Source organism: Thermobia domestica, chromosome 2 (genome assembly GCF_964235325.1).
Source record: "Thermobia domestica chromosome 2, izTheDome1.hap1.1, whole genome shotgun sequence".
NCBI classification, from domain to species: domain Eukaryota; kingdom Metazoa; phylum Arthropoda; class Insecta; order Zygentoma; family Lepismatidae; genus Thermobia; species Thermobia domestica.
In genome coordinates this window covers 267,307,606-267,451,784 of record NC_137455.1, presented here as the reverse complement: position 1 = coordinate 267,451,784, position 144,179 = coordinate 267,307,606, and the positions used below count along the sequence as shown (strand labels likewise).

At 36.4% G+C, this 144,179-nt stretch overlaps 1 protein-coding gene across 1 annotated transcript; it reads right to left on the bottom strand.

Moving 5' to 3' along the window:
• Positions 1-52,461: 52,461 nt before the first annotated feature.
• Grip75 (gamma-tubulin complex component 4) lies at positions 52,462-132,270 on the bottom strand. The gene is made up of 14 exons (XM_081748667.1): positions 132,071-132,270; positions 116,132-116,208; positions 112,453-112,594; positions 110,442-110,653; positions 103,239-103,333; positions 101,895-102,063; positions 97,955-98,105; positions 85,088-85,242; positions 80,219-80,375; positions 79,038-79,160; positions 70,793-70,970; positions 68,864-69,086; positions 65,839-65,928; positions 52,462-52,826 (listed from the first exon to the last, which is right to left on the bottom strand). The coding sequence occupies exons 2-14, from the start codon at positions 116,204-116,206 to the stop codon at positions 52,548-52,550; spliced, it is 2,049 nt and encodes a 682-aa protein (XP_081604793.1). The 5' UTR covers positions 116,207-116,208; positions 132,071-132,270; the 3' UTR covers positions 52,462-52,547.
• Positions 132,271-144,179: the final 11,909 nt, after the last annotated feature.

The following is a 144,179-nucleotide window of genomic DNA, read 5'->3' as shown; positions in this document are numbered from 1 at the left end:
ATATGAAACTTGAGTTGAAGCACCCTACAGGTGTGAATCACAAACATTTAAGAATTTGAAGAACCTACATATGAAGGGAAAATATGCAATTACATACAAATCCGGACATTAGTAATTATAGTTGATAGGCTCAATATTTCAAATTGATTACAATCAACCAAACATGTAAATGTTATTTGCATATTATATAACGATAGTTCTCTATTGTTCAGTGTTTCTTTTGTTAAATCAAACAGCACTATATAGGCTGCGTAATAGGTACATATTGTTTTAAAATAACTTTATAAATTACATTTAAGGAAGGATTTCCACTTCGCTTTTTTAATTATTTTTTCACAAGAGCCATCAACTATTGTAAATTAACTTACTTAGCCATGCAAGCAGTGGCGGCCGGTGGATTGTGGTTTCGGGTGTTGCAGTATGAACGATCGGACACAGAAGATATAAAGTGGACTCATTGACTAATCAGCATAACTTTATATGCAAATGCTATGTGTCATGTTAAATTAAATAAAATTCTGTTTTAAAAAAATATAAAATGCTGAACATTTAATCCGATTAATCACTTTATTTAATTAGTAAGTTCATTCTTCTCTCTTTGATCGGAACAAATCTGCCTAATACATGCGGGTTGAACTCTAGTATTCTTATTGTCAGGTCTTTTTCGATGGAAAGCATAACCAATGGTGATAACCTTTCTTGGGACATTCAATTTCTTGAAACTGTCAATTCTTTTCGATGTGAAAAATAAAACTTTTCCTCTTTTGCTGACGCCGTAGGTACAGTTAATATTAACTTCAGAAGCTTTGCAGATTCACTAAATATTTTTTTCTAGATTATTGCGAATAATTCATTCTACCATACTCAGTCCCAGACAGTGATCCGAATTTCTCTTCAGTGTAAACTGAAGAGAGTTCATAGCAGACATTAGTGTTATAAAAATGTACATTGAACACGCTTTACTCACAATTTATCTAGGAAAATTTAAAATAAATTGTGGAAATGTATCTAGTGAATACATTACTGCCATAAGATGTCCTGTAAATTTAAACAGATTTTTTCTTTCGAACACTCTCCTGAATTCAGGGGTGTAGCCAGCAGGTTTGTGTGAGGGGGGGCCAGCTACAATGTACAAAGCCAAAAAAAATGTGTTGCTGCTAGTGTTTTTGAGGCCTGAAAGAAAGGAAAATTTTGGTTTCCATCTGGAAAACTAAAAACACTATTTTAGCTTATTATTATTATTATTATTATTATTATTATTATTATTATTATTATTATTATTATTATTATTATTATCCATAAATTATATTCAATATAGTTTTTATTATGCTTAATCAAGAACTACTGCCCGGGACCAAACGCTATACTTTTGTGCATAACTATAAAGGTAACCGAGAAAGTTATGTCCCTTTTCGTGGAGGTCTGTGTTCAATTGGACCTCACACCGTGAGTTGAATGCGAGCGGAGATAAGGCGAACGTCAGTTGTTGGTTTGGGTATATCCAACATACTACCTGGTTGTGGCAATTCAGACACAATGCGAACTTGCGTAAAGACAGAGGGAACATGGGACATCCACAGAGCGTCATAAGAGCATATATGCTGAACGAGTTCAAATGGAGGTCAAACGCCGCTGTAGGGGGACAGAAGATATGCCAGGCCTTTGGTGAGAGTGTCGTGACGACGCGGACATTGCAGCGATGGTTTAACAAGTTTAAGGACGATGACGAAACACCCAAAAACACCACGTGCCAGAAGACCAACACATGTACAAATAGGAACCGGGACTACAATTCAGTGTGTGGCGAAACCATTCGGCTACACATCCATCAACTTGTGAAGCACTACAAGTTGGGTTGATGGGTCTCACATATTTTGACTCCGGGCCAGAAGGCAACGCGGCAGTCGCCTGTGTTTATTTACTGTTTCGGAGCCATTTCTGGACAGGGCGTTGACATGTGATAAAAAGTGTGTCCTATACGAAGCTCCACGGCGCCGTCACCATTGGTTAGCATCCCATGAACCGATTTCAATCAGCCGAAACCAGCACTGTACCAGAAGGTCCTTCTGTATGTTTGGTGCATCGTGCATCGGGAACTGCTACCAGCTGGTCAGAGTATTAATGCAACTGTGTAGTGTCAGCAGTTGAGCTGTGCTCAACAAAAACTCAAAATTCTGGAGCCATCACTTCTGAATTGCAAATGGGTCCTCGTTTACGGGACAACGCTAAGTCCCACGTGGCTAGGATGACTCAGGACACCATTTTCCGCCTTGGATGGGAAACAATATTGCAACCACTGTATTCCCCGGGTATTGCACCGTCCGATTTTCACCTGTTCCATTCTTTGGACAATCACCTTAGAGGACGCCAGTTCAAATCCCTAGTAAAAGTCCAAAATGCACCTGATACTTTCTTCGTTTCACAGCCCACCAAGTTCTACCGCGATGGATTCCATGGCCTTCCAGAACGTTTTCAGAATGTCGTCGATGCTGATGGGGACTATTTTTGATCTTCCAGGTTAGGTGACATATCGATGTTCGAAGTGGTGGGTGAAAAAGCAACAAAACTTTTCTTGGTTACCTTTATATTTAAATTTAAGATCTTGTATACAGAACCTATCTACACAAGATTGATTTTCTTTGAAATTTCACTTAATTTCTTTACGGTTTCCTGACGAAAATATTTATTTATTATTCGTGACTAAAAAAACATAATTATTTTATTACACTGAGGAGAAATAAAAGAGAGACCGAATGAAATCCAAATTGAACAAAAGCATTGTTTCTCACCAAATTTTCCATCCGCTATGTCTTTTAAAACACTTGTTAAAGCATATAAAAATATACTGTACTTACAAATCAGTTTAGTACCTTTGTTTTATGGCTGTATTTGTAGTACCTTGTTAAAACGTTTGTCTTCAAACTGTCAAATATAAATCGCAGTAAATTGTGTAATCTGCTGTCACAAAAAAGTATCCTATTTTTCGATCGGTATAAGGAAGAGATACTATACTATTTTTCGATCGGTATGGAAAACAATATTCCTCATACTATTTTACCATAAATTATTAATTGTCAATAAACTTAGTTACTTTTAAATGAATGAAGCGAGATAATTTTACTATGAATTTTTTAAAAGCTGGTCATTTGAGGGGGGCAGGAAACCATTTGGGGGGCCTGGCCCCCGATGGGCCCCCCCTTGGCTACACCCCTGCCTGAATTGCACTTTGCTTGTCTTGTTTAAGCCTTAATTGCAAGTTTTTCCTCAGTTGAAAGCTGGACAATTCTTTTTGTAAGTTATTTACAGAAGTCATGGTATGCTATTCATTCAGAATTTACAGGTTATGTACAGAATTAAAGCACACACAATAAAATTAAATCTAATAACCAAAACATCTGATACAAAAGAGGTACTGGTATATGGATTGCGAAGTCACATATTCATACATAGGGCTGTCAACTGGCCGGCTTTTCATTGTCCTGGCCGGAAAAATTGCTGTTATTTTGATTAAAGTCAGTGACGGGTACAAACTTCTCACCAGCCCCTTTATAACCGGTTTTTTTTTTTTTTTAATTTGTATAGATATTGAAAAGTAGCTGTCATTCTGTAAACTCAAAACTGTTACCTTTCACCATCTATCAACCATTAATATATTTTGTTCACCTGTTTAGAAAATTTTAGAGAGATGACATGGACTGTATCAGGGAAAATTTGAAATTTACTTTCAAGGAATTTTATACATTTATTAAGAGTGGAAAAGGACTTCATAAAGCAATTTCCTATAGTTGAAGTAGAGACTATGGGCCTTATGCAGAGTGGTTTTGACGCGTGATTAGTGGCATACTAAAGAGTGCTACTAACATATGTTAAATACAGTAGTCAGGTCTTTAGTATGACACTAACCGTACCTCAAAATGACTCTGCATAAGGCGGTTTATGTTTATAGAGTGAATTTCATTTTCCAAATCCAAAATTGTCACGTAAAGATTATTATACTTTTGTTCATCTGTTTCGATAATTAAGAAATGGTAGTTACTGGTAAATACAATAAGTTGATCAATGCCGATTGATCAATTTCAGTTTCTAATTTATAGCACAATGTATCTATTAAGCTTATTAGTGAATGTTCTAAGGACATACAGAATATATGTGTTAATGCACTTTTGTTCACGATAGTACATTTCCTTTCTATGGATAGGTCCGAACAGAGATACTTCACGCTGAGACCTATATCATAGAGAATTTTGAGGAAGTGCCTTTTTATTATTTTACAGAGTTGGCAACCCTATTCATACATCAACACACACACACATGTGCGTAAAAAAAACTACAGTCCAAATCATCCGTCTTGGTTATTACGCAATGCACGATTAACACAATATACTTCCACATGAGGCAAAACAATGTTTATCAATGTCATGCGTTCTGGAAAGCAACTTTGAAACCCGCCAGATATAGGAACAACATGTTAGCTGGGAGGGGTCCAAAGTATTTGAGGAAGGTCCAATACGTCTACGTAATATCGAATCTGTCTTATACTGTTCCCGAAAACATAAGTAATTCTTAATTACTGTCACCTATATTTTTGGAAAAAAAAAAACGATAGGACCATTATTTCTATAAGAAAAGAAAGAGTACATAATGAGGTGTAAAACAAAATATTTAGCTTACATCAATCATTTCTCTGTTAAACAAGTATAGTTTGTTAGGAAAGTCTACAAATGTTAGTGAAGTTTCGAAATTTTTGGGAGGTCCGGGCCCGGTGAACCCCCCTCGTGGCTACGCCTCTGAGCATTGCTAACTAGTCCAAAATTCAATGTGGCATTCCCCACCATACAGTTTTATCAAGAGTATAAAATATACTTATTTTATAAAAGAAATATGTATGTACTAAAATAGTATCTACAGAGGAAGGGGGTTCTGCATATTGACTTATTAATATTTGGTTCACAAACTACTGTAGAAGAAACCTTCATTATCTATATAAGCTAAGAATTAACTTGTAAATGCGGATCTACTTTCATTTGATTTCTGCTCTACTACATAGCCTATTTTCTTTCTTATTTTGTAACTCTGCTATCACTTTTTTTTGTCATTATATTGATTTGCTTCAGTAGAAGTACGTAATTTAAAAATATGAATGCATAAAACAAATTCCATGTGTTAATTGCTAGTGAAATAAAATTCAGAAAGCTTATTTAGCGCGAAAAACCTTCTCACTCACTGGAAAACGTGCTGTGTTGCAGAAGCACTGCAACGACCAGTCCCTTTAACTTCTGAGATAGGAGAAAGGAGACTTAATATTCGCTCCAATTCCCGCGCTGAAGGAATCTGGTCGTTGTATGCTCGCTGCAACACAATATAAATTAAAGACTCTGTGATGGATTATTTTTCGCTTTTTAAAACGGATTAACGAAACGAACAGTTACAGAAGTAAAAAAGATGTTATTTAAAGTATATATGGGACTATTACAAAGTATTTTTTTCTGTTCTTTACTACTATTGTTAATAATATTTTTTTCTTGAAATACTTTGGTCGTTGCGCAACGCTGCAACACTAACATTAGCCGCCACTGCATGCAAGTCGTATTACTAGAAAATTAGATAATGAGACTTGAATTTTTTTCCTTCAACATATCAAAAAACATCATCCTAATTTTTAATATGATAAACAAGAATTCCAAAGCTATTTATTTGGAAAAAAAATGAAATCTTTGAGTTTTACGTCCCACGTTTTATGCCGGTTAGGCTAAAGGAGACGGTGATGATGAGTAATGAATGAAATGGTAGAATGAAGAAAGTGGGAGGAAACAGGAGAACCCCGAGAAAACCCACGCACACGGTGTTCCTCCACCACAAAGTTCACTTGGCGGGGGCTGGGATCGAACCCAGGACCCCAAGCACTAGAGGTGAACGCTCTACCACTGAGCCACCGCGGCCCCTACTTATTTTGAAAATTTGAGGTTGATGTTAGGTGGGCTTTTTTTAGAAATTGAAAAATTTTGACATTATTTTTCTTCTTTTCTCTCTTTGATGGTGATTTCCATATGCTTATTGACACTGACTCTGAATTCAACGTTTCGGAGCACTTCATCACCGTTGTAAAATTCTGTGACTAAATTAAAGGTGTTTGCAGGAATACTATATCCTATTTTAGAACCAGGTTTGGCTAAAATACCATGCTCCTTTCGGATCTTCTGGGCTTTACGAACGAGATACTCGGTTGTTTGAAATGTTTCAATAGTTTTCATAATCGTCCATGATTTTGGAACTAAAAAATGATAGAATCTCAGTCCTTTCAACAATGGTACTTGAAGTTTCATATTTCTGGCACAATTCATTTATTCAGTCTCCTCAGTCTTGACAATTATAAACATTTTCAACATGGAAAATGGAATCACTCATTGGAAATTTGGGGTTTGTGCAAAAAGTACCTAAATCCGCTCTCAACTCACATGGTCATAATTTTTTTCTTGAACATACCAAAAAACACCCTCCTAATTTTTTTTATATGCTAAAGAGGAATACCAGAGCTACTTATTTTGAAAACTTGAGGTTGGTGTTAGGTGGGCCTTTTTCAAAAATAATTGCCAAATTTTGACATTATTTTCTTTTCTTTGTTTCTCTCTATGACGGCAAAATTCATTTGCTTAACCCGACTTGAGAAGTTTGCTTGTACAATGTTTTAAATGCTACAAATTCTAAGATTGTTTTAGGGAAAACCATTTTCAAATAGCTTCAATATCTCGAGAGATCTAGCGGTTTCAGTACTTTAAGTCGAAGGTGAACTTAGGTGTTTTTTGCACAAACCTCCCAAATTTGGAATGGCTCCTACAGCAGTCCCATTTGAGGTAGAGCTGTAAAATTTTACAGGTGTATTATGTTTGGATAGCATAACATTCCACGTACGTCCCACAATTATTCCCTTTAGGCCAGAAGGGAGATATCTTATGAGGCAAATGAATGATGATGGAAGAATCGGCGGAATGAGAATATGGAAGGAAATGGGAGTACCCAAGAAAACCCAATGACATGAATCCACCACAGCTTACTTGGCCAGGGATCGAACCAGGGACCCTAGGCACCAGAGATAAGTGCTCTACCATTCTTTTAACTGACTCACCGAACGTGTCTCAGTAACTTACTTGAACTACTTATTACTAATTTTACTTGCTTTTCCAATCAACTACAGCAACAGGGACACGAACACAGAAACATCGAAGACAGTTAAAATCACAAAGGCTTTCCCACCGGGAATCGAACCCGGGACCCCGTACACCAAAGGCGCACGTCCTAGCCACTAGACCAGCGGGGAGGTCCTAGCCATTGGGTTTTTCTAGGCTTCAAGACATATGATAAAGGTCAAAGAGTTTGTTGGAATTGTGTAACTGTATATTGCTTTTCTTCAAATAGCTTATTAGAATATCAAATAAAACACAGTTCTGACCAGAGCAGAATGAAATATATTAAAAACTATACTTACAATGTGTTACAGTTTCAAGGACCTAACGTCCTCTTCATCAGACACAAACACTCTGATGTTTGTGTCTGATGAAGAGGACGTTAGGTCCTTGAAACTGTAACACATTGTAAGTATAGTTTTTAATATATTTCATTCTGCTCTGGTCAGAACTGTGTTTTATTTGTTACTCTACTTATCCAGAGCCATGGAGTTTGTTCCTTATTAGAATATATCAAAATTATCATACTGAGTATGCTGTAACGATCTTACAAAAAAAGAAGAAGAAGAAAGAAAATATCGCTGCAAATGTGTCTTTTCTTTATATTAAGCACACGGAATTACTTTCTATTTAATTACTTAAAAAGGAATAGGGTATCCAATGCTTTCGAATAGATTGTGCACTATTTTATGAAATGTTTGTAGACAGTTTAGTCACCTGAAGTTTCTAATATTTCCATAATTTTAGCATTATATAAAAAGTTACAAAAGTAAAGCACTTTTAACAACAATGACCAAAAATGTAAAATTAATGCAAGGGCAACGAAGATTAAGAGGATACAAAACTTTATCACAGAACTGGGTAAGAATCGACAATTGGATGTCCTGTCAGCTAGTAGCTACATAATCAAGTTTCTATGCAAGTAATTACTGAATAAATATTTGGTCTAGGAATTAATTCGTGCGGTTGGTACGCACACATTGAAGCTGTAGTACAAACACAAAATACATAAATACCTTAAGAAAAATATTGTCCATCGCTAGCCACCACTTTCGCCCATCTGTCAGGCAATGTACGGATTCCGTGGCGAAAGAAGTCCTCATCCTTGGAAGCGATCTAATCAGAGACCCATGTTTCGATATCTTCTGAAGAAGTAAACCGCTGTCCAATCAAATCGTTGTTCATGCAATCGAACAAGTAGTAGTCCGAAGGAGCAACGTCTGATGAATACGGCGGGTGGGGTAAAACTTCCCATCCGACATTTTCTAAATAGGTTTTGACCGGTTTTGCGACATTTGGCGAGCGTTATCATGTTGAACAATAAGTTTATCATGTCTGTTCTCCCATTCTGGTCGTGTTCTGGCCAGAGCTTGCTTCAAACGCATTAATTGTCGTCGATAACGTTCTCCATCCATAGTTTCACCCGGTTGCAGCAGCTCATAGTACACCACACCTTTCATATCCCACCATATGCACAGCATAACCTTTGCACAGTGAATATCTCGTTTTGGTTGTGATGGACCTGGTTCACCTGGTTTCACCCAGGCCTTTTTTCGTTTAGGGTTCTCGTAATGGATCCACTTCTCATCACCCGTAATAATTCGATGCAGAAACCCCTTTCTGCTCTGTCGTTGAAGCAGCAATTCGCAAATGGTTTTTCGTCTTTCAACGTCTCTGTCTTTCAATTCATGTGGAACCCAATGTGACATCTTTTGAATCATTCCCATGGCTTTCAAGCGTTTGGAGACTGTTGTTTGATCAACGCCTAATGCTGCTGCAAGTTGTTCCTGCGTTTGACACGAATCCTGCTCGAGCAATGCTGTCAATTCTTCGTCTTGAAATTTTTTTGGCTGTCCAGCTCGCTCTTGGTCTGCCAAGCCGAAATCACCACTTCTAAACCGTGCAAACCACTTCTGACACGTTCGCTCAGCTAGAGCATGGTCACCATACACTTCCACCAAAATACGATGACTTTCAGTCGCACTTTTCTGCATGTTAAAGTAATGCAGCAGGACACCCCGCAAAAACACTTTATCAGGTACAAATTGCGCCATGTTCACTTAACTGCAAACTGGTGTTGTTGACGCTTTAATCCACTGCCCTATACTACGAACGATACGCGATGACAGGGGTTTGCAACACATGTGTGGATACACGGAACTGTGGGACGCTCCATTCGTTGCGCCATCTCTTGTCCACCCGCACGAATTAATTCCTAGACCAAATAATACACACAGAAAATTGTCCATGTTACTGATAAAATACTCGCCCAGCAAAAGGAAGACTGACATTTGGCATTCAGCTCTTTTTTTTTTTCCCCTTCATTATTTGTTACTTACAAATTTATCATGTACTCCAACGAATCTGTTCCATGTATTTTTATATTACAGGCTACATAGCACATTACCCTGGAAGTGGATATACGGCAGCTTTGGGGAGAACACGTCCCTTATCGCAAAGGATAATAAATTACTTATCTGAAGAACGTTGGATTGATGAAAGAGTACGTGCATTGTTTATCCAATTCCCAGTGTTGAATGTAAATCTAAATTACTTCATTCAAGTTGTATTACTGTTCGAAAAATCGGCTACCACCCTCACAGCAACGGATTCTTCAGTAAGTGCATTTTTCTATTTCCTCCTACGTTCTTGCTATGGTAGACACAATGCCACTTATGGTTACGCAAATATAGGGAATAAAAAAAAAAAAAAAAAAAAAAACAAGATGAAACAAAGAAATGATCGCTGTACAATCAAATTCATTATCTTCTATTGTCTGAGAGTTAATGTTTAAATCATTAAAGCGATGATGATGTTTGTAATGATGGGCTTAACAATTAACACTGCTAGCCATTCAGTTATAACAATGTTTTGTCTTATGCCATTATAAACTAATACAAATAGAAATTGATTTTAATAATTAAAACATATTGGCACAATGCAAGAGTTTGGCAAACCGGATCTTAATTCATAAAAAAGAAAAAAAAAACTGAAGGGATCGGTTCGCGGAAAATAAGAAGGCAATGTGACGAATATAGGTCTACTGCAGTGGCGTATTTACGATTTTGTTTCGGGAGGGGCTTTGATAACTTTCGGGGGGCTTTACCTGAAAATATGTAAATTCTGCAAGATATTTCATTTACTTTACTATACTAAGTAAGATTTCGGGGGGGCTTAAGCCCGAAAGCCACCCCTCTAAATACGCCACTGGTGTACTGTATATATAATTCTGACCCCGATAGATAATACAGCTGTACAAAAAAAGGAGAGTATACAATTTAATCTTATAATGCAGTGATGGCTATATCAGTGGCGGATCTAGCCCGGGGCCGGGGGTGCCTAGGCCCCCCAGTTTTCCGAATGATAAAAATAATTAAAGCATTTATTTGTATATTTTTGAAACTTTATAGTAAACTCATGATATACGTATCATAGTCTGGGTTGCAGTTGCCCCCCCCCCCAGTTTTTACCTTCTAGATCCGCCACTGGGCTATATGGTAGTCTGTGAGCCAGATCCAGCCCCCGAATATAAAGAATATTGTGTGAATACTTCCTTTTTTTGAACTCTAAGCGTAACAGAAAGTATAGCTAGTCATAATATACCTGACAGTCTTGGTTATTTGCTGTGAAAATATTTTGTAACGCTTTTAGTTGCCAAGTCCATCCTGCGAGGTAAGGCCATTGGTTCTGGCTGATTTTTAGAAAAATACAATTTCACACAGTTACTTTCAAATGTTCGTACCTTATGCTCTAATTGGCCTAGACACATGAAACAAGAAGCAGCATACAGAGAATACATAAAAATTTAGAAAATGTATAACTTATGCACATAGGTATTGAGGAGGGTTACCAAAGAGCACGCACGCCCTAAGAGCGCGCAGTGCCAATTACGTTGAAGTGGTAACACACAGAATTGTTATTGCTACGCTGTTTGATGCGTCTTTGTGTGAAAGTTGATACGAAGAAAAGGGAAGTTAACGGATCGCTGCAAACAGAAAATACAGATAAAAATAACTTTTTTGAATTCTTGATGTAATATTTTATTAATACTCTTAGTTAAGAAATTATTCTAATATAGCAGCTAACTACAGTACCCTTGTTGCATGGTAGGAAACATGAGTGCAGATAGAATTGTTTACCATGGCTTTGTTTCGGGGGTCTTGCATGTGCAGTCACATGCATGAATTTTACTCGAGTTGACTGCTGTTTCCCAAAGAGTGCGCGTTAGTGAGTTCCCAAAGAACGCGCACGTACTATTTGGGAGAATTTCTTTGTTAGTGTGTGTGGGCAGGCCCGTGCTGACCCACCGGGTGCGCCCTCCGAAATATCACAGTATAAATAAAGGTACAAGTTTTTAGTAATAAATTCTTACAGTTTTATTGGTAAAGAACCCGTGAAAAGTACAGTGCGCCCTTTACATTAGGCGCCCTTCCGAGACCACATCAAAGATGAACGATTTTATTTACTCTTCTGTATAGCACAGTTCTGTACAATAAATACACACAGTTACTGTTAGTAAAGAACCCGAGAAAGATCAGTGCGCCCTTTACATAAGGCGCCCTACAAAACATCACATTATAGATAAGTGGTTTTAGTTATCCTGTATACGAGCTTTGTATAATAAATTCAAATACTGACTGGTAGTACAGAACCTGTGAAGAATACAAGGCGTCCTTTACATAAGATGCCCTGCGAAATATCACATTATCTTTTATAAAATTTATTCTTTTGTATTTCAATTTTATATTATGAATTCATACAGTTATATATCTATAAAACGAAACAATGTGATACATCAAGAATAGTTCTTCGGATAGTCAAACGTACGATGCATTTCTGTAATACTACACTGACACTAGTCTATAATTTACGATTTTTACGGCATCGAAGCTTTCACAGTCTTAATATGCATCCATATATCCAACCATATTGATTGTTCCTGTGTGTTTTAAAGCAGTGTTCGGATAGTCAGTACCTGTTGTATTTCTGAAATATAGCTGTATTAAAATTTCCGTAAAATGTGGTCTTCCTGTCACTACGGCAAGGCCCGTCCTCAGGTTGTGGGTCGAGGAGAAGGCCTCTGGGATATAAAGGTTAGCTGCGAATGTACTGAATAAGCAGTCGGGGACAGACAAGGGCGGATCCTCCAGCTTGAGAACTTGGTGTGAAGCTAACAACCTCATCCTGTCTAAAAATGATTGTTCAGATAAGTTCGCAGAATCCTCTGATCAGAACTGATAACTTGGCACGAACTCAGCAAAGTAAAATCGACATGAGATTCGAACATGAAATATAAGAAGTCCCTATAGGACAGGCGCGTTAATATTTGTAAAAAAAAAAAAAATAAGTTTAGAAATAGAGGTTGGATCTTGAGGGATATCTGGAAGTTAGATGAGAAAGAAATGGAGGAGTCAAGTCGGGAAATTTTACGTGTTTTTACGAGGAACAAATTAAAAATTACCAACTAGAAACAGGGCTTTCCGTTCACAAACGAATACGTAATATCAGCAATTACATAGGTTGAATTTGTTAATGATGGATTTTCTTTTATTTCTCTTAAGGGTCGGTGGTGCAATATTATTGTTTTAAATGCACATGCTCCAACAGAAAATAAGGATGGCGATAAAAAAAAAATAGTTTTTACGAAAGAATAGAACGGGTATTTGATCAGCTACTACAATACCATATGAAAATTCTGTTAGGCGGTTTCAACGCGAAGATAGGACCAGAGGGTATTTTCAAACCGATTATAGGGAATAAATATTTGCATAAGGAAGGTTGTGACAACGGCGTTAGACTCGTGAACTGTGCAATATCCAGAAACCTTATCGTAAAGATTACAAAATTCCAACATCGCGAAATTCATAAATATTTGGACTTCATCAGATGGAAATCACAAACTGATCATGTTTTAGTAGACAGAAAAGAACAGTCTAGCACAACTGATGTTCGGTCGTTCAGAGGAGTTGATTGTGATAGTAAGAGGGAGACTATCGTTGAATAAAGAAAATATTCAATATCTGAAAACGGAGAGGTTTATTTTTATTTTTTTAAATAGAGGAGAGTCAAGTGAGAGGAAAACCAGATTGAAGTGTCCAATAGATTCTCGGTTTTTTTAGAAGGTTCGGAGTGTACTAGTGTTCAAGATACTTGATTGAAATTAGAGATAACATTAAAATTTCAGCAGAAGAAATATTGGAGCACGCAGAAATACGTAGGAACAAACCGTGGTTCAACCAGGAATGTACTAAAGTAGCAGAGAAGAGAAAACTTCCAAAACTTTTAGAACAAAGAAACGCGACTTTTGCAAGTTAAAATTAATTAACTTGAAGATAATAGTGAAAACAAAAACATTCGGGACATGTATAAATGCATCAACGAACTTAAGAAAGGCTATCAACTTCGTGCTTATATATTAAAGAAACCTAGAGGAACAGTTTGCACTGATACAGATAGCATCTTAAATAGATGGACAGATTTCTTTGACGATTTGCTTAACATATAGCCAAAAACTAATGCCCGTGGAGAAAGTGAAATGCATGCAGCAGAACCGTATATTCCAGAACCTAACCAGACAGAAATAGAAATCGCTATTTAAAAAAAAAAAAAATTAAACACACATCTACGGGAGTAGACGAAATTCTGGTTGACTTAATTTTAGCTGGAGGGGAAAAATGTAGTGCAAGATATACATACTCATTCTCCTTATCTGGAACAATGAGGAATTACCACAAGAGTGAAGAGAATCAATCATTGTTCCAGTTCAGAAGAAAAGCAACAAAACAGATTTAATAATTATCGAGGCATTTCTCTTCTGTCAACATCCAATAAAACCTCTTAAACATTGTATTAGCAAGATTGACTCCATACGCAGATAAAATTATTGGAGATTATCAGCCCGGATTTAGGTATCGATGAACTATCGAACAGATATTTACCATTTGACTAATACTTGAAAAGAAATGAGAGGATACAACATCCTGGCACATCAATTATTATTGACTTTAGACTCTGTCTGGTAGGAGGGAAACATTGTACAACATGCTTCCAGAATTTGCAATACCGAAAAAGGTAGATTAATTAAGATATGTTTAAATGAATCCCAAAGTAAGGTTCGAGTAGAGAAATTCTTGTTCACGAGCTTTCACATTGAGAATGATCTGAAACAAGGAGATGCGTTGTCGTCATTATTATTTAACTTTGTTCTGGAGAACACTATAAGGAAAATCAAAGACAGCAATCAGGTCCTAGAGCTGAATTGTATTTGCCAGGTTATGGCGTATGCTGGTGATGTAAATTTAATAGGGAATGATAGAATAATACAAAGGAATGCAGAAATCTTAATTAACGCTTGCAGGGATATAGGCTTAAAAGTTAATGCAGAGAAAACTAAATAATTGGAAGTTTGTCGGGATCGTAATACTTCATTTTATGGATGCGTCAAAATACCAACTTATACAGGGTGTGGCACGTAAAACCGGCCCGTAAAGTGAACACATAAAATGAAATGTAATGTATTGAATATGATTAACTACAACACATAAATGAAATGTAATGTATTGAATATGACTACTCACCTTCACAGCAGGTGCTGAAAGTGTCCTCCGCCCACTTCAACACACAGGTGAGCACGATTGAGGAGATTCATGTATACCCTTGTCAGTTCTTGTTTTGTAATGCTATTGGTGACATCCTGGATCCTGGTCTTGATTTCTTCAATTGTGTGTGGATTTGTTTCGTATACTCTTCCCTTTAACAGTCCCCATAAGTAGAATTCACTCGTGAACAAGTCTGGTGACCGAGGAGGCCACAAGCCTTTGCTGATTGTCCTCTCTGGTGTAAACATCTCATGCACAAGGGACAATGATGCAGCTGATGTGTGGCATGTTGCACCGTCCTGCTGAAAGTAACATAACTGACGCTCCTCTTCGGTCAAGTGTGTATAAAACTCCTCCAGGGTTCCCATATATACGTCACTGTTCACTGTCGTCTCAAAGAATATGGGCCCAATAACGCGTGTGGCGGAAATGGCACACCAAACACCAATCTTCTCATCATGCAAGGGTACCTGGTGGATTGCGTGTGGATTTTCTGTCGACCAATACCGGTTGTTTTGGGAATTTACGTACCCAGACAGGTGGAACCACGCCTCGTCACTCATGATGAGCATTAGTGGATCCAAGAAACCACTGGCAACATTGCTCAACAGCCATGAACAGAAATGCACCCTCTTCTGCAGGTCAGGCTCCTTCAGTTCTTGCACAACACTTATCCGGTACGGTTTTAACTTCAGTCCCCTAAAAACACGTCTGCAACTTCTCTCACTCGCATGAACCTGTTGACTCAATCTCCTGGTTGACTTTCGAGGACTTCTTGTCATTATCTCCTCCACCTGCATCTTTAATTCAGGTGTGCAGACAGATGGTCGTCTGTTCCTGGGAGCATTTTGAACCGATCCTGTACGCCGCCATTTTTCAATCAATTCCTGAATGGTACTTTTTGCTGGCACAGAACGTCCTGGAAATTTCTCCCGAAACAAATTCTTTGTTTTCACAAAAGATCCAGTGAGAATGAACCCTTCAACAATGGCAACACGCTCGGGTATCGAATACGGCATTATCACACACTGACACTCACCCGGCTTAACACAACGAGGCCTTTTTCTCAACTGGTTTCGACAAGTTTCACTGGCTGCGGCTGCACGTGACTGTTGCAGGTCACGTAAGTCGACCCGACCTCGACACGCCATCTCTTGGTAGGAAGGTAGATTATTTAAGTGTTGCCAAAAACACAATATACCAGAATATTACGACGGGCCGGTTTTACGTGCCGCACCCTGTATTTTCTTGCGACAAAGTGGATACTTTCTAATATCTAGGATCATTATTAACAGATCAAACCTATAATCACTAAAAAATTTGATGTCAACTGAAAGCGGGGATTTCGTGCTATTATTCAGTTAAAAATCTTTCGTTGTCGCTAATTCTGTTGAGGAATTTGTGGCTCAAAATATAAAACGATAATCATGCCTGTTGTGCTGTATGGTTACAAAACATGGTCACTGACTCTGAGGGAAAATCGTAGACTGAAAGTATTTGAAAACAGTATTCTTAAACTAATATTCAAACTCCAAAAGGAACGGGAATGGGGAAAGGCGGAAACTTCATAAGGAGGAACTGCATAATTTTATACCGTTTACCAAACATTGTTAGGGTCATCAAGTCTAGGAGGCTCAAATGGTCAGGTTATGTAGCTAGAATGGAAGAAATTAGAAACGCTTTCGAAGTTGTAATTGGAAATCCAAATAGAAAAATGACCGTTAGGAAGACCGAGGCGCAGATGGGAGGACAATATTAAAATGGTTCTCGCAGAGATTGAAATATAAAGTAGAAACTGGGTTTAGTTGGCTGAGGACAGAAATCAATGAAGAGCTTTTGTAAATGCGGCAATGAACCTCCTGCGTCCATTGGCGTGCTATATTAAGTTGTTGATACATTTAGCTTCTTTTTATTTGACAGAAATGTTATTACAGGAACTAAAAAGTTTTTCTATAGTAAAGAGGATTTCGATTCGAGGTTAGCTATTTACGTTAATACTAATACAAATTTGGTGGTAATTTTGATATAAAATGGCACCCATACTTTCTTTCAAAGTCTCTCTCTCTCTCTCGATATATATATATATATATATATATATATATATATATATATATATATATATATATATATATATATATATATATATATATATATATATATATATATATATATACATATACATATATATAATATTCCTGTTTGTATGGGCGCCCCTTTAGTAGACTTGTCCACCGCCCTCATTAGTATCCCAGCACGGCCCTGTGTGTGGGTAGCGGCATTCATTGTACAGACTGTGGTTATTCTCATCAGTTACTCTCGGAGTGTAATATGATGTTTGAATGGATTGTAGAATTATTTGTAATTGTTTGTCTTCGATTCAAGCACCAACTGTAAATCATATATAAGTATTTTAAATTCACAAAATTTCTTAAATTACAATGATGATGTGGTGTTCTGCCCGAAAGTAGGCCTTTGGTCCATGGTAGTTTGCCATTGCCTTTCATGGTATGATGATGTCGTCCTAAGAAGTGAGGAAATGATCAAAATAAAGATTCTGGAAGTATTCTGGAGGAAGATGCTGAGTGAAATATGGCTTCGATTACGATTGTAATGAAACCACGAATTAAGAATTAAAAAAGACATACACTAAAGGTGTTGTTCAGGATTTTTTTCCAGTTGGTGGAATAATGTAATGAAACACGAACTAAGAATTTTAAAAAATCGTAATTAATTTTACTCATAAAAATCATAATTTGTGGGTGAAACTAAACGAAGATTTTCTTTAATGTTTTAAATTTCGTGTACGTTCATAATATATTCTTTAAAACCACATGGACATGTAATTAAGAAATGGTTGGAAGCAAAAGCAAAATAGTTTAGAATCGCCTGTATACGAACAATTGGAAGGAAACCTTAGGGTAAATTAAAGTTTACGAAGGGATTTAAGTTTGAAGTATGGTAGGTGTTGAGTGCGCCCTCTTAGGGGCGCAAAACGCACTCTTTGGGACACTAGTCCTTAAGAGTACGCATTTGAGTTTTTTAACTTTTTAACGTATATCTCCATTTCTACATCTAGTAGTAAACTTTTCTATTTCTTACAATGTAGCCTAAACTTTAAATAAAATTTTGTACAATTTATATAATTTTTGCTTCATTACTTTCGGAGCTATTTGAAAATGAATATTAATGAGTTGAGGTGATTTTTAGTTTAGCGTCCCGTTCAGCAGCGAGGCTATATGAGACGTGGACCTACTGATTAACGTGGAATCCGAACCACATGAGCTCCCGCCGGGAATCGAACCCGGGTCTCCCACGCCAAAGACGCGTACGCTAACCGCTTAGCCACGAAGGAGCTCTAACATGAATATTAAGTGCGTGCTCTTTGGTAACCTTCCTCTACATCAAAACGTGGCCTCAGCCGAGGAAGGGAAGAAAACTTGAAAATGGCACCAAGTTTGGTTCTTATTTTGTTCTGGCCCACGGTACATTAGAAATTAATCATAATTATTATAATGAATCCATCCGCTTTTATTTTTACAAAGATTATTCATTGAAAAAAAAGACAGATGATTTGTCTGAAAGACAAAGTATCTTATGCATACACACAATTAGTTAATGAAACGCAATCTTATGCTAGATTATACACAATATTGTAAAAGACAAGATGCTATATGTCAGTGGCGGCTAATGTTAGTGTTGCAGCGTTGCGCTACAACCAAAGTATTTCAAGAAAAAAAATATTAGCAGTAGCAGTACGGAACGGAAAATTTTTACTTTCTAATACTCCCATATATTTCTTGAATAACACATTTTTCTTCTATAAGTGTAAAATCCATTAATCTGTTTCAAAAAGCGAAAAAAAATCCGTCACAGAGTCTCTAATTTATATTGCGTTGCAGCGAGCATACAACGACCAGATTTCTACAGCACGACAATTGGAGCGAATGTAAAGTCTCCTTTCCCCTATCTCAGAAGTTAAAGGCTCTGGTCGTGGCAGTGCTCGTGCAACTTGGCACGTTTTCTAATGAACGAGAAGGCTTTTCACGCTAAATAAGATTTCTGAATTTTATTTCACTACCAGTTTCGAATGGAATTTATTTTTATGCATTCATATTTTTTAATCACGAGACTGTGTTAAAGCAAGCCAATATAGTGACATTAAAAAAAAAGTTATTGCAGAATTAGAAAATAAGAAGGAAAATATGTAGTAGAGCAGGAATAAAATGAAAGTAAAGACATTTCAAGTTAATTCTTAGCTTATATAGATAATGAGGACTTTTTCTACTGTAATTTGTAAACCAAACATTAATAAAGAATCTAGAATCATATTTCAAGCATTACTAATATCATTCCTTAATTTCCGAACACAGCAAAATTCATTTAAGTAGTAACCATGTGTTCTTTCGCTTCTGACAAGAGTTGCCAATAAAGAAATAATTCTGGTAAGCCTTCAAACTAGAGTTGACGTAATGAAAAATCATATTTCTACTTTCCAAAACATTACCCCAAGTAATTTTTATATTAAAAATTGAAAAGCATCTTCACTCTGTGGCTCGTATTTAGTATATATATATGGTAATTCGATGCATTCCTTCAAGGTTATATCCTACAAGTACTTTGGAACATTTTCACCTATATGAGCCGGGAGTCGCAAATCAATAGTTTCTGAGTAATTTGCACGTGTGTGATTACTTTGAAATTTGCCGGCTAACGAGAGGTGCGCGAGAAACTTTTACCCGGACCCACTTCCACATATTGTAGAGCGATGAAATTTGACATGTGTAATCCTGCAAACCTATATAGGTCATATACTAATGTGCAGCTCGTAACCCTGCACCGTTGCTGTGTTATAGGTTCGATATGAAGTAAGGTGTAGTGGTCCATAATCTATTACTTCACCTCAGAAGGCAGAAGTACAACATCGCAGAAGTACTTGCTCCTAGGAAATGAATGCATGGTTGGGAAGAGGTAGAATGAAGATGGTTTGCGGTCAAGAGAAAACGCGAACGATGCAGGATTTCATACCTATCTGTCTGGCCAACGGGTGCGTTGTTTTCCGGGAGCAGTGAACGGGTGCGTTGTTTTCCAGGAGACGGTCCGCAGCCACTCTCTGGGATTTCATGGAATTCCTCAACGCACGCAACAGTGAGGCATAGTATATCCTGGTAATTGCGGTACCCTTTGCCTGAAAACCAAGTAGTAATACCCCATGCTTATCCCAAATAAACGTGATCATCACTTTGGTCACTCAGAGTTGAACATGGACTATCTTTGATGGTGGTACGTCGATACACTATCATTGGTTTGACTAGGATTTCCCTGGTTTTATTCACTCCAACCAGGAAAAGGCTGGGATGGTACCTTCTACAAGGCCAGAGCCAGTTCCTTTTCAAATCCTAGACTCACCTAAAAGACCGATGTAACCCCAGAATTGGAGGTCCGAACCTTTCCTTGAATCATTCCCTTTTATAAATACATAAATTAATTAATAATAATCTAACAATGGTGCCGATTTCTGTGTAAATTTGTGGGGCCCATTCAGCTGCAGAAAGCATATATGAGGATTTTAAGACAAATTGCATTCAAATTATGCTAAATATTGTATATTCTTAAATACAATAAGGGGGCCCACATGAGCTTTGGGTGGGCCCGGCCGCCTCGGCCCCCCAGGATCGGCGCCTATGCAATCTAATACATCGCTTTAATAACTCAAAACAAAATTGCGACCATTGCCGTACCAATTGCTACAATGACTACCTAATGTTATACAGGTAAAAATGTAAAAATGTAAACTGTGGAAAATCATAACAAAATAGCACATTTAGGACTGTGGCACTAAAAAAAACCTTGTGAAAAATAGAAACAAAATGGGCGAAAATGCAAATTAACTCCGGTTCATGAAATAAAGCAACAGTAACCTTACACATTAGAATTCCTGTTCGACATGCCTTCCTGAGGGTATTACTACTTTCTTTCCAGGCAAAAGGTACCACAATTACCAGGATATACTATGCCTCACTGCTGCGTGTGTTGCGGGATTCTGTGAAATTCCAGAGCTTGGCATGCTGACAAAAGGTGTCCGCCTCCTGGAAAACAACGCATCCGTTCACTGCTCGAATGTTGGCCAGAGAGATGCATGATCCTAGGTATGAAATCCGTCACAGTTTACGTTTTCCCTTGACCGCAAACCATCTTCATTCCACGTCTTCCCAACCATACATTCATTTCCTAGGGGCAAGTACTTCTACGATGTTGCCAAGCTCCTTTCTGAGGTGTAGTAATGGATTTTGGATCACTACACCGTACTTAATGTTCGGACCTTTAACATAACAACGGTGCAGAGTTACGAGCTGTACATTACCACATGATCTATACAGGTATGCAGGATTACACATGTCAAATTTCATCGCTCTACAATATGTGGGAGTGGGTCCGGGTAAAAGTCCCGCGCACCTCTCGTTAGCCGGCAAATTTCAAAGTAATCACACATGTGCAGATTACTCAGAAACTATTGATTTGCGACTCCCGGTTCATATAGGTGAAAATGTTTCAAAGTACTGGTAGTTGTAGGATATCCGCTTGCAAGGAATGCATCGAATTACCAGTCACCCTAAATATCTTTTATAAAATAAATGTATTTTATACTTTTGATAACTTTCCACATGAAACTGTATGATGGGAAACGCCATATTGCATTTGGGATTAGTTAGCAATGCTCAGGGGCGCACCTCGCAGGAGGGGGTCCACCGGGTCCGGACCTCCCAAAAGTTTTGAAACTCGAGCAATATTTGTAGACTTGCTTAACGAACTATACTAGTTTAACAGAGAAATGATAGATGTCGTCTAAAGATTTGATTTTACGCCTCATCATGCACTCTTTCTTTTCTTATAAAAATAATCGTTCTATCATTTTTTTTTTCTAAAAGTATAGGTGATAGTAATTAAGAATCACTTATCGTCTTTTCGGGTGCAGAATAAGACAGGTTCGATATTACATAAACGCATTGGACCCCACCAAATATATTGGACCCCTCTCAGCAAGCATTTCTGGGTGCAGAACTGGCAATTCTGTTTGTTTTGATGTTGCTTGACTTTCGGCTTCTGTGGCATGCTTAGTGATGGGCAGTGGGAATCTTCCCGGAGTTTTCCCTGGCATATAAATTCCCGGGAAGAAATTTATTTCAATTTCTTTAAATTATCTTCCAAATTATAAGAACCATATGACTAATTACTTTATTTTCATTTATTATGATTTACTTCTAGGTTTTAAATAATTTCCAAGTTAAAAAAAATCGTTGACTGTACTTTATATAACTAACAATATGATTTTTATGTTCCATTTCCATTTGCACTAAAAAGTAGCAAAGTACTAATTTACAAATGATGAAAAGAAACCATTTTGTAAAGTAATGTAGAAATTATGTAGAAATAGATATGAAGTACTATTAATAAACCCCAAACCACCGTTAGTAATAGACGTCGGTCTGTCTCCTGTCTCTGATTCGAATTTCTGAAGAGGTACTCGGACTTCTCTTACATATGAATTAACGCATGAAATTTCGAGAAATAGGTAGGAAGAAAGGTCGTGTGTGGCAACGTTACGTTCAAAATTATAAATATCAGTCAGTATCTTGCAAATACTGTGAACATAAATATGTATGCGCAAATGTTGATAAAATGGTGATACATGTATCTTCTGGCAGTTATCCAACCTAATTTGTTTATAACATTTTAAAATTCAATATGTTTATAATATCAGTAATAGAGTCAAGTTTAGAAAATCAACTTACATATAAATTTAAATTGTTTAGCGGTGTGGACTTACTATACCACTTTTTCCACATATTTACTTGCATAGAACATATTGTAAGTAAATATACATTTATGCGTACTCTCTAAACAGTGTGCGAATTAGATCATCTATATTGGGGGGGATAAAATTAGGCCAAAGGACACAGTCTGAAGGTTCAAATTTCAAAATGAGACAATAAATGCCTTACCCCCCATATATATATATATATATATATATATATATATATATATATATATATATATATATATATATATATATGTGTGTGTGTGTGTGTGTGTGTGTGTGTGTGTGTGTGTGTGTGTATGACATCTGTAATAAATAAGAGGTTTATTAATTTAATAAATATACCGACAATAAATATGCACATATATATTGTCTTACATACACACACCCCACTAAACCTTTCTGAACGTGTTTTAATGTTGTACTCACTCTTGTCCCCGTAGCTCTCTAAGGTTTATTTAGTTAATAATTCGGCTCGAGCGATAGCCATGATCACAAGCATATGTTAATTTTTCCACTCATATTGAAAGCTTCCACTTTGCATTAATACATACAGGTTGCGAAAAGAAACCTACTTCAGTCTTGTGAAAACCACTAAAATTATCAGTTAAACCGGACATTTTTTTTTTATTTATTTTATTTATTTATTTATTGAACAAATTCCCAGATACAGCATAACTTTGCCATTTTACACAGGGACAAGCTAACAAAAGAAAGAAAAAAAACAAGACAACAATAACAACAACATAGAAAAAAAAGAGTGTAAAAGTAAAACTATTCCGTCAAAGCTCGTTTAATTGCTCTTTCAAACACTGGGTAGCTCGAAAAAATGTCCACATCAGTTGTTACTTGATTATAACAGTTTGGTATTCTATAAAAAAGAGACCTCTGTATAACAGCCAACCTAGGACGGGAAAGATGGAATAGGTGGGTATTCCGGGTGATGCGGGAAGGGACACGTAAGGATAGTTCCTGAAGTAATATTTCCGATCTTAAGCTTCCATTAACTATTTTCTGTAGATATTTCAGGTCAGAGATAATTCTGCGTACTTCAGGAGTCTGAATATTAAGATGTCGCAAGAGCTCCTTCTTAGATAATATTCGAAGTGCAGGAACACGAAAACGGACTATAGCGATGAAGAAATTGAGAACAGAATCAAGTCTGGAGAGATGTGTAGGTGCTGCCATGGCCCATATGGGAGAGCAGTATTCGATCTTGGGCGCTATTAAAGTCTTATAAAAAGTTGCTAATGAAGAAACAGTGCGTAGTTCGGTGAATCGATAAAGAAGTCCCAACATGCGCATTGAATTCTTTAGTATTGAGGAGATGTGGTCAGAGAAGGTGAGTTTTGAATCAAAGATGACACCAAGATCGTTATGACTAGCAGAATGTGTGATAGGGGAATCGTTGATGTGGTATGTGGAGGGAACAGGAGACTTTTTCAAAGTAATAGTAATACTGTCACATTTCTTACTGTTGAGTTTCAAGTGCCACATTTCACACCAGCCTGTAAGGTAATTTATGTCTTCTTGTAGAGCAATTGTGTCATGGAGACACGATATTTCTCTGTATAACTTACAATCGTCAGCAAAAAGGAGAAGGCCACTAGGTTGAGCTGATAAGTGCGTGTAGAGATCATCCATATACAGGACAAACAGCAGAGGCCCAAGTACACTCCCCTGAGGCACCCCTGAGATCACGGGTTGGGGGTTAGAAGTCGCCCCTGAAATAACAACTCTCTGTTTACGGTCCTTCAAGTAGCTTGTGATTAGAGAGAGAAATTTGCCATGTACATTAAATCTATTGGAGAGTTTATGAAGAAGATGAATGTGACTGACAGAATCAAAGGCCTTCGAGAGATCAAAGTAGATAACATCTAATTGAGTATTGTTATTCATACATTTGACTGCACAGGAAAGAAGAGTACTTAAGTTTGAGAGACTTGAGCTTTTCGGTAGAAAGCCGTGCTGAGAACTATGGATGTAAGGTGAGGTGAATTTAAGTAGCCTGTCTTTGATTATTTTTTCACAGATAATTGATATTACAGAAAGAAGAGATATTGGCCTATAGGAGGATACATGATCTTTAAGTCCTGATTTATATATTGGGGTCACGTGAGCTAGTTTCCAACTGGTGGGATAATACCCTTCCTTGAAGCATCTATTGAATAAGATAGATAGAGGAACCGCAATAACTGAAGCAGTTTTGTTGAGAAAGAGAGGACTAATTTTATCAGGTCCAAGTGATCTATGTGGAGATAACGATAGTAAGAGAGCCAGAACTTCGCCCGGGGTGGTAGAGAGAATGGATAAGGTGTCCGAACAGATGGGGTGGAGAGGGGGGAGATGGGTCGTAGAGGGAAGGGAAGTAAATGTTTTGCAGAAGTAGTTATTGAAGAGGTCTGGTCTTTGATCATCACTCGCTTCAGTATTTTCATCTTGAACTGTTGCCGGTATGCCCGGAGATTTTGTTTTAGATTTAATTACAGACCAAAAGACTTTAGGGTTACTAACAGTAAAATCACCAATTGAGTCCATGTATTCAAAATATTTACGCCGCTGTACCTTCTTGGCAAGACTTCTAATTCTAGCAAAGTTTTTGTATGTGTAGTCACTCGGATGTGATTTCCATAGAGTCCAGGCAAGCTTTTTGTTTTTAAGAAGTTCACGAAGTTCATTGTCGTACCAGACCGGAAACCTGTTCGATTTTGATGCTTTCACCGGCACAAAGTCCTTTATGGCTGAGTGGACAACAGATGTAAATAAGTCCACAGCGTCGTCAACACTTCCTACCTCTAACAAACACCAAGGAAACAGTTCAATAGCCCGGCAGATGTCACCCCAGGGGGCTTTCTTCCAAACAAGTTGTGACCTACTTTTGAGGGGCTGGTTTGTAGTAGGGGAGGGGAGGAAATCGAAAGAAACATCCAAGGAATCGTGATCCGAGGGAAAAAGATTTCTGCATGGGACAACACAACGAGGTTCTAAGTTAGATAGAATATAGTCAAGATTGCTATTATTGCGGGTATTATGCATATTATGTTGACCTAGACCAAGTCCATGAATAAAATTGTCCATGAAATAACTGTCGTTTCCATCTTTAGCGACGCCATGCTTGCTGTCCTGCCACGTGATGGAAAGGTTGAAATCGCCCAATAGGATGACGTCACCGTGTGACAACGCATGCAACAGTGAGTCATGGCAAGCTTCTAAGATGTGCTTGGGGGTGTTCTTGTGCGGTCTATAGAAGCATCCAATAAACACAGAACGACGCTTTGGAATAAATACTTCCACCCAAATAAGTTCACAATCCCGTTCGAGATCCAGTCTTCTCTTGCTCTTCCACTTATTATTTACACAAATCATCACTCCACCTCCACGAGTTATGCGGTCTTTACGATAAATGGTGAAATTATTAGAAAAGCTAATTTCACTGTCGTTCACTGATTCATTCAGCCACGATTCGGTCACTGCGAAACAATCCAGTTCCCTTATCTCACCTAGGTTCAATGAGCACTCAAGTAATTTGTTTTTAATGCTACGAACATTTTGATAATATATATTGAAAGCACTGGTGTAATATGGACAGGGTGGGCCAGGGTTTACGTGAATATCACCACAAAGGAGGAGAAAGCAAACAAGAATGAGGCACTGTTTTTTTGCTTTCGACTCATACCTTGGCACAAAATCACTTGTAGTTCCTCCGTCACTGTTAGCAGTACCAGAGAGAGCGCATGGCGGTCCTCTTGGTATGAAGGCAGCAGCAATAAAATGAAATGATCTTACACTACACTTCAGTCCATGTTTCATTGGCAATGCTTCACTTGGGAAAGTCACAGCACCTATACTACATGAAGACAGTAGAGCACGCACATAAACACTACACACAACCACGAAAAACAGGTAAACAATAAGAGCACCACTTTGCATCGACTTCGAGCCTGACGCCATCTTGGAATATGCCATCTTTTTTTTTTTTTTTTAAGAAAATCTAGATATTAGCCTATCAAATAAGAAATGGATTGTTGCTGCTTCCGATTTCTCACATCAAGGTCAAATCGAAGGCCAAATATTTAAAATCTCTCAATTCAAATTTCGAGCTTGTACTTCTACTTCCCGCTAAATCTGTGCTCATCACGACTTTTTTTCTCCAAATATTGATTCCGTGATAGGCACAGAAAGTCAACACTTAAAAATTACTTTACTGTTAGGTTGAAGATGAGTTGATTCACTATGGGCTACGTTATTCAAATAAAGTAAAACATTACACTGAAGTTTTTCAGACATTAATTGCGTGGACAACAAACTGTACAGCGAAAAGATGGAAAAATGAAGGGTTAACTTTAAAAAAAACCCGCTCCAGTTGAAATGCTTATACAGACACGGACAATGACACAGAGAACTAGTCATATTAACAAATGCTGAAACAAATCTTAAATTATTCGCTTATTCACCTAAAAATCACCTTCATTAACATGTCTGCTCACTAGGAGCGTATCGCGCAGCGTGTACGTTAACATATACTTACGAGAGAATACCTATATCTCAGATTTTGAGTACAGTTTCAAACGTTTATTTCCGTAAACTGTAAAAGCAGTGATTACCACAAATTAAATGCAACTTTTGAGTTGCATACACACAACCTACTAGGGAATGAAGACCATGTGCTAACAGAGAGTACACTGGAAAATGAAATAACATGTTATAACAAAAATTAAAATAAGATGATAATCGATACAAATATAGAGGATGAATATGACATATCCGAACTTCCGCCAAGTATGGTAGAAGAAGTTATTTGTTTACTTCTTCTTGGCCAACCGCTAAGAGCATTTATAAATCTATATGTGGCTTTATTATACGCAATTAGTACATTCAAATTCACAAACGATGACGAACTGAAGGGTACGAAGGTACAGTTGCAAGTAACAAAAGTAGTTATAATAATATAGTTCTACTAAACAACGTTGAAAATAGTGGGTAAGTAGGTGGTAAGTAGAAATGACCAAAACTGAACAGTTTACATCGATCATTTCGAAATACAGCTGGAAGATTAAATTTACAAGAATAACAAAAATCAGTGAAATTTGGAGTTATACTAAGCATAGTTTGAGGGGGAAAGCGAGCATCCCCGGTGGGGATACTTCAGCTGACTTCTTTGGGGGGGGACAAAATGTGATTGAGGGGGGAAAATCCCCCTCATCCCCCCCGGTAATTCGCACCCTGTCTCTAAATATAATAAAATATTAATAAAATAACAATACCTTTCAGAATATATATTTTAAAGAATCCTCTGGAGACAACAGTAATATATAGACCTCTATGCATTGCTTACACTCAAGACGGATGATTTGGAATGTTGTTCTTTTACGCACGTGTGTGTGGGTATACAGTGATATTCGCAATTCATATACCTCTTTTGTATCAGCTTTTTTTTTTTTTTAAATCAGCTGTGTAGTTTTTAGTTGTTAGATTTAATTGCACTGTGTGTGCTCTAATTCTGTAAATGTAAAGAATTCTAATTCTGAATGAATTCTTGGGTCTTATGAATAAAGTTGAGCAAGGTGAGTTTACTTCAATTTTAGAGAGTTTACTCCTTTTGGTATGATTAAAGATAAGAAAGATGAGCAATCTCTTCGAGAGGTCACCCAGCGTCTGAACAAGGAGTCATCACTCTTGAGATAGCTCTAATTTCGTATGAATAAAACTGACAATGAGATCTGTCTCACACTTCGGAGTACTCTCTCCAAAAATCTTGAGTTACCTTACTTGCTGATTCAAGCCGTGAAGTGGAGACGTTTCGTGGAAATGGTTGTATGCAACAATTGCAGGAAATATACAAGGAGCGCAGAAACACTTTCGGAGTGAATTGTAAAACTCTCTGTCGCTTTGATAAAGAAATCACGGAGTAGTTAAGTAATTATTTCCTAGGGAATCAAACGAAACAAACGGCTCGTACTTATCTACTAACGAACAGAAAAAAAATGAAATCTTTAAGTAATCTTTAAGTTTTACGTCCCACGGTTATGCCGGTTAGGCTAAAGGAGACCGTGATAATGAGAAATGAGTGAAATGGTGGAATTAAGAAAGTGAGAGGAAACGGAAGAACCCCGAGAAAACTCACCAGCACGGTGTTTGTCCACCACAAAGTCCACACGGCGCGAGCTGGGAGCGAACCAGGAACCCCAAGCACCGGAGGTGAACGTTCTACCACTGAGCCACCGCGCCCCCCTACTAACGAACTGAGAAGACAATTTTTTTTAGATACTTAAGTGATCCCGGTTTTCAAAGCGGAGTAGGAGAGAACATAGGTATGGACTAGAGTACTGTGACTGTTACATTTTTAACAAATTATAGGGAAATAGTTAGCATATAGGATCAAGTTCCCATCAACTCCTGCTGCACAGTAGAGAGCAATAAATAAACGGCGCAAGAAGTACTATTTTCCGTTTGCTATAAGACTCATCGATTGCACACATGTGGAAATTAAACGGCTTCATGAACACGGGGGTGAGTATATAAATCGTAAAGGACCTTACACTTTGAATGTTCAAGCCACTTGTAACTGAGACGAGAAATTCACGAATGTGGATGCTTCCTGGACATGTTCTGTGCACGATTCACGAATATGGATGAACTCAGCTGTTCGCATGGTCATAGCAGAAAACAGATCAGAAGCTTTGCTTCTGATAAACTCTGGATACACCATTGCTCCTTGGCTTATAACTCATTTCCGCAATCCAGCTACAACAACAGAAAGGAAATTCAACAACTATCTACTTCACCAGGGAACGCGCTAGACGAAAAGATGCTTCGGCTAAGTGAAGCAACGATTCCCTATTCTGGAAAATAAAATAATATTGTCAACCAGTAAAGTGCCTTCGGTGATTCTAGCCTGTTTTGTTCTGCATTATGTGGCTAAATATCTTAAAGACGGGCATTTTGACATTGTTTAAAGAGAGTTTGAAGAAGAGGACATCACTGCGAAGCAGCGCTGGTTCGAATACTGGTAATGTTGGACATGCTGTCTGAATTTTGGTGGCTTTCCCTAGTCCCAGCATATGAATTAAGGATAATGCTTCCATCAGAAGCTCTGTCCAATTCTCCTTCCTTTCTTATCCTACGGAAAGTTTAAAAATTGATGGCATGTATCCTTGGTTAAAAAACATATGTACACTTATGTTAAAAGTGAAAAATCTCGCTCAAGTTCCTGCACACAAAATTAGCAGGCTTTGCATTATTAGCGCATGAAGCTTATGTGAGGAAATACTTTATCGAGAAAAATACCGAAAGACGTAATGTGCGAAATAAATTAACAGTACGAACTGTAGGCTATAGGCTAAATCTTAATTTTTGTCTCACAGGGAGACGCTTAAACACATCCATGGACTCTCCGGGGTTCGTGGACCTCAGGTTTAGAATTCTTGCTTTATTGTAAATTGGCATATTTTAACTAGAAATAGCATGAGTTTAGACTAAAGCGGAATTATCTTCAATCTTTTAATAACAGGGGATGGGAGAGAATCACCGTCCATTAGCTCCACTAGTTTTTGCCAATCATTCAGTTTTATTAGCTTGTTTTCTGCCCTCTTGAGGTCCATTTTCTTTTTAAGCCTGCTTTTCGTGTTAGCTAATTTCTTATTCAACTGCGATTCCATGACAGGGGCACCAAATGATTCTTCATATTTTTTCCTAATGGTCGAAAATGCAGATACTTCTGGCAACATGGATTTACTAAATATGACTGAATAATCTCTTATCATGTCCATAAATGCTGACAAAGAGTCATTCTTTATCCTAAAGTCTTCTGTATCACTCATTTTTAACATGTTTGTTTAAATTACATAAACATCTGACAGACTACTTGCTTGGTCGTCACGACGCGGAGTGGAGCAAACTTTGTGAGCATGCTCAGGTTATTTAGGAGTAAGTTCTCACAACTATGATAGTTTTTATTCATTTATTCATTTTGCTTTCCGTGTCTATTGTTTGGTGGAGAAGAATCGTGGACAATTTTTTTTTATTTTTTAAAATCAGATGAGTTCAGTTTCTATCTTCTGTCTCCGATCGATCGTACTGCAATACCCGAAACCACAATCCATCGGCTGCCACTGCTATATATATATTGGATTTTATTAAACATTCAATTGTGTAACATTCAGGTGTAGCAGACAAATGTCTTGAGTATCACTTTCAGGTAGGTGTACTCTTGTAACTTTAAACAATAAAAGAATAGCATAACCTTGGACTGAATCACAGGTTCAAATAGGTCAAATACTGTACAGTATATGCGAACACTTGATTGATTACATCTCATAGATTAATTACACATCAGTGCCCCAGGGAATAATGTAAATCGATCCTCCTCATCGACTTTTTTTTTCAATATGCACTCTCATGGAAACGATGCCACTCGACTTCTCTCATAAGAGTCAGCAATTCTTTTCAATAAGCACAGTTATATAAGGAAAAAAGACCCTTTCTCATGGTCTAGTGGCTAGTGCCGCATGATGTCCCGGATTCAATTCCCAGTGGGGAAAGACTTGAAATTTAAATGCATCACGGTAGTTCGGATTCCACTTAAGCTACAAACCCAAGTCTTATATAGCCTCGATGCTGAAAGGGACTCTAAAACTCCAATGCAACCAAACAACCAACTAAAAGAGATGTTTCTGTATATACATTTCCTCATGAAAACGAATTTAATTGATTCTTCTGGACAAATGTCAACAATCTCAATCTTTGAAGCAGTCTCAGTTGAAAGACTTCTAGACCCTAGTTCTAGATATTTCCCTATATAAGGCGAGGTAAAAAACAATCAGGATTCTTTCGACCAGATACGACCATCAGATCTGCCAACTTCCATCCGACAGCGGGATTGTCATCTACAAGAAAGGACAACCAAAAACCTGTTAATTTTTAAGTGCATGAATGTCATAAAATTCCAATAGTGTCAGTGACTAGATCCATGAACTCAAGATTCAGCAGCGCTCTGGGGGAAACTGCTGTAAGTACCAATCTTCAGTGTACAATGGATCAAAGAATTGTGGTCACTGAGTTGACTGGTCTGAACATACAGCGTTATTTCATACCTTAGAGAAATATTCAGTTCCATTCACATAAAAACTTTTCTCAGCTATGACTTTTATGACACCTAAAATATATTCATCTACCCTTTCATTTCTTTTTCAAGTTCTACCATTTTACTTGGTTTTAAGTTACAATGCTTTAGATTTCTGACAATCTATTGGGAGTTGCTTAGTGTAACAATGTTAGTTCTTAACCAGAGTTCAGTGAAGGTCATTCCCACATTACATGTTCTAAGCACAAGTGGCTTGCGCCTTTCGGTTAAATTGGATGTGGTGTGCCGCATTATGTTTCCCTTGCTTTTCGTAATTTGATCTGATAACGTGTTGACCTGGATAAATTAAGGAAAAATGACGCTGAAACTTATCGACATAAAAAATACATTTCTAACACATATATTATTAAAAAGACAGGCTATTAACAACACTTACCCATTCCGAATATTGTTGAATACAATTTTGGAAGTTCTCATATGGATCGCTAAGAAATGTCTGATTGTAGCAATCATCTCTTCTGTTCTATAAGTGGCAACTTCATCTTAAAGAAAAGCCAGAAGACACTTACTACCTTATTCAGAGTCCTTTTGACGAATGACGCGTCATACTAAAGGCCTGACTACTGCAGGAAACATATGTTAGTCGAACTCTTCAGTACGGTTCTAATCACGCGTCAGAATGACTCTGCATAAGGCCCTTAGAGTTTTATGAATAGGAATAGCAGCTATCGTATTTTGTTTGGCCAAAAGTATTGAGTGAGATAACCACACGGGCGTGTGCGTAATCACGATGGTTCTGCCACGAACGGCACACCAACATTTCGTCATCAGTAAAATCAATTACATAAAATTGAGACCAGGTTGGAATATTGCAATATATCTGTGGCAACCTTGAGGAGCTAACATCGTTATTCCGCTAGGAGATGTCTTGGACCAACTTTGCTACCATCCTGTGTGTGCTCAAATCTTCAATTACAATATGACCGAAAGAAATACCAATTTAATTTCTTATCTTTAAACATTATATGACGGTTTGTCATCCCAAGGGTAAGGAATACATACGTCGATATTCAGTTAATTCCTATTTGTTGACGGCCTACCACAACATTAATCACTGTTGTTCAGCCGTTATCCTTGTTGATGTTCTTTGATTCAGTTATACCAGAGTTTAATATGCGTAACTTCCATTCACTCTACCGAAAATTAATTACATCTTGATTATCTCGAACACTTTCACCCAATTTATGGCAAAATTTAATGCACACACGTTGCACTACATCTTCAATCATGGATCATATATTTCTGAATTCAGGACAAAGTCTTTTTGCCTCAATTTTGAATCCAAAAGTGTGGAGTCGTCTTGGTATCGCGACGTACACAGTGAAGTTTTTCTTGACTGAATAAAACCAAGAGATTTCATTATAGTCCAGTCAACGAAGGCCAAAAAACCCTGATTAGAAAAAAAAATCGTGTAGTTCTGAAATTTGGCACAATTGTTGGGGGAAGTGTCTTAAACAACATACTAAAAGTCCTCGTGGGTGAGGGGTCGGCAACAGGGTGGGGGAGGGATTTAATCCTTTTAACAATGTGATTTTTCCTGGAGTTTGGAGTCTTTGTTAAGTAGCTACTGCGTCAGCACTACTCACCCGAATTGCATGATTAGTACGTCATTCTCTTCAAAACAAGGCAATCTGCTAAATGGAACCTTGTCCATGGCCCTATGACATACACGGAGAGGGAAATTTGTAAAAAAAAATGGGAATTTTTTTAAAAAAAAAATCCCTTTGTAGAAGTTTAGGGCCTTCTAGAGCAGCCCTGGGTAAGAGCACGCGGCCTTAATGTACCATGGAAAATATTAGGGTATTGATGATAGTTTTGTATAATTCAATTCCCATATATTTGATATTCACCTGGGAAAAATACTTCCCTATCCTATTTGATTATATACGAACAGGGGAAAAAATAGGGTTTAAACTTTCTGGACAAGGTACTTTTTATTCGAATTGTATGGTTAGTATGTCGTTCTCTTTAGAATAAAGAGAGCTTTCAAACGCAATATTGTTCATGCCCCTATGACTGTGCTAAAAGGGAAATTTGGGGGAATTGGGGAAATTCTGAAAATTCTCTGAAAGTGACTTTCTGGACACTTGGGGCCTCTTAGAGCACCCCAGGAGAAAGTACACGACACAAATGTACCATGAAAAATACTTTTGGGTATTATTGTGATATAAAGTGACGTGGGAAAAATATTCCCCATCCTGTTTGAAAGTACAAAACACATAAATATATAGTAAATACATCAGTAGGGCCTTCTAGAGCAGCTCTGGATAAGAGCACGCGGTCTTAATGTACCCTGGAAAATACATTAGGGTATTGATGATAGTTTTGCATAATACAATTCCCATACCGCATAACTCGTGGAGGTGGAGTGATGATTTGTGTAAATAATAAGTGGAAGAGCAAGAGAAGACTGGATCTCGAACGGGATTGTGAACTCATTTGGGTGGAAGTATTTATTCCAAAGCGTCGTTCTGTGTTTATTGGGTGCTTCTATAGGCCGCACAAGAACACCCCCCAGCACATCTTAGAAGCTTGCCATGACTCACTGTTACATGCGTTGTCACACGGTGACGTCATCCTATTGGGTGATTTCAACCTTTCCATCACGTGGCAGGACAGCAAGCATGGCGTCACTAAAGATGGAAACGACAGTTATTTCATGGACAATTTTATTCATGGACTTGGTCTAGGTCAACATAATATGCATAATACCCGCAATAATAGCAATCTTGACTATATTCTCTCTAACTTAGAACCTCGTTGTGTTGTCCCATCCAGAAATCTTTTTCCATCGGATCACGATTCCTTGGATGTTTCTTTCGATTTCCTCCCCTCCACTACTACAAACCAGCCCCTCAAAAGTAGGTCACAACTTCTTTGGAAGAAAGCCCCCTGGGGTGACATCTGCCGGGCTATTGAACTGTTTCCTTGGTGTTTGTTAGAGGTAGGAACTGTTGACGACGCTGTGGACTTATTTACATCTGTTGTCCACTCAGCCATAAAGGATTTTGTGCCGGTGAAAGCATCAAAATCGAACAGGTTTCCGGTCTGGTACGACAATGAACTTCGTGAACTTTTTAAAAACAAAAAGCTTGCCTGGACTCTATGGAAATCACATCCGAGTGACTACACATACAAAAACTTTGCTAGAATTAGAAGTCTTGCCAAGAAGGTACAGCGGCGTAAATACTTTGAATACATGGACTCAATTGGTAATTTTACTGTTAGTAACCCTAAAGTCTTTTGGTCTGTAATTAAATCTAGAACAAAATCTCCGGGCATACCGGCAACAGTTGAAGATGAAAATACTGAAGCGAGTGATGATCAAAGACCCGACCTCTTCAATAACTACTTCTGCAAAACATTTACTTCCCTTCCCTCTACAACCCATCTTCCCCCTCTCCGCTCCATCTGTTCGGACACCTTATCCAATCTCTCTACCACCCCGGGCGAAATTCTGGCTCTCTTGCTATCGTTATCTCCACACAGATCACTTGGACCTGATAAAATTAGTCCTCTCTTTCTCAACAAAACTGCTGCAGTTATTACGGTTCCTCTATCTATCTTATTCAATAGATGCTTCAAGGAAGGGTATTATCCCACCAGTTGGAAACTAGCTCACGTGACCCCAATATATAAATCAGGACTTAAAGATCATGTATCCTCCTATAGGCCAATATCTCTTCTTTCTGTAATATCAATTATCTGCGAAAAAATAATCAAAGACAGGCTACTTAAATTCACCTCACCTTACATCCATAGTTCTCAGCACGGCTTTCTACCGAAAAGCTCAAGTCTCTCAAACTTAAGTACTCTTCTTTCCTGTGCAGTCAAATGTATGAATAACAATACTCAATTAGATGTTATCTATTTTGATCTCTCGAAGGCCTTTGATTCTGTCAGTCACATTCATCTTCTTCATAAACTCTCCAATAGATTTAATGTACATGGCAAATTTCTCTCTCTAATTACAAGCTACTTGAAGGACCGTAAACAGAGAGTTGTTCTTTCAGGGGCGACTTCTAACCCCCAACCCGTGATCTCAGGGGTGCCTCAGGGGAGTGTACTTGGGCCTCTGCTGTTTGTCCTGTATATGGATGATCTCTACACGCACTTATCAGCTCAACCTAGTGGCCTTCTGCTTTTTGCTGACGATTGTAAGTTATACAGAGAAATATCGTGTCTCCATGACACAACTGCTCTACAGGAAGACATAAATTACCTTACAGGCTGGTGTGAAATGTGGCACTTGAAACTCAACAGTAAGAAATGTGACAGTATTACTATTACTTTGAAAAAGTCTCCTGTTCCCTCCACATACTATATCAACGATTCCCCTATCACACATTCTGCTAGTCATAATGATCTTGGTGTCATCTTTGATTCAAAACTCACATTCTCTGACCACATCTCCTCAATACTAAAGAATTCAATGCGCATGTTGGGACCTCTTTATCGATTCACCGAACTACGCACTGTTTCTTCATTAGCAACTTTTTATAAGACATTAATAGCGCCCAAGATCGAATACTGCTCTCCCATATGGGCCATGGCAGCACCTACACATCTCTCCAGACTTGATTCTGTTCTCAATTTCTTCATCGCTATAGTCCGTTTTCGTGTTCCTGCACTTCGACTATTATCTAAGAAGGAACTCTTGCGACATCTTAATATTCAGACTCCTGAAGTACGCAGAACTATCTCTGACCTGAAATATCTACATAAAATAGTTAATGGAAACTTAAGATCGGAAATATTACTTCAGGAACTATCCTTACGTGTCCCTTCCCGCATCACTCGGAATACTCACCTATTCCATCTTGCCCGTCCTAGGTTGGCTGTTATACAGAGGTCTCTTTTTTATAGAATACCAAACTGTTATAATCAAGTAACAACTGATGGGGACATATTTTCGAGCTACCCACTGTTTGAAAGAGCAATTAAGCGAGCTTTGACGGAATAGTTTTACTCTTACACTCTTTTTTCTATGTTGTTGTTATTGTTATCTTGTTTTTTTTCTTTCTTTTGTTAGCATGTCCCTGTGTAAAATGGCAAAGTTATGCTGTATCTGGGAATTTGTTCAATAAATAAATAATAAATAAATAAATATTCACCTGGGAAAAATATTTCCCTATCTTATTTGATTATATACGAACAGGGGAATAATAGGGTCTAAACTTTCTGGACAAAGTACTTTTTATTCGAATTGTATGGTTAGTATTTCGTTCTCTTTAGAATAAAAAACGCTTTCTAACGCAATATTGTGCATGCCCCTATGCAGTGGCGTCGCCAGGCCCTTTTTAGTGAGGTTTTAGCCCCTCAAATCCGATCTCAAACCCCCCCCCTCCCGCAAAAAAAGAACGCTTAAATAGTTTTTCGTGTTATATTGAGCAAAGACATGTACGAAAGAAAGAACACTCTTAGTTTTCCTCGGATTAAAATTACAATTAAAAAAACCTAAAATGAGCGTATTATTTCCAAATAAAGAGCAAAAGTCGTGATTTTTAAAACAAGCGTGTCTATTTACTGTTTTGAGAAGTCAAAGCAACTATTATTATATTAATATAAGGGAATGAGTTATAGTTCAAGCCCCCTCAAAACATAAACAGAATACCTGGCGACACTATTGCCTCTATGACGTACAGGGAACAATTGGAACTGTCGACCATCTACAATTCTACACAACCCATTGCTACAGGAACATTCTGTCAATATATTTTTGACAATGCAGATTTTAATGTTACCACCCTTGATGGTTTGAATACTTTCCACAGCATGGGAGGTATCAAATGTATCACACCAGCTCGGGTTCTTCCTCCTGCAAACAAGATCAAAAGGCTGAAATTATCTCCTTCTGCTGACGAGGTAGGACAACTAGGTGTTATGGAACTGCTGACATTTGAAAATGTGAAAAAAAATGCGTTTCATAAAATTGTTGTTCAGGATTTGAACATATTAAATCCCATTCCGTCTAATATATTTGAACCCAGCCTCCCAGATATATTATGGATGTCTGGTAAATGGCTGTATTCACTGCAAAACATCCCAGAAGTGCCAGTCATTTCAGAGTTGAAGGAATTCATGCAATTGGTTTGTGAATCAGTGAATTCTGATAAAAGTGTTGTGAAACCCCTTCCGTTCATAAATTCACCACCTAGCGATTTAAACACAGTGTACACCGCTCTGAAGTTTGCTGCCAAAGATAGTCATGAGCAAATTTCGGAAACTTGTTTTGTCACGGTCGATCAGCCTCTGTATATCAAGGCTCGACAAATCGTGGCTTCTTGTTCGGATGATCCTCTGTTTGGAACAATTGTCGTGAGGTTGGGAGGATTTCATATGCTACTATAGATATGGGGTGTATAGGTTAGACAATGGCTAGAAGTAGACTGAAAGAGGTGTTATCCACAGTTTTTGCTCCTAATTCAGTTGATAAAATGTTGATTGGTCATGCTTATAGCAGAGCAGTTAGAGGGCATTTACTTGTACAGGCTGCTTTGGCTCGAATTATTCTGGATGTTGACAGTGTTTCATCAGAAGAGCAGGAGATGATCATCAACACATTATGCACTCTAGAACAACTAACCTTGGATGAACTCAGCAAGAATGCTCACTGACTTCACTTTAAAACAAACTAAAAAACGAGCTTGATCGTGTAAATAAAAACGGACCTACTGCAGCTTTATGGGTGCAGTATTTTAATATGGTTTCCTTGATGAAGAAGTTCATTGTTGCAGAACGTTGTGGCGACTGGAATAGCCATTTGTCCTGTGTCCAGCAAATGATTCCGTTCTTCCATGCAAGTGACCACTTTCAGTATGCAGTTAGAAGACTTTGTAGAAAAGGGATATTTTACTATAAATAGAAGTGGTTCACCATGGGCAGGAGTTTGGTCTGACATGGCTATTGAGCAGACACTCATGCGCTCCATGAAAAGCTCTGACGGACTGACACGAGGAAGAGGAATCAGCGATACTGTGTTAGCAAAGTGGGTTGGTGGGACACTTGCGGCTTCTACCATCTGTTCTTCATTGGAGGAATTTGCTGGAACAGTTTTTTCAAGTGGAGAGCAGCATGTTGATTTACGTGCATCACGACAAAACAGAGATGAGCAGGACCGTCTAAAAGTTTATGAGTGGTTCAGTAACCATCCCCCTTTTCCCAAATTGGTTTCGCTGATCTCACTGTCGACAGGTATCATCGGAAACTCCAAAACAAATTGTCACCAAGCACTAAAAGTTGGAACCGAAACCATGAAAAGTTTTATTGGAAGTAACTTTGGTATCATAAAACAATCAAAAAGAACGTAGTGATGTCACTGGCCTCTGTGAACAATGCGATCAAGTTGAAGAATGAGACAATGGTCGTTGACCCTCTAATAATTTTCCAAAGAGCTATGATTGCCAAAAAGAGTGATGAGGATGTTGCGGATCTTTTACAATATGAATTATCCCCATTCCCACTAGCTCTCTTTAATGAAGGTGGAATGAGGAAGTCAAAGAAATCATCTCTTTACAATGTACTTCCTGTAGAGTGTGATACAACTATAAACATCAAAATGAGTGCCAGTGTTGTAGACGGTGGCTTCCTCCTCCACTGTGTAAAATGGGATGTTGGCAGCAGTTTTTTTGTCCATTTGTGATCAATATATGGCCTATCTGGTCAATCATTATGGTGAAAACTACACTGTGATCTTTGATGGCTACGGCGATGTCAACAGTACGAAGCGCGCAGAACAGAAGCGAAGAGGCACAACGAAAACTTCAGTTGATATAAATTGTGATCTGAACGTAAATGTCACGGTTAAAAAGGAGGATTTTCTTGCAAATGAAAAGAATAAAACTAAACTTATTCACTTACCTTCACAAACAATGGCTGCAAGAGACATTCAAACAAGAGTCGCTACAGCGGATGCTGATACTACAATTGTGAGATGTGGAATAGAGAAAGCAACTTCTCATCCTATTGTTATCATAATAGGGGAAGATGTGGACTTAATCGTTCTAATGGTTGCTTTGACACCACCAGAGAACAACATTTACTTCATGAATGTAGCCTGGGAGGGGAAAAGTAGAAACTAAATTATTTTCGACGAGAAAACTGCAAGAACTTCCTTTTTCACAAAGTATCCTCCTCCTACACGCATTCAGTGTCAGCCATTTACGAAAAAAGCAAAGCAACAATGGTTTCATTGTTCAAAAATCAATCGAGTCAGGTAAAAGACATTGCTGACATCTTTTATAACTCCTCATCGACACCAGATGCTGTATCACAAGCCGGCGAGAAGATGTTCCTCTTTCTATACAAAGCCGCTGATAATGAACATGATTTGAATCATCACCGACACTCAGTATTCCTTAAATCATCAACCAAAATCAAAACTGACCTCCCTTCACTTCCTCCAACTAAAGGCGCAGTGGAGCAACATTCTTTTAGAGTGTACCTACAGATACAGCAGTGGCTTGGTAACAACTTACCTCCTGATCAGTGGGGGTGGGCCCGTGGAGAGAATGGATCCCTATTCCCAGTGACAACAAACGACCCGGTAGCCCCAGACAAAATTCTAAAATCCGTATTTTGTTACTGTACGACAACTGTATGTGGTAAAAAATGTAAGTGCCGGAAAGCTGGTATGGAATGCTCATCTGTTTGTGATACCTGTCACGGTACGTGACTAACGGTGTACGTTTAGGGAATGAGGATTTCGAACTTGATCATGTCTCAGAAGAAGTTGAATTTTAATTATATATAATCAAATAGGATAGGGAAGTTTTTTTCCCAGGTGAATATCAAATATATGGGAATTGAATTATACAAAACTATCATCAATACCCTAATATTTTCCATGGTACATTAAGGCCGCGTGCTCTTAACCAGGGCTGCTCTAGAAGGCCCTAAACTTCTACAAAGGGATTTTAAAAAAAAATCCCATTTTTTTTTTTTTTTTTTTTTTTTTTTTACAAATTTCCCTCTCCGTGTATGTCATAGGGCCATGGACAAGGTTCCATTTAGCAGATTGCCTTGTTTTGAAGAGAATGACGTACTAATCATGCAATTCGGGTGAGTAGTGCTGACGCAGTAGCTACTTAACAAAGACTCCAAAATCCAGAAAAAATCACATTGTTAAAAGGATTAAATCCCTCCCCCACCCTGTTGCCGACCCGTCACCCACGGGGACTTTTAGTATGTTGTTTAAGACACTTCCCCCAACAACTGTGCCAAATTTCAGAACTACACGATTTTTTTTTCCTATTTTTCGTTCGTTGCCTGGGCTATTAAGCTCTAACGTTAGCGCTTTTCCTCGCCTACCGTTCTAGCTTTGAACGTTCGCACAATCAGTCGATCCTTTCATTGAAGAAGACTAACAGAAGTCTGTCTGTTGATTTGATTTTTAGTGTAATTTTACAGTAAATTCTGAAAATATCAATTACTTATTAAATCTACAAATAATTATAATCTGAGAATGAAACATATCCCTATACCTTTCACATTCAACTATATCATACCTCTTATTCTGCTTATGTTGAACGCAACGTATTTAACCTCAAACCACTTTATTGAATGTATTAATTCAAACATGGAATCTCCTATAGCCAACAATGTACATAAATTTTCACACAATTTCCTATTGGCAATAAATAAGGAAAATAATTTTAGTTGACATTCTAAAGTAACATTATTGTACGTATAATACGATTTTATTTTTATTTGCAGTTCACAGTGCTGAAGTTGAATTCACAAGAAGATAACGTTATCTACTATCTTGTATGCGTTATTTTTATTATTATTTTGGGATTTTACGTAATTAACGAACTTAAAAGCATGAGAGAGCTAGGTTTGCTCAAATATTTCAGTTCACTGTGGAATATTCTTGATATGTCCATAATTGTGTTTTCCATAACAAGCATTATACTGTATATCTTAAATGTCTTAGAACTAAGAAAAGTTACGGAGCAAGTAGGTGCATACGAAGGATTTAAATACATAAGTCTCTCGAAAGCTGCTTATAATGATTATATAGCAAATAACGTTTTGAGTATTTTGGTATGCTTATCAACTGTAAAGTTACTAAAAGTGATTAGTCTCCATTATGATTTTAGAAAGTTTACATATTCATTGCTACTTGTAGAAGAAGCTACTGTCTCCGTTGGAGTACCGCTTATTGTAACACTTTTGGCCTTTGGTAGTTTCGCTTATTTTGAATTCTCCCACGAGATATATGAGTTCCGTGGATTCTACCAAAGTATAATAACATTGCTAATTTTAATAATGAAAGGTGAAATGGAATTTCAAAAAGTAACCGATGCGGTTCAATATGTTGGCCCTTTATTTTTCTTCGTTTTCACGTTTATTGTTGCAGTTTATTGGGTTATGATCTTCGAAACTTTAGCAATTGACTCTTTTTATGAAGCAGAACGCGATCCCATAGTTTTACATGATACTTTGGATCTGTGGGAATACATTAAGAAAAAATTTACCTTCAGTCAACAGGAAGATTTATTTTTCGAGAAACCAAATAAAGATCCTTTATATAGTGTGTTCGAGTGCCGAAGAGAAGCAATGAATTTCATAACTGTAGATTTATTTCATAAGATGACTGACAAAAAGGATCAGGTTCAAATGTTCTCTTTTTCCACTGAAAGGTTTCTTGCAATGTGTTCTTTAACAATAGAACTGAATACAAGGGTTAGTAAAGAATTCTTGGAACATGTGTATCAACCTATGCCGCCAGAAGATACTTTGTCTGAAAATGTTTAGAAATCGTTTACTTCCTTGGTAAATTCAGGTGTCGAAATTTCTATTAACAAATAAAGGCATCTACTTTGAGAACATTAGCACGGCCAAATAACATCCAGACTAAAACAGTTGTATATCTACATACTCACGTATTTGTTAAAGTAATTCTTATATATTGTTTCGTCATTTTACGTTAATTGTTGTTTAATCATTAGAACTGACTAAATATTAATAAATACCATAAATATTAAAATATTAAATATTAATAATACTATTTCTGTAACGCACATTATTTTGACCCTGGCTTCCCGTTTCAGAGTAATATTCTTCCTAATTTACTTGAAATATGTATAGCTGAACTATCGAACATTTTGAAACTTAAGGGATGTCAAAATATTTATATTGTATTTCAATGGATTTAAAAATAAAAACATGAATTGTATTTCAGCAGTTACTTTTGCATTATTATCTTATTTATTAATATTGATTAATCCATTTTGTTCGAGAAAGAATAACGAACAGTTGTAGTGTGAAGAGAACATTTCTATTAATTCACTTAGCCTGCCAGAATGTAGCATTAATGTTACAGAACGTCCAACATTAGTACAGTTCTTAGGGTATTATCTGTGAACTTCACGAAAATATATTTCTTGTAGTATATTTACCGCCGCCTTTTATTCATAAATATAAATTCTATCACTACTAAACTATTGTTCATTTCTTTATTTACTCCATATAAACACTTCAGTACTTTAGTAAGGCGCCTTAATTAATTATGACTACAATGGTAATTGAAGCATTTGGAATAACAATCTTTCACAACCTTGATTTCTAAACTTTCCGACATAAATTCGCTACTAAAGTGCACTCCTCTAGTTCCACAAATCGTTTTTGAAGCATCAATTAATAACAATAATCATTATTACATTACTTATTATTAATATCGGTGAGTAGAAAAAGAAGTACATTCCAAAAATAAAGGATAACATTCCTTGATAACAATTTCTCTATAACTAAATATCCAATCCCATTATGTTTTTGGAATTTTGGGAAATGAAAAGTCTTAACATACGCTACAAATCTCCCATACATATATTTTCACGTAAGCAGTGGTATTTCCGGTAAGCAGTTTTACTTTTCGTTTTTCAAAAGTAATGTGTTGGGGAATGTTCTCCTTTTTCTACTCACTGATTCAATTGTTCTCCACAAGCCTTAATCCCGTTTGCAAATTGCTTGTACGTTAAGACATCTCTTGGTGTCAGGTAGAAGAAAGTACAGCTAGCGTAAACTATTAGCCTGGTTGTGAATTGTTAAGAATTAGCATGTAACAACAGAGTGAAGCGCCTTGCGTTTATAATAATATCTAAATAGTTTGCCTAGGTGTATATGCAACCTCCAACACTTAAATGTCTTGAAGTTTGCATATTAACACAGATGATTTTTTCTTATAAATACGATTATCGTCGCCTTTCTATCTCAACTATGCCCCTTCTGGTGCTGCTGTCGATATGTGATTTCCCGTACCTCCCTCGAAAGAGGGACAAGTTGTTGCGGCCGAATCTTTCAATTGTTAAATGCGGAAGCGTTGCCAGAATGAATTATTTCACGGACTTCGTTTTCCTCTGTCTTGTAAGCCATTCCAAGTAGCCTACGATCTTCACTCGTCAAGACCAAATGACTGAATGACAAATTGGCAACATAGCGGAGGTCATTCACTTCTTTTCCGTAAGCAAAGGGAGGGTTTCCTCCGTCAGAGGTTGGCGGGGGTGGGGCTGAAGTATAGTTCCATAGTTTTCAAGGGCACAGGTGGAATAGACAGGCCCTAGTAGTAGTAATGGAAAAAATGAAATGAAATCTTTAGTTTTACGTCCCATGGTTATGCCGGTTAGGCTAAAGGAGACGGTGATGACGAGAGATGAGTGAAAATGATGGAATGAAGAAAGTGGGAGGAAACGGGAGAACCCGGAGAAAACCCACGAGCACGGTGTTTGTCCACCACAAAGTCCACACGGCGCGAGCTGGGATCGAACCAGGGACCCGAAGCACCGGAGGTGAACGCTCTACCACTGAGCCACCGCGCCCCCTAGTAGTAATGGATTCTCAGAACGAAACTTATTGTGATTTTTACTTAGTGTTTTATATTTCATACATGCAATATTTTTCCCTTATAATGGAAGTCGAGCAAAAAATATTTGTTTTAAACCTCTCATGATTCCAGATAACATTATACAGTAATTTACTTTGTTTTTCACGTGTTTATAAGTGCTTCATTGTCATGTTTGCCTTTTTTTCTTCCAGTTATAACCTTCCATTTCATAAGCGATTTCTTTTTGTGTGTGTAAAAATAGTGAAGTATAATGGTAAATTTGAAAATGCACGTGATAATGGCGGCGAATAAGACTAACCTCCTTTTTCCCCGACTTTGGAGCATGTCCTGTGATTTTTCACTTTGAAGGCATTATTGGAATCCTGATGTGACACCAAATATTACTGTAAAAATACCGAATTTGCAATTGTATATATATCCAGTATATGTCTTCAATTCAAAATTACTAAACTTGATTTTGAATATTTTATTCGATACAAAGAATTCAAGTTATTCAAGAAGTAGAAAACTACTCATGTTGGGAATACTGTTCAATACGTTTCTTTAATTTGAAGTTCTCACTCGACTCTGTAAAATTCATTCGATTACATATACATTAGCATGCATACTTAGTGATTGTAATTTGAACGAATTCAAAAAACTAACTAAAGGTGCAAATTTAACTAGCTTCATTTTTCGTATAATATTTAACTTCTAAAATAGGCCTACGATAATATTTTCACTTTGCACTTAAATTGAAATGTGTATTGTTTCGATTGTTCCTAAAGCAAATGAATAATTTACTCGACTATTCATTTTAAGCACCAAGACTTTGCCGTTTAGCGTAGAATCTGAATCACACGTGCTCCTACCGATAGAACCCTCTTATCCTATGCCAAAAGCACGTTTACTAACAATATATCCACAAGGAAGTTATGCAAGTCTAGCAGAAATCGAATTTACTGAACTCTATTAGTGTTCGCCGCCTTAAACCTACCTACTCTATATAACTTAACACTACTATTCTCTACTTATCGGTATTACATAATTAGTTACTTCAATTACAAGTGTTAACAATTACATACTTGTCTGAGGCTTCGCATATTTCCTTTCACAGTAACATTTCAGAAGTAAATTTAAAATGGAATTCAAAAATCTTTATCCGATTCTAAAAAGTTGCAAATAAAAGTAACATAAACATACATTATGTGCAATTAAATACCGAAATTGTAAAGCGCATCAAGAAAGTATTTTATTTCTTCCTTCATAATAATTTGTAATGAGCGTTGCAAAGCAATGCAAATCTACTGCCGAGTCCCTCTCGTCCTCAAAACAATGTGTGTCCATCATTTTAACGTGAGAAGCAGAAAATCTCCAGTATGTTCATCGTGTGGAGCGTGCGTCAGCACAGAGCTGAGGCTTCGCCCTATTTTCTTCCCTCCCGCCTGCTGCAAGGAGATATAAAAGAAGTTTTCAGTCGCAGAGAAAATGTGTGATTACACTACGTAAGAGCAAGTATTTAAAGATCTGCTCTGTGAGGCGGACGAACGCTAGAAATAGCCAAGCCAGAAACAATGACTAACGAACGCTCATGGATATCAATCAGGGTAGCTGATTCCATATTATAACAACAAAAAGTTTTGTTTGGTTGTTTCGCTTTGGGATGCTACGTGACTTTGTGACTACATTACAGAACCGGCCCTGCATCTGATACACCATCCAGTACTAAGTTCCATTTCTTTCGCGCAATATAAATTTTCGCAAAGTTTATAATAAAATAGTCGCTGTTTAAAATAAGTTTCTAATCAAAATAAATATAACATATATACCTTTTATACGAAAGTCTTGTATCTTTTAAGGGAACCGCGTTTTCTCAATAACAGGTTCACACTGAAATTCTGGTATTCGTTTTACTGAATTTCTATATCTAAGTAAATTTTCCCTGACCCGCTACCATTTACGTATGATTACATTTAGAAAAAAAAAAAAAAATCGGCCTCCACCATCCCCATAACCGTCCAACGCTCTCATTTTTATTTTCTAAATGCAGTGTAAGCTTACTTTCTCACTGTAAATACTTTCAGAATCAAAGTTCCTGTATTGGAAAAGCAATAGAACATTAATACCAAACAATACCTACACAGTAACAATATTTTTAATGTCGCGGCATTCTGAATACTTTCAAACATAAACGGGTAAACATACCATAATTTGACCTATCTTTTAACAACAGCCCACAAACCTAACTTACTTCTATAACCTATAAAGGACTTCAATTATTAAATTTCTTCTTTTTCTTTGACAGATTAAAGTTTTAACTCTTTTCGGTGCTCCTCAAGTTTCTTTATTCCTAAAGATAAATTTCTTTTTCAAGCCTTTTTCCTATCATCTTTTTGAATGTCTTGGTTTTTTGAAAGTGGCCCGAGTAGTATAGTCGTTAACGCTCTCAAATTTGGTGCGAGCAGTTCCAGATTCGATTCCCGCTGGGGCAGTTGGTCGAAAACGTGTAATAGCTTTTTCAGGCAAGTCATCTTGAGTGGCTTTTTCCTGAATTTTTCTCACTCACACCAAGCAAACAACATCGAGATGGTGCCTAATATAAGTGAGTTCTTTTTTTTCTGAGTTTTCCATCATTCACACCACGTAAATCCCAGGATGGTACCTAATATATAGGCCCAAGGCTATCTGGGGAAGTATGAGTAATACCGAACTTCCGGCATTCAAAAATACCGATACTAGTTTCGGTATTTTTCAGTCCTAACTAGGACAGTGTTGGGTGGTTGCAGTTAACAGATATTTACGTCAGCTCATTAGCTTTTGAGATTTTAATCAGGACATTCGTATGTAGTAGAGTAGGGTAACCAGATTCTGACAAGCGAAAAGTAGAACACAAATATAATAGTATCTGGAGCTCCTCCGTGGCTAAGCGGTTAGCGTACGCGTCTTTGGCGCGGGAGACCCGGGTTCGATTCCTAGCGGGAGCTCATGTGGTTCGGATTCCACGTTCATCAGTAGGTCCACGTCTCATATAGCCTTGCTGCTGAACGGGACGTAAAACTCAAAATCCATCCATAATAGTATCTGATAGTTTACTGCGTCGGCAATACGCATGTCCTTATTTCATTTAACGTTAACCTTCAGTTAATCATTCATTTTTGTTAAAAAGAAAAGTAATGAACAAAAATATTGAAGGAATTCAACAACTCCAAATGCTTTGACGAATGACAAAGTGGTTTATTTTTATGAACGTACAGTGAAACTTCGTATTGGGCTAAAGATTTTTTATTAATCAATTTTCGGAGCGTGGTGGTATTTTAATCAATGAGAGTAAATTTAGACCGGCACGAGACAACTTCCACTAAACTTGTTTAGTATCATTGGCGTAGTTTCAAGTAGAAATCTTTCCTACCTTACCGATATCTCAACAAGCCCTTCTCAGTAAAACAAAATGTATTATAAAACAACAGTTTGTTGATTTTTCTCCCTTCCTAATCTTTTGAGGTGTGTTACAAAATACACCAGTTCATCATTCAGGAGACGCGTGCATGTGATTCAAAATGTTGTGTGCAACATTAAAATATTGAAAATAAGTTAACTCAGGACATTTCTCAATTTTTTTAGGCGTCTTCGTACCACGTAGGACAGCTCTTTAAAAAACAGTACTGTACTGCGAAAATCAGTACATCTGGTCACCCTATAGTGGAGGGCTATGGTATAAATAACGTTGTTATTTATTTTAAGCCATCGCAGGCATTGTTGTTTTACTCCTATATGCTGTGTGTTCATCTTTTCCACTTTCCCCGGATAGTATGCTCGTCGAGGAACGTCATCCCTTATACATGATGGGCTTAGGGCCATACATGCCGCTAATGCCCAGAAATATGTATAAATAAATAAATTGATTCTTTGAAGTGTTCTTCGTTATCTTCTCTGAACATTAAAAGTTCCCTTAGTCTTCTGTGAAATACAACAGATTTTCCTGACTTTCGGCATATTCTTAAGCATTTCCGTGACTCGTTTTAATTTCCCTAATTTTCAAGGTCGATATAGACCCTGAATTATACTAAAGTTATTACCTATTTGTGATCCGAAAAAACACTCTTACTGAATTTGCTTTTATATTCAGAAACAAAGCCAAGAAAGCTCTTCCTGAATTACATACGACAAACACAACATAAGCACTGGCTTTTCAAGTAGTTTTCACTTACACTAAAATATATGTACATTCTTACAAAGCAAATATGTGAGGCTCATTTGGCACCCTCTATTTGGCGGAAAGAAAAGTGCTATCACTCCAAACTATCAAATCGCAGTAATGCACACAAAATCTTAAAACGCGCTCTTGCAGGAAGCGCTGTGTTAATGAAATTGCAGTGCTATTTTTTGTTTGCTGTAAGGCTATAACTTGCTGTATCTCCAGTATGTTAAAACAGACAATGTGCACTTTTTACTTTTATTCGTTACGTTGAAAGTTTTGAAAGTTATTCCAATTTGAGGAACTTCATTCTTGTACAAAGTTCATGACGACCTTTTTGAACAAACCTGACTTTTTTCTAAAGAACTTTCTGACCTTTAGGATGACAAATACACGTCAAAATTCATCAAAATTAACGTGAACATACCAACGAATTCCTCGATAATAATACAAAAACGTCTACGTGCCAAAAACGCCTAACATACACTGTAATCTTTCAATTTAGTTAGTTCTAGAGATGCAAGGGCTCGAAAAAAAAAAAAAAACGGCTTTTCTGGGAAAAAAACGTTTTTTTCTGCTTCGCTTTTTTGCTTGGGAAATTTTGGGCTTTTTTCAAATTCTCCTTTAAATTGAAAAAGCAGATTTTGTTTCGCTTCTCTATAACACAAAAAGTCATTTAATTAGTGGTTGATGCCGATAATAATATAAAACCTCGAAAATAAACCATGAATTTCGAAAAGATATTTCAAACAATTTTACTTCAACATATTTACATTATGAATTCCAAAGAATTAACCAATGTATATAATAAGATTTTTTTAACCTCCTATATACAAAAGTAAGCAGGGTTGGCAACAACCATGGTTGGTTTTGAAAATGCCAAAACCCCGTTTTTTTTGGGGGGGGGGGGGTTAAACTAGGTTTTTTTGGTTTAAACCAGGTTTTTTGGGTTTAGATATTTTGCTTTATGTATTTATTTTACTTATTGACAGAAATAAGTTTTTTTCGCCTTGGTGTTATTATGTAACAACGGGATTATGCTGTAACAGGTCACATAAGGTTAAAGAAATCCGGTCAGTAAATTTCTTAAATTGGGAAACTCCCCTCCTAGCCATCGGGAAAATCCCGTCATTACTCTAAATGTAAAACAATAACGGAAACATCCCGTTATTGTTTTGCATGTAAAATTTAAAGGTCAACGTATCATAAATCAGTACGCTAAAACTGAGATATTAAATTACAAATTTAGTACGTACATATCATTGAAAGTCCAATCCAAGCTAATGTTGGGAGCTACGTAGGCAATCGATAAATTTTGCCAATTTCTATCAATATGTTTAAGCAACTTTGGCTTCTTTATAAAACAGACATTCAGGCATGCAGAAATATACAATTTGGTTTTGTTTCGTATGTTCAGGCTTAACATCCTTACGTAATACCGAGGTTATCAAGGAGAAGACTTTCGCTTAAAGTTACATCCAAACCGCTATTTTGTTTACGCATGAAAGAAGGGTTGTGGTTCGCCCGAGAATTGAACATGGGACATCTTGATTAAAAGGTGAAAAGGAAATAAAACTAATGCAGATGGTTTGATGTGTGGAATCGTCACCATGAAGTTCACACGATTCACATTTTTCGTTCTTTTTATTTTTTTGGTTTAAACCAGTTGTTTATTTTTTAAAAAATCAGCTGGTGTAAACCAGCCAACCCTAAAAGTAAACACTTCTTTTAAAAATACACAAAAACTAGCAAAATTGTATGTAGTATTTTTACTTCAAAATATCCCATACCCTCTTTTAGGAACAAAATAAAATTAATATAAAACATAAGAGAAATACTTAGATTTATATGATACACTTAAAAGACTGCACATCTTGAGATTTTGGTTCTGTATACTCTTGAATTGAAATTCTACAGTTTCATATAACCTCCTCACGGTTTACTCAGTCCTCAAGTTTTCTTATTTTTTAACAAGAGGGATTCAATATATGAAGAGTATGAGGCAAGAACATGGTAACCCACAATTTTACTATTTTAAGAAATTAGATTTTCTGCCTCTCAATCCATTGTGAAAGTCGGAAAGCTGATTTTTCACATAAGACTATACATGAAGGATTAAACGAAGCGGTATGCGTTGCTGTCTATCTGGTGCTGGATAACTCACGTCAGCAATTGAAAATTTGTTGGTTACCATATTCTTGGCTCACACCCTTCATATCACTACGGAACTCTCCCCACCCCACCACCACAAAAAAAAAAAAAAAAAAAAAGACTACGGAATATATTTAAGTTAAGATAAATACAACTGCACAACAAACATGACTGAGTGGACCTTTTGCGCTTCTATCGGGAAGTCCGGGATTCAACCCAGCATTCAACCATTCTGACAAAGCTTTTCTTCATTCCATCTGTGAAGTAGAAATAGTGCGTGTACTGTGAGTTGGCCGACTTCCTTTCTTATTGCTTTTAAATCGTTATTATTACTAATTACCAGCAGTGACGGTTTTGCGAAGGTTAATGGGGCGGTCTTTCGGACTGAAGCCTGTTCTCCAAAATTACGGAATGTCTAAAACAAACTATATATATTAGTTATGCCTTTACTCATAAACTTTAAGCTCCTCCCAAATAAAATTAGAACATTTTAGAAAACGAAACAATCAGAGAAACCCCTCCCAAAGTATTTTTCTAAATCCGCTACTGATTATTTGTATAAATTAGTATTGAAGGTTGTATCCGGAAAATTATTGCTAAATCGTTGCACAACTACAGTATAAAAGAAATGTGGAAGTACGGTTTGACGGATATATTGAAAAACGTACGCTTTGACGGATATATAGAAAAACATAAGTTTAACTTTTGCGCTAGAAGCTTGAGTACTAAGCTCTTAGAAATGAAAAACGGATGACAAACTAAAATGATCCACAGAAAAAAAAAAAAAATATCGATAACTCAAAAGTTAAAATAAAGTTAAATAGCCTCGAAAATTGCCCTCAAATACTACATTATGTTTCTTTAATTCGTAAAACATGTGCTCCATCCATCTTGATGGTGAATTTCAGAGCGAAATATGGCATTTAGGTCATGAAATTCTTATCTAACTATAGAATATACTATAAGAAAGCTATTTAGATAGAAAAATCATGAAAATGATAAAAAGCCAAAATTTCCAAAATTCTCGTTTTTTTTTTTTTTTCAAAAAGCCGGCTTTTTATGTGAAAAAAACCATCGATTCAAAAAAGCCGGCTTTTTTTACATCTCTAGTTATTTCACAATGGTAAGTGATAGACCTTAACACGAACGTGCTTTGCTATTTATTATTAGGACAAAGGGCGTAACCTTATTTGGATTTGAACATTAATATCTGTGTAATCGCCAGTAGAGTCTTTTCAGATTTTGCCGCGTGGGGAATGCAAGACTGTCCAGACATGAGTTTCATGGATTATTATTATTATAATATATTACTATACAATTTACTAAAAAACCATGTGTTTCTCAAACTTAGGAGGCAATTGGTACCCCTGCCCTCCACAAATGACACCCCTAGTAACCCCAGTTGGAGCCTTTAATTCAGCACGATTTTAAGATATAGTGTATAGCGGGTCGAAGGCTTATGCACAACAGCTAGTATTGCTTAAAGACACGTAGTTTCTTAATTGTAACTATGATATTTCTGAAATACTAGAATTGAATACAACAGAAACATATGACAAACAAAAAGGTTTATTAATACATTTTATATATACATATAATGCAAATCAATAAATAGTATTTTCCTGGGACATGAATAACACATTACACCGAAAGCGTGCTTCCAGTCACTGAAATATTTATTTGTCTGCTAAACCAGCGATTGAAATCTAATCGTAGTAAAAGCTGGGAGAGATGAGTACCGCAGGGACGCGAACGAAGTCCAGCAAGCAATTTCAATAGACCAAATACTTCATATTCGAACTGTCCTGACATCTCATCCAAACACTGACGTTCCTCAGAATTCAGGTCCATTTCAGCATTTTCTGCAAATTTACAGAAACGCTCACTGAGTTCCAGCATGTCTATTAAATGTTTATACACCTGAAAAAGAAAAGAAAAAATATATATAAACTCATAAACGTAATGGAATATACAAAATAAATAAATAAATAAGACTACTGGAGTTCAATGAATCCAAAGCTAAATTAACTCTTTCCTTCAGTAGTAATACTTTAGTAACAATCACAATAATGGGGCAACATTACGATAATATAAACCTTGACAGCAATGATGTATGAATATGAAAAAGAAGATAAAATAAGAAACACACAGCATATAAGAGTACAATAACATTACCCGCGACGGTATAAAATACAGACTAACATTGATATTTATACCACAGCCCTCTACCACATACGAATGGCCTAACTAAAATCTCAAAAGCTTATGAGCTGACGTAAATGTATATAATCATCATTTCAAATAAATTGTCTGTTAACTGCAACCACCCAACGCTGTCCTTGTTACGACTGTGAAAAATACTGAACTACTGAAACTGGTATCGGTATTTTTGAATGCCGGAAGTTCGGTGTTACTCATACTGAAGTATAGAAAATACCGAACCACACCGAAATATAGAAATACTGATCAATATTTGAGTGAATTTTTCTTCTTCTTTAATTCACCCTTCTTAAAGCAGAAAGCTGACAATTTATCTTCCTTTTCTACTTTACAAAACATTACAAAGTAGTATAATTTTATTGGAATACGATTCGTGGTTCTACTTTTTCTTTTCTTCATAAATATGTATTCTCAATATATGCTTAGTATTCTACAACGTATACAAAACTCAAACTTAATATTCGAGTTTTCTCTAATACATTATTGGTTTATATATTTTAAATAAATTATAAAAAGCGATTTTACAGAATTTTTCTACATAAAGAGGGACATTTTCAAGATATATTGTAATACTTCAGAGATTACTTTAATAATTCTTTCTAAACTTTTTCTTCACTCAAAAGCACGTAACGCTAGCAATTTCTAGTTATATTTATTTTATCGTTATTGTTACCTATTTTAATTTGCTGGTCCTGTCTTTTTTCAGTATTTCCAATTTTTCAGTATTTTATGATATCGTTTGATTGTTTGATTTTCTGGTAACTTATGGTGGTTTATATGAGATCCGAACGATATAAACTTCCACTAGACATAAACCATCCGAAAGCTAACCATATAACAGCAACGAGGGAGCTCCTATGGAATTTGTTTTGCGATATAAAGATAATTTTTAGTATTTAAACATATGGAAATTATATATATAGAACGTAATAAGGAACAGTCCTGTTGATATGTATGATAAATTCCTATCCTTTTAAATCTAAAGGAAAATAAGAAAGACGAGAAGACGAGAAAACTTTACTGTCTTTGTATCTAACCAAATTTTAAAAGTAAATGTACACAATGACTTTTTTTTAACGACTGATATACATGTCTGTTATTTGTTTAACGTAGACTCTAAATCATGTGTGTCCCTATCGAGTATCAAACCCTGGTATCCTATACAGAAGATGAGGTTGCAAACCATATCTGCATGAAGAAGCTTCAACATATGAACGAAGTTTCCAAGTCTACTGGGGCCCAAATTTACTGACCGCCGTGAGTGCTGTCCTCCTTAAACCTACCCTACATGACTTGAAAATCGACTATTCGCTATTTATTTTATAATTCTGAATTACAAGTGTAACACTTACATAAGTATTTGGGTGTGGCTTTGCATGTTTGCTTTCACAGTAACATTCAGTGGTAAATGAATTTAAAGTGTATTTCAAGAGTACTCATTTGTTCCCTAAATGTTTGGGAAAAAAAGAAGAAGAAAAGAAAAAAGTTCCGTAAATATATATCAGGTGTTATTAAACTCAGAAATTGCAAAGGACACTAACAAAAGTGTTCTCTTTATTATTTTTTTCCCTTTCTAATAATCTGAATATGAATGTCGTAAGCAAACAATCCCACATTCTACTGTAGATTCTTCTTTTTAATATAATATGAGTCATTCTTTTGTGTGTGCGCAAAAAGCGGAACAAATCCATCCCACTTCGCTTGAATTGAGTGCATCAGTATAATCACAGAGCTGCCCTGTCCTATTTTCTCTTTTCCCGCGGTCCCGTCTGCCGACCGAAACGCATTCTTTTTTCCCGTCACGAAAAATATGTGATTACATTGTACGTAAGGGTAAGCTTTTAAAGGGCTACTCCCAGGCAGGTAATCGCTAGAAAAAGCCAAGCCAGAACACGTGAACAGAGTAACATTAAGCATCGTGACCTATACTATGTTGCCAAACCTCTCATACACATCAATCAGGGTTGTAAACTCCATATTAACATAACTGTTTCCTTCGGTTACGGGAATAAATGTCCACATGTATATATTCGAAATTATTTTTCTTCATATTAATTCAGAAGGCACATGACTTTGTGCGTTTAAAGAGCTACTCTCAGGCAGGCAATCCCTCATTACAAAACCACTCTGGAGGCGTTGTTGAAACTTGCCATTAGTCTCAGTACATAGATGGCATCGCTAAAACTGGTATTGCAGTAAGGTCAAATGAGCCTTACACACACATTCACAGACATGCTTCCAACATAATTCTCTGATTTCAAAGTAGGCAAAAGGTTAAGCCTATGACCACATATTACACCTCAGTCCGTATTTGTTTTTAAATATTTTAATTATTACGTAAGTTAGCAACAATTACACTCAAACATACACCAATCTCAAACTCTGAATCACTATATTTGATGAAAATTGACTTATTTTACATCACAGTTCAAAATCGGACATTTAAATGTCATGGCGATTCTCTCAACTATTATAAAACATTTTCTGGACAACGGCTGACATCACTATAGCAACGTACAAACAGAAACATATCTAGCAATCTACAGCTATTACCTACATTCATTCATTCTTTCTTCTTCTTCTTCTTCTTCTTCTTAGAGCTCCTCCGTGGCTAAGTGGTTAGCGTACACGCCTTTGGCGTGGGAGACCTGGGTTCGATTCCCGGCGGGAGCTCATGTGGTTCGGATTCCACGTTAATCAGTAGGTCCACGTCTCATATAGCTTCGCTGCTGAACAGGACGTTAAACTCAAAATCAACTCAACTTCTTCTTCTACAAAAATGATTACAAAGGAAATATATAAAATAGAACATTTTCGTTGTAAGCCTTGACAGCAGTGGACATGAAATGCTTCGGCGAGTAAGTCGGAAGTGTTGAGGACCCCCAGCTGCGATGCACCGTGGTGTTGGAGGTCTCTAATGCTTGGACTTACCTTGAAGTCGGAGCATACTTGAGAATTCTGTTGGAAGCATGCCTGTAAATTATGACCCGAAATGAATCACTTGCACATCCATTGCACATTGCTGAAATATGCATTTTTGGATGGCATTTGTGTGACTTCCTTTAAGTTGATATGGTGCGCCACTCAACGGTTTCCCGAATTCAAACGAAAGCGTATTGAAATGTAGCTTTCTCACGCTTTTGGAGGGTCCTAGCTATGAATATATGCACTTTTCCCCCTCAGGTCCACATGATTTTTTCTTTATCTATTGTGATGTAAGAAATTACCTCTTTCAGTTTGTCAGTATTGTTCATTATCACCTTACACAATTTTTGAAGGTTTAAAAAAGAAACGTTACTGATTTTTTTTCAATATTTTTGTTCAATAATAGCTTAAGATAATTAAATTAAAAGCACAGAACCTAAAAATGGGCTTTCTTCCACTGTCAAAATTATTACAAGGGAATTTCGTGGAAGAAAAATCGTACTACTCAGCACCGAACCTTCGAACTTCACTCCGAAGAATAAGGGAACGAAATATTTTATCAGATCTTATCAAGCATTTCTCTGTCATGAAATTATAGGTATTAGTTGCAGTATCCCAATATTTGTATTAAAACAAAGAAAACAAAAATTTTATATTGAATATCCGAATAGCAAACTACTTCAACCATCTTCTAACAAGCATCTAAGAAATCCTTGCGATTATCAGGTCAAACGATACCAATGGTTACTCACAAACGAAGCTATGTAAACCAAAGATCGAGGGTTCGAATCCGCCCCAGGAATAGCATGTTGATGGTTCGAATCCGCCCCAGGAATAGCATGTTTTTCTGAAGTGAAATCATGTAACATTAAAAGAAAAGAGTAATGCTCATAGCAATATCCATGAAGTCACACACACATAAAAAAAAAAAAAAAAAAAAAAAAAAAAGTGACGTCAAATATGCATTCATTATTTCCTTAAAAAAAATCGTTTCTTCGGTAGTGTGCGTGTGTAGTCATTATAAAGTCTTCAATTAAGATTGTAATATATTTTTACACAAGCCAACAGTTTCAGATTAATAAATAATGCCTTCGTGTGTAAATTGCTTACCTTATTCGTAGTGCTGATTTTTAATTAAAAGTTCTTGACTTTACAATTATTCTAGGTAAAGGCAATCTATTTCCACAATGATTATAATCTATCCCTATCATACTACAGCTTTACATTACAATCTGGTTCTTCTGGGTCTCTTTCTCGAAGATTTCTCAACCAAAACTCCTCATATCCATTCCATGAGTAACGCGGTGATATTAGATGTCTTAATTCAGTAATTTGATTGTATCTAATGTCATGAGAAATAATTTACAAGTGTACTACTGTATATAATCATACCATGGAAATGTATTAAGTACCAATTACAAAATAATTGGCATCTGAGACTGAATTATATTTTTACTCCAAACATTTTTCCAAAATGATTATAGTACAATCACTACTACTACTACTACTACTAATAATAATAATAATAATAATTTTAAGCCCTATCAGCCAACTGGATTCTCCTGAAGGATTATTATTATTATTAGGAAACGGAACTTTATGTGCTAAAAAACTTGGAAATATTTATTTATTTAAGTGCCATAAATTTTGAAAATATGTGATAAAACCAGAAAAACATGTGACAAAAATAAAAATATTTCATAACAGAAACTTAAATATTATGTGTATTGTAAACATCTTAAAAGTCAGTTTTAAAATTTTTACCTTTTAGCGAGCTATTATTTGGAAGCGTTGCAGTGTACTACCATAGTTTTGTCCCACAGGGTGTCTACTGAGTTTCAATTTCAAAATTTCAGTATATTCAGTATAAATAATCAGCAAAATTCCAGTACCTAATACTATTATTTTCTTATTTATTTTATTTATTTATTTATTTTAATAGGAATAATCACATTCTTGATGATTTCATGTTTGTAATTGTTTTACAATCAAACGAATGTTTATTTTTAATAAATTTAGTTAGCCTTGATTTCTTTGAAATACAAATGATTAGGTATATGTAGCTGCTCATGAAAGCGCTCTAATCTATTTACAAGCAAGTGCCACATCCATACCAAACATTAAAATTGACCCTCAGTTTCCCATCATTGGGCATACTTTTACTGACTAATTTGCAGCCTGTATACTGTACTTGAAGCATTGCATATAATATAATGCGTTCATTGTTATTATACGTGAGTTATAGAGAGAAAAAAAAAAAAAAAAAAAAGCGGAAACTAAACACAATATTAGTAGAAAGAGGGAAGTTAGTGACTATCCGCAACCCCAAGAGAGATGGCGTCATCTTTTAACGCCGGGTCATTACGGAAAACCACAACTTCAGTAACTGTACTAACTTTTTTCATGATCTGAAGCTCAATTTCACTACTTTCCTTTGACCGACAACCTCAATTCTGCTCGCAATCCTGATACAGTAAACCAAGAGCATTATTTGTATTATCTAAATGAACTATTAAGTTATATTATAACTTGTAAAAATAACTGTATATTATTCTATTCTAGTTATAATGCATGATTGTTATTATCCTGGACTTTCGAAGTTCAAGAATACAGGGTAGATTATACAGAACGATAATTTTTGTGTATTTCATAATTTTTCCAGTATGTGGATCAAAATTCCAGTATACTTTCATTATTTCCAATATCAAAATTAAATTCCAGTATAATTCCAGTATTTCAAGTATTTTCAGGATCATTAGACACCCTGTCCAAGTTCTCCATCGTAAATTTGTGACCATTATCTCTAAAAAGCATCTTATATTGCGAGAAAGTTCGCTCGACGTTACTAGAAATAATTCTCGCGTATTTGAAACATGAAATTTCACTAACACTGAAATTGACATCTTCCCCCACTTGTCCTTCCAAAATGGTGCAATTTTCACAATGTTTGAAAACTTTTCTTTTCTTTTTCTTTCTTCAAAAATGCCTGTAAATATAGACATTAGCACTTGTCCGTTAGCTCTAGTAAGTTCTTTCAGTTTCATTTCGACTGTGAGGATTTAACTCACTAAAGCTGACAGTGTGTTCGATGATGATTCAAGCTTTTCTGTACAATGAGTAAGAACAGGTTTGTTGAAATGAATGCTAACTCGAGTTTTACGGAAGGATCTTTTAACAGTTCTTGCAGAATTTCCATAGACGATGCTTTGTCTTTGTTGAGATCATTTACAACAGATAACGAATTGTTTAAAGTTCTGGGCATAATACTCAATGGCATCCAACCAAATGCCCCATCGCGTAACTACAAGAGCAGGTGGAAAAGGAATCCCAGGACATTTTTTATTAAAAATGTCTATTCTTTTATGTGATTTGATAAAAATCTTCTTTCCATCTGAAACTCGTTTTTCGATCTTGGGATAAAGAACTTTTATCTTTTCACATATTGTATGCAACGCATGAGCTACACAGGTAACATGCACCATTTTGGGGTAGCTAACGGAAGGTCTACTGCAGCGTTTTTCACGTAAGCTGCAGCATCTGTAATAATAAGAAGAACATTGTCATGTTTTATGCCTTCTGCCCATAATAGTTGCATTGCTTCATTGAAAAGCCTTGCTATCGTTACATGGGTAGCAGCAGATAACTCTACACACTAGCAAATAATTTTTCATCATTAATTAGCACTCCTACAGTCACGTTTACCACTATTTTTCACCACTGGAGTCCGTAGTTTCGTCCATACATACCCAAATATTTTGATGCACACATTCCGAGTCAATATGTTGTAAAGTTTGCTCTTAACATCTGTGGAGATAACTTTTTCGCAATGTTGATTCGTTGGGCGACTCGAAGTTCGTATATTTCACGAGAGACTTTCGTAATTCAGGGTTCTTTAATTTGAACAGTAGAATATCTGCGGGTAGAAAAGCTCTGCGCAAGTGCGTTTAAAAAGCGGACAATTTTGAAGGTTCACCAGAACCAGACACAACTGGTTGATCGATAAATGCCTGTCTCTTGCTCAAACGTAAAGAAGCAGCAATATGCGTCTTGCTCTCCAAATATTCCGTAATTTGTGAACGTTGGTCAGCCGTGACAGATTTACCACATGGTTGGCAAAATAGCACTTTGCCATCAGTAGAAAATACATCCTTATATTCGTCACAGAACTTCTGCAAACGAGACGAAACACTTGACTTTGTTTTAGGCGTTTTATAGTAAGGAAACACACACACTGTGCTGAAGCACCACTCAGAACACTGTAATGTGCCATTACAGTCAAGGTAATGAACATTTTGTTTTGGGGGACCCATACTTTTCGAACGTACCGCGGGTAGTTTGACAAAAATTTTTCAACACATAATTTTAGGTCTATGTATTAAATTCATTTGTTCTTTACTCAAACCAAAATTAATGTGGAAGCTTTGGAATAATCTAGGAAGAATTACATTTCGGGGAATAATTTCTTTATGTATATAATTATAAACTCTGTATATAGGCATTTCAAATGGATGATTATTGAAACTATACATCGTAATGCGACACTAAAACATAGGTCAGCAGTTGGACAGAATTTTCTGAAATTGCCCACCAATCTGATATTTGGCAGAATAATTTAGACTCCCTTCGTCCCTCTGAGATGCCCATATTTTCCCAAAATCCAGTTTAATCCAGTTTTTACTACTTTTTATTCGCTTTGTAATACCCGCCACCAAAATTCTTTGCTGATTGGAAATTATTTCGGACGCCTTAGTATTATGGCGCGTCTTCTATTATTTTACTTGGCAAGAGCTCCGAGCAAGACCACGCCAGTTTCGCTCCGGAAATATTTTGGATTTTTCACGAGAAAGCAGTAGAATCCAGGTAATGATGTGTATAAAATAAGAAATAAACTTGTTGGAAGCAAAAGGAAGCCCTGAACATTTAAATTCAGCAGTGAAATTAGTCAGAAAAGTTATAATATAGAATTCTGCTCAGCAATCGTCATATTGGACAATACCCACATCTCAGGACAGGAGTGAAGTGATTAATAGTGAGGCTTTACAATGCAACTATTATGGGCTTCATCAGAGCTACATTATTGTCAAGATCATCCATGCCTACATTTTCGCATAAATCAGAAAAAATGAGAAGTGGAATCTTTTAAGTTTTACGCCCCACAGATATGCTAGTAAGGCTAAAGTAGACGGTGATTATGAGAAATGAATGAAACGGTGGAATGAAAAAGGTGGGAGGAAACGGGATAATCCCGAGAAAACCCACGCACACGGTGTTTGTCCACCACAAAGCTCACTTGGCGCAAGCTGGGATCGAGCCAAGGACCCCATGTACCAGAAGTGAACGTTTTATCACTGAGCATCTGCTGCCCCCGCATAAATCAGATTTTAATATCATTACTAATGGACAAAAATAAAGGGAAAAATAGAAATTTGTAGCTTACGAATTATGTGAAATTGTAAATTTGTAAATACAATAGTAAATAATACACCCTAATCATTGGATGGCTAGATGGGTAGTGGAACTCCAAGTGCAGCCACTCCCTCGTGGCGAGTAACGTCCTTATGTTACTTGTTTTAAGAAAATTTAAAAAAATATATATATGTTCAACTCTCAAATTTTGCTAAATTCGCAAATTTTGCAAATTTTTGACAGCGATGCGCGACCAGAAGATATCATATAAATATAGTTTATTCATTTTAACGTTATTTTTACATACTTGAAGAAACTTTTAGGCCATATAGGGTCCTCGTCCGATATTCTTTATTTGTTTCAAAAAAATATTGAAAATTTATTGTTTTTACCGGATTTTTCAAATTTCAACGGCGATGCGGCACCGAAAGATATATAAATAAAAACTTCTTTTTGGTTTTTTTCTTGTCTATACCAATGGCAACTTTTGCGCACTATAGCGTTCCGGAAATAAAAAAAAAAAAAAAAAAAAAAAAACATTTTTTCAAACCACCTTACTATGGGGAGTAACACTAGGGTAATCCCATTACGTAAATTCCTAGCTGCTGCGAGAAGAATCCATATTCAGCAGGATAAACGTAGACAGTCGCACTATGTAGAATTAGGACACTGGAGGACCCGTTTCTACTTATACGCACAGGGTCTGTGAAGCCGGGACTGCATTAAATGGGGGATAGCCGTGATTCAAGTCCTTGACAAGTTATAATACGTGAGCCCGTTACTAATTCTGTAGCGAATTCCACGAACGTGTTGGCTATCTTGACACGCGCAGAAAACTCCTGGAGTCGAGAGGCTCCAGATAAAAGCTGGGTTGACCGACTGGTCAATGTTGGTAGTTCATTTTAAAATGTTATCAGGTTAAGCCACCTATAATGATATGCAAATTAAATGTTGAAATGATTTGCGTTAATTGGTAGTTCACTGGCAACGATGTAGATTAAGAGCTGGGTAGTTGGAGCGTAAGAACATGGAGATAAAATGGACTAACCAATATGGCTGTCGCCGCTGAGTCGTTCGAACATCTGGTCTGCTCTGGCCTGCAACATTTCAATAAACAATTGAAGAAAGCACTTAATTTAGTTCTAATATCTAGTTCTAAATTTAGTTTAGTCAACTGTCCGTTAATCGTTCGTCTTTTCCGATTGTCAGCTACTTCCGTCATAACTTGTAGGATTTGCTGCTTATTAATCACAATTAAACTAATTTCCACATTTTACATTTTTATTATGTACTTTAACTTGTCTGATTTGTATTTTGTTTGAAAATTCGACAAGAGACGAGAGAAGATATGTTTTCGAGACGAGCTCTAAATATAATAGTTTCTGGACTGACATGTCTATTATGGTCACGTTACTCGTATAGAAAGGGCATGTTGAGTTTTAGTTGAGATCTACGAAAAAGACTACTGGTTTACCAAGCAATGAGCAGTGACGTGTCAATATATATCCAGATTACTATCATTCTAAAATAAGCTGCCTCTATGTGAAGGATGTCCAAGAAGTCACTATAGTGCTCGGTTTGTGATTCTTTTTCCTATATGGCTCTAAATCCATGATAGCCCTATTGTCTGGAGTAAAATTTCAACAGGATGTCAACTAAAATTCCAAAATGAAATTTCGCGACTTTTTCGTGACCTTTTCTTCATCAAACCATAAAATTTCGGAACATTCTCAAGAGCGAAGATGGATGAGAATTAGGCCGAATTTTCATGCATGCGATTTGGTAGCGATTTTGTAGCGTCTAAAGCCGACCATACACATTTTTGGTGGTGAATTTTAATGTTTAGTAGAACAAAATTTTCCAGCCTGTACGTATATTTGTACAGATAAAAAAATCTTGACCCAAAAGCTAATTTTCGTGACTTTTTTTGACTTTCATGACTGTTTTCTCATTTCGTGACTTTTTCGTGACTTTCGTGACCGATAGACACCCTGTTCAAGGTTCAACGTTGAGTACGATTTCCCTTTATGAAATTCCCTGTTACAATGTTGACACTGGGAGAAAGTCAGTTCATAATTAAATATCGTGCTTTTAATTTAATTATTTTACATTACAGAGGTTGATTCATATATATTGAGCCGAAATCAATCTGTACAGTATCTCATTAATCATGCATTACAGCAGTGTGGTCGAGCGTTGTCTGATGCCGCCTAACTGAACAGATTCTGGAACGGATGCATTGTGGCCTTTTCCAACGCTAAGTTAACGGCGTAGAAATGTGTAAAAGGCGTAATTTTCGTGTTAGTCGTGCCACTGTGAATCGTATTATACGGATATATGTTGCAAAGAGTTCTGGGCCCATCAAACCAACGCCAGCTGCTAGAAAGTGGCCTCCTGTGAAGACCCCGCCATTACTGCATGTGGTTCGGTATATGACGACCTCCAAAAATACCCATACACAGCACGCGATGACCAGCAACAATCAACCGCTCCATTCACAGATTTACTCCTTACGGTCGTTCGAAATAGCAGTGTGCACACCCTGAAATTGTGTCACGTGGCTGATCAAAAAAGGAACTGCAAGAGATTATCATCTCGCGGGTGACCGGTGGAAATTTGTTGTTACCCTTGGTGGGGCGTGGAATTACCTCACAGACTGTGGTAAAGTTCGTGGTATCCCTGTCAAAGAGTCCATATGCCTGCCCAATGGACTATTGTGTTTTCAGACTCATCAAGTGACGCCTATTCCATCGTCGAGCTCGCAGTTTCCGGCCTTGGCAACCCTGTAAAGAGAAATGGGATGCAATACTCATGGCCCAGCTACAACGCAGTAACCTGCAATGGAAACTTCGATGCCGGGCAATAGTCACTAGAAGTGGCCTGCAGATCGAACACAACTGATGGTGGAAATATGGCATTTCCTAGGTAAGTAGCATAAATGAAATCAACCTGGTATTTGAATAAAGATATTGTAAATATATTTGTCAGTGGTGCTTCCTCCTTTTGCACAAATCTTCCAAAACTTCGAATATTATAAAATTCGATAAAACATCATTTACCGGATAAGTGACATTTTTTCTGCATATAGCGGTGCATATATTGGGACGAACGGATAACGTTCAAAAATCACTACTTCTTTTTAAGCATGTAGAGGCAATGAAACCTGTAAATCTGGTGAGAACTCGAATCTACTATTTTTCTTCAGGATCACAAGACTTTCTTCTCTCAGTAGTAGAAACAGCAAGTAAAACCTTTTAGTGACCTAATTTTAAGGTAATTCTACAATATATACCATATTTCAAAGAACTACTTAAATCAGGGCGCAAAATTTACGATCGCCAGGTTGCCATTGGCGACTAGAAATTTGGAGCTGGCAACCAGTGTTCAGTAGGAATGGTTTCTGCCTAAACTTGCAGGACTGCGCAGTTTCTGTTTCGCACGAAGTCACTGAGTGAAAGAAAACATAGAATGTGAAGTATTCACAACGTTGTAATTCGCCCCTTCTTTATTACCCTCAATGGAAATAGTTTCCCTCTTGGCGTGTCAACGCGAGATCATTTCACCTGCTGTTTGAAGACAGAATAGCCGGGGGGGACAGGCTAGTGCCTAGAATAGATTAATTGATCACGTCACGATGTCAGTGATAAATAAATAACAAAATAAGTAAATACATAAAATATTTTTAAAAATAAATATTTGCATGAGATACCGTTATCACTGCAATCCACAACTGGTACTTCAGTGCAGAGAGAGAGGGCGTTCCACAAACGTGAAGTCTTAAGGTAATATATTTTTTAACATGTATATGGATTGTCCAATTCAAAATTGATTATGCTGAATCTAATTGTCTGGTTTTGAAATTTTATGCCCTGATGTAATCTCTTTCTTTGTCAAACCAAAGGTTGTGAGGAGGGGGGGACCTCTCATAATCTGTACGTGGGATATACTGGCGACCATTATTTTTGGATTGGCGACTGCGTCTGACTTTGAAATTTTGCGCCCTGACTTAAAGGAAAACTCTGAAAACCAGATTTAATGATCAGTAATGTACATTTAATTTATTTTGCTTATGCGTTATATGCTTTTTCCTTCTTTTTCTTTGAGCTGAGTTGAGTTGATTTTGAGTTTAACGTCCCTTCGGACGGGACGGGACCTACTGATTAACGTGGAATCCGAACCACATGAGCTTCCTCCAGGAATCGAACCCAGGTCTCCCACACAGAAGGCGCGTACACTAACTCCTTTATTTTTATGACATACTAAGGTACGATTATAAACGTATAAAATTACGGTATTTCCATAGCTGTATAGAAACGAACAGTTTCACTAAGGTACTTTTCTATCGTTATAAATACTTAAAACAAAGAAAAATATTTCTTACAGGATTTGATCTGTTTTCATGATGAGTGGACTGGGTATTTGAGTCTCCATGACAAGGTTGGTGCAGATGGCATTTTTCATCTGTACAAGTCTGTAAGGAGAAAACAAAGTAACTTAAATATCACAGTCGAAACCAAACGTCAAAAGATGAAACAGAGAGATTTATTTATTGCCGTATTAAAGTTTCAGAACCTATCTTTATTTCTTAAATTGTATCGAAACTGAAACTTATGGAGATTGTGAAATCATACGTTCGTGAAGTCAATATCGTCCTGCTGAAAAAAAAAAAAAAAAAAAAAAAAAAAAAAAAAACTTTTTATTACCATTGACTTTTAATTGATTCACTTCGGAGCAAGGAGGTATCATAGTTCTTACGTTGCGAAGATCTCCAATCTACTGAATAGGTCTCCAATAAGTGAACACATTATACAGTCTAAGATAAGTTTTAGACCACAGCAATGTACCACCGTGTAATGATTTGATGATGACATATTTCATTCAAGTAAACTTCATTTTTTAGTTTTTTTCCTCCTCCAAAAGTGAACTGTTCGGAAAGTTTTCCAGTCATGTTAAAGCTCTGCGTTCCTTACAACTTTGAAACGTGATGGGATTTCCCTTCACAACAACATTGCAGTTAATTAATGGCTTTGAACTACCGATCACCTCCTATGGTAAAATTTTCTTTCTGATCAGATCAAAGTGTCGATCGCATTGGGAGAAACTAATCCCTCTGAGTAGAAAATGTTCATGCACATAATTTTTACAGTCTTGCAAACCAAAAAGTAATCTTAGTTATCAGAAAATTTATATTTTGACCACCTGTTACATCAGAAACCATATTACATCTTAGACTTCAAACATATGTAACAGCCTCATTTTGCGCGGTATTGACATGAAACTGAAACCACTGAACCTTTCGACACAGCAGAACAAAAATATGCAATCTGCGTAAAGAGGGCACAGCTGACGTGCTCTTTTCATGTCGACAGCCTTAATTTATCTGCACACTTACTTAGGATTTAGAAATACTTTTTAGTGAAATAGTCTATATTACTAATATATTTCTCATTTTCAAAGAATACGAATTCAAATAAATTATGACGTCACATACTTTGATGAGAAACTGAGTAAGGATGAGGTCGATTTTAAAAACATACTCTTCTTTATTCATAAGTAATCAGTACTTACTAGGAAATTAAGCAGGTTAAATTTTAATACCTTAATTATACCTTAATTTCGGTAATATTTTGGAAAAATGTGAAAAAGTGAAGACTCATGTGCGCCTTTCAGGCTATAGTTAGTTACGAGCAAAATAGTTGTCATTACTGGGAATCTAATTTGCAGAATCGCTTCTACAATTTTATATGTAATTCAAAATAGTTTCCTCGTCTTTCTATTTAATACATTTCGTAACTGAAACAAATAGCCTTATCCTCAATTTTCAAGGATTCCTTACCTACTTTAAACCAATGAAAAGTTGTTGTGCGAGATAAAATGAAAAGTGTTTGTAAGAGTCTTTTACTAATTCGTCTATAACAGTTAAAATTCATTGCAGAAAGTATTTCCTTTAAATCTCTAGGCTGACGAACTGAAGCAAATAACTGGCAAGAGATTACGCTTTACTGATAAACAACTCTGCCGAATACCTGAGTGGAACTAATATTAAATTTTCTGCCGGAATGAGGATTTTGAGTACGAACGTAACTTTCAGTCAACATTACCCAACACGAACGTAATCTGAATCTTTCGTAGTGCCTCAATTTGTTATAACCGTCAATCACATGATTTATTATACTAATTCGTTTCAAGCTTTTAAAACTGGTGATCTCACAAAAACATTCTTCCACTCGAACTTTGTTTCTTGAGCAAGGTGGTATTACAGCCAAAAACACTTTGGTCCCATGGCAACCACAAGAATATTTAACAATGCAAATGTACGAAACTCCTGTTTCATTGCAATATTATTTTCCTTTTCACTACATTAAGTTGAAAATATCACACTGAAGATATTAACAATGCGGACTCTTACCTTGGAACAAATTGTACTACAAAAATCTCAAGGATTAAAACACGGAAAAATGACAAACAAAAGCCAATATATTTGAAAATAAAAGAGAACCACAGAGAACAAACGAAATTCAATGCAACAGATGAAACTATTGTTGAAGAACCATTACAAACAAATTACTTAAATAGTGCTCAAATGAAAGAGCAAAAACAATCAAGAACAGTTATTTGATCAAGGGATTAAAGAAGGCATATTGTAAACAAGGGTCAATTGAAACAAAGAACAGAAAATATAAACAATTCATGAAGTAATTTTAACTACACATCTTGCATACCAAGTCAATATTTCAAAAGAAACACCAGGGATAATAAAACAAATACTAAGCGATTTATTACAAATAAAATCAAAGGATTCTGTGGAAAGAAATCGCTTACTAATTATTTTTAACACACCTTTAACAAGAACATTAATATTAACTTCTAAAATTAGAGATCTAGTTTTAACTGACATTTCATATCTACCGAACACAATCTACAAATATTTTTTTCATAATAAACTTATACAGTTCTAAGTGTATAGATTAACAGAACTCAAGGGCTGAGTCTAAAAATATTACTATCTTTACTGACGTTTTGCTGAAGAAGAAACTATGTTTCTTTTGTTGCTGCGAAAACTTCCTTGTATACTTAAACCGATAAAAGGTATTAACAGCAGTTCGAATAATTTTATGCTTATAACATGTATTTTAGCATGAAATGAAATTATTTTAACACAATCCACAGCTTTTAGTATTATCCTATTTTAAATATAAAGGAATAAATGAAAATTATAAATTGCTCAACTAAATAAGCTTAATTGAACGCATTTAGTAAGCAGTTTATAATTTTCATTCATTAAAGTATGCGCAAAATGCAAGCCTTAATTAACAAAGTAAAGAAATATTTCCATTAAACTATCATGAACTATAGTGAAGCTGAAACATGCAGCAGTCAAAAATTTGTACAATAAAAAGACTTACTTTTGAAGCTGCTGTCAACATAAAAGTCTGGCTCAAAACATTGGTCTGGAACACGCTATGCGCTTTTAGGATTTCCTCAAAATCTTTTGTCGAGTTTATTACTGTTTGAAGCTGCATATACTGACTTTCCAATACATCAACCTGAAGATAATACTGCAAATTGTCCACAACAAACATCAGGTTATTTCTCAATTGCCAAAGCATAGGATTGTACCTAGAAATGCTGAAAAAGATATAAACGTACAATATTTGTAATATATAAACATTTTTATAAAATATTATAAATACAAATAGATCATCACATTCCAAAAATTATTAACTCAAGTACTTAACAAACTGTAAGGAAAATTTTTGGTGTTATGCCTCCATAATCAGACAATTGAGTAGCTTCTTAAAAGTAACGAACTCTGGTCTACTATATAATAAATAAATGGTGGTGCGAGACGATGTGCTGACTTCAGATCACCTAAATGTAGGCCATATGGCTGGCCATAGTCCTTTAGGACTGGTAACATTTGGAATCTATTCTACATACACTGATTTTGGGTTAAACATATTTAACACTATTAAGGAAGGCAGAGTTAAATAAAATATAAAAGTACTGCAGGTGTTGTTTATTAGAAAGAATGTATTAATGCAAATGTGAAATTGTTTATGGTTAGAAACAGAAGTAGTTGAATTCGGAATTTAGTTCTTGGCTTCTGAGGTTCGTTAAGGAATTCTTCCAAGAGCATATTGAGCCCATGGGTATATAGGATGTTGTGTAATAAAGCGACAATGATTTGTATTTACGTCTTTTGTCAGCAGTGAGGCTATATAAGACAAGATCTACATTTTAAATCGGAATCTGAACGAAGTCTAAAGCGCTCGATGCCTTCCCATCAAGAATCAAACCCAGGGTCTTATGCATCGAAGGCCCGCACTCTAGCACCAGTCTAAAGAGGAAGACTGAAACCTTTAGTTATTACGGTTCTATTAAGTATTATGAATTTGGCGATGGAACGAATAAGGGATAAGAAAAAAGTGGTTTGCTTCGTTGAAGTATAATGAGAGAGCTTAGAAGTTGGTTGGAGACGGTAGACTAGAAAAGAGGTTTGCTCAGTGTAGCTATCAATACTTTGCATTCTGATATGGCGCGCAACTGGACGTTCCACACTTATTTTTCTGTTCTTTAGTTTTCCTTTTCTTCATACTCTCGTCCCTTCCCTTTCTGACGAACCATATACCGAAATCGATTGTTTTACCTACTTGTGTGATACTGGTTTAACTATTTTTTTTGTAAGTATTTTTTTATATATAAAAGAAAAGTGATTCGTAAGGTTTTAACAGGTTGTCCTTAAAGTATTGATAACACCACAGAACACACCCCTCTTTCCTTTTCAGACTTTCTGTTATATGCACCGTCACTTAGCTCGTACTACTTAATACCATCCTATCCCCTAGAGATGCCACCTCACTACATCAATATTCTGCCCACCCATGATCTCGGAACCCTTGAAGAATTGCTAAATATAGAACAGTCAGCACAATTCTTAATTGAAGTAGCCTTCTTTGTCTTAACCGCGGACAATTTCACATTATCTTCAAATCAGGGGTACTTGCATGACTCCCTCAAATAGCATCCTTTCGCGGGGTCCCTCCACCCATTCTTCTTGCTTTGATTCATAGTATATATCCACAACCAATTAACACTGGAGCTTCTCCTATAATCCCTAAACAAGAGCCCAATCAAAGTCACTTGCTCTTGAAAATCATCTTAAAAATCAATTCTTTTAATACAATAATATGGTTATTTTCTTCTATCAAGTCTAAATTGTAAACCTAGTTGCAGAGTTAGTACATACTTTCGCAGACGATTACGTATCCCAGAATATACACATGGAACTGAGGAGTTAGTATTGTTTAAATTTTGTTTGAAAACATTCTCACCTCTTAGATTTTTGCCGAATATGGTGACTCCATATATTGTGCAGAGCATTTTGGACTCTCTTTACTCGTAACAAAAAAACAAATAGATGGTTATAATTACGAAGCACTTCTTTCGTGAATACCAGATGAAGAGGCCACACAACTTTATAGTTCAAAGTCAAAAATGTCCATCCACTTTCTGTGAAAAAGAAATTTAAAAAAAAAATACATCACCGTTTATCAATACACAACAAACTTGGGGAGGGGCGGATAAAAGAGAAAATATATATTATCATTTTAAGAATTTCTCCAGATTTGAACTAACTTATTTACAGCTTTCTCTATGCATAATACAAAAGACTACTATAAAATATACTTCATTTAATATATTTACAATTAAATTAATTTCTAGTCTTGCTTATAGAGTCTCTTGTTAACTAATGCTATATGCGCAATTCTTTACATCTGACTAAATATTGCAGTAAAAACAGGATCACTGACTACATTACTAAGCTGTTATCACCTAATATGAATAATGTTGGTTGTTGGTTAATTAGAATTTAGCGTGCCGTTCAACAGCGAAGCTCCATGAGGCGTGGACCTACAGCTTAACATGACATGAGATTCGAACTGCATGAGCTCCCACCGAAAATCGAACCCAAGTCTTCCGCGCCAAAAGTTTCTGAAACGAATAAAAGGATTTACGCATCCAGTAAAGCAGAGAGAATTACGTTCATTCTGTGTCAAGGAAGCTTGATCTAAATTGGTAAGTTTATTGTGTAAAAGCAATTCTTGTTTTGACTACACGAAGTAAAGACGGAAGGAAATACACGAAATGTGTGCCCTTATTGTCTTTCTCATTTACTTTTACTTGCTTTATTTTCTTGAAGACATGGACCGCAAGTTCTTACAGCAGTAGGAGTGACGTGTAAGATAAAGATATAGTTCCTTACCAGTGATGAAGCAGTGGGGAAGCAAAAGTGATGAATCGTAGACAAAAATAACAAAGTGAAATTCGTTTCACGTTCCATGTTTACGTTGTCATGGCTAGAACAAACCAAATTCCCACCGAGAATCGAATTCCGGGTATGGTTACCAAAGCGTAACTATTAAATTACTTAGAAATCCTAAAATATTGAAGGTGAATCCATTTACAAAGTATGCTATATAACTGATCATTATTAGTGATAATCCTTATTACTTCGACTATGTGTTACGAAATACAATTCTATTTACCTTAGATAGACCTCGTAAATTCCCAGAAACAATATTTTCCACTATGGCAGTGAACAGTATGTATAGTTTCATTAAACAAAATAGGCTGTGCTACTTAAAAAAAATAATCATATATACTGTAGGTCAATGCAACTTTCGATCGTAATGTTTTGACGACGAGATGCCAATTTTGAAAGCTTGAAAGTATTTAGTCTTTTCAGAGTGCATTTGACCGTAACTATCATGTAAGTACCTTTTGTTTTAATTTACTTCTATTTATTTATATAACAGCAAAAGATATACGGTAGATATTAACAAGAACATCTGCAGAAACTCGATAGGAACTTTTAAACTTTCAAGATAATGTCTCATCTGAGCACAGAAGAGAAAGAAATGGGGCGCGGTGGCTCAGTGGTAGAGCGTTTCCCTCCAGTGCTTGGGGTCCCTGGTTCGATCCCACTCGCGCCGTGTGGACTTTGTGGTGGACAAACGCCGTGCTCGTGGGTTTTCTCGGGGTTCTTCCGTTTTCTCCCACTGACTTCATTCCATCATTTCACTCATCTCTCATCATCACCGTCTCCTTTAGGCTAATCGGCATAATCGTGGGACGTAAAACTTACAGGTTTCATTTCATTTCAAATAAGAGAAAGAAAATAATAATAAAAAAGAATTTTCTTAACGTCCCACAGGTACGCTCCAAGGCTAAGGGAGACGGTGAGATGATGATAAACCAAACAGTAAATGGAATGAAGGAAGTGTGAGGAAACGAGAGAACCCCGAGAAAAACTCCACATATGGTGTCTGTCCACCACAAAGCTCATTTGGCGCGAAAAAAGCGTATTTTGCCAAATGGAACCGTAGACTATGTTTGAAGGAGTACCCATATGTTATGATGGAACAGTGTGTGAACAGGTGTTTAGAAAGCAAACAACACTTGGAACGGAGAAATATGATCAACAGGAAAGAGCTGCTTCCATCAAGGATGGTAATAACAAAAGTGAAAACATTACAGGATAAACTAATAATAATAATAACACTGCCCAACAAATAAAAACTTTTTATATACCTCCGCGATAAGAATGGGTGATTCTTAAGGAAACGGTCACGCTGATTTCGAAAATCACCACACGAATGCTCTGTCACATCAGGTTCAAAAGATATGAACATATTTATTATTCGCATTATATACAGTACAACCACGAATATCAGACACAGTTTTCGGGATATTTCTCAGCCCCTATTTAACCGATTTACAGAAAATATTAAGGGTAATCTTTAAGGGCTATCTAAACGTTGTGTCTCTCAAAATTTGAAAGAGATCGGTTGATTAGAGGCTGAGAAATAGCCCGAAAAATTTGTCGGATATACGTGGTAACGTATTATACGTACGTTAAAACATTTCGATATAGTTTGTTACATAGTCAGGCCTATTTTGTTCATCAAATCAGTAACGTCTGTACAGAAACACATTCTTTTCCCAAAATAAAATGCAAAGAATTGATGTTTGTGTCGAAACTCAGAAATTTTTGTACCAGGAGCAAGTAATTTCCATTGCTGTAGTCTAGAACCTAGAAGTTCGAATGCTTCTCCCGACAATTTTAAGTCAATTAAGTCTTCCTGCTCTATTAAATGTATATCACTGTCAGCATATACTGGTAAACAGTCCAGATCTTTTGACGTAGAAGCCACTGGCTCCAGTGAAACGTCAAGTTCATTCCAGTCATCATCTTCCACTGTCCATATGTCAGGGGGTAGAGGTATTGGTAAATCGTCACTATGAGGCACGGGTTGTATGGCCGAAGGAATATCAGGATACTAGATGACGTGTTTACTTTTTCTACACATACCGGAGATTTCAGTCATGCAGTAGTAACAGTCATTAAGGTGGCTTGATGGTATTCTCCACACCATCGGTACAGCAAACGGCAAGGCCTTTAATTTCCCATGTAACCACAACCTAAGACTTGTATGTACAAGTTATGCAGCACTGATGAGGAGCCCATGGCTTGTCTTGGTCACCAATTCGAAAACCGAAGTACAAAGAATAAGCAAGTTTTGTAATTTTGTTTATTTTCTTCCTTTGTGGTTTGGGTATAAATCAAGCACACAACAAATATCCGGATGATTAGTACACGTTCGGTGTGAACCAACTCGTTTCATATTGTACAATCCGCGGCAAAAAACCTGCAACATGAAGTTGTAAGTTTATCGTGAATCTACGCCTAACAGCACAGGGAATTAACATAACGTTTAAGTGGGACGAATCATGCCAGGATAAACCTCGGCCTCCTCCGGTGCACACTTATTTTGGAGCAAAAGTCTTCGTCATTTCACAATAAACTTATATGCTCATGTTGCAGGTTTTTTGCCGCGGATTGTACCAATAACTCACTCCACACACAGCACAACACTCCATTTCTAAAAGAATATGCTTCAAATACACTTAAATAATACAGGCGCGAAGAGATCTCGTCAACAACTTAGAATTCTGACACATCACACTGGGATCTATTTTTCTTTGCAAGGAGAACACGATACACGAAGGAAAACACGATAAGACGATGGGGTATAGCTTTTCTCACTTTGAGTCATAAACGAAAGTACATAGTGATATGCGGCACGAGTGACGAAATAAATGAAATTTTTATAACCTGAAGGGCTTACAATTAATGTTGCCAATTTATGAATTTTTTCGCTAAATCTAGCAATTTCATAATATATTTTAGAGACAAGATTTGTTTCGATTATCATTGTTAAACTAAGGATTTAGCGACTTTCGAAATGTACAGCGAATAAACTAGCATTATTTCCATTAAAATTAAGGTTTCTAGCGACTTTTCGCAGTACTTTTAGCGACATTATTGTTATCGTTGTTGGCAACACTGCATAATTGTTATCTATTTGAAAAAAAAAAAAAAAGGTAAGAGGGCTTTGAGGGGCACAATGTCCTTATGGCAAAGTATTTTAAACTTCCACTTGTCGATTCTTGACGGTTAACTGGGCTTACTTTACGTTCTTCATTTCATTATATTACATGTATGAGCGAAATATACATGTATATCATGCAATATCTCAAAACTGTGACGTGATGTGCAAAAGTTATCATTTTAGTTTTCTACGCACCAAAATCATTCAGAAGCACCTATTATTTTCCCGGAGGTAAAAATCATGTTGGGCAGTGTAATATTGGAAGAAAATAAATTTTAAAAAAATAGTAAAAAGAAAGATGTATTAATAAAATAATTATAATAAATCGTCTTCGTGTCACCCCCATTATTATTATTATTATTATTATTATTATTATTATTATTATTATTATTATTATTATTATTATTATTATTATTATTATTATATTCGAATAAATAAACAGGAAACAACGCTGGAAGAAGGTTACAAGCTATTTAGTCCAGGTTCACAATTGACAAAGTGGAAAACATATGTGTTCCCATCTCTGGAGAAATGAAGTTTGATTGGAGGGTTTTTAAGAGCAAACATGGAAGCATCATTCAAGCATTGAATTGTGAGTCTGTATTCGAATTGGATAAATGGAAAATCTGTATATGGCAGGAGTAACATCATTGGGGTTCGAGCTTCTAGACAGAGAATTCTGTAAAATAGAGTAAGTGTACACAGTAAATGAGATTGGAAGATCCGCACGATGAATATGTTTTGTTGGTTCTGATTTGTTCAAAGGTCAAACCAGTGTGTACAATAGGTAGGTTTTGTGTTTATGTTTTTGGCATTAGCTCAGAAAGAGCTAGAATTTTAAAAGTCTATAGAGAAACCAGCAAGAGAAGGTCTCTGACAGTTCGCAGTGGCGTTGCCACTACTCACGTATTAAGGCGTTTTTCGGTCCATCTATAATGCCAATTTAATTAATGGTGTAAGACCGTAGTAGACCGTAGTAAGACTGTAGTTGGTAACACTAACACCAAAGTAGGAGCTGCATTTTCCCTTCGCATGTGGTAAGAAACTTCAGAGACCATCTTTTGTTGGCCCTGCTATAGTTCCCGTAACAAGGGTGAGCAAGGTTGGCAAAATCCGTTTTTTTTTAAACAAACAAAACGTTTTTTTTTAGTTTAAATAAGTTTTTTTTTTGTTTAAACCAGTTTTTTCCCCTTTTTTTTGTTTAAATAATTTGCTCTATGTATTTATATTACATATGGGCAGAAATAAGTTTGTTTCGCCTTGGTATTATTATGCAACAACAGGTTATGCTGGAAGGGGTCACATAAGCTTAAAGCGGAATCCAAACCGCTTCCCGGCTTACATTCGAGAGAAACTGTCCTCCATTTGGACTCGAAACCGGGACTAATTGGCCACAATGCGATGAGTCTGCCGACTTACTCACGAAGGACTCCTGATAAAAATACGTTGTACTGATCTTTACATACTTGTTAATATAATTGTCAAGAGTCATTTCAGAAGGACAAAAAGATAAACAGTTGCACAAGTGAAACCACTATACAGAATTACATATAAATCGGGAAACTCCCGCCTTTGCCATTGGGAAAATCCTGTTATTACTGTAAATGTAGAACAAATCCCATTATTGCCTTGCATGTAAAATTTTAAGGTCAACGTACGCTAAAACTAAGGTATTAAATTACAAATTTAGTATGTAGGTATCATTCAATAAAATTAAAACAAAGTCCAATCCAAGCTAATGTTGGAAGCTACGTAGGCAGTCGATAAATTTTGCCAATTTCTATTAATATATTTAAGCAACCTTGGCTGCTTTATAAAACAACACGCATTTACGCAAGCAGAAATATACAGTTTGATTTCGTTTCGTATGTTTAGGCTTAACATCTTTAGGTAATACCGAGGTTATCAAGAAGATTTTCGCTTAAAGTGACATCCGAACCGTTACTTCGTTTACACTACAAAGAAAGGTTGTGGTTGGACGGAGAATTGAACATGGGACACCTTGATCAAAAGGTGAAAAAGATATAAAACTAATGCAGATGGTTTGACATGTGGAAACATCACCATTAAGTTCACAGGATTTAAAGCATTGTTCTTTTCTTTTCTTTCTTTTTCTTTTCTTTTTGATTTTAATTTTTTTTTAAACAGCTGGTTTAAACCAGCCAACCATGAGGGTGGTTATTCAGGTTGAATGACATGTTGGTAGACGACTTTAGCATCAGTTTCTAGCAATGTGAGAGTACGCGAAAAAGAAGGTTCAGAAGTTCCTTCAAATAATGGAAGTATCGTGTAAGAAAGTCCTAGTGTATTAATTTTTAGCAGTCAAAGTTTTATTTGGCTTGGTTTTTTGCAGGATCTAGTTATTTCTGGATAAAATTGGAAAGGTATTTTTCATTGAGGAATGGTGAGCTACGGTCTTAAAGATGTACAGATTACAGTATCAGTATTTTCTCAGAGTTGCAAATGTCAGAAGCGAAAGACCTTCGAATGATCCAGGGAATAATACTATACAGTCAGGTAAACCAACCATATGTGCACACTCTACCATCATTTCTCAAAGATACTAACTAATCATATACAGATACTTAGCAATTTAATGGAAACATCTGGAGTTGGAAAAACGTCAAATGTCTGGGTTTTGCAACGGACTATTGGTGATATGTTGGGGTAAATTACGTGAGGACAGTACAACGTCAATGTGTAGTGAACTGAGCACAGTGATATTGTAAAATGGGTAACACCTCTGATTTCCAGAGGACAAATTGCTGGCGCTCAGTTATGTAGTGCGGTCATGACGAAAGTGCAAGTGTGTTTGTTCTGTCGCGAAGGACATTGTACAAGGGGATGACGGCCTAAAAAACTCACGGCGAAACCATATCGGCGAAGAGGAACAGCGGTGGGAAGAAATACTCAGTGATAGGTTCCGCCGACCATTGAAGCATCATGCAACTGCGGTGTAAGCGCCTGTGTCAATCATTACGTCCTCCGCGAGTTACGTGACATGTACTTACAGAGTCGGGTTTTACAAGCGCAGCCGCTGATAAGGGACGCCACGAATTTGCAATATGGACCGCTAAAGACTTGAAACGTCTGATATGGTCGGATGAGGCATCGTACACCTTATTTTAACTATAGGTCATGTTTATATGTGGTGGAGCCTTAAGAAGCGTATGATTCGCAGCATTTGCACCCAACTGTGAAAATTGGTGGCGGTTCTATGATGATGCAGCCCAGAATATCGTAATTTTCAATGGGTCCTCTGCTGACATTTACCGGTCACGTCCCTGCCCATGACAGAATGACGACCTAAATTACGAGAAAAAATTCCTTGACTTCCTGTTTTCCAGAACTTTCTTTTGAAATTTTTGCCTGATATGTAATTAGCCGTACGGACTTTCCCATGCTGATGAAAACACGAGACCAAGAAAACATGACAACGATGATATACACACAATATGTTTTCCCTAATTAACTGGAAAAATAAATAATTTAAAAAACAAACAACTGTACTCGCAACAGTTGCAACATACATTGTGGCAGAATGAGCCAGCGTTGGTTAATCGAAGGGTGTGCTGTGCTTTCACAACAAATAACGATCAGGGATAGCATCCAGAGATCTGGCTGGAGACAATGTGCTATCTTTCACACTAGCCACACCTAGCGCAATCAGATACCCATCTGTTCCATTGTATTTAAAATCTTTCGATAATGAGGCAGACCTGCGGAACGCACGCACGGAGTTCTTTGCATCCAAGACACCCCGAGCTTTATCGCCACGGCATTACGCAGCTGCAGGAACATTGGCAAAGGGTGCTGGATGTTGAAGGAAATTATGTCCTGACCTAAAGTTGACATGCACTGTATGTCTGTGTTTTGATGATCACGAACAGCACGAGCTTTTTTTCGGTTATCTTGTACTACATGCTCATCACCGCTTAAGTCATAGTCATCGACTCCGTTTGTATCATCCTGTGTTTCCAGAAAATCCTGGTACCCTGCGGGTGTCTACTTATGTCAGATTAGTCTATATATATATATTTGAACCTCGTTGTATTGTTTTCTTCATTTGCATAATTATCTCTGCTGATATAGTTTCAAGAAAATCTTGAAGATTAATTATTACCTGTAGGTGGATCTTCTTTGAAATTCCAGTTTTCATCGGTAACAACGAAACGTAGTTTCTCTAATGCAGACTCATCATCCATTAGAATTTTACGAGCAGCAATTTGAAAGGCTTGGTTTACATCTGTAAAGCGAAAATGAAAAAAGTTTTGAACACAGAATCAAAACAAATTAGTATATTAGTATGTGAAATTATTCATTCTTAATATTAGTGAAAACATAAATTAAATGTTTATTTTTTGGTACTTGGTATCAGAAGAAATAAATATTGTCGGGTATTCCCCATATCATGGCATGTCTAAGAGAAGTATTTCCACATTATTATTCACGTAACTCTTTGGAACTAGCAGTACACGTGTTAGCATTCTGGACAATATAGTCCCGTATTTTCTCCCTCATTCAGAAAACGTATGCGTTGAGTTGGAGTTTACACAAACTTTATTCATTCTTTAACGCTTTCAGAAGTGACGAAAAATTTGGTTTTCATGTTTTTGGATTTCTTCCTCATACAGAAGTGAATTTTCTTCTACCCACATCGGCACTCTGGATTTCCCAAAAGGTAGAGAACAAAGGATACCCGTGTTCACTCAACTATACGGCCATACTGACCCTCACTGTACGTTCACTCATTCACCAGTTCTATTTGTCTCGCGACAGCTACTTTTCATCTTGGCAAAGTCCAGCGTGGTAACTATCGTCGTAGAGGTCTATTCCTAAGTCTTAATCTCAGAATTTACCCATAAAAGCTCTTAAGAGTACACAAATTAAACTTCTTATGCTATTTATTAAATTCATTCTTTAATCAACAACTACTTTCATTCTGTAAGAGGCATCACGATACCACAAATTAGCTCGTTGAAGTTTAGCGTCCTTTTTCAGTACTGAGGCTAAATGAGACATGGACCTACAATTTAAGGTGGAATCCGAATCCCATGAACTCCCACCAGGATTCGAATTAGGAACCAAAGGTACATACGCTAACCATATAGCCTCGAGGAATCTCTACCGGAAGTAGACAGTCTCTTTCAGTACGATGAAGGGCTTCTATTTCGCTTTCAAATATTAACATAAGTCAATGGCTCATACATTTAAATTTTAAAAAATAAAATGTTCACCAAATGTATGTCTTCCTTGATCCGGAAAACACATCAACAAAAGGGAAAAAAACTAAATATATCTCACCTCGATTTGTTGAAGACGTTGGAGGAATTTGCAAAACAGGATCAGCTTGTGTTATAAATTCTAGAAATAACTCTCCTCTAGCCATAAGGAAGAAATCCTTTATTAGCTTTAACTGAAGGGACAGATCTGCTTCCTTCACAGCTAAATCCCATAATTGCTGTAACGAAATTTTTAAATTATTCTTATTACTATTTTCTGATTGATATTTAATATTATTGAGCTAAAATATCAATGCTGGAATAAAATCAAAACATTTACAAATAAAGTAATACAGTACACGCATACATATAAAAAGTAATAATGCTGAGATAATGAAAGAAAATAAACAGAGGAGAAATAGGATGAATACTAATCAGTAGACATCGGATCTTTAGGTAAAAACCTATTTTTTCCTTAGCTCAGAATGAAAAATAAAGTTGTATATGAAGGTTTTATAACAAATTAAAGCACTAGCACCAAATTTTATTTTGCCTAAGAATGCCTAATTGAACGTTACATCCTATTTTTGCCTATTTTGCGCGGAATGCGGCAAGAACAACCAGTTTTATACTGACCTGTGTCTAAGAGATTCCTGACACAGTACTGCCATAATTCGGTCCCGTCTGAGTCGACGTTACGCAAGAACTATGTGCAATCCATATATGACGAAGCAATATCCAGAATACGAAATGACATAGGAGATTCTTATATTTGGTTATCGATTGATGAAACCATTGACGACCAAGGACGATCCATTTGTAACTTAGTTGTCGAGAAACTAAATTCTGAGGCACCATCCCAGAGCTTACTTTATTTACTCCAAACAACTTTCAACAACCAATCAGGAAACAATAGCACACTTTGTGAACAATGGGCTAAATGTATTATACCCCAACAATCTTGGTGAGAAGAAAATGCTTCTTGCCTATACAGATGCTGTATCATATATGGTTGCTGCAATGAAGATGTTGAAGGTGTTCTATTCCTCCCTTGTGCATGTGACATGTCTCGCCCATGGTTTAAATCGTGTTGTCGAGCAGATAAGAGTAGAAATTCCAAAGATCAACAAATTCTCTACTGTAAAGAAAGTTTTTCTTAAGGCTCCATCAAGAGCACCGTTCTTTAAAGAAAAGCTTTCAGATACCTCCGTGCCACCTCAACCAGTGTTCACACGGTGGGGTACGTGGTTGAAAACAGTTGAATACTATAGTGACCATTCAGTCGAACTTGCATCGCCACTGCTCAATGATGCCAGCTGAAGGACAGTCTCAAGAGCGAATGTGAATTAGGCCGAATTTTCATGCATGCGATAGAAGCGTGCTTTGCTTGCGATTTTGTAGTCTAAAGCCCACAACAGACATTTTTGGTAGTGAATTTTGACGTTTTATACAATAAAATTTTCCAGTCTGTACTTATATTTGTACAGATAAATAAAAAAATCGTGAATCTAAAGCTAAATTTCTTGACTTTCATGACCGTTTTCTGACTTCGTAACTTTTTCATGACTTTCGTAACCGATAGACACCCTGAAACATTACTCAAAACGAATTCAAATAAAATTCTTGTAACACCTTTTATATCATATCAAGTCTAACAGAAAATGTGTATAACATGTGTATAGCATGTGTATAGTACGAACTAAATACTGAATTGATCAGATACTTTACTTATGATCAATCGTAGTTCCTAAGGTTATCCAATGTACAAATTCCAGTTTCCATCATTACTTTTTTGAAGCTTTTTCCGAAATTACTTTTAGGGTAAAGACATACCGAAGAGACCTCGCAATCGATTCAAATGGGTAAGCACATGCCGAAGATGTACGCCACATCGTGACCTAGAGGTCGACCGAAAGGGTAAATTAGTGGTCGCGATGATAAACAACCGAGTTTGTTTTTATATTGATGTTCAGCGGAAGCATCGTTATGGCTCGTGTTCCCATTGGTTCTCCATGAAGCTCTGCAAGGAATAAAGTTTTCATTTGTTTATAATCTCGTCTGCAGGGATTGTGTGTGTCTACGCTCGAGAGGTTTTGCTGCACTATTAAATTTGATTACGAAAGACATATTAATAGAACTAGTGAGGAATGTTTCAGCATATGGGATAAGAAACACAAACATCATAATTAGGCACGTTTTAAATTGAGAATAGAAGAAAATAGCAACTGAAATGGGAATGTCAGATAAGTTGTTCATATTTATTTGAGAATTATTCTGTAGCTAATTATTACATAAGGCGGTGGCGGTTACAGGGAGAGGGCTTTTGGGCTGAAGTTCGTAAATTGTGGAATATGTAAAGAAAAAAGAAGCTACTGTTAATCATATCAATGCTTAAAAACTCCAACTCCACCCAATTCCGAGATTAATAAAAAAGGATTTGTTCTGAATTCGTTACTGATATAAGGTAAAAAAATACCTGTAAAGACAGGCACGTATCCATAGGGAGGAAACGTTGAATAATGGAATTCCAGTGACGAAACTTCATTTGTTCAAGTTAATACCCCCCTCAACCTTGAAACCTGAAGATATATCTGTTTTTATTACTATTATTATTATTATTATTATTATTATTATTATTATTATTATTTTGTTATTTTACTGGAAATGATTTCTCGCCTGAGTGCTGAAAGATGGCATTTCTTCACAGAAAATTGAAAAAAAGGTGATTTATTTGATTTATTGATAGAGATGGACAAGAGATGAGACTCAAATATTTTTGCAAAACAAGAGACGAGACTTTGGCATTTCTCATTTCTCGTCTCGTCTCGCGTCCATCCTTATTTATAAACTATTTGGTCCTTTCAATTTCAAAATGTGGTTTCGTAGTGATTTTTATACACTGACGGAATAATTTCAAACACGTCACAGTAATGTTTCTCCTCAAATTGAGAACTTACAACGAGGGTGCGAACTTCTCGCTATGTGCACCCTTCATCCATCACGACCTAGACATCGAGGTAACGACCGTGACTTAAACCTGAACCGATCGCGAGGTCTCTTCGGTATGTCTTTACCCTTATTTTACAAGGATTGTCACAAACAAATATTGAACTATTATAACACATACATATCAGTACATGGGAAAATAATTTTTCCTTGAACTCCAACACACAACCAAATCTTTTGTAACAATTTAGCTGTCTAAGTGACGTTGTATGTATACTTTTTTACAATTCTTGACATACTGCCTTCTATAAAAACCGTAATAACAAAGCACGCGCTCTCAACAACGAAAAATTAATTAACAAACCTTATTTATTTCGTAATATGCTAGTAAGTAATAAATAATTAAATGTATGTTCTCTTTTCCTGTTCAACCTTCTTTTCCTGTATTAGTGAAATTCAATCCCCACATCGCAACATTCATAAATACACTTGGACCTCACCAGACGGAAAAACACATAATCAAATTGATCACGTTTTAGTAGATAGAAGAAGACAATCTAGCATAATTGATGTCCGGTCGTTTAGAGGGGCTGATTGTGACACTGATCACTACCTGGTAGCAGCGATAATAAGAGAGAGATTATCGTTGAATAAAGGAAATAGTCAATGTCTTAAAACGGTGAAATTAAATTTAAAGAAATTAGAAGAGAGCCAGGTAAGAGAGGAATACCAGATTGAAGTTTCGAATAGATTCTCTGCTTTAGAAGATACGGAGTGCAGGACACTTGGATTGAAATAAGAGATAGCATTAAAATTTCAGCAAAAGGAAAATTGGGACACGCGGAAATACGTAGGAACAAACCATGGTACGATCATGGCTTTTGTGAATGCGGCATTGAACCTCCGGGTTCCATAGGCAATAGAGTTAGTTAATTAGTATTAGTGATATTCAATTCAAACAGTCGAGATTAATATGGTGACATTGATATTCACATCTTCGTTCTTCAATTTTACGTTTCATATATAAATTACTTATTTCCATGTTACAAAATTAAATTTCTTAGTGCATATAACATGCTGCTTTGTACCCATCTTTTGATGAATTTTTATTTCCATGGCATCATTAGCAATCAAGTCTACGTGGTAAACGAACACACTGATGTATTTAATAGAGGGTATAGAATCGATTCATTCTTAATGTTTAATAAACAACGAATGAAACTTATTTTCATGAAACAAATATCGATAAGGATTCGTTATACAATACATGATCGATCCCAGCTGAATATACCCATTACTTAACAGGATCGAATTATCATATAATTTGAACAATTGGTCAGTTGGTTGATTCTGAATTTAAAGTCCCTTTCAGCATCGAGGCTACGTGAAACGTGGACCTCCATTTAACGTGGGATTTGGATTGCATAAGCCCCACCAGGGATCGAACCCACATCTCCCAAGCCGAAGGCGCGTACGCTAACCTTATAGTCACGGGGAGTTTTAATTTGAACAATTATTATTGTCAGTTCTTCTGTGATAACAATCAAACATTAAAATAATAATAATAATAATAATAATAATAATAATAATAATAATAATAAAATAAATAAATAAATAAATAAACAAATAAAAAATACTAAGTACAAGAACCACTACTGAAGTTTTGAAGGTATCAAATTCTTCCCGTATTTCACTATGATTGGATCAACAATTTTTAAGCATTCTTGAGGACTTTAAGCAATTTCATGGACCACAAAAATGAAATTTTCCAGTTTACAGCATTTTAGGAATCATGTCAGTCTATACACTTTAATAATAATAATGAAAAACACATATCAGTGTGGATAAAAGAACGTTATTTAGGTTACCTACTCAAAAATCTGTTTTTATTATATACATATCAATATTACTTCCGAGATATCGAAACTATAAATTACATTACAGGAAATACAAAGGCAAAGTGTCACGCTGCAACGGCTTCTCACACCCTGTAACAAGTACTTACTTCAGCTATGCACTCTCGCACTTCGTCCACGATTTCCTCCAAATCATTGAGGCTCAATGTCTCCGTACGTTGCAGCTTCTGAAGTCTGAGAAAGAAATCTTCCTCCTTCTCACCCCAAATTGAACTCGAGTATTTCTTCAAGGATGCTGACATCGCTGGAAATACAACTTCATTAATAATACAAACAATCAAAAAACAATCAGTTTCTGATTCAACCATGTCAGAAGCTTTCGTTTAAGTAATGTGTTGACGAAATCACAATTCATATTGATTTGTTTCTGTGGGCAAATACAATAAACATATGTCTTAACTATATATATACACACACACACACACACACACACACACACACACACATATATATATATATATATATATATATTATATATATAGTAAGACTATTCATGGCTTTGGATTAATTGTTTTAACAAAAGAGACACTGACCAAAGCTTAAAACTTTACTTTATTTTAAATTATAATTTGTAACTGTTTCGGATATCTAGCATATCCTTCTTCAGACATGATCTAAATTAATGAAAATACAGACATATATATAAATGTTGTTATAACAGAGTTTAAATTCTTTAACCGTCATATATATATTCATTGTTATAAAAAAAATTTTAAATTATTTTAACAGTCATATATAGAGTCATTGTTGTATTTGGTCTAGGAATTAATTCGTGCGGGTGGACAAGAGATGGCGCAACGAACGGAGCGTCCCACAGTTCCGTGTATCCACACATGTGTTGCAAACCCCTGTCATCGCGTATCGTTCGTAGTATAGGGCAGTGGATTAAAGCGTCAACAACACCAGTTTGTAGTTACGTGAACATGGCGCAATTTGTGCCTGATAAAGTGTTTTTGCGGGGTGTCCTGCTGCATTACTTGAACATGCAGAAAAGTGCGACTGAAAGTCATCGTATTTTGGTGGAAGTGTATGGTGACCATGCTCTAGCTGAGCGAACGTGTCAGAAGTGGTTTGCACGGTTTAGAAGTGGTGATTTCGGCTTGGCAGACCAAGAGCGAGCTGGACAGCCAAAAAAATTTCAAGACGAAGAATTGACAGCATTGCTCGAGCAGGATTCGTGTCAAACGCAGGAACAACTTGCAGCAGCATTAGGCGTTGATCAAACAACAGTCTCCAAACGCTTGAAAGCCATGGGAATGATTCAAAAGATGTCACATTGGGTTCCCCATGAATTGAAAGACAGAGACGTTGAAAGACGAAAAACCATTTGCGAATTGCTGCTTCAACGACAGAGCAGAAAGGGGTTTCTGCATCGAATTAATACGGGTGATGAGAAGTGGATCCATTACGAGAACCCTAAACGAAAAAAGGCCTGGGTGAAACCAGGTGAACCAGGTCCATCACAACCAAAACGAGATATTCACTGTGCAAAGGTTATGCTGTGCATATGGTGGGATATGAAAGGTGTGGTGTACTTTGAGCTGCTGCAACCGGGTGAAACTATGAATGGAGAACGTTATCGACGACAATTAATGCGTTTGAAGCAAGCTCTGGCCAGAACACGACCAGAATGGGAGAACAGACATGATAAACTTATTGTTCAACATGATAACGCTCGCCCACATGTCGCAAAACCGGTCAAAACCTATTTAGAAAATGTCGGATGGGAAGTTTTACCCCACCCGCCGTATTCACCAGACCTTGCTCCTTCGGACTACTACTTGTTCGATTGCATGAACAACGATTTGATTGGACAGCGGTTTACTTCTTCAGAAGATATCGAAACATGGGTCTCTGACTGGATCGCTTCCAAGGATGAGGACTTCTTTCGCCACGGAATCCGTACATTGCCTGACAGATGGGCGAAAGTGGTGGCTAGCGATGGACAATATTTTTCTTAAGGTATTTATGTATTTTGTGTTTGTACTACAGCTTCAATGTGTGCGTACCAACCGCACGAATTAATTCCTAGACCAAATACTTTTTTATTTTTATTTATTTATTTATTTTTCTTATTTACCGAGGCCTTCAGCCCATCCTATAAGTCTTCGTGTTCACTTTCCAATTAATCACTTCCTTTATTTTTGGTTCTTATAAGGGCCTTTTATTTTTACTTTTATTTTTTATTTTTATTTATTTATTTTTCTCTCTATGTTATCCAAACTTCCTTGCCATGATTCATTAATTGGTAAGCCCCCTGTCCAGTTCATCAGTTTATCTCTTCCTACCTTCTTTATCCAATCCGATTCTTTCCACTTCCTTCGTGTTCACTTTCCAATTAATCACTTCCTTTATTTTTGGTTCTTATAAGGGCCTTTTATTTTTACTTTTATTTTTTATTTTTATTTATTTATTTATTTATTTATTTATTTATTTCTCTATGTTATCCAAACTTCCTTGCCATGATTCATTAATTGGTAAGCCCCCTGTCCAGTTCATCAGTTTATCTCTTCCTACCTTCTTTATCCAATCCGCTTCTTTCCACTTCCTTATTATCATTCTTTTCTCCATCTCCAATACTTCCGTCTTATCCCAATTAATTGCGTGATTCGTCTCCTTAACATGTTTGTATATGGCATTGGTATATTTTTTCTTCCATGTTAGATGATGTTAGGAAGAAAAAAGATACCAATGCCATATACAAACATGTTAAGGAGACGAATCACGCAATTAATTGGGATAAGACGGAAGTATTGGAGATGGAGAAAAGAATGATAATAAGGAAGTGGAAAGAAGCGGATTGGATAAAGAAGGTAGGAAGAGATAAACTGATGAACTGGACAGGGGGCTTACCAATTAATGAATCATGGCAAGGAAGTTTGGATAACATAGAGAAAAAAATAAATAAATAAATAAAAATAAAAAATAAAAGTAAAAATAAAAGGTCCTTATAAGAACCAAAAATAAAGGAAGTGATTAATTGGAAAGTGAACACGAAGACTTATAGGATGTGCTGAAGGCCTCGGTAAATAAGAAAAATAAATAAATAAATAAAAATAAAAAGTACAACAATGACTCTATATATGACTGTTAAAATAATTTAAAAATTTTTTATAACAATGAATATATATATGACGGTTAAAGAATTTAAACTCTGTTATAACAACATTTATATATATGTCTGTATTTTCATTAATTTAGATCGTGTCTGAAGAAGGATATGCTAGATATCCGAAACAGTTACAAATTATAATTTAAAATAAAGTAAAGTTTTAAGCTTTGGTCAGTGTCTCTTTTGTTAAAACAATATATCTTTCGAAATGAAACTTAGTTTTAATGTTTATTGGTTATACTTAGCCAAAAGAGCCGATAGTAAATAAACAATTGAGTTAACTTATGAAATAATGAGAGTATAATGGGAGGAGGAGGGGGACATGAGAAAATTTACATCATAGGTTAAAGGTGCGATTTCCGAAAAGTTCTGTGCTCCACGAAAAATATGAAATTGAAGCTACACAATTCATAGTGGTATGTCACTAGTATTATCCATCTATCTTTATTCCATGTTTCTACCCCCGAACTGCATTTGGACAACGACAACGACAGAATAAATTCCATCCTCAGCAGGACAATTCGATTTGTGGAAAGAGACCTTACCGATTTTATCACTCTGGCTTTTTACGAATACTACCACGACATGCATAAAACGGGCATTGATTTTTTATTTGCTTCATCAATGCAACAATATTCGAAGAAGCGTCAACGTATTGCATCTATTATGGTATTTTTACCAAAGTAGTGACTGCACCTCTGCTGAACGAGGATATCAGCGTTAATTTTGACAAGCAGGATGATGTTTTCACATGAATATACTATCACATAACAGATTAGGAATACTCAATTTACGAGTGAATTCAACCGCATAGAGAACCAAGTACGTAACTAGAGACCGGATGTTTAGGCATTAAAAACCTGGAAAATAGGCACTAAAAATTAAAAAAAATAGGCAGTAAAATAGGCACTACAATGTATCTCAAAATAATGAAGATAAATACTCAATACCATTAAAAATAGATTCAAGTCATAGATAATGTTCAAAGAATATAGAAACATACTTGTTTGTTAATATCTTCTTTTATTGTATATATAAAAACGAAGCTTGCTATGCATTCCATATATACTGGGTGAACCTGAAAGATGTGCACATACTTCGGGAGGCGATTCGTGACATCAAAAGAAGACAAAAAGTCCTCTTGCATGTTGTGGAATTCCGCGTCGTGTACGAGTGACAAGGGGCTAACTTGGAATCGAAAATCGAACCCTGACCATTGCAATGGGACATAAAAGTGTGCACATACTTCGGGAGGTAATTCGTGACATTTAAGAGGACCTTTTGTCTTCTTTCCATGTCACGAATCACTTCTCGAAGTATGTGCGCATCTTTCGGTTCCGTTCGAATTGGCAGGATTCGTTTTTCGATTCCAAGTTGTCACCACTGTCACTCGTACACGACACGAAATTCGACAAAATACAAGAGGACTTTTTGTCTTCTTTTGATATCATTAATCACCTCCACAAATATGTGCACATCTTTGAAGTTCACCTTGTATATATATTTTAACGTACCACGAGCTTGTGTTTACAAACACCTAATATGCGTATATATGTGTGTATTATTTATGTTATATTGTATACATTATATATTTTCCCCAATGAAGGCTTATTTTGAAGAAAATGCATAGAATACGCAACATTAGGCACCAAAGCAATTATTTAGGCAGTCAAGGTCGAAATAGGCAAAATAAAATTGGCTTAGATCGAAACTATAACCCCCCATATAAGCTTTAAAACGTTATTTTTGATAATATCTTTAATATTAATGAAGAGGCATTTTGCCTAACATCCGGTCTCTATCCATAACGATCTGAGAGACTAATTTATTCACCGGTGGAAACGAAAATTCATGAGCACAAAATCTTACGGAACCATTTAAAGCTGCAACCGTGCACAATCGGATTATGAAAACCGCTTCTTAAGATTTTGGATAAAATGAAATACAATAAATTTTCTTTCGTGTATTCTGACGTGTAACAAGATACACTTTCATTTCAATGTTTACGTAAATTAAAACTGTCATTACTAATTACAGGACAATCTCTATCAATGCATGAACGGCCGTTAGCCAGGCATTCTGCCAGTCACAGAAATAATTAATTCTTACAATTTCAAGAGTAAGCAAAAGATAAAATGTCTCAAATATATACACACCACGACTCATTTCTTGCATCAACAATTGTATGAATTCCTTCAGATAACCCATTTTGATTCTAGCAAGATAGTTGAGTTGATTTTAAGTTTAACGTCCCTTTCAGCAGCGAAGATATATGAGACGTGGACCTACTGAATAACGTGAAATCCGAACCACCACACGAGCTCCCGTCGGGAATCGAAGCCGCGTCTCCCACGCCAAAGGCGCATATGCTAACCGCTTAGCCACGAGGGATCAGCAAGATAGTTACATCTTATTAAGCAGAAGTTTCAATGAAATCGTGCACCTACTTTTCGGTTACCATATCAAATAGAACTGTGATATTTAATAACTTCCATTGTAAATCACCACACTTGTTAGTTTGTGAATACTTAATGTGGAAATGTCTTAAACATAAGATGAATGCGATGTGTAATAGTGTACTATTTTCTAAGTAAAAATATACCTATTTTGTAACAATAAAAAGGCCCATTTTATTGCCACGCCCAATTGATATACAGTATATCCATCCTACAATGTTCACGAGGCATGTTTAAACGACCCAACTTGCGCTCCACTCTGTCACTGAGCCATCGTAGTCAAAATTAATATTTTTAATTGGTTATTTGTGCATATAATTACACAAGTAGTAGAAAATCATATGAAATCCCATTCTAGAAGTGATACTTGTTCTACTTACAGTCTCCCATCATAATCTACTTATACCAAATTGAAATATTTTCAAATGCTGAATTATTCCATTCCGAGAAGGATCTATTTAACATTTGTGCCCCGCCGGTGATATGCCGGATGGGATTAAAAAAGTGGTAATATGCCAGGTGGTGTTGGCTAGCTGTTATAGGTATGAGCAGGATATATAAATTCCATCCAATTAAGTACATTAATGTAGATTAATATGTTTCTACACATCAACTATAACATTTCATAATACACCGCACCATCTATATTTCTTCTGTTTGAATTAAAGCTGGTCGCTGCACTGCACAATATTTTACTACTTAGCTAAATTATTGACTTCCTATGTCTATCAAACAGTCCACACATTTCAAGTGCCGCACTTTCTTGTTTGTGAAGTACTAGTTTCCTTTTATCTATCTATCTATCTATCTATCTATCTATCTACACACACACACACACACACACACACACACACACACACACATATATATATATATATATATATATATATATATATATATATATATACAGTATAACCTCGTTAACACGAACTCGCTTAAGCCGAACACTCGGTTAGGACGAACAAAATTTCGGTCCCGGCATCGCTGTACGTTATCTTATAGGAAGTTTTATCGGTTAACACGAATTTCGGTTAGCACGAATTACGAACTAATTTTTAGTCCCTTGAGTCAGTAAATGTTTTCATTTAACACGAACTTTCAATCCTTAGTTTTTTTCCAGATCATTATTCCTATTTTAGATTTCACTCCAGATCAGTTTTTGTCATACATTATTTATACAGACGAAAATTGCCTTATAAGTAAGAGAAAAATCAGAAACGGGTATTTTTCGTCTCTTATAAAGTGTTGGTTCTGTCCTCCGTCAAGCGCTGAACATGCAAGTGCTTGGCAGACGAGCTGGTGACAGCTCGAGACAAAACGTCTTCTCTCTCCTGTAACTCTAAACTGGTGACAGTAGTCATAAATACCTTTCCGTTACTAGCGGTACCCAACCTGCTAGCGGAGTTGTCAATTTTATAACTTGACCTTGGTTTTTTGCGTAATTTTTTTTTTTTTTATCTTCAAAGATAGGATAATAAGCTTACTGTAGTGTTTTCACTTTTCAGAGGATAGTACCGAGACCAAAACTAGTATCGATCTCGATCTTAACTCGAATTTGAGACCGAGCCGTGCTTTTCGAAATCCAGACGAGACCGAAACTCTCAGTCTCGTCTTGATACAATTCTGTGGATGGTATCAAGACGGAGAATAGTCTTAGTGTCGTCTCGAATTTGGAACCGAGACAAGACCGAGACTACTCAGTCTCGTCTCGATACCATCTCTAGTGTTTTCTATCACATACATACATTTACTGTAGTGGTATGTATAGTCTGTATACTGTAGTGCGTATGTATGGAGAAAATGTATTCGAATAATAAAATTTGGGTCCCCGGTTAACACGAATTTTTTTAACACGAACTCCTGATTTTTCAGTCCCTTGGAATTCGTGTTAACGAGGGTTTACTGTATATATATATCGGGTGTCAAAAAATTCCACCGACAAACTTCGGGAGGTAAATCCTCTCATACGAAGAAACAAAAAAGCTCAGTAAACATGGGTCCGGAAACGCGTTGTTTCGGAGATATAAGGCGCCGAACCCGTGGGAAATGAATCTTCAAAGGCGTATATTTCAGAAACTACTCAACGTAGAGAGTGCGGTTTGAAAACTCACAAGCGAAGTCATACCTGCTCTGGTTAAACATGCATGTTTCATAATCTTGCAATGCCTGCGAAAGGGATTCCCCAAAGGAGCATATGGATTCCCGGATAATCTGCCGAGTGAAGATGGCTCGAAAGGGGTATGAATGGACGACTTCCTCACCTGTTAACAGTACTTCCTTGTACCAAGACGATAACTCAAACGAATACAAAATGGTGGACACTTGTATACCTGCTGTGTGTGGTTGCATAACCGCCACATACGGATGGTGCCCAAAAACGAAGCTCGGAATATGAAGTACTGTGAATATGCAGTCGAAGGTTCGTAGTGAGGCACGTGCGGTGTTGCTACAGCATAACCCATAAAGCAGAGTGATTGAGAGCTGTTGAAACTAGATTCAAACCCGCTATCAAAATGTACATTAATTATCGTGGACAAATGTATGTTAACATATGCAGCATTATGGAGTATAGTATTAACATACGTAAGAAGCAGCTGACAAATGACCTCCTGGGAACAGCGATAATATGATTCGCATATTAGTGGCATAGTTGGTGGCGTGCAATGTTGTAAAGCATAACCTCCAGGCACACAAATAAAATACACAAAGCACAAAGACAGAAGAAGACGAGTCAATCAGGAAATGGTGTTTATAATTCACTCGTACCTTACAACGTCACGAAATCTAAAAAAGTGAACCATTGACTTCAATGCATAAGAGACAGCGTCGAAGCACTTCGTCTCGCACACGAGGGAAAACGTCGTGGTTAACACGAATTCTTGCGGAAGCCTTGACAATGCGGCCCCCAAGGTCCATAATTCATTCTCCACTGGCGTCTGGTAGACCAACTCCTTCATGTGTCCCCATAGGTAAAAGTCCATAGGTGTCATATCCGGTCATCTAGGAGGCCATGCTACAGGACCACCATGCCCGATCCATCGATTCCCAAACATATCAGAAAGTACATTTTGAACACGCCGCGGCCGATGGGGTGGGGCTCCGTCATGCTGGAACCACATTTGTCGCCAGACCGCAAGGGGGCATTTTCGAGCAGTTCCGGGAGTACCTCTGAAAAAAACACTGTAAGTATGCATGTTCAGTCGTGGAGGTAATACATAAGGTCCTACTAAGACATTATCCACTATACCGTCCCACACATTCACTGTGAATCGTTCTTGATGACCTCAGCGAAACATTGCATGCGGATTGTTTGCTGCCCACACATGCCTATTATCAGCATTATAACATCCGTCACGAGTAAAACTACTCTCATCCGTGAACAACACATGCCGTGCGAACTGCGGATTCTCCACACACTGCCGCAGGTACCATCGGGCAAATTGCACACGTTTGGGATAGTCTGTAGGACGCAAAACTTGTACTCTTTGAGGATGATATGGATAGAGATGTTCTTCATGTAAGACGTTCCACACTTGCTGGTGCTGAACATGCAACACATGTCCAACGGCCCGCGTGCTTGTTGAGGGATTTTGTTCAAATTGGTCCAACACATTCTCTTCGAATGCTGGTGTTCTCACTGTTCGTGGTCTTCCTGCATCAGGTCGGTGAATGTGTAAGGAACCTGATTCTCGCAGCTGCCGATCAATTGACGTAAATGTAGCGTGATGGGAGCACCGTTATTCTGGAAAACGTTCTCTATACAGTCTTTGTGCCTCCCTTGCATTTCCCAAAGCTGCACCATATGCCAGATGCATATCACTTAATTCTGCCCAAGTAAACTCCATTTCATACTACGGTGTTTTATAAAACACAGACAGTAAGCACTGCACACAAGCACAATCGCTTTCAGAATACACGTCAGTCTTCGGTAGACTAGCTTCTTTAGGTGCTCGTCTGTCATATGGCTGAGAGTCGAATCCCACTAACAGCATGACTGTTAGCCAATGTTTATTTTATCTCTTCTATCGTATTTTTGTTCCTATAAACAGTTTTGGGCGTAGGAAAAATGCTATGTACTGTCATTTCAAGGACAATATCTTTTTGTTAAATATTCTGGACTCAGTTAAAATTATCGTGTGAAACTGAAATACCTCTTACATGTTTTAAGATTTAAAGAAGACCAGACACCAATTTCCTTACACACAGTAAAATGATAATCAATGTTGTTTTTGTTTTTAAAGATCAACAATACCCTCCAGAGTTCGACTGCGTGTGCATTTGAATGCAGCCTAAATCTGTTTACATTATGAGAGTTAATTACATCCGACGACTAAAGTTCAGACACAAATGCAGGCGATCTTGCGGCCAGAACGTTTATAGATGTACCATCTTGGCATTCGACTTGTGAAACTGAAGAAAGCCACTTAGAATGGTGGAACAAAGAGTGGCGAATCTAGGCTGGGGTCGGGGGGCTTGGTCCCCCAATTTTGCTGCGTTACTAGAAAATCACTAATGTCATAAATACCAAAACGCAGTCCAAATTAGTATTTTACATAGCAAAATACTGACACCCCCTCCCCTCCAGCTTTTACTTTCAAGATTGGCTACTGAACACAAGGATCGTACCCGGTTCTCTTTACACTTAATTTACTCTGGTGTGCTAAATTGGAATAGGCGTATAGATTTGAGGCTCTAGCAGTTGCATTGTAAGCAAAATAAACATGAGAAGAGTATGACGTTATGATTATTATTTTGTAATAACGTCCCCGCCTTGGACACGAAGACAATCTTGATGTAACTTTAAATGGAGGAATAAAGACAAGGTATAAAATATGAAGATGGTTTATTGTTCTGTTTACATATTTTGGAATCCGTTAACACGAGCGGCTTGGGTACCCGAAGAGAAAACGAAACCGTAGCAGGACTTACATTTAATTTAACGAGCTAAACCAATTCATTTAGATATCACATTCGCGCACTACAGTATCATTCAATTGTACGTTTATAACAATTGTTTATTGTCTGATTGTTTATTTGTTAAGATGTTCAACGTCCCTTTTCAGCAGCGGCGCTATATGGAGACGGGGCCTAAAGTTTCAAACGCGATCCGATCCATCTCTTGGTTGTTGAGTCCAAAGCTTGGACTCTTAGTGGGGATTGACCCCGCGACACGGCGCGTCAACGTGCAACCTTGCTTTCTGTTGCTTCCTTGCTTATCCACGTAACGGTGCAACAACTGACAGGAACAAGTACCATTGAAATCAGGTAGACGGTTGCAGACTTATTAAGATAATGCATATGATTTCAAATCACAAATCTCTTATACATTTAATCAGATCATTCATGTAATGTACTTAATATTGAGTCTCGTTCATTACTGACATTCACTCAGTTCAATAGACATAACGATATTTCTAGCCATTGCTAAACATTACTCATATCTGAAAATGTGCTGACTGTATTCGCTATCGTGCTATTTGGGGTTTTCCTTTGCATTAAGTATTTTCACAATTTCAATCACTCTACTTCGTGTGTTATACTGTAGCAACACCGCACGTGCCTCACTACGAACCTTCGACTGCATATTCACAGTACTTCATATTCCGAACTTCTTTATTGGGCACCATCCGTATGTGGCGGTTATGCAACCACACACAGCAGGTATACAAGTGTCCACCATTTTGTATCCGTTTGAGTTATCGTCTTGGTACAAGGAAGTACTGTTAACAGGTGAGAAAGTCGTCCATTCATACCCCTTTCGAGCCATCTTCACTCGGCAGATTATCCGGGAATCCATATGCTCCTTTGGGGAATCCCTTCCGCAAGCATAGCAAGATTATGAAACATGCATGTTTAACCAGAGCACGTATGACTTCGCTTGTGAGTTTTCAAACCGCACCCTCTACGTTGAATAGTTTCTGAAATATACGCCTTTGAAGATTCATTTCCCACGGTTTCGGCACCTTATCTCCGAAACAACGCGTTTCCGGACCCATGTTTACTGAGCTTTTTTTGTTTCTTCGTATGAGAGGATTTACCTCCCGAAGTTTGTCGGTGGAATTTTTTGACACCCGATATATATATATATATATACACTCATGTCCAGATTGACTGTCGCACATCTATAACTGTCTTCTTGTAAGAATATAATTTTATAATGATTTTGCAGGGTACTTTTAATACTGATATTATGTTTATAATCGGGAAGTGTATACTTGTGGTAAATTTCATAGGAAAAGAATTATAAATACGAAAATTAGAATGAGTAAACCTAATTGTTGCTAAATGGATAAGAAAGTTTTATTTTCGTTTTATTGCCCTTATTTACTGCTCTTTTGACATGAAATTTGCCACATACATGTCTTTGCCGATTATACACATACTAACATTATAAGAAATACCTGGCGAATTTGTTATCAAATTTTATTCCTAGAACAACATATTTATAGACATGCGACGATAATTTTGGACATGAGTGTACATTACTCAGAATTAGCACATCAATTACTGATTACGGACACCATATAATGAGATAAAAAATAACACAAGACATATATAGGAACAAGCCTATATTATTTTTTAAAAAACTAAAGATAGAGGGGGGCAAGATAGGAAATTAAAAAAGAATGAGACAAAGCGACGATACTTTTCAGCTACCTCGTATTTCAAAAACAAAACAAAACTTTAGAGAAGAACAAAAAGTTTGAAAAAGTTGGAGATTAATTGAGTCAGCGACTTTTCTGATGGAGAAGTCAGTTAGGATAACAAATTGACTTATCCATCAAATGAAAAATCGCTGGCTTTTAACTAATCTCCATCTTTGTCAAACGTTTCTATTTCTTCTGTAAAGTCGCCCCCCCCCCCTTTTTTTTTTTTTTTTTTTTTTTTTTCTAAGATACGAGGCAGGCAGCTGTAGAGTACCGTCGAAATGTTTTAAAATCGTAATACTTAACAATAAAAACTAAAGCTTGAACCTTTAACTAGGAGCTCTGCCATCTTGAATTACAAAATAATAATAGAGGTAGTAGACTATTATTTAGTTCAGAGTTTCGTGAATTGGAGAAGACATTGGGCAAACTACATAAATTTCAATCAATTCAAACTGTTTAAATTCAAACATAGCCGTATCCTTTCTTGGCTAATTCGTTAAAGTGCACGGTTTATGTGCGCGAGCTGTAGGGTTCGATCCCAAATGGTAGTACTAAGCATAGGATAAAAATCTCAGTTGTATTTTGGATCCTACTTTAAGCATAAAGTCCCGTCTCACATAGCCTTGGTACTGAAAATTGACGTCAAATTTTAATTAACCAATCAAAGAAGGCAAGATTACCCCACTGCTAAATTAAAATTACCCTACTGTTAAATAAAAAGAAGTAATTAGCACTTACATAGCTTATTTTGAGGGTCTTCTCTAAACATATTTACTGTTTTGCCAATGAATAACACTTTATTTGCCAAAGAAAATGGAATATATGATGGCAGCATCAAATAATACAACACATAATCCTCTTCAGTCCTCTGTCGTGGTATGTGGCTCATCTACAAAAGAAATAAAACTTTATTGGTGAAATTCATGAGCAGGAAACATGCTCATTGTTTAAAGTACAAACAAGCTACGATGCAATAACACAGAAAATACGTTCATTCAATAAATAACCGGAAAAGTTGTATAAAAAATACCAAACTCCTACAAATTTTGTTTTTTCTGGTGGTGTTCTAGAACTATTATCCTGGCCTGGTGTCCTAGATGAGCCTGGCACGCCTGCTTCGCAAATAGTATGTTGAGAAACAGTGAAACAAAATGGGGACACCCTTGCAGATTTGCACAAACGTGGAGCAGCGGAGTGTCATTAGGTTTCTGTTAGCTGAAGGGTTGAAATTAATCGAAATATACCGTCGGATGACAAAAATGGATTGTCTTTCTCACGAATCCAAGGCTTTCAAATGTGATCCTGAACTCTGAACAATAACCTTCAGTTTAGAACTTTGTAAAATAAAAATATGCTATAAAAAGCATTTATGGCAATATGTCAACATACACTGGTGACACACCTAAAATTTATTGGTGAAAATAAAGCATGTAATAACTTCTGAGTTCCATCTCAAAAATACAAACTAATTGAGAAAATTTACGATTAATATCTCTGAAAACCTGAACTAAAACTCTTATTTGCCAAAATCAGTAATAAGTCACAATAATATGTTCGCTGTAACAATTCTATACGGTATACAAATACCACCCAATCAATTTCCACAATCGTCAGTTGTTAGTTTTTAATTCGTAACATTTATTGCATTAAAAAAAAAAAGGCCTACCTTTTTTTTACAAAAAAAAAGAAAAAGAAAATAATAAAATAAATTTATTTCATTCATATACAAGTTTAATACCTTGGCTATTTTTCCATGCAGTCAGACATTTCTGATAGCGTGGCACAAGCTTCCGCATACCCTCTGTGTGATACACTTGGAAACTAATATCTTTGAGCACTTCACTGTCGCTGAAACGCTTCGATGTAAGCCACTCTTCAGATTAAGAAAAATAAAGAAATTGCTGGGGGAGGTCAGAGCTGTAAGGGGAATGACTGAATAGTTCCCATCAAATCACCGAATTGTCTCAACAGTATAAGTAGGTGTGTGTATTCGGGTGTTGTTACGAATGAGAAGAATTCCAAAGCGTAGCATTACTCTCCGCTAATTTTGGACAGCATGCCGCAGAATATTCAGTGTTTGGCAATACACTTCTGCTGTAATTGTTCGTCTTGGTCCCAAAAATTTCTCAAGCATCATACTCTTTTGGTCCTAAAACACGGTTGCCATGATTTTGTGAACTGATAGTGTTTGTTGAATTCGTTCGCTTTAGAAAAACCAGAGTACCGCATTGCATTGTTTGCTGCTTCGATTCCCAAGTGGCGTACGATATCCAGGTTGCATACCCTGTCAATGTGCAGTCATCCCCATCCTTCCTCAGCGGGCTTAAATATCACGCTCTTTGTGAGAGCATCTGTCAGAATATTTTTTGGCACCTACCTCGCAAACAATCTGCGATAACCCAGCTTATCAATCCCATTCGAGGCAATGTTTTCGTAGACACTTCTGGAAACTCTTTGGAGAGTTCAGTTATCTTGAACCGGTGATTGGATCGCACTTTGTCATTAATGCATTCCACTAGATCTTATGTCCGAACGCTAGGCTTCCCGCTACGCTAATAGTCATGAACATTTGAATACCCTTCCCGAAACTCTCTGCACCATTGCCTGACTTTCATTTCACTCATTACTGTCGGTCCGTGAATGGCACACGATCCCCGATGGATGTCAGCTGCATTCTGTTCTTTGGTGTTCAGAAATCGTATCACAGATTTCATTTCACATTTGGCGATATTTTGTATTACAGCAGCCATTTCACCTTATGCTACTCAAACATAAGCACCTCTACTCTCTGTTACAAGCACGGAATACTAGAGAATACTCAACTTCATCAGTATTGCAAATCCCGCTGGTTTTTTTTTTTTTTTTTTTTTTTCAAGCGTCTCACGGTTATGTCTTTAGATTAAAGGAGATGGATGATTAATGAAAGTAAATGATCGTGAAATTGTGTTCTCCTACCGTAAATCGAACTTGGAACTACGTGCACCAGAGGTACACGTGCTGGCCACTAGACCAGTGGGAAGGACTCTTTATCGTAAATCATACATAAAACTATGTACACAGAATGTTCCGGAAAGGAATCGACAAATCTTGCGTGCATATTGCTTACATCAATACAAGACGGAAATTGGTACTGCACTAGGCTGGGAAAGGTAGTTACGAAGTTATGGATGAATGAATGAATGAACAAAACAAGATTCGCTAAGTACTATTTTGCTAACAATTTTCGCGTGACCAAAGCTCCACAACTATAATTTTCAGCACAATGTCAAATAAACTTTCTCTTTGTTTTGACGTGAGAAAAATGTGCGTAACGTTATCAGTTTTCTCAAAGCTAGTTTTCGAGATAATGTATTTGACAGATACAACTTTCCTACGCAATACGATGCATTTGTCAGTATTTTCTGAATATATGTCAGCTGATTTAAGTAGTTTGTCTTCTCAATTTCTCACCTCCACTTGTTTCTATGTTTTTTAATTCATTCCAACATGCTTTCTTCTTTAAGCTTCCTTGATTCATCTTCGCCAAAACATTACTATCAGATTTGGCGTAAATCAAAAATAGACAATAATGACTAATAGATATTTAGTACTCTTACAACGTGTTTCTTTAAACTTCGTCCCCCCCCCCCCTTCCTCGCCTCCTTGCTTCAGAAGGCCATATTCTGGCAACCGTATCTAGGAAATTCTAATATGTACACTCTAAATAAAGATCTTCGTTTGCCAAAGAAAATCTATATTTATTTGATTTTAATTTGAATTATAGGTAAGAGTCTAGGCCTTCCAGTGAGATGTTGACCAGGTCTTTTTTAATAAGACTGTACATAGTGAACAAAAGAATTGTACAGACGGTGTCTGAAGAGCTTCAACGTCTAGCTTCTTACAGATTAAAATTTTTCCACGCAAGCTTGATCATTGAATGACCAGTTTCACAACTTTATTTAAAACATGTTAGCACAGTAACCAAATTCACTAGTATTTCTTCTTTACAGTTACAACGGTGTCAAAAATTTAAAATAAAACAAAAACCACAAAGAAAGAAACAAACCAGTTAACTATATCACAACTTAATGTCCCAAATCCATTAAATTCTACAACCTGATAACTGTACAATTTTCGATTTATGTTCTGTTAATTTTGTCACTGATTTAGGATTTAAGCATAATAAAAACATGGGGATATTTAAAAAATGTGTTGTCAAGCAACATAAAAAAACAATTTTAAAAAATAAAATCCAGTAAAAACTCAGGTAAATTTTCCCCTTTGTCTTCTTATCTATAAGGATTCACGTTCCAGCAATCAAATGAATCTCTTACATCAACTTTCATTAGTTGAAGGAAATTATAACCTTTTCTTTTGCCTGTTTCTATATATTGTTCCGAAGATTTTTTACTACAAATAAACTCAGCTTCGCACAGGAAAGGCATTGTAGGTCAGTTTCATCCATTAGGACGAATGTGTGAAATAAACAATATAAGTAACTTTCAGGAAGTACTAGAAAAATTTACTAAAATAACTAACGTAAAAAGAAGTTTCAAAGCCTGACTTTTCCGACTATTAGCCAACAAAATATTTGAGACATACACCGGTACGCTGAAAGAATTTAAACTCTTTAATTTGGTTGCAACGATAATGCTCTGTCTTTAGATCATGAATGCATTTATAATTTGGTTTTACTTACCGATCCCAGTTCCACTAATTCTGAAGAAGTATCTCTACTACCACCACTGTTCTCTGACACAGAATCGACAGCACGAATAAAAAACTCTCCGTAGCTATCTATAAGCTGTCCATACAAAATCCAACTACATATTTGTTTCAAAAATACAGCATGGCAACACGATAAGATTCTGAAAAGTAAATAAGTAGAACTTAAGCTTACTTCAAAAATTTAATGAAGATCTATCGTCGTTTCAATTCTACCTTTAGAAACCAGCTGCACAACAAACGGCCAATCCAATTAATACTTCTGAAACTGATATACCTGAACTTAATACACAAGTCAAGTGAATGAATGTGCAAAAATTGAAATCCATATCTAGTCATTGAATTAAATAACGTAACTAGAGGTTAAACTTTTCTATCTTACGGGAATTATTATTAAAAGCCTTACCCTTAAAATCACAACAAAGTTTATTTCATTACGAGACTATACTGTAACTTTTCTTTTTATGTGCAAATTTACTAATGAAGATTCTTCAATGAATCAGCATTCAGGATTCAACCATTATGTTGAACTAAATACCTTCTTTATTTACATTTTTCTTCGTTATGTTTCGGACAAATTTAATAAAAACTATGATATTATTATGAGTTATCAAATCAGTGCGAAATTCGTTGAATGTTGATTCATAACAACCATTATGGGGGGAACAAAATAATAGTATACAAGTAGTAGGATTCGGGTCAACTACGATCAAACATATGAGCACAATGTCACAAGTTCATGACTTAAAATAGAACCTGTAATCCTTAGAAAAAAATAGATCACTGTGCTCATTTCCTGTAACTAAGAGCTCACTGGGGCTGCGTTGAAACATATATTATTGAATACGTAGCGGACACTATAATGGACGTATAAATGAAAGTAAAAAGAATAGTTTATAATATAAACATAAATTACAGCAATTTGCACTTCCCAGAAAATAACTGAACTTACACAACAGCTAGTTAAGAAACTTTTGAATATAAACAACACTCACTGATTTCTATAGCGTATTTCGTGAACAATGATTTTAAGTTTTACAGGTTTTATGATCTATGGCACCTATGCACGTGAATATCTGTAATAAAGTCATGATTTCTCAGCTCTTGTACAACGGTGTATCCAATAAAGAGTTCTCAACCTATTCCTTCACTCCAGCATCCTACTTGCTAATTTATCATATACTCTTTGAATCACTGAGGGAAAAAAATGATCATCCTACCCTGCTTAACTGGCTTAGTCACTCCTCTTGCTACGTCAGGTAAATGTAATACATGTGTCTAAGGACATAAAGACTAAAACATACATAAAATTACTAACCTTTTCAAAGCATACCGAACTTCCTCTACTCCACATGAACAGTGTTCATGCAATCGTCCTAATATTTGGCAACCAGTTTCTCGATGAAATTCTACCTGCGAAAATACAACAATGCATAAAATATTTGGGCTAATAATATCGTAATAAGAATGCCAATTTTGAAACAATACTTATTATCAAGAATAGAAAACAGATGTATCAGTATTACGGATAAACTGAATTCTTTCTAATTAATTAGTATAAATAAGTAAACAAATATAAAGTCAAATAAAAGGTAATAGAATGCACTTATAAGAAACAAGTTGTATGAAGTTTAATACACATAATTTTACACATCCACTTCGGATCTTTTTTTCAGCTGTATGCAATATAAAGTCAGAAAACATTACACTCATAATAATCTTATATCACTTTTCTTCCTAGTGTCAAGATTTCTACTTTTACGTCATCTGAGTAGTTAAATTTCTACAATTTTATTATATACTGTACAATTCTTTATGTACCTGGTTCATTTCTCAACTTAATCATTTCCACATTCAAATAATAATAACAAATCATATCATAGAATTAATAAGTGACACATTCCGTACATGTAAAAGAACAGACATCATCTTAATTTATAGTGCAATAAGTCACAAAATCGGCTAGGTTTTCTTGGAAATCAAAATGTTATATGACAAATTTTCTCAACTTGTGGTACGTACGACTTATAGGTCTTACACGTGTAAGGTGAGTACTATATGTTTTTGAACACCTTATATAACAAACACTCATATTTGAGACGTGTAACGAGAGCTATGTTCGACCACCTACCATTACCGTCTTCTTTAGTATCAATTGTTGCCAGATCTATGACCTCCTACTGAGCATTCTTAAATGCGTTCAACAGATCGGTTAGTTGATGATCAGTGTGTCTTGGTTCAGCCTGGCCAACTATCCAGCAATTAACATTTGCTGAAATCAGATTGTCTTGCCAGTTCGGTTCCGTAGCTGGCAACCAGAGATTTTACGATGAGTGAAAAAATTGTTACGTTACTGTGTCACTCAATATATTCTAAGACGATAAAGATGTTGAGGAGAGTCTGCAAAATATTATTCTCTACAACATATATTAGCTTTCAGATATACGTATGAGCATGGACTATCTCTCTTTGTACTAGCTTTCACAAGCATAAATAACATATAAGTATTGCACAAACTTCTACATAATTCCTAAAATAAAATTTTTCTTACCTGATTCAATCGTTTATTGAATAGTACATTTTCCTTAACAAAGCACCACATGTGTCACACACAATAATATTTTACTTATAAGTACAACATGACTAATATAATATTTTATATGTTCTTAAGCGTGTCAGCTTGTTGTTATTTGTTACTTCTATATGTGATATAGTGTGCTGTGATATAGTGTCACCTTATAAAGCCCTCGTTAATAATGATATCGTCACATATCAAAAGGAGAGTAGACATTACAGGTCGCGTGTTACAACAAAAATGGATTCAAGTTTTCGTTAAAGAGAAAGGTAAACTATGTGTCTTATTTATCAGGAAAGTTTTACGAGAACAGCTTTGCGAAGACAAAAGCCTGAAGAGAAACTTGTATGGTAAGCAGCGGTTTAAAAAAGAAAGAAAAAAATATATATACACAACGATGATGTTAACGAAATTGCTCGGGCTGGTTTCATTGTAAGAGAGACTATACCACTACAAGTCTTATTCTGACGGTGATTTTGTGAAACAGTGTTTAGTAGCGGTTACAAATGTTTTGTGTCCAACAAATCAATTTGTCACGCTGCACATTTGGTAAGCGCACAGATAACATGGCATACGATATTGTATCAGACAGGGCATTATCAACAAGGCACTCTCAATAGCTTTATATGAAAGATGTAACGTCACTAACACAGTTCAGTAAGTTGCTTTCATACCAGATGTGAATAAAGACTTTCATTCCGCAAAAGAAATATACTCACCTTGCAAGTTACGAAAGATGGTGGTATAGGGAAAGATACAAAGATGAGTCATAAGTCTTGTAGTATTTCCACAATCTAAATAGTAGGTGCGCGTATACGTCGTGATCAACCGTAAGTACAAGGTCAAACTGGCCCAGGATGTAGTGCTGCAAGCGCATTATTTCACGAGGGAGGCCGTCACTATTTTCAATAAAATTTTGGTAGCAATGGTGATGATCGCTCAAAAGATCTGATACGTGAACTGCTAGTGTACGAGTTCGAACTCGGGCATAAGCTGCAGCCTCAATCCTACATATATTTGTCATACGAAAAAGGAAGTTGCACTGAACCATAACACAGCAACTCGTTGGTTTTAGGAATTTCGTGCAGGTTGCAAAAATGTCGAAAATCAACCGAAGCCCGGGCGCCCCAGGGTACAGATTCAGAGGTCATACCACACACAACTGAGGTCCATGAACCAGCACACAACGATTGTCAAACAAACCAACTAAGTATGTCCCAGTTCACTGTAATACGTCACCTTCCCCAAATCGGGAACACCATTAGAGGCTGCCGCATTGTGCCATGAGTTGATCCACGCTCAGGGCCTGAGGAGAGGGATGTGTACCGACAAGTACTGCAAATCCGCAAAATCTGTTTATTGAAACGGTGTTTCTCCGACATTTAAATGTGTAAAACCAATGGCTGAATACGAGCCAATTTCCAGAATTGGCAACCAAATGGTCTGTTTCGAGCATAAAGTCCGTGCTTTATGTGTGGTCGAACTACGAGGAAATAATTTACTTTGAGTTAGTTCCTAACGATCGTCCCATCAATGCGGATCTTTATGCTGAACAGCTGGATCGGATGTATGCTGTACTACGTCAAAAATTTCCTGCAATGACGAAATGAAAGCACGCTCTGCTGCAACAGGAAAACACAGAATCACGCTCGGCTCAAAAACCAAAAAAAAAAAAAAAAAAAATCTGGTACTTGATGGTATCGAACTGATGGTACACCCGGCATATAGTCTTGACCTTTCCCCCTCAGATTACGGTCCATGGTGCACTTCCTGAAATCACAATACTTTACAACCAGCTGGAGTAGTGACTTATTTTTCTCTAAGGACAAGACGTGTGAAATCGAGGAACTGACAGGAAGGTGGCTGCAGACAGTCAAACACCAGGGCTATAATTAGCAAAAAATTATTAATATATCCTCCCATGGGAAAACTAAATATTCCCCAGATTTATATCGGGTAAAACCAGCTAGTTCTGTCTTCAGTGGTAAGGTAGCAAGGATAAAAATGGATGAGAGAAATATGGTATGAAAAAAGCAATACATACCCCAAATAAATATAACGTGGAAGATGGGTATTAAAACAACGAACAGAGCACAGTGAGCGAAAGAAAGAAAGACTTGAGTTGAAAGATGCACAATGTCTGTGTTACATCACTGTTGCCACATCCAAAATATACATCAAAGATAGGCAGGTAGAAGGTAGGTATTCAAATTTTATCAATGTTGCCAAAATCCAGATTTAAAGTCAATTATATTCTGGAGAATATTTGATTTTCCCACGGGAGGATATATTAGTAAGCAGCTAATTTTTTGCTAATTTGAATCATCCTCTCATGCTAGTACATAATTTTAACGAAGGCATACTTTGAATGTTAATCTGCTTTCATTGTACTATAATCAATATCATCACAGGTATTCTGCCATTATTAGCAGGTCATTTGCTGCAACTGAGAAGCTTCCGTGCTCCACGGTCATTCGCTAGCCTCTTCGTCTTCACGTACGATTTCTCTGTTTTGATATCGTTCATTAATTGTAGTCTCCTTCGCCCTTTCCCTCTCTTTCCTGCCATCATACCTCATACCCTCTATCACGTCCCTCATGATACAGTTTCTTCTTAGCCAATGTCCCAACTGGTTTCTCTTCCTCTTCTTAATAATATCTAAAATTGTTCTTTTCTCCTCCACTACTTCTAACATCCTCTCATTCGTTTTCCGCTCGACCCAGATAATTCTTTCCATTCTTCTCCACGCCCACATTTCTAAAACCTAGTCGGTTTTTTTATTTTTCTTGCGTGATGTCCATGTTTCTGCGCCATATAGTACAATACTCCACACAAAGCATTTCATAAGACTTTTTCTCGACTCTTTATTCAAAGTCCTACCTGTAACAGATTAGTATATTGTGTACTAGAATATTGCAAGACTGAGACTCATCCTTGTTTTCTTCCAAAGGTGAAACATGCATTTGATAAATTCCACCTAAAATGTGAAAAACTTTGGAATATCGACTGACGGACCTCCTTCAATGATCTTTTTTTCCAAATATAGGGTCTATAAAGAAAATGAGAGTTACCCAGTAGAAAATTGATATCAATAATTGTTTCCTGTATTTTACCTAGAAGAAAGTTTGTGCCAAAGCACTTAAATTTGCCCACGGCATGAATATAATGGTGTCTTGTGAAAACTTTATAAAGTCGAAAGGTCTCAATCCCGCCAAATTCACGCATTTGTAGACGAACTGGAAACAGAGGAGGAAGATCTCATGTACTATTCAGAAGTATGGTATTTGAACAAGCGAAAGATGCCGCAACGTTTCAATAATTTGTCAAATGATATGGCACTTTTCACGGAGAAAAAAGGAAAATCTGTGGCACAGTTAGGTGATGATCAGTGGCTATAAGACCTTGCGTTCGTTATACACATTACTTGCAACTTAAATTATCTGAATTCACAAGCTGAAAATATACGGTCAATTCGTTCATGAGCTTTACGGACATGTAAAATTCTTTCAGAGAAAATTTAATTTGTGGGAAAATTAAATGAGAAATGAAAATATGTCACTTTCCAACTCTGTTGCAGTTGAGTAAATCATAGTGTAACACCGCTCTCTAAGCAGAATCATTGACAGATTTGTTTGAAGAATTTAATGTCAGATTTACCGACATCAGTAAAGAGGACGTATAACCGCCACCAGGTTATCGAAGTATTTTTTGTGGGCGCTCTGTATATTTCGTAAAGACAGTAAGTATTTTTTTCGATTTATACTTTATTCTGCGACGCAAATAACTGCTTTCTTCGGTGGGAATTGCTTCTTTCCCACGCAATTGAACAAAGAAGTCTTTCACTGTTTTTTCATATATATATTTAAAACATTGCTTTGTGGTGAGAACATTTCAGTAAGCGACAAAGCTTCTCAGTGTTTCTCCCTGACTTATTAATATGCACAGTATATATTCTACAGTTATTTGGAACTGAATGAAGTGCTTTCTTTAATCGTTTATGGAAATATTGCAGTAGATTACAGCAGATCAGAGTAGACCAGATGTTCGTACAACAGAGCGACGCCAGCCACATCGCTTTTTCAGTTCGTTACCTGTTCTTTCACACGCCCGAGTTATCGCAATGTCTCGTGCGTCGTGGCCAGTGGACTATAATTAACATCAATTCTTTTCCATATTCTGTTTGCATGTACATACAGGTGATTCAACCTGAGTGCTTTTAAGGATGAACTGCCAACATTGATTAATGGACCATTGCAGTTCGTATCTCGAACCTCTTGGTTCGGGGAGTGTTACTCCACGTTTCGAAGCAGCAACCACGCACGTCGCGTCGAGCTTCTAGTATAATATTGTGCTAAGGGGCATAAGCTATTAGGAAGGACGTTTTCTTATGGCTAGCTAGTCCCAATCAATAAGTTCCAGGTTCATACACCTAATGCGCTAAAAAGTTATAAACACGCCATCCAACATTAGCATTCCACTTTGGAGACTGTGTTATTTCGCTGAAGACCCGCGTCGACTCTTCAGGACTGTTTGGAGCAGCAACCAGATTACTACGTGAGATTATCCCGGCGACACTTCCCCAGTGCTAATCCCCCAAGTGCGTCAATGGTGTGAGAAAAGCATTTACAGTGAAATCTCAATTATAATCTTCTATATATATATATATATATATATATATATCAAAGTGCTAAAGGGCTACAGTATAGTGAAAATTAAAGTGTGATTTTTATAAAGGAAATAATTATACATATTCAGCGTTAAATGTTGTGATCGTTTCTCTTCGTTATTTTTCTTTTTAATAGTATTCTAATAAATAAGAATAGTGTCATTTAACCCAGTGTGTTTTCGTCGTGTGTATGAGTGATGTTTGTGTGCGTTATGGTCTGGATGACCGTCTGATCGTCCGTGAGGTTATCGAGACGAGAAATCCGAACCTCTCGGCGCCTAATGCTCATCTCATCATTAAGACCAACGAGCAATTTGGGAACAATTTTGTAATCCCTTCTTGGAGAGGTCCTTCAACGTCCTACCCAGGTAAGTCCAGGTCTCAGGAGAATACTCATTGGCAGGACCACGGAGGATGGACTACGACCAGGCGATTACAGACGCTAATTTGAGAATTTCCTCTACACTATTTAACATTGACATGAATAGCGCTTGTGAAAATTTGAAAATGGCACTTACCGAACTTCAGAAGAACGTGGCTTCAAAGTGAATATTTAAGGGCACCTGTCTACAAGGTTTTTACAATAAATATTTTCTATGCAAAAAGTACCCTCACTTATCTACTTTCAACATGAGGATGATCTCACTGTTTGCCACCACGTATCTATATGAGCAATTCTTCTCGCGCACGAAATGGATTCAATTCAAAGAAATGCAAAAATAAATAATGTTCACCTTGAAAACAGCCTCAGCGTTGGAACACCCAATGTATCACCGAATATTGAGAAACTGGTTCAGTACATGAAGGGTCAAATATCCCACTAAATTGTAATTTTTCCTGCTTTCTTTAGTAAGGATATATTCTGGTTACCGTTGTAACAATTTTTATGCTCCTGAGATGTCAGTGTATGATGAACGAGTTTCTTCATTAAATATGGCTATTCAACTCTTATACAGCCCTCGACAAATGTTACATATTGTCTTATACAGCCCTCGACACAAGTTCCCTATGATTGGCCCACCCCCTGTTCCAACTTACAAATGTCTAGCATACGTAATGAACATAAGATTGTTATTATTATTATTAATAATATTTTAGGATTTGTCTACGATCGCAGTGGTCGGAATTACCTCCAGACGTAAAATTAGCCTAACTGATACTATTTTATTTGATATTTAAAATTTTAATTTTACTTTTTACATAGAATAGTCAAAGATGTGAGAAATCAATACTACATTTCACTTACTCTAACTAGTTAAGTAAAGAATCCATACACATACCTCTTTTACAATAAGATTCAACACTTCAAATAATGTTAAATATTTCTCAACCACACTTAATATGTGTGACAAAGGCAAATATGGGTCATGTAGAATCTCCGTTTCTAAATTTACAAGTTCTTTTCGATATGGTTCCAATACTTGATTGATACCATCGCAGAAAGCTTCTATATACATGCCATGCACCAATGGACCTGGCTGACTATGCTCATCTAGAAATGGAAAAATAAACTTAGTAATACCGTCTACCTGCTACCTATCAATTTGTAGAATCTCCCATGTAGATGAATATACCAGATATAGAAAAAGAAACCAAAGCTTTCACTTAAAACATTCTTAAAGTTCCACATGAGTACGTTATTAGGATGTTTGTTGTTACTAATTTATACTAATAACTTGCATGCAAAGCACCCATAGGTAACAATAGCGCTCTTAACCGTAGATGATCATCAATACTAATTCTTGAAGCAAACAAGGTTCCTTAAACAATTATATTGTCCGTGAATTTCCTTCCATGTATTATTTATCCAATTAATTGGTTTATACATGAAAGGAAATTAATAAACAATGTAATTCATCAGTACCGATGAAATGACAAACCGTAACTGAAACACCGACAGTCAAGAATGTAATTATTACCTGGGATGCTTACATGAGTAAAAAGCTGTGTTTATATTACAGATGCATCCAGTTAATACAATAAGTAATTTCATAGGAACAGTGCATTACATGCTGATGCTTATGATTGTCAACTGTCTCATATCGTATGGCACTCCATATATCTAAGGGTTAAAAAAAATTCCCCCATGGAAATTTAACTGGGCATCGAAAATCTCTTATTTAATCCTTTTCGGCAAATAGTTCGTATTAATTTACCTTTCGTGCGTCAAAATTCTACTAATAACAATGACAACTGAGAAGTGAAGTATGTGAAACTGCTATTTATCAACAGAAAGTCTCATCAGGCGCAAACTTGCTCATTTCAAGTTACTATTCTTACTGATATTATATTAAATAGTATTAATAACAGTACTGTTTATTATATTAAACAGTACTATTACCATCACATTAGCCTTTTCGTTTTTTCTCATTCATTACTATTAGTATTTTTGAAAATACAATTTAGTAAACAATATACCGGTACTAAAAGACGTTGCACGAATTACATCCAATGGATAACAAGTAATGTGTACATAGCCGTAATTTATAACAGAATTGTTATTTCACGAGAAGAGAAAAATGACAGTTATATAAAGGGTAAAAAGTACAATGAATGGGAAGGTCTCGTATTATGTACGGAGACCTGCCATTTTTATGTTTTTAGCACTAAGCTTTCTCTTTTTCATTGTAATGCTATGGAAAACATGTAAAATTTTATGCAAATTGAAATTTGTTTAGCGAATTGCTGTTCAGAAAGCAAAATGTAAAGAACACGCTGATGTATATAAGTTCCATACATTTTAGAAATATTATGAAGATACGACTATTTAACCCCTTCCATTACGATTTATTTTCTGAATTTCCTGCCTCTCCTTTCGTTGCATCAAATTTCTTGAAATATAAGTTATAAAAATGTATTATAGATGGTTTATCATTATATAACTTTCAAAACATCAGTATAGTAATCCTTACATGATGCAATAATAGTTAAGTTTTATGACGAGTGTAGTTCGTCATTGTACGATTTGGCACCGGGAGGCCATGACGAGCTAGACTCGTCATTTCAGTGCAAGGGGGTAATCATTAAACATTAGACTAGGACTATCACACCGTCAAGTTACATTCTATTAATTATGCACAATAAGAACGTCAGTATTAACATATATGAAGTTACTTCAAATCCTTGTGTATATTTTATAACTATATTGAACGAAAATTCCTTGAAAATATACATTACAAATTCTCTTGAATTATTTAAACTTGTATATGAATTTCCGAGACAGAATTCAGAATCGGTAATGAAATAAAATCATACTGAATTTATAGTGTAGCACCACTACAACAAACTTACCACTTGTTGTATCAAACACTGCAATCTGGGTAATATTAGCATTGATGAAATCTTGTAAGCGTTTGTATTCTGCAGCGACCACCAGAATTCTATTTAAGAGCTTCTTTTCACTGGGATGAATATATGAAGTACGATCCGTAACCTGAAATTACATCGGGAGATATAAAACTATTAAACAGTTAAAATTACTACTGTAGTGCTATTCATACTTTATTTTAATATTAGTTACTAAATTGAATCACATTTTATTCGAAAAATTAGCCTTGCATGCGGAGGCTCAGACCCCTTTCCATTGGCGTGTGAACAATAAAAAAAAAAAGGACAAAACTCATCGTAAGGTTGACAGCATTGAATCTGACTTAGAGGAATTAAAAATAACACAGACTTCAGACAAGGAGAAAGAATATTACGTTCCTAACAGGGTGGGAAAAAATCATATTTTTTTTAAAAAAAAAAATCATTTTTGTTGATTTTTTTTATTTAAATCAAATCTTTCTCCTCGTATAATACATGTTGCGAACTGAAGAAAAAAATATTAGGAATTAGTATTAAATGTTAATTATGCCATTTACGTAAAAATATTGGGGTTGAATTCTGAATTAATTCCCACTCGTTAACCTATTTCAATCCCAAACAATCTTTCTTAAGCATTAAGGAAAAAGTACAGCAACGTGAACTTTTTATCAACATGACACTTTTTTTTTTCACAAAAGTTACTGATATTTGGCAGGGGCATCTTTTTAAAAAATCGGAACTAGCTTGAGGCACGAAATACATATAAAATACAAAATTTCGCCTAAAGTTATAAAATCTATTTTTAAAAAGTTTCGGAGAGGGAATCGGACTCCTCTAAATACGCCCCTAATATCTGGAAACAAACAGACGCGCACACAAAAAAAAAAAAAAAAAAAAAAAAAATCATCTTAAATGTCGAATGGTGATTTCCCCGGTGGGATAGTTAAAGCTTTACAAACCCTATGTTACGAGAAGAAGAAAGCAAGATTCCCCCGTTACCCGTTCAAAACAGGCCCTAATCATCCCCTGCATGACACTTGCTTTCATACTGTGCTGCACATACATTTGAGTCTCATTGCATTATGATTATTATCTTCCCCAATCGAAAAAACGGAACAGAAACGGAATTTTACTTATTTTCACTTTAATTAATTTATCTCGCAAATTGATTAAAATCAACGATTTTTATTTTAAAAAATCAAACGATTTAAACTAAAAAAAAACTAACTAACTCTATGACCTATGGAACTCAGAGGTTCAATGCCGCGTTCACAAAAGCTCTCCACTGACTTCTATCCTTAGCCAATTGGATCCAGTTTCTACTTTGTTCCTATCTCTGCGAGATCCATCTTGATATTGTTCTCCCATCTGCGCCTAGGTCTTCCTAATGGTCGTTTTCCGATTGGTCTTCCAGTCAAGACTTTGAAAGCGTTTCTACTTTCTCCCATTCTACCTACATGACCTGCCCACCCAAGCCTCCTGGACTTGACGACCCTAACAATGTTGGGTAAACCGTATAAATTATGTACTTCCTCGTTATGAAGTTTCCGCCATTCCCCATTCCCGTTCCTCTTGGGTCCGAATATTCGTCTCAGGATCTTGTTCTCAAATACTTTCAGTCTACGTTCTTCCCTCAGAGTAACCGACCATGTTTCGCAACCATACAGAGCAACAGGCATGATTATCGTTTTATATATTTTAAGCTTCAAATTCCTCGACAGGATTCGCGACTACAAGAGATTTTGAATCGAATAGTAACACGAATTCCCTGCTTTTAGTCGACATTTAATTTCTTCATGAATATGATTTTCGTCTGTTAATATTGATCCTAAATATTTGAAAGTATCCACTCTATCAAAAGTATTATTTAATATTTTAACGCATCCACAATTTGCCGTATTACGGTCCCGACGCACTTTCATGTATTTAGTTTTCTCTGCATTTACTTCTAAACCCATGTCCCTGCAAACGTTTAATATGATCTCTGCATTTCTTTCTATTGTTCTCCTATCATCTCCTATTAAATTTACATCATCAGCATATGCCATAACCTGGTGAATACCGTTCAACTCTAGGCCCTGGTTGCTATCTTTGATTTTCCTTATAGCGTATTCCAGCACAAAGTTAAATAATAATGGCGACAACGCATCTCCTCGTTTCAGGCCATTTTCGACGTGAAAGCTCGTGGACAAAAATTTTTCTACACGGACGTTACTTTGGGATTCATTTAAACATATCTTAATCAATCTAATTAGCTTTCCGGTATTCCGGTAATTCGGTATTCCAAGTTCTGTAAGAACGTTGTATAATGTTTCTCTCCTAACCGAGTCCTAACATTCTATAACAAACAGCAGCTGTCCATTGGCAAGATCCTGAACCCCGAGAAAGGGAAATAATGGAATTTACTGTAACAAAATTGATCAACTTCCCGTAATGTACGACATTCTAGATAAGTAGATAGAGTATGGATTTTATGTTTCTGAACAAAATTCGGACAGTAACCATAACTAATGTGAATATTACCCTGAGTCAACGTCTACCAACTCTACCTTGGATTTGGCAGAATGTGCAATTGAACAGAAAAGTCTTACAAAAGAAACTACAGAAGAGAGAACCGAAGTAGCTATATTGAATGTGGTGGATGCTGAATGATACAGAAAGAAAGTCACGAGTAGAAGACAGAAGGTATACAACGAATATTGAACGGGCTAGAAGTGCTTCAGTTTTTGGGACGTAACTCTTGAGTTAACACAGTTTGTGGAATTCTTTGTTATTCCGGTATTCATTTGGTGGTTCTTGTTACAAAATATTGAGCTCTTAATTAGAGGATTTTCGGTTTTCGAATTTAATCAGAGGTTTTGAAAGATTGTATAAAATATTGTGGATAGTACGTAGATGATTAATAAAACTATGTCCATGGACTGAGTTAACGGAATTATTTTTGTGACTGAATATGTAACTGTCGTGTATGTTAGTATAAGGTCTCAACTGAGTCAATAAGCATTAATACAATTTTATTTATATTTAGTTTAATTGACACCAAGTCTCCGCTACAGTTGATTTAAAGAATCAGGGTTTTCGCATATTACACTTTCAAGCTACAACTCTGGTCAGTTGTTAATCCGATGACTTGTTAGCTGATACGTGATAAGAACAGTTTTCACTACCGTTTTTTGGGGATTTTCTAAACCAGTTTGACCACTTAGTTCAAGTAGTTCCCTAAATGCAACATGATACTAGGTTAATATAGCTAACCTAGTCTCCTATCTAACATAGAAAGAAAAGATACGGAAGCAGAAGTCTTGAATTACACTCTACTATATAATTATCATATTATTTTATTATTTATTCGTTCATCAAGAAAGATCTTTTAGAAGTTTAAGAAACCAAAAATTAAGATGTTACAAAATAATAATAATATGCGAGATTATCGTTACAACATAATAATAATATATGAGATTATCAAAGTTGCTCAGCACAAGTTCAACGGTGGGCCCAAACCACTGTACTCCCACCAAGAATAGGATCCAGAACTACACGCGGACATTATGCAAACTATCCACCTGCCATTCGTGAGCCCCTGTTACAAACAAATTTTTAGTATTGCACACAGAAAAATACATACTACCATGATTAACAAATGAAGATTAACTATAAATATTACCTCAATCTTGTCTATCTTCTCCACGAAGAGACTTCCTGTATAACCACTGAGGGCCAGTAGAAGCTCGTGAAGCATTCCTGAAGAGACATCAATTAATATAAAAATCAAACTCGCAAAACAAATACCGTCTCCTTTAGCCTAACCGGCATAATCGTGGGACGTAAAACTCAAAGATTTCATTTCATTTCATTTCGCAAAACAAATATATCACATAACAAATATAAACCCCCTGTACACTATTACTTAATGTAAAAATACATCAAAATGATAAATTATTTTTTTTAAACGTTCTACTTTAATGCCTACGGATACACGAAAGTAACAGTAATAAAATAACTTTATCATTTATGATTACTATTATACAATGACGTTATTAACAGTTAGCCATTGAACGGTAGAATAACATGGAGCAATTACAGCAAGAGCCTATACTTTCTATGTATTTCACGTTTATTAGCTTAATTCAGTATATCATGTGTTATTCAGCATAACGCCTACGCAAGGCACAGCAGCCTAGCATCATTACAAAAAAATATATATTTTAGTAGTGTTACAAGCAATAAAAAAACTACTTCCATCGACCGCACGGGGATTTCATAAAACTGTTTGACGTTAATTTTTAAGATAGCTATTTGTTTAAAAATTGCTTTTATTAACGTAAGTGGTTTAACCAAGTCACAAAGCAATATATACATATAAATCACACTAGTTATTAATATAAATGATATAGCAGGGGTGCTATGATTGACTCACTTTGTTATGGGCCAATTATGACAGCGTTTTCTTTCAACAAGAATATAAAATTTGAAGAAGGAAATGTATCGAAACAACGCTGATTGGAACTCTGTTTAAAGACTGCTAAATTTGGATGTCTTTGTAAATATATGACATAGACACGTACAGTCATGTCCAAAATGATTGTCGCATGTCTATAAATGTTGTTGCAGGAATATAATTTGATAACGATTTCGCCAGGTATTTCTTATAATGTTAATATGTGCATAATCGGCAAAGACATGTATGTGGTAAATTTCATGTCAAAAGAGCAGTAAATAAGAACAATATAACGAAAAAACCTTTCTTGTCCATTTAGCAACATTTTGTTAATTGCTCATTCTAATTTTCGTATTTATAGTTATTTTCTTATGAAATTGACCACATTTCCGATTATACACATAGTAACACTATTAAAAGTACCCTGCAAAATCATTATCTTATTATATTTCCACAACAAGACATTATAGATATGCGACAGTCATTTTGGACATGACTGCACATTACAGCTGAAGAACATAATTCTCGCTGTCGATGTAGTGAAGTGGAATTTTTTCTCGTCCTCTTACAAACATGAACCATTTATAGTAGAAGAGAGTGAAACGGCTGGGAAACAAATGGATTTCTAATGAACTTTTCCCAATAGACCCTCCGGATTCAGATTTTCACTGAGAGGTAGTGATGTGAGGTAGGAAATTTTCCATTTCGGAAAATTTTCCGCTATATTTTTCCGGAAAATTTTCCGTTCTAAAAATATATCAGTAATCAAGTAACAATTCCTCGGCAATCATAAAATTGGTTGAATTCATGTAGAGAAATGTTAAAAAGTGAAAGATCTGAAAATTTAAAGAATCTGAAAATTTTCATGGCTCAGACAATTTTCAGTATTATGTAGGAATAAATGAAACAATTTTTCATGAATCGAAATATTCTCTCTTACATGGAAAAATTTAAGAACTTTTTATGAGTCTGAAAATTTTTCATCATTTTGAAGCAAAAAGTAAAACAACTTTTTGTGAATCGGAACACACACACACAGAGAGAGAGAGAGAGAGAGAGAGAGAGAGAAAGACTATATTTTTACTTCCCAACTTGAAATAGAAAATTTTCTGGTTTCCGAAAGCAAATTGGAAAATGATAATTTGTTGCTGTGTAATTTTCCTCTACAGGAATTGAATTTTATAGCTGAATGTGCAATTAAATATAGTGGAAAATTTTCCACCAAACATCACTATACATAATATTCGAAATTCTCCGGATTATGAAAAGCTTTTTCACTTGTTTCTACATCGTGATGAAAATTTTCCGATTCATGAAAATTTATTTCACTTGTTTCTACAGAGCAATAAAACTTTCCGATTCACAAAAAGTTGTTTTACTTTTTAATTCAAAATGATGAAAATTTTCCGACTCATAAAAAGTTCTTCAATTTTTCCATACAAGACAGAAAATATTTCGATTCATGAAAAATTGTTTCACTTGTTCCTACATAGTATTGAAAATTGTCTGAGCCATGAAAATTTTCAGATTCTTTAAACGATCTTTCACTTTTCAACATTTCTATACATGAGTTCAATCAATTTTATGAATACTGAGGAATTGTTACTTGATCACTGATATTTGTTAAGAACGGAAAATTTTCCAGAAAAATATAGAAGAAAATTTACACCTCACATCACGGCTAAACAACGATGTAGGAATAAATGGAGTATGTTTTTATGAATCGGAAAATTTTCATCACTGCTGAGAGGTCGCTAGTTACGTTATGCCTTTAGCAAGTCTCTTAATGTAGCTCACAATATAGGCTATTTACATTAGCCAACGGAACTGTAAATGTTTTAAATAAATTGAGCCCTAAGAGTTTTGAGTTTTATTTGTGAGTTTTCACAGTTAAATTGTTCTTATTTGCTATTGTAGAATATATATATATATATATATATAAAACGGTAGTTTTTACTGTCTGGCGTTTATTCATAACTTCCTTATAAACAGAAAAAAATAAAATAAAAACACCATTTTACAGTTTTCCTCTTAAACCATGTTTATTGGTTTAAACAGGTTTCCTTTATTTATTTAAATTACATATGGATAGAAGTAAGTTTGTTCTGTCTTAACGTCTTTATGCAATAATGGGGTTGTGAAGGATGGGACCTACAGCTCAAACAGGGTTGACAAATTTTACATTTTCCCGTAAGTTTTACGTTTTTCTGTCACGTTTTACCTTATACTTTTTCATTCTAACCATAAAACGATTTCTTGCGTTTTTTAATGACTAAAAGAAATCGTAGTCCTGGACATTTTTAAAATGTTTTTTTATTATTTTGTTAATACGATTTTTTTTTAATTACAGTAACTAATTTCTCACGAACTGTTAACAACGAAACCCAACGATGAACTTAATATTCAGAGAGAAAATACAAGCTGTGTTCTTATTTCCTGTCTAGCCCGCACCTCTACCTTATGATTATGAATAAATTTGGTTTTAGCATCTTAGCATCCGTCTGTCAACATTGTCTTGATCATATCGTAGTTTCGCACGATCGTAATATACTGATGTTAGGACCAGAAGCTACTGTGAACTAAGAAAGGCAAAACTCCAAGTTGTTGTGAATTTCGTATGTCCTGCAAGTATTTCTGAACGTATGAAGGATATGGGACTGTTCAGGGATGCAATCTCCATTAAAATTTAGTTAAAAGGCAACAAAGATTTGTGCAGTTGATTGGATTTGACTGTAGCGTCTCATTCAGCACCGAAGTTATGAGACGAGGACCTATGGCTTAAAGTGAAATCTGAACCATATGATTTCCCACAGGAAACTGTAATATACTTCTTGTGCTTTGTTAGTTGCAATTGTTTTTAACGAAACTGCCCATTTTCAATCAAAATTATTCTGCGTTGCAATGTGAAACCATGTTTATTATATATAAATTCTCGATGTCACATATCTTCTGTTTTCTTACCCTAAAAATCGTAAGATATTAATTTTTCTCTCTTAAAAATATGGCAACCCTCAGCATAAAGTGCGATCCGAACCACTACTCGGTTTGCACAGGAGAAAAACTGTCACCATCTGGACTCGAACACGGGACCCCTTGATTACAAAGGCGACAAGTCTACCGATTTATCCATGGAGGACACCTGATACAAATACGTTATACTTCTCTTGCATACTTGTGAATATTTTAAGTCATTTCACAAGGACGAAAAGATACACAAGTGAGATCACTATACAAAGTTATACACATTATTAAAATAAACGGACAATTTCAAAAAGATACAGAAAATCTAATTTAGTTTTAGTTAGTTCACTTAGCCAAAAATACAGCGACTTAATTCAATTTGCGTATCAATAAAAGAAGCAAATAAAGATAAGGATCATTTGAGTTCAATCTGGCCCTGTACCATTCATACATATACATATGCAGAAAATACTTTTGATTTTCATTCGTCATTTACATTCGCGTTTCCTTGGTTTGTAAGGTATGAGAGAAGATCCTGTAGATGGTTTGAAATTTCACCAAAAGTTCACGTGAACTGTGCCATTTTTGCTTCTAATTTGTTTTTTCGGTTTAAATCAATCTTTCCCTTAAAAAAGGGTTTAAACCAGCCAACCCTGTCATTTTAAATCGCTAAAACATGCCTGACATAACTGCCGAAAAGTCAATGCATTGTAAATACAATAGAAGCTAAGAGACTTCATTACTCCTCGTAATTGGGATAATTCTGAAGTTAGAAGTTTAAAAAACTCAAATTTCTCTTGCAGAGGTTTGAGATTTTTCTTCTTAATTCATACAAAGAATATAGAAGTAACATAGAATGACAATGGTATTTTTCAAAATTAAAACAAAATATATTTTGCGATATAAGCAGTTCAAGTTAAGGCTTACATTTACCTGCCATAATTATCCCACGTCTCCCTAGATTTTCGATTGATTACACAACATTAACTATATATAATTTTTACCTATGTTATGAGTAACGAATTTTCTGTATGAATACAAAACTCATTCAATTCTATATAGACACTCAAAAGTCACATTGAAAAATATTTCTGCACAGAAAACAACTTTTAATGACGTGATTGTATAAGCATGTCACATGCTTTATCTAAGCTTGTAGATACGTAATTTCACTGTTCCTTTATATATATATATATATATATATATATATATATACAAAAAAAATGAATCTAAAACCAATATAATTAATCGACTAATTCCCCGTTTAAAATTATCTGACTTCCCTCCCCCAAGTTTTAATTTTTTTCCTTTTAGCTATTTTAGTACCGTTATCATCGACAATTAATAAACTCTATCATTATATCTTAATAATTTTCGCTCTCTTTTCCTGGAAGGGAAGAAACTAATTCTCCTTATACAGACGTACGCGTTTTCCTGCAATGAAACCACTGATTCAATTATGGGTCAAGAACAGATGCTTGTAGTTTCAGAATTTATTGCTATTCCGAATCAAGGCTTGATGATACTTCGGTTAAGTATGAGTAGAAAATGTTCCGTCAACATTTTTGTTAAGTTACGTAAAGATGTCCTACACTCGTACAGGAAACGTAGCATGTTCTGATTTGTAACAAACAAGTTCTGCATATCATTTTGTGCAGCAAAACGACTGTTATTTCGAGGTGAATATATATATATATATATATATATATATATATATATATATATATATATATATTCTGTTCCTCTGTTCGTATTCATAATATATGAGAACGAAAACTTCTGATAACTTTCCTTCACGAAATGTTTACATTTTGCAACAACAAATTCAAAGTATTACATACAATGAAACCTCTACTAACGGACACCTCCCATAACGGACATATTTTGTAATCCCCAAACACTGTAATAGGAAAAAACATATTGGCAAACCTCTCTAAAGCGGACACTCTCTAGTACGGACACAGAAATTCTTTCTTGTCTTTTATAGGTATTATTTACCTCCGTATTACGGACACTTTCTCTAGAAACAAGTTGGAAAGTGAAGTAAAAATACACTTTAAGTAATTCATACGTATGTCACCAAGGAAGAACATGTGGGTGTGACAACATTTTGCCTCCTCAACTGTCTGTTCAGCAACCCAGAGGAAGGGTCTCTGTTTCACAACACCCTTATATCCTTTGCTTGCATTCCACTCCCACCCAACCTGCTTCAGAAAAAAAAAGTGATTGACAGTTGCCCACTGTGTGGAATGACACATCATTCTACTGTCCCGCTGGAATCTCTAACCAAACATAAGCAAGTTTGGTATTTTTGACCACGGGTACGCATACTGACTTTTTAAAAAAGTCATTGCTGGACTGCAATTAACTCACAAATTAAAGCAACACACCGAAAACGTAGTAAGTAGCGATAAATGTAGAGTGCAGAGAACTATAACATCTTATTCCCATGTTGTGATTCGAATTGGATGGCGCAAGACATTTTGGTAATATTTATAAATACGTGATTTATGCAAAAATATTTTCTTCTAATTGCATATTACCTTGTTTATTAATTTACGTAAGAAAAAATTGAAACCTCTCTAAGGCGGACACCTCTCTATAGCGGACAATTTTTATTCCCCACGGCTGTCCGCTTTAGAGAGGTTTCACTGTATATGATCGAAATAATGAAAAAAAAAAAAACTTTCATCGTATGTGACTTTATAGAAGAAATTTGGATTGTCATCAAGCATCTTCAGCTGCTGGTTGCAAATTTCCACTCGATAATTCGTCTGTTCTATCGTTACCACATGAGGAACTTACGTTGACCAGACTTGCTGGCATGTTCAAATTTTTGGTCAGAATGTGATGGATGAACGCTTTTCAAATGTGGATTAGTAAACTGAAAAATGTCTGTCGTTGCAAGTAATTACTGCTACTCTGTTAATGTTTATCTCAGTAATCGTCATTGACCGACAACAACCGTTTGTGGGATTAGCCGACCTTCTACAAATACTTTAGGTCACTGAAATATTGTTCTCTCATTTAAACATTCTTCTTTATAGACATCCTTCAACTCCTCCACAGTCGCCAAGGTTAATAAACCGCGTGGAACAACTTCGAATCGCACAACATTGCTCTAGATCCATAGTTACAACTCGAAAATCCTGAGTGTTACATCTTTTGCACGGCTGCTGACTGTAGCCTAGTAAACAAAAAACACGTATGGTTGCTAACGCTCTCGCCTTTAGTGCGAGTAGAACCGGATTCGATTCCCGGTAGAGACACTCGGTCAGAAATATGTAAAGCCTTTTCAGGCCAGCCATTGTGAGTGAGGTTTTTTCCTAAGTTTCCTCATTTATATCTGGCAAATGATACCTAAGATGAAGGTCCCAGGCTGCTTCCTTCCTTCTCTACTTCCCCGGGTAGTGTAATAGCCGAGGAACGTCATCCCTCATATGTGACGGGCTAAAATGATTATAGATACCGAAAGCTCAGAAGTATAATTTCTAATTCCTTAAATACGTTCGGTGCGTTGTTCGGAAATAAGTACATTGACAGTTGTTTTGGGGATAGCCTTTGTATTTTAGCGAGGGCTTGGAAAGATGAGCACAAAAATAACGACTTTAGGATTTACGATTTAGATTTTTGAGCTTTTGGCATATATGACCATGTTAGCCCGTCACGTTTTGAGGGATAGCGTTCCTCTGAGATCACACTATCCGGGGGAAAGAAGCGGCCTATATGTTATGCACCATCCCGACATTCGCCTGGTACGAATAAGGAAAACCTCATTCAGGATAGCTGGCCTGCGAAAGTTTTTTACTTTTTCGACCGTGTGTCCCCACCGGGACTGCTCGCACAGAAGGCAATAACGACCTTAGTTTAAGGTCGAAGATGAATACCGTAAAAATCTTTAAAACCTAACGTTCTACAATTCAAAGTTGGTTGAGGACGGAAGCAAAATAGCCTAGGTTGCTGAAATGATACCAGTAACAAAAGAGCACATAAACAGATTAATGTTTGTTATTCTTAACAAAAATATGTCTGTATTACAGTTTCATGATACGACTATTTATTGTAATGAAATTATAAGACTTAAGTTGTAAAAAAAAAATATTCAAATAACCAATATTGTTTAGAACTAGCAACTATGTATGTAAGAAAAATACGGCGTATTAATTAGATGAAAAAGGTTCCTTTTAAAAAAATAAGTAATTAGGAAAATCGAAATCGAATACACTTATCGTGGACTAATGAGGTTCTCCGACAGTCACATAGCATAAAAAGTAATTAGGAGAGCAAACAAAACTGTTACGGAGAACCTCAGGGTCTAAATGAAGAAAATTATTGCATATAAAAAAGGTAAGAGAGATCCAAAAGTTAGAAAGAATTCCACTAATACAGTCGGAATCCAACGTCGAGCTGGACAACATGGGTGGACACTTAACAATAACTCTGTAAGTTGTATTTTTCATTTTTGTATGTAAAAGGCTGTCATTTAGGCTCCAAGCTGAGCGCATGGTCTCCCTAGTAATAGTAAATTTAATTTGTATTTTTATCTTGTAATTATGAGAAATAAAGCCTTGCTTGTTGTTAATATAAGAGAGAAACGTCACTCTATTAAATAACCTCATCCTTAAAGAAATTTCGTACTGACAGGCACAAGTAACTGACTACAAAGTAAAAGGCTCTAAATCTACACTACCGTATTATTTAAGCATTATAATCTCTTCACAGTTTACTTAATACACAAGAGGGCGCGGTGGCTTAGTGGTACCACTCACCTCCGGCACATAAGGTTTCTCGTTTGATCCCAGTCCCTGCAAAGAGGGATGAGTAGGTTCTCCCGTTTCCTCATTCCACAATTATTATCCATCTCATCATTAACGTCTTCGTTACCATCAGTACATAACTGTGGGACATTAAACAACCACCACCTACTACTACTAATCATAATAATAATAAAGAAGACTTGGCAGTTCTAAATAAATTTACTGGTATTTTATAACAGAGTTCCCTCGTGGTTATATGGTTAACGTACCCTTTTCGCGCAGGAGATCCGAGGTCGATTCTAGGCGGGAGCTCATGTAGTTCGAATGCCACATTAAGCTGTAGTTCCACCTTTCATATAGTCTTGCTGTCGAAAGGGATGCTAAACCCAAACTCAAACTCATTTTATAACATAAAAGTATCAAACTTGATTAACACAACTAACTCATTTTCTGATTCATGCCCTGTATTTATATCTTGTTTTGTATTAAAAACTGAGAACAAAATATAATGGCCAAAGAACTGAAGGATTGATGTACGATTATAACTATTAACAACGATGAAAATTCAAGAAAACATTGTGAGTGAGTTATATAAAACAATATATATATCGTCATTTGGGGTGGCTTCGGCATTCAAAAAAAAAAAAAAAAGAAAGAAAGAAAAGAAAAGAAAAAAAGAAAAAGAAAAGAAAAAAGTATTCAACCACTTCTACTCCCAAACACAGCATAATTTTTGGGATTTACCCAGTCCTGAAGGTTTCTGAATTTTTAACGACAGGAATTCAACATATCATTACGAAACTTTTTTTTTTTTTTTTTAAAGAGAAAACTATGGAATATATTTAAGAAGAGTGGAAAGAATCAATCACTGTTCCAATTCACAAGAAAGGCGACAAAACTGAATGTAATAATTATAGAGACATTTCTCTTAACATTCTATTAACAAGATTGATTCCATAAATTATTGGAGATTATCAGTGTGGCTTTAAAGAAATCGATCAACTATCGACCAGACATTTACTATTCGTTAAATACTCGAAAAGAAATGGGAATACATTACCCAGTACATTAGCTGTTTATTGGTTTTTAAAAGGCTTACAACTCGGATAGGAGAGCAACATTGTACAACATTCTTACAGAATTCGGAATATCGAAAAAGCTAGTTTGATTAATTAAATTGTGTTTAAATAAATCCCAAAGCAAAGTGCGAGCAGAAAAATTCTTATCCATGAGCTTCCACGTCGAGAATGGCCTGAAATGAGGAGATGCGTTAGCGCCATTATTGTTCACCTTTGTTCCGGAGTACGCTATAAGGAAAATTAAACATAGCAACCACGCCCTAGAGCTGAATTGTATTCACCAGGTTACGGCGTATGCTGATGATGTAAATTTAATAGGGAATGATAGGAGAACAAGAGAAAGAAATGCAGAGTCCTTATTAAACACTTGCAGCAACACTGGTTTAGAAGTAAATGCAGAGAAAACTAAATACATGGAAGTTCACCGGGATCGTAATATGGCAAATTATGGATGCGTTAAAATATCAAATAATACTTTCAACCAAGTGGATACTTTCAAATATCTGGGATCAATATCACCAGACCAAAATGATATCCACAAAGAAATTAAATATCGACTGAAATCAGGAAATTCGTGTTATTATTCAGTTCAAAGTATTTTGTCGTCGCGAATTCTGTCCAGGAATTTAAAGCTTAAAATATATAAAACGATAATCATGCATGTTGTGTTTTATGGTTGTGAAAACATGGTCGCTTGAGGGAAGAACGCACACTGAAAGTATTTGAAAATAAAATCCTGAGACGAATGTTCGGACCCAAGAGGAACGGGAATGAGAGAAACTTCATAACGAAGAACTGCATAATTTATAGGGTTTACCAAACATCGTTACGGTCATAAAGAGGCTTACGTGGGCAGGTCATGCAGGCAGAATGGAAGAAGGTAGAAACGCTTTCAAAGTTTTAACTGGAAATCCAATAGGAAAACTTCCATTAGGAAGACTTAGGTGCCGATGGGAGGACAATCTTAAAATGGATCTCGCAGAAATAGGAATACAAAGTAAAAACTGGATCCAATTGGCTAAGGGCTGAAGTCAGTGGGGAGCTTTTGTGAATGCGGCATTGAACCTTCGGATTCCACAAGCCATAGAGAGAGAGAATATATTTAAGTTAAGCACAACTACACAACAACCATGAGTGAGTGATTAGCTTTTGCGCTTCTATCGGGAAGTCCGGGATTCAACCTGGCATTCGACCATTTTGACAAAAGTTTTTCTTAATTGTATCTGTGAATATGGAGGTAATGCGTGTATTGTGAGTTCTGGCCGACTTCCTTTCTTATCGTTTTTAAATCGCTGTTATTACTAATTACCGGCAGTGACGGATTTGCGAAAGGGGTTAGGGTGGGAATGTTTTACGGGTGAAGCTTGTACTCCGAAATTATAGAATTTCTAAAACAAACGAAATATTTGTTATGCCTTCACTCATAAACTTTAAGCTCTTCTCAAATAAAAATTAGGTACTTTTAGAAAAAAAACTAAACATTAATAAGAAAAACCCCTCCCAAAATACTTTTCTATGACCGCCACTAATTATCCGTATAAAATGGTCTTCAAGGTTGTATCCGGAAGGTTATTGCTGAATATACAAACAAAACGAAATATTAGTATGCTTGTAGTCATAAACTCCCAAATAAAAATTAGGAAATTTTAGAAAAAACAAACATTAAGCAGAGAAACACCTCCCAAAATACTTTTCTGAATCCGCTACTGATTATTTGTATAAAATGGTGCACAAGTTTGTATCCGGAAGATTGCTAAATCACTGCACAGCTACAGTATAACAAGAATATGGAAGTACGCTTTGACAGATATACTGACAAACGTACGCTCTGACGGATATATTGAAAAATAAAAGTTTAACTTATGTGCTACAAGCTAGAGTAGACCTACTAATCTCTAGGAAATGAAACACGGATGACTAAAAAGAAATGATGTAGAAAAGAAAAAAATGTCGATAACTCAGAAATTAAAATAAAGTTAAATATATTCTATAGATGCCTCAAATACTATGTACTTTATGTTTACTTTAATTCATAAAACATATGTTCCATCCATCATGATGGTGAATTCCAGAGCGAAATATAGCATTTAGATCATGAAATCATATCTAACTTTAGAGTATACTATAAGAAAGCTATTTAAATAGAAAAATCATGAAAATGAAAAAAGCCAAAATTTCCAAAATTCTCGCTTTTTTCCCAAAAAAGCCGGCTTTTTATGTGCAAAAAACCATCGATTCAAAAAAGCCATCTTTTTTGCATCTCAACTTCAGTGATTTGCCTAAATAAATAAATAAACTCGTTCTAACGACTCCAGAATCTGCATGGTTAATATAGGACCTAACTATAAAATGTATGTCAGAGGGAGTTCGAAGTTCGTCGCCTTCTAGCTAACTGCACGAAGTTTTTGATACGCCCTCGTAGAATAGTAGAGCAGAGCTGGGTTAGAGCATAGGGTAAAGTTCGGTTAGGTTAGGCTACGGTAAGTCTGGACCCTTCTGTGAAACAATCTGAATAAATTTCATTCATATTCTTTACTAGGGCCGACTTTCTAAGTGCTTCAAACGATTTCATGGCGACAATTGAGTCAACTTGTAGCAAGTAGTCACTAGAAACCAGTTACATCCAATCCGGTTGAAGTTAGAGTGAAGATAAGAGGGTCGCAAGTGAGTGCGTCCGTGGGAGGCAGGCAGTGTAAGAAGATTAACATATAAGGATTAATAAGATAGGGTATATAAGATTAAGAAGGTATATATAAGAAGACATAAGGATTAACTTTACAATGCCCGCTTCATCTGGTATACTCACTCAGAAACGAGAAATTATGCTCTTAATTTTACGAAAATGGGTCAAAACGATTGGTGCTGTGATGGGTAATCTGTCATGATGACTACTTCACAGTCCCAAAAAACTAAAAGCATCACTTTGGCGGCAGACTTCTATTTTCATAAAATTAATAGAAAGTAATTTCTCGTTTTTGAACAGGTATACAAGGTGGAGGGGGCGTTGTAAAGTTAACCCGAAATTAATACTAGGGTTAATGATTAGATGAAGGGCCCACGAGTGGAGTCCCTACCAAACCTAACGTAACATACGGCAAACTAACCTACCGAAAAAATGCTGCCCCCAAACTAAACACTGATCAAGGTAAGAGTTTACTTCGTGCTTAACAGTGACTTTTGACTCGGTTAATAGTAATTCGAATCACTGGATGGAATCGAACTGTGATGCCATATAGTGTGTGCTTTGGTGCTTTCGATTTTTGCCACTAGATGTCTCCCTAGTACAACGCTAGTGTATCAAGCGGACAGTTCGTAGTTGTTTGAGGCTATATTAGTGGGTCATGCCCGCTTCGTGATGGTATAATTGGAGTTCGGTCTTGTCTCCGGTTTTCTTTTCTTCCATGGCGACTCAGCAGTTAGTTTTAGAACTTCAAAAGTCGTTTGATGAATTTAATGCGGAGCGTGTTAACTCGTCTTTCGTAAAGGCGTTAGTGCCGTATCGCCGGACCACTTCGAAAACTGAAAAAAGCACCAAAACGTACTGCACTCGGTTATATTTTGTTGGATCACACTAAGATACGTTAGCGGCATAAAAACTACAGTACAAAAACACAAACCAACCTGTGCTAGGTGGCCACTAAAAACACAAATGGTATCTAACCAAGTCAGGGCAGCAGGGGGGGGCGGAACGACGGGGTGCGTCAGAAGGGAGCAGGCGCGCCGGCGACGGTGGATATACGCGTAAGCGAGGGTAGTAACAAAGTGTGGGTTTTGGCGATCATAAAAATTTCAATAGCACTTGTCATGGTTTCATACATGCAACGCTTCACTTGTTTACATACAATTCAGCTTCTGAACACCGTGCAGAAATACGTTCCCGTTCAGTTAGAAGTCACCTTCAAAACTGAGGCTTGTAAACTTTTCCAATTTCAAGAAGAAAATCATGTACATCAGTTTCCTGGGGTTTCCTTTCCTTAAATAAATACTCAGCTAAATAGCCCTAGAAATGCTCTTCCTTCTTTCCCAACGCTATGCCTTTGGCGCTACTATATCAGAAGGAACGTACCTTTCCGCGAAATAGTCCTTCCGCCTCTACATACAGTGCCCTTTACAACATCAAAAACAACAACTTTCTTCACTTTTTCTATTTCACGAATCCACGTACTGGAGCTAATACACAAACCGTTGAAAAATCTGTAGTCGCACTTAAAGCGTAATCTTATATTTACTCATGGTTCAGAAAACTTAATGTTACACTTCGCATGGTACTTGTGGCATCGGAAGTTTGGTGTGGTTGATTGGAGAGCAACATTTTTTTTTTATTTCTTCGGCTTCCTGTATCATTAATGGTGAGTAATATTTGATTTTTTTTTTTATTTTTTTTGCAATATTTTGGAACGTTTTTTAAGATTATTCCTTCTTTTTTTCCAGTGAAGCCTCTTTTAGCGGGGGTTTGAGGAGCGGTAGCCCCCGATGTAGATTAGGAAATAATCGCAGCGCTTATTCTGTGGTTAATTTTCTTATTTTCTAAATTATATGTTATTGTGTAATACTGTTGTTAATTTCGTGTGGTTAGGTTGGCTTATGTTTAGCTAGTTTAGAAGCTGCTCATTTTTACTGATATGCGTGGGTTATAACTGGGGTTAAATTCCAAAGTTGGGCGTCCGTTTCCAGCAAAATTTTTAAGATTTACAGGAAAGAAATGGATAATTTGATCGTTTGTGTGCTTGATAATATGTAAGGGTCTCGAAAAATCTGTTTGTTTGTTATATAAAAGCGGTTATAAACATGGGACTATACGGCGAGCGGAGGGAACTACTTGGCGCAAGGTAACCGAACAGTTGCATTGTGGGAAAGAAACGAGCATTTACGTTATCAACATGGCGAATGTACAAGGGCAATGAACTAACAGTTTTAACATTTGTGAAGCAATACGTTGATAACGAGCAAAATCTTTTAAAAGTGTATGAAGAGTACGGATTAATGAACCTGATAACAAATTGCAGAAAGTGTAGATAGTAGATAACAGCGAAAAACCGTGGCGAAAGCGGACGCCCAACTTCGGAATAAATGCCTATAACTGATTCATCTGATGTGGTTTAGTTCAGGAAACCAATCTTAAGTATGTTTGATTCTTCAGAGTAGTCTGACAGTAAATTCCTCGGGTAATTGTTTAGAAATGGAGAGCCAAAGTTAGTGAAAAAACAAGATGATTTACAGCAGAAATGAGTTGATGGCGTTGGGAAAATATCGTACACAATTTTTAAAGGCAGTAGGTAAAGGTAAGTGGAAGTGATTGCCCATTTTATGTCGAGAACAGAACCCAGCGAACCTCTGCGAGGCTTCTAACCCGTTCCTACTAGTACTACTACTACTACCACTCCCCCTACTACTACTACTTATACTATGGATCATAATTTAACGTATGAAATCATAAAACGACCGAATCGGAATAGAATATCGCAAAAAAGTAGGTGAAAAAGCTGGCCCCCCAAAGCTAAACATTAGCCTTTCTCGTAACTGGTTGTCTGTTTCGAGGAACTGCTTGCGACTGCTCAGATGAATCGAATCGTCCTTAAGAACTGGTTCCTGAACTGTTCTGAGGACGACATCATATGAATCGGTTTCACTGTTCGGCACAAAGTAAATTTTTGCCCTGGTCAATATTGGAAATGGGTAAATTTTACAATACACGCTCCAGCTGCGCATCGATAACTAGAATAGCTTTAAAAGCGTAAGGTAGAGTAAGATATTGGTTGGAACGAGTTCGCATAAGGAAAGGTTAAGTTTTGACCCATTTTCGTAAAATTAAATGTAATTTGTCGCTTCTGAGTGAGTATACGAGATGAAGCGGGCATTGTAAAATTAACCCCAACATTAAAAAAATGTTCATATGGTCCAACAGGAACCGCCTTAGCGGAACCTTAGTATAAACAGCTTATTTCATGTGCAGTCTGGATCAGAGTGCTGTACATAGCACTTAAGGAATGCGACGCACTAGTCTTAGAATGTCTACAGCGAGCAACGACAGGCGAGTAGCATAAGACCTTATCTTTGAAAGTGTAATGTCACCAAGTTTACTTTGTGCGCAACTGCTGTTTACACTGTATTACACTGTAATGGTAATTACATTTTATCGATATTTTATTAATTTACTTACAGGTTTGCATTCTGAATAAATAACTCCAAATCTAAATTACTACATCTTACCCAATATTTTTTCTAATACTATTAGTTCTCAAATTTACCCCATAGGGTTTTACTTCACCCTCGAATCGAGAAGCCTGTTAAATTCGACACCGACTACTAAAAATGTCATTAAATTTTCGTACCAAAAATTATTTTGAATTCGATTCGTTCTTACTTACTGATATTTGAGGACACCTCAGCAAGGACAAAAAGTTACACCATAGTCATAGTTGATACTTAAACACTGCATTATTGATATATGCAATGAAATAATCTCAGAATTTAATTTACTGTTTTCGTAGGTTCGTAATAACCATATAACTATTTTGCAAAACGAACTGCAAGCTTCGCGCGCAGCTGTTTTTCTTCATTTTCTTCGAAAATCTTCTTCTTCTTTTATAAAAGAATCAAAATACAGTGTTGCCAATACGGTGACTTTGTCACTAGAACTAACGACTTTTGAAAGTGTCTAATGACAAAAATTTTTTTGTTTAGCGCCTAGTGACAAATCTAGCGACATTTGGAAATTCAAAGATTTTGTTCCATTGTTATATTAAAGATTCCAAAATTTTGCAGTTTGTGATACTAATAATTAAGTTGCACACTCGGTTGCACTACTACTATGAACGAATTACTTCGTTGGATTCGTAGCTGCTATAAGGATTATGCCCTTCGGCTCGATTTTTTGACGCGGCGATATCGCGCGATATCGTCGCGGTAAGTTTCATTCCAATACGCACTTGGCGGGGAAATTATACGCAGTCGCTGCTGAGCTTCTGAAGACAATGGAAGTGTATCAAAAGAAACATGGTGTTTTTGCATATTGTGTGTACAAATTATTAAAAAGAAAAAAGATAAGGTACTGGGTACATCCTTTTGTGAGTTCCCGTGCTTTGAAAGGCGCATTTAAATCAATGTTCATTGATTTGAGAAATGATGAAGCCAAGTTTTTCAATTATTTTCGCATGAGTATCAAATCCTTTGACGAACTTAATGCCAAACTCTATGAGAGAATCAGGTCTGAGAACACAAGGACCTCAGAAGCCATCCTCGGTGCGGTAACAACTCGCGAAGTGTGTATCGGAACAATGCAACGCTGTTGCCGCTTCCTCGCAGACTGTCGAACGATATCGCAGCGAGTGAGCAGAAACCGTCGATCACTTTCTTGTCGTCGCGAGCTCGCTGCGAGTTCGCGATGATTTCCGACTAGTATGTATTGCCACGTATAAAGTAATGCTCTGCCTACTCGTACGATAAAATATCGTTTACGGCCTCAACGACTTTTATCGCAAATGTGTAATGAGCCTTCTTCTCTGCGGCTTCGGAAATCCGGGAATTTCCCGTATTTAACTAGTTGCGCAATAGCTGGTAACCTCTTGCATTACACAGTGCGTCAAGTGACAGTGGCTCTGTAGAACATTGTGCTTTTCTGGTTCAGTGTAGTGCGTGTGATTTGTATATTAATATAACTGCGATCTAGATAAATTATTTAAAAAATTTCGTGGTGTGAGTCGGGTGAAGTGTTCCAATACGAAGGCAATATGAATTTCCCCCTCCATAAAACAAATCGGATAGTCAACATTATAGGAAGGAATGGGAAAGTGATCCAAAATTTAAATGCTGGTTAAAGCCAGTTAACGGAGATTTAACAAAAGCATTATGCGCTTATTGCAAAACTACATTTTAAGTAAAGATAAGTGACATTGGAAAACACCTTAAAAGTAAAAAGCATGAAGAAGTCTCAAAATTGCACACTTCGAAGACGCAACCGTGAATATCGTTTACTCCTTCTAGTTATATGAATCCCTCTAAAGTTGCAGAGGGCTCTCTTGCCATGTTTATTGCCGAACATTGCTCGATGAATACAACAAAACATTTAACTGTGCTTTGTAAGAAGGTATTTTCGGATTCCGCAGCAAGTCAAAAATTAGGTTGGGTCGAACGAAATGTAGTGAGATTATTCGTGAATTGTTAGCTCCACATTTCCAGCAAAAAATCGTGACTGATGTTGGAGATAATAAATATAGTATTATTTTGGATGAATCAACGGATATTAGTGTAACCAAATAATTAGGTGTTGTAGTGCGGTATTTTAGTGTATCTCAGAGCTCCTTCGTGGCTAAGCGGTTAGCATGCGCGCCTTTGGTGCGGGAGACCCGGGTTCGATTCCCGGCGGGAGCTCATGTGGTTCGGATTCCTCGTTAATCAGTAGGTCCACGTCTCATATAGCCTCGCTGCTGAACGGGACGTAAAAAATAAATAAATCAATCAATAAATTTAGTGTATCTCAGTGTCGGGTTATTTCGACGTTCCTGGAACTTGTTTCCCTCCCTTCAGCTAGTGCGCGAGACATCGCTTTGACGCTCGTAAACACACTGAAAAATTTGGGACTGAATGTAAAAAAATCTTGTAGGTATTGGCACGGACAATGCTTCGGTAATGACAGGAGTGAACAAGGGAGAATATAGAATTTGGAAGAAGAATTAGGTTTGTCTCATTTAGTTCTTGTGCGATGTGTTTGCCATTCTCTACAGCTGGCAGTCTCACGCTTCTGAATCTACTCTTCCAAGGAATATTGAATTCCTTTTAAGGGAAACATGTAACTGGTTTTCTTTGTCACCCAACCACAGTAGCGTAATTTCAGATTTTGCTTGGGGGGGTCAAGACCCCTTGATATTAGTAAAATTTCGCGTTTTTCACTGATTTACTACTATTCTATTGATAAAATTTATATGCATATCAAACTCAGGGGGCAAATGCCCCTCCCTACCCCCCTAAATGACGCCCCTGCCCAACCATCAAGAAGAATACAAACAAATATATGAAACCATAAATTGTGGGGAAAAACTTTGAAATTGTTGAAGATTTGTGCAACGAGATGGCTTTCAATTGAACCGGTGGTGGACAAATTTCGAAAGCAATAGACTGAATTAAAATTATTTTTCGAAATTGCGAAAAATAAAAATAACTGTTACACAGTGGGAATGCTATATTCTATGTACTCTGATATTAGATTTTTTTATTTATTTTATTTTATTTTTTTTATTTGACATACCTAAGGACAATTTTAAATGAAGTTCAAAGTGCTGTTAAGGTTTTTGAAGGAGAAAACACGGACCTCACAGAGTTACTCGACAAACTCATTCACCTTTGCAATGCAGCTTCTTTGAAAGTAATTGCACCTTCTGCAAAGAAGAATGTTTTTACCAGCAACATTGAAAGCTACCTAGATCCATCACCTTATCTTGGTTATGCTTTCGAAAAAGGTGTCCACGATGCCAAATTGCGAAATGATGATAAGAAGGTACTTCGGAAAAGATGCATTGATTTTACAATTAAGTTATTTTAAGAACTACAACAACGTCTTCCAGAATATATGAACATATTAGAGAAGATGTCATTACGTTGTGTGAAGGGAGCAGTAAAGCCAGAAAGATATAACGATATAGCGAAATTGGCTGAGTGTTTTGGGTTTGATGAGAAAAGCATTGATAAAATCATTGTTCAATGGCATAGGCTGAACTCTGTGAAATGGGAAAACACAAGTAATACTATTGCATTTTGGGCTGAAGTGCGTGATTACAGAGACGCAGCGTTACTAGTAGTATTTGAAGAATTAACGAATTTAGCTATGACAGTATTGTCCTTGCCACGTTCCAACGTTGAAGTCGAACGTGTATTTAGTGTCATGAATACTGTGAAAACCAAACTTAGAAACCGTCTAAGCACGAAAACAGTAAGTGCCATCTTGAGCGTGCGAACATTTCTTAAACATTTTAATGCAGCGTGCTATTCATATATTCTTCCTTCTGAAGTTATTAAATTGATTGGCACAAAAGCGGCATACTCTTTCAGAGCTTCGCAACCATCAACATCTGGAGTTCAACCATCAACCTCAGGAACACCATCAACATCTGTAGATGAGTCTTCGGAAGAGTGATTGAGGAAGAGGATTTGGATTCATTTTCCGATGACTCTGAGGACGAGTAAATGGGTGAGTATTTGCAAACTTTTAATGCTATATTCATTGATTTTGTATTCTTCAAGGTGCGTAGTGCAGTGAGTCTTCCATTGTAAGTGGAAAACATTTAAATTATTTTAATTGCTTTGTTAAATTATATGACGTCTTTTTTAGCGACTTGGCAGGAGGCGTTTAGCGACTTCTAGCGACTGTAGGGTACTAAACTAGCGACATTTCAAACACGCGAGTTGGCAACAGTGCCAATATTATTGTAGAAGCGTAATTGTAGTGGATTAAAGCAAACTAAACCGCAAATATTTCACTTCTTCATCTTCTTCTATATCTTTTGGCCTATATTTGTCTCCAAGCAACTATAAGCGATAATTTCAAAAGAAAAAGATGATTTAATGATATGAAGTTTTAGGGATGTTAACTATCTCTATGGCCTATGGAACCCAGTAGTTCAATTTGATTCAGTTTCTATTTTGTATTCCTATCTCTGCGAGATCCGTCTTAATATTGTCCTCCCATCTGCGCCTAGGTCTTCCTAATGGTCGTTTTCCGATTGGTCTTCCAGTCAGGACTTTGAAAGCGTTTCTACTTTCTTCCATCCTAGCTACATGACCTGCCCACCTCAGCCTCCTAGACTTGATGACCCTCCGTATAAATCACGTAGTTCCTCTTTATGAAGCTTCCGCCAATTCCCCACTCCCGATCCTCTTGGGTCCGAATATTCGTCTCAGGATCTTGTTCTCAAATACCTTTAGTCTATATTCTTCCCTCAGAGTAAGTAACAAAATTTAACAACCATACAGAACGATAGGCATGATTATCGTTTTATGTATTTTAAGCTTCAAATGTTTCGACAGAATTCGCGGCAACAAGACATTTTGAACTGAATAAGAACACGAATTTCCTGCTTTTAGTAGACATTTAATTTCTTCGTGAATCTGATCTTCGTCTGTTAATATTGATCCGAGATATTTGAAAGTATCCACTTTGTCAAAAGTATAGTTTAATATTTTAACGCATCCATAATTTGCCCTGTTACGGTCCCGACGCACTTAGTTTTCTCTGCATTTACTTCTAAACCCATGTCCCTGGAAGCGTTTAATAAGACCTCTATATTTCTTTCTATTGTTCTATCATCCCCTATTAAATTTACATCATCAGCATACGCCATAACCTGTTGAATATCTTTCAACTCTAGGCCCTGGTTGCTATCTTTGATTTTCCTTATAGCGTATTCCAGAACAAAGTTGAGTAATAATGGTGACAACGCATCTCCTTGCTTCAGGCATTTTCGACGTGGAAACTCGTGGACAAAAATTTTCCTACCTGGATTTACTTTGAGATTAGAAATGTTATAAGATGAGAAATAAATTAGAGCGTTATAAATATTGATAATAGACGTAAATATTAGATGGAAATAGGGTGAAAACTAACGAATCGACATTAAAAGGGCTAGAAGCAAGAAATGGAGACGACTGAGAGAAATGGGACACGATGTTGCTGGTAGAGAGGACAAGAGAAAATGAATTGTTGATGGTGCAAGTATCGAGATCATAATTACAGAGAGAAGAAATGCGTTTTGGATGAAGAAATAAGCATTGAGAAATGTTAAGGTCTTTACTACAGCGAAATTAAACTACCGCTAATTTTAGAGTTTTTTTGTAATATCTTCAAAACACACAAAAATATTGGAAAAGCAAAAACGTACTGAACTAGACAATATGATTTTGCATGTGATACCTCAATCTTTACCACAATTCACCTAAGTGTTTTGGCAATGTCACTATTTACAGAACCCGCAAAAAGTGCTAAATCTATCTACAGTTGCAAATCGAAAGCAGACAGATGAGTTGTGATAACGATTCACATGCAAAATTGTATTGTCTAGTTCACTACGTTTCTGGTTTTCGAATATTTTTAGTAGTTTTTTTAGATATTACAGAAAACTATAAAAATTAGCGGTAGTTTAATTTGCTATAGTGAAGACCTTTAAGGATGTGGAGTCTGTTACAGAGAATAAAATAGAGGGAGTTTAGGGGAAAAGTGTGTTGATGGAACCAAGATGGGGAACGGAGAGATCAAGGTTGTTGCCATTACCAGCGTGCCTTTATACAAAAAGCATTATAAGCAGTCCAACTTTGGAAATGAAGTGTAGTACTCAAATTTTCGTCAATGCAACTTAAAATCTGCGCTTTGTTTGCGATAATAAGCAAAACCGTTACATGTGACTTTTCTCCCTTTTGCGTTGCCTCACGCCGCGCAATTTTTTCACTAGTTGATTCGAAATGAAGCACTTGGAGTATATCCAGGTAACCTGACTCGTAAATTGTTAGAACTGACAAGAAGGCAATCAAACATCGCCTCTTCGCGAAATGTTGCGAAATGCAGGGCAACGCAAAGTAAATATATTTTCTCTTGGTTTGTAATTTTGTTTTTTGTGAAATTAACGTACTTTTGATTGTCACTTCATAAATGAAAGTTTGTGCATCTGTGCAAATGCATCATAATTTTGATAGCTCAGGATTTATGTAAGAAAGATTTGAAACAGAATGAGCAAAAATAAAAGAAGAAATTTTATAGACTACTAAGTTAAATGTTTATTGAATGTTGTTGAATGTTATCAGGACATTTCGTTTTGAATTTTGTTCTTGTTCTTGTTCTTGTAACCTCACACAGAGGTTGTACACAGTAGGAGATGCGCCGTAGTAGCTAAGTTCACTATGGTCCTAAAATTGCTTAAAAAAAATAGATAAATCTCTACAGAAGTCATTCCTTAATGTACATTTGTAACTCGTTGCGTCCAGTAAAAATCCTTGAAGAAGATAGATGTTGCATGCGCTGAAGACGAGTCCTCAATAGAATACTTGAACTTAAATAACTTTGTTATTAATGATCTTGAAAGTTATTCTGGTGGGGAGATGCAAAATGTCAAATGGTTTTCGGACAATTTTCTGGTAATGAGAGTGATGCATAACAGGACATATTTAGATCATGAAGATTGTCTGGCAAAATGATGAATGTTTTCACTAAGGATTGAATCATTTTATTATTATTATTATTATTATTATTATTATTATTATTATTATTATTATTATTATTATTATTATTATTATTATTATTCATTGGTGGTCTTGCCTTTTGTATTTTGATAAGCTTAAGCAGTCAAATTGAGAAAACAAATCACAGGCGAAGTCGATATATCAATATCAGAAGCACTTTCGCTAGATGCATCATCAAATGTCTTGAAGTTATTCTTGTATTTTTCTTTTAAGGTATCCACATAGAAATGAAGAGTATATGTCCATCGGGTTAGGTAGTTTTAGAGAGGGGTATCGTTTATCTGTAAAGATTCAATCAATAATTGGATGACAGTCCAAGAGGTCGTAGCTGAACTTTGTGCAACAGAAAAAGTCCAAAACCAAGTGCTCTGTAGATTTTTTTGATCATATAAGATCTGCCTTTAGTAAATTGTTCGCAAAAAAATTTAAATGATTTAAAGATCCAATATCACGCTGACACCAACATAAAGGTGTAGTCGATTTATGTATTTGATATAATTTATAATGCGTTAAGGCGGCGTTAAAGAGAAGGGGTATAATAGAATTACTCTGTATCGAGACCAATTATGTATAGTAAGACATGGTTTAGGTTGAGAGTGAGACATGAATTGCCAATAGTGTCGCCCTGGTCCGAGTCATTTTCGGATTTCCAAGCATGTAACATCTGGACTTGATTTCGTTTGATGATAGGAATGAAGTTTAAGTGACTAACTTTAATAAAAGCTGGTTGACCATCAGTACATGCTAACTTTGCAGTTAGATCGGTATCATCATGGAATTTGATATTAGAATGTGAGTTCGTGTGTCAAAAGTGTATAATATATACGTGTACTTCAAGTTGATGATATAAAAATTTTATATTTAAAGTAGCCAAGTAGTTTTAACATTCTAATGGGTGTGTCTCAAAGCGTTAAGGATGCTGAGAGTATCAGAGCAGATACAGGCATCGGAAAGTTGTAATTTTTTAATTAATAATAGAGCTTGCCGAATGGCAAAAGCCTCACCTTCGAAAATGGTAAAATGTAGTTTGGATTTTTTGATAATATGAAGAGTAGGAACAACAACTGCTGCGCCGACATTCTGATGAATGTATTTAGATGCATCTGTAAAAACAAGTATACAATTTGAAGATAGCTGCTCCACACAAGAGTGCCAAATATAATTATTGATATTTGGTAAATGTCCTGAAGTCGAAGACGAGACGTAATTGGGAACAATTGTCTTTATTTGTACCAAACTCTTATAGTGAAATATGTAGCACGTTAGTGGTGGAGATTGTAGGATCACTCCTTCGTACATGTGAACTTTAAAAAACGCTCTGAGTAGCCAATATATGTTTTCCAATATATGTTTACTCTGATGAAACTATGCTATAAGAGGATTCTTTCTTCTGGTAATTTGGAAATTTGTAAATCAATAGGAATCATACCAGTTCCCTCAAAGAGAGCATTTTTCGGGCAGAAAGTAGGTTGGGAAAGGATGATTTTAAGTGCATTATATAAAAGTTTGGTTACTCGCTGGTAAAAAGTTCATCTTCTCCTCATAAAATATGCTTCCATAAAGAATTTTTTCCATCATACAATCTGTAATAATTTTGTATAGACAAATTGGATTGAGTCCCCAACATTTTGCACTTAAGCTTTTGAGAATGTTGTAGTACGAATCCAATGCGGTTGACAACAGAGCTAAGTGAGGTTTCCAAGTCATTTTTGCGTTCAAGTAAAGCCAAAGGTATTTAAGGTGGCGAACATAGCGTAACGTGCGATCTTCGGAATGGTAGGGAGTGTATAACAACGTCTTCGCGTGAAGACGGAGTATAGAGTTTTCTCCCAGTTCATGTCGATACCATTGTTCATAGACAACGTAAGAGTTTCTGTAAGGTTTGTTCAATAAGAATTGCCACTCGGTGAAGATCATCTGTAGTCAGTATGAAATTAATATCGTCAGCATACGAATACAGTTTTACTTCATTTTTAAGTTCTGTTATGAGGTCCAATATATAGAGATAGAAGAGAGTAGCATTTAATTTACTTCCCTGGAGTAAGCCAACCGATGTAGTTCTAGGTTTATTATAAGTTTGTTAAGTTTGATAAAAATCTTCTGTTGATGAGCAAGTTATGAATGATTCTAAAAAATTGTAAGGTATCTGTAACAGGTATAGCTTTTGAATTAGAAGATCTAAGATGATGAAGTAGTAAGCTTTTCTCAAGTCAGCGCTAACTGAAATAACAAACTGTTTTTCACGATAAGCCTGATAAATGTCAAGGATGAGTGGCCCAAGTGCGTCGTATGTAGAGGTGGCTTTTCAAAAGCCGGTGATAGTAGGAGAAAAATCTGATTATGTTCCAAAATAAACTGTAATCTGGATAAAAGTAAGTCTTCAAATATCTTGAGGGAGCAAGGAAGTAATGCGATTGGTCTATAGTTGTCCGCTTTGCCAATATGTTGTTTATTTTTCTTAAATAGGAACAATAATAACTTGTTTCCATTAAGATGGAATATGGGCAGTGTCCCAAATTTTATTATATAGGGTGCAGTAGAAATAGATAGACGATGTTGTTTTTGCAAATTAAATATTTTAGTGACCTTTGATGAACAAAAGTTTTACATGTCCAGAATGTACATAGAAAAGCATTACATATGGTGACTACGTCTTGAACATTATGTCAGTGAGGTATGCACCATGGTCATTCAAACAGATCTCTGCACGTTGCTTCACAGCACTCACAGCTCGTTGAACCATGTCCAGCGGGGTTTGGTGGATTGCATGTTGAATGGATTCACGCAAATCCTGTAATGTTCAGGTTTTGTTGTATACCCTTGTTGCTTCAAGTAACCCCATAGGAAGATGTCACATGTCGATAGGTCGGGCGAGCGTGCAGGCCAAGGAACAGTGCCGCGACGAGAGACAACCCGTCCTGGAAACATCATCCCAAGAATTTTGATCGATGCAATTGCTGTGTGTGACGTGGCCCCGTCTTGTCTAAGGCGATGCCATCGCAATTCTTGGAGTAAATAAACACCATACCATACTGTTACTTTAGGGCTATGAAGGGGCACTTCATGCAACAACCTTGGATTTCTGGTTGCCCATTCTGCTTATTTACACACCCATCAATGTGAAAATGAGCCTCGTCGGACATGATTAACGTCTGTAGAAAGTTTGAGTTCTCATTAATCATTTGAAACAGCGTATTCCAGAATTGTACGCGAGCATTAAAATCCTCAGAGAGCAACTTATAAATCATCTGAATTTTGAATGGGTTGTGGCGGGCCGGTGGTATGCGTTTGCGTAGATTGGCACCCACACAAGAGAGTTTAGTAATTAACCAAAATACTCCTAATTGGTCAACAAAGTTTCTGCAAAATCACCAATTATATCTCGAGCGGCAAAGTTATACTGAAACAGGAACTGAGCTAACAACCAATCTGAAGATCTTAGCTTTTACAAAGTAGCGATGGCTTCGGCCAAGAATTAACTTCTAACTACAGAACAGTGGAATAGTTATCCCGACGTAAACTTGATAGTTACCAACCCTTTGGGATATCACTTGAAAGCAAAACTCAGAAATAAAGTTCCTTGCAGTAAGCCTGCAGTTTATTGTTCCTAAAGTTATTACAAGTCCACGAGCTTGGGGCGCTAAGTGTGACTATATGTGTGGTAAAGAGTTTGACTTACGTGACAGGTTCCAATCGATAATCAACTGCACAGAGAAACACTTACAAAAATAAAATGAAACTTCACTAGACTGGGAGGGCACGAGTCAGTCCTAGTAGAAGGATAGGTGAAAAGGTGTAACTATTTGATCGTATTCGTATGTTTAGGCCAGCTAGGCAATGAACCTAGAGTCTGTCAAAACACACATCAAATAGGGAGTAACAGAACTACGACCGTCAACTTCCTAAGCTCGCCAGCAGTTTCTGGGCGCACAGGTCCCGGCTGGAGTTAACTTTCAGAAGTAGCTTGCCAAGTTCGAAGGAGGTAACTTTGACCGTCAGTTTCCTCAGCCGACCAGCAATTATGGGCAGACCCCAGGCTGTCGTCAAGTTTTTAAAAATAGAGTGCCAAGTTAGCCACTAGGATAAGGTATGGATGGGAACCAAGAGAGTACGGAGGCCTCCGGAGAAGCCGAGTGAGTAAGAGGCAGAATAACGGCTAGGACAACTACGAGCTTACTCCGAAATCCTGGAATAATAGTGCCTAAGACATTGCGGACTCCGTCTCGATAGCACGACTTTGAGGGGCCTCAGGAAAGGGACCTTGTCCGACGATCGAGCCAAAAGCACGAGCTTTTAAGGGGCTCGATCGGCTTTGCGCACGGCACCAATTTTCGTTTCGGGTGCACGATTGTAACGTGTGCAGACATTGCACTCGGACCGTGAGGTCAGAGGTTGGACATGCGTGGTAGTCCGAAAGTTCCCTGGGGAGGAACCCAAGAGTAGCCAGCAGCCTGAAAAGAAAGCTGATTGGTATGCACACGACACTAAGGGCAAAGTCAGCTGAGAAAAGTGCTTCTCCGAGGGGCGGAGAGAAAAGCGATTGGAACACGTCATGCTCCTAGCACCAAGATTGGTTTACAATAGGGTGCTTGGGCTGCGCTAAATGAGAAGAGAAAATTATGTTGGTGCGCATGCATGTATATGTACTCCGTGTACTTGGACGTGTTATCCCCAAACTCTGAAAGAGTGGTATACATCGAGATATACAATATTCATACATTGAATCACTTAAAAAATGGTTTTAAATACTAAAGAACAAAGATTTTATATATGCTTGAACCAAGGATCTTCTTACTGTAATTTATCTTTAGACCCTTCTAAGATAACATATACAAACATCTGCAGTTTGAGGACAGAAAAATAATATTTTTTAGAAGCAAAAATGAAAAGATTTTAAACATACAGATTATATGGACTTCGTTAAAAGTTTTCTACCACTAATAATAATATTAATAATATAACTAATACAAGACTACATATATGTCAGACACAGAGCCAGACATCTCCCTGTTAGAGAGGGGATGTTGTAATCTACCAGATGGTTGACCCCGGAGGTCAAGCAGGGGGAACTCGGATGCTCAGAACGGGAAAACGAAAAGTCTTTCGTTCTAACTAAGAGAAAAGAACAACACTCAACACAAATTTGTATTTTAAAAGAAGTAAATGAAATACGAATTCTGTTGGTTTAAAAAATGCAAAAAAAGAAAAAATAAAGCAAAAAAGAATTTGTGAATCTGCGTACACTACAGGTGGAAG

Coding starts and splice junctions, on each gene's coding strand:
- Grip75 (XM_081748667.1), bottom strand. CDS start 116,206: ATGCTTCACGAGCTTCTACTGGCCCTCAGTGGTTATACAGGAAGTCTC. Junction 69,087..70,792: donor ATTCGGCAAAAATCTAAGAG/GTGAGAATGTTT, acceptor TATCTTTTTCAG/CATTTCTAGGTACAATCCTA. Junction 65,929..68,863: donor TGTTGACAGCAGCTTCAAAA/GTAAGTCTTTTT, acceptor TTCTCCTTACAG/ACTTGTACAGATGAAAAATG.